General features: G+C 31.4%; 5 protein-coding genes and 1 pseudogene across 7 annotated transcripts in view; 3 read left to right on the top strand and 3 right to left on the bottom strand.

The window, feature by feature from the left end:
* The first annotated feature begins 61664 nt into the window (after positions 1–61664).
* LOC129311853 (transcription factor TCP4-like) lies at positions 61665–63763 on the top strand. The gene is made up of 2 exons (XM_054954325.1): positions 61665–63347; positions 63571–63763. Exon 1 carries the CDS (start codon positions 62399–62401, stop codon positions 63314–63316), a length of 918 nt encoding a protein of 305 aa, XP_054810300.1. The 5' UTR covers positions 61665–62398; the 3' UTR covers positions 63317–63347; positions 63571–63763.
* Positions 63764–87473: 23710 nt separating this feature from the next.
* On the top strand, positions 87474–94523 carry LOC129310445 (dynamin-related protein 5A-like; annotated as a pseudogene).
* Positions 94524–95919: 1396 nt separating this feature from the next.
* Positions 95920–99583, top strand: LOC129310723 (GDSL esterase/lipase At4g10955-like). 2 transcript variants are annotated; one of them, XM_054952645.1, is made up of 3 exons: positions 95920–96208; positions 97256–97374; positions 98412–99583. In XM_054952645.1, the coding sequence occupies exons 2-3, from the start codon at positions 97313–97315 to the stop codon at positions 99388–99390; spliced, it is 1041 nt and encodes a 346-aa protein (XP_054808620.1). In that variant the 5' UTR covers positions 95920–96208; positions 97256–97312; the 3' UTR covers positions 99391–99583. The 2 variants fall into 2 exon arrangements, with proteins under 2 accessions (XP_054808620.1, XP_054808619.1); XM_054952644.1 differs by having other exon boundaries at positions 95921–96162.
* Positions 99584–104564: 4981 nt separating this feature from the next.
* On the bottom strand, positions 104565–105652 carry LOC129311970 (uncharacterized). Its single transcript, XM_054954493.1, has one exon. It carries the CDS (start codon positions 105360–105362, stop codon positions 104769–104771), a length of 594 nt encoding a protein of 197 aa, XP_054810468.1. The 5' UTR covers positions 105363–105652; the 3' UTR covers positions 104565–104768.
* A 4064-nt stretch (positions 105653–109716) lies between these two features.
* Positions 109717–114233, bottom strand: LOC129311196 (importin subunit beta-1-like). 2 transcript variants are annotated; one of them, XM_054953305.1, is made up of 3 exons: positions 114101–114233; positions 110777–113246; positions 109717–110701 (listed from the first exon to the last, which is right to left on the bottom strand). In XM_054953305.1, the coding sequence occupies exons 2-3, from the start codon at positions 113203–113205 to the stop codon at positions 110503–110505; spliced, it is 2628 nt and encodes an 875-aa protein (XP_054809280.1). In that variant the 5' UTR covers positions 113206–113246; positions 114101–114233; the 3' UTR covers positions 109717–110502. The 2 variants fall into 2 exon arrangements, with proteins under 2 accessions (XP_054809280.1, XP_054809281.1); XM_054953306.1 differs by having other exon boundaries at positions 110777–113196.
* Positions 114234–140567: 26334 nt separating this feature from the next.
* LOC129310588 (30S ribosomal protein S6 alpha, chloroplastic) overlaps positions 140568–144179 on the bottom strand; it is a 4190-nt gene continuing 578 nt past the window's right edge. Inside the window, exon 2 of the mRNA XM_054952476.1 lies at positions 140568–140964. Within this exon, the coding sequence (XP_054808451.1) occupies positions 140725–140964 (240 nt within the window). The 3' untranslated portion in view covers positions 140568–140724. The remainder of the gene's footprint in view (positions 140965–144179) is intronic.

Raw genomic sequence — 144179 nt, 5'->3', positions numbered from 1 at the left:
GTGCATTTTGGCTAATTTAAGTCAAAATATTCCACTTGAGCATTACCTCTTGAAACCATAAGTCATTAGCCACTTCTAAGGCCTTAACTATAACGTCATCCTTGATATTACTAAATACACAAAACACAAGACACTAAACACTATTATGATAACCAAGATTAATCAACTTTAATTATAAGTAGTTATCATAACACAAGGGTTATGAAAAAGTTTAAAAACTTGAGATCCTGAGAAAATCCTTTTTGAAAAATTGTTTAAGCTCAAACTATATTTTTAAAAAAATTATACAAGATAATGAAAGCATAAAAACCAAAAACAACTCTTAAAAACACAATTAGAACAATCTAAAAAATTCTAAAATTGGCACCATCCACTACAACGCAGGCCTCACCTATCATGGTTGATGGCACAGAGGGACTACATCCCTCTCTATGCATGGTGCCATGGCACATGCCTGCTGTCATGACAGCACTCTAGGCCAAACTCCAGAGCGTGCCATTTCACCATCCGATATCTAATTTGAACGATTCAAGCATCAACATATAGCTCTTTGAGCCCTCTAGCTATTGGCACTAGTCTCACAACCAAATGTCAAACCAAATGAAAGTTGAACACCTAAACATGAAATGGTACCTTTTCTTTCCAAAACAACAACCAAGGTGTCCAACCTCACATACCAAGTGCCAATGGTTATGAAACCACTTGAACCAACTCAAATGGACCACTAACAACCTGCTCAAGTAGTTAAATCACCACAATATCACTCCATACAAAATTTGGCCATCTAGACCCTAAATTAGCACAAATCTAAAAAGGGGTAACAATAATTCAATAATTATTCATATGGCTATACAAACAGACAAATCAATATAAAATCAACACTTTCACTAATATCTCAATCTCTCACAACTATTACATCACAATTACAACATTATAGGTTAATACTTATAGTTTACAATAGAATTCATGCAAGCGACAACAAAATTACATATCGACCTAAGTTGGCATATGCATAGTTAATTCATTACAAACTAAAAGAAGGAAAAAAGACTATATAAACACTAGTCCCCTTAATGCTTAACGGCACCTTCCTTCCTTTTGCCCTTATCAGAGCCTTCACCTGGAAAATGTAATCACAAGGTGAGTCAAAGACTCAGTAATCAAATAGTCTAATCATACTATTTATATACAAGAATAGATAGTGAGTATGTCAAGTGGTGCTTAAAACACATAAAAAGTTACATATACAAATATATAGCTTTAAAATGATATGCATGATCAACAAACTATCTTATATCCTCCTTATATCTCTTAGCTAAATCTGTGAGCTAAAAACTCGATAGAACTAAATTCATGTGACTGGATTAGCCCAAGCTCACCAATTGTGGGAGGTAGCCCCTACCAAGAGCACCTTTACCAACTATGAACCACAAATTTTCCTTGTCCACCAATGTTAGGGGTGTTAATGCCCAATCTATCTCACACAGTATTAGGACTTTCAAACAAATATAGAACTATGCATTAGGGCCTTCATAGTACCAGTGTACCATATGGATTTTTAAATAATGTTCCTAATACCACACTAGGGTGAACTCCCACTCTCTCATAATGATCACGCCAAAAATATGCTCAATGATTTCACACATAACCATAACATATAATTTCTACTTAACGCATAGAATTTCGCAAGTAATTGTACTTGAATATAAGATTTAATCTTCAAAACCACTATTCAAAACATAATTTTGTACTCCATTTCACATAAAGTTCTAAATTATAACCATTTCATATTAATACTATACTAGTACAAACCAAGAGTATTAACTTTAGTAACTACCACACAACTATCCAAACACATAAATAGAGAGTTTAGACAATCTAGTTACTCAACCTTTTTGTCACTAAAAGAGTTACTGTGGTCAAACAATGGCCCCACATGTGTCTATTAGTGTAATAATGCTTGATCAATATTTAATTTATAAGATTAAATATTTAATGATCAATTCACACACTATTTACCCCTTTTTAACATGTTTTGAGTACCTATTATACCCAAAACCTTAATTTAACCCTATCAATTCTCCCAACACACTCCATTAATTCCATTTAGCACCCAAACACTTTAATAACACTACTTCATTACTCCTATTACTCCCAAACTCTCAATTTTTACTTAGGATTCATCCAAACCCTACCCAAAAACTCTAAAATATATAATCTATAAATCTAGATTTAGAAACTTAATTTAACTCTCCGAGACCTTAATTAAGGAAATAGGTTCAGTTATAACCCAAGGAAAATAGAAATCAAGCCTTAAATCACCCCAAACCTTTAGAAATTTGCATAAAAGAGAGAAGGAGAGATGTAGGAAGCCTACCCAAGGATAAATCTTGCTCCAAATACTTTCAAATAGCTCCCAATGTCAAGCCCTAGTAGCCATGAGCTCGTCCTCTATCGCTCCTCTCATTTTCTTTCTTTCTCTTCTCTAAAATCAGGCTTGTTTCACGTATAATTTATGCTAGAATTTGGCCATGTGTAGTGGTGTAAGGTGAGTACATCGTGGCATCTAGCACAACAAGTGCCACATCCTAAAAATGGCCTCCCGCTCAATTCTGATTGACTCGTACACTATCATAGCTTATGTCCTAAGTTGTCTAAAGGTGTAAAAACCTTATTAGTTGTCTAAAGGTTTAAAAACCTTATTAGTGTTCCAAAGGTCTAAAAACCTTATGTTCTAAGTAGTTCATAAATCACTTAATTTAACCAAACTACCCTTCTAAACACTAAAAATTTCAAGGTTTAAAACTCAAGATGTTACATTGACCACATCCAATAGGACAATTTACACCTGATTGACCCTTCATCTACACATTATTACACATATAAACAAGTTTAGTCAATAAATTGTCCATTTCACACACATTTGGGCATAATAGTAATATTTCATATGATTTCACACAGTTGGCCAAACATGTCACATTCATCACACTTCATTCCATCCATATACTTGTACTCAATTCTTAACTCGTAACATCATTTTCACTTCAAGCACATATATATACACATGATAAGACCAGGATAAAAAATCACACATGCAATCTCATTCACAAGGTCATGCACAATAATATATTTCCTATGAAAACTTATATACAATCACACAACTTAAATAATATAAATTTATTACATCAATTCCTTACAATAGGTAACTAGAGAGAGATATCCTTTAGTCTCGACTAGTATCTTTCCTTTTGGCACCCCTAACATCGAAACATGTAAAAAGGTAAATAATTATGGGTGAGATAACAATCTCAATAACCAAAATAATTCATTAAATGCTCATTAACAAAAATAACCACATATAAGTAAATAAAACCAAAGTAATAGTGTGTGTGTGTGTATCAAATGTAAGCATAAGTTTCTCTGTCTAAATACTTTCACACAATCACAACCACTAACATAATCTTCTATCCACCAATCCTCCAAAGCTTCCCCACTTGAAACCATAGGCTCTAATGGATAAATCATATATTGATATAAGCACACCTTCAGTGGTAGAAACACCTAGTTAAAGGTGTTCTATCCCACTTCTGAATTATGGTCTCCCCCTTCACAAACACTTATGATAGATGTAACATCCTAATTTCCTAATCCTCTGATTAGTAGTTAATTAGGGGTAAATTAGTAATCATGAAGTGATTAAGGTTTTGAATAATAATGTGATGATTTGGCTCATTGGGATGTTAAATGAACAAATACGGGTGAGAGGATTGAGTTTTAGGTTGAAGTAAGTGCACGTGGTAAGAAATCTTCTCACTGTGCCACCCGTCATGACTAATGCTGCATGCACCATGACGCATGGACCAAAAAATGATCCCCTATATTGTGAAATTGGGATGATTTTAGAAGAGGAAAATCATAAACACACAAAAAGGAGAGGACGGGAAGTTAAGGTGTGATAGGGCAAGCCCTTTAAGAGGATTGGAAGGCACTTCTGATCAGTAACTTATTAGGCAAGCTATGTATAATCCTTACCTTTCATTCTACCCAAATTTCTCTAAATACGAGTTATAGAAAAATTGAATCAATGAAATTTTAGGAGTTTTTTTCTTGCCCAATAGTTATAAAATGATTTTTAAGAGTTAAATTAGAGCTTTACAACTAGTTTAGAGTTGAACAATAGAGTTTTAAACCCTAGGGTCAATTTAGCCCTAATTCAATGAGATTTTAGGGTGGAAATCATGTTTAGCCAAAATGAGATCATTTAAAGTCATATAAACTGGTAATCAGGTGGTAACTAACTTAAAATGAATAAGTAGAAAAGAATAGATGGCTAAATGTAGCCATAAGTAGTGGTTAAGTGTTTTTGGTCAATTTAGACTAACTGACTAAATTGTGCCAATTGTGTGTAGATTGGCATATCATGTGTGTGAGTTAAGGAAGGAAGCTTGTGATGAGTTATAGTGGTAACTGAAATTCACAAGTAACCTTTCTAATGATAGAAGGGTTGACGTGACCAAATAACTCCTCTGTTTGACTATTTAGTATAACTGTGTATGAGTATGCTATGTAATGCATGAAATAGTTTTAAACTAATCATAATTTATGGCATTTTATGAATGTTACATGAAATGGCTTTTAATTAAATAGAAATGTTAAAACAAGTGATTTTATATGTTATGTGTTTATATATATTATGTATTACAAAATATGTAAAGTGGTGATGGGGAACCTATGATTGGTTCAGAAACTATGATCATAGGGTGGGAGGTCACCTATGTAGAGTGTGATGATAAGACCATATGGCATATTCTTCTTAGTACCCAATGGGTGTAGTGTTAGAGAATTATATCCCCTTAGTGCCTTTCAAGGTGCGGTGTTAGAGATGATCTCTTTGATGCCTATTAATGTGCGGTATTAGAGATTTGGACTCCTTAGTGTCTGTGTGATATGGTATTGGAGTCAATGACATCCTATTGTATGTATTTGGGGAAACCATAGTCTAGAAATAAGATATAACACCTTTAGTCAAGTGATTATATTACTAAAGGTGAGCTCAGGGCCAACGAGAGTGTATATTGGTCTAAGGAGAGCCTATAGTTTCGCGTCGAGGTAATTTAGAGGTTCAGTCGATAGTGATCATGCTATATGTTGTATATGTGGAAAAGTGGTAGAAAGTGAAAAATAAGTGGAAAAAGAGTGAATTGACATATGTTGTGTGATTTGAAATGAAATATATGTTATATGCTATGATTGATGGTATATTATACTATACTTTCATATAGTTGCATGTGGTAGTCAATGGGAGTAAGTTATTTTGTTATTGAGATTTTTATCTCACCCCCGTGGTTACATTTTTTACAAGATAGAGCGGTAATCAGGGCAAGAGAAAAGGGTGTGGATTGGTATAGTGGTGCCATGACTACGAGACCTTTGAGTTTATGTAATGAACTGGATCTTTAATGAAAATTATGTATATAAGTTGCCATAGGAATTGCATGCATGTTTTGAGTAGTGAAATAGAGAAATTGTAGAAATTGTGATGATAGTTGTGAATCTTAGCCCATGTGTGGAATTATGTGATAAAATGATTAATTAGGGCTAAGATTGAGTTGTGAATATATTATGAATATGTAAAGTAGTGGATTTATGGTGAGAAAATGCCAAGTGGGCTAAATTGTAACAAATTGTGAAATGTGAAAATGGGCTGTTGAATGGTCAGATTTTGATATACATGTATATATATGATGAAATATGGTCAATAAAGTGTATTAGGTTTTTTTGGACTTAGTTCAAGGTTAGAATGGTCTAATAAGGTAATAAGATCTATTTAAGCACTTAGGTGTGTTAAATTTTTGTAAAAAGTAATTTTTTATACCTCAGTGTCTAAATTTTAATTAGACAATTAGATTATATCCAAACTTATCTCATTAGTTAGGTTATGAGATAAGTTTCATGTGAGTGCTTGAATCACTCTAATCAGACGTCATATGTGAAAATGGCACACACTGGAAGTTTGTCATTTTACTATCAAATGACAGCAGCAAATTCAGACTTGTGCACTGTGAAGATGTCTCACACCACGATGCATGACATAAAAGAGATCTAGAGCCATACATCACAGTGCATGTATTGCACGCTATAGCGTATGGCCCATATTCCAACCTAATTTTATAGTCTTTGATGCATGCAATTGGTGTTATGAATGCATGTGACTTGCTTCTGCATTGAAATTCTCTAATGTGTTGTGATTTTGATGATTTTGCAAATGAGTCTTGGGCCCAAGCTTTTCAAACAAAGTATTTGATTACTGTTTAGTGTGATAAGTATAGTGATTTAGTTAATCTTCCCCTGTATCAAGATGGATATAAGGAAGGGTTACAATAGAGGTGTCAATGACTTCTAATCGTACCCTTACGTGCATTAGGAAGTTGCTAGATTGCTTGAATGTCCCATGACAACAGTCTTAATATAGTTCTGTACAACTTATTACACTACACACACACACACACATATTATTTCATTTCATTTGAAAATCATTCACAACTCATTAAGCATTTCAAAATACCTTTAGATGCTAAAATCATGCACATTATAAAACATGTATCATACAATTCCACAAAATATCAAATTATCATTTGAATATCTACTCCTATGCAGTCATAATAGTTAATAAAAATAATAAAATATATGGTTATCTCAACTCTTTTGTTCCTAAGAAAGGTTACTCGTGGTACACATCCTTATTTACACTTCTTTAGCTCGATTTAAACACTACCAATAATAATCTGCACAAAATTGGCATTCGGAGTCAATTGCCACATTGATTAAAAGTATCAAATACAATAATGAAACACCTAAACACTATCGTTTCCCTTATCTAAGTCCATTCACACATACTACACCTAATTACCACTCCTAGCAAGCATTAACATGGTTATTCTAAAATTTCACCTATTTTCTCCTCTAATTTGACCAATTTAAGCCTAACTTTAAAGCTTTATCATTTAAGCTCAAACTAGTCACAAAGCCCTAGTTTAACTCCAATAACCCTTTTTATTACTATAGGATAAAAAATTAACCCCTTAAAACTTCTAGATTTAGTTTCTCAATAGTTTAAACAACAAGAAAATAGTGCTGAATTAAAGGTTAAGCACAGTATGAGATTTACCTGGTAAGTAGCAGGTCGAAAATATCATCCTTACTCCCAAGAACACTTGCTCTAGCAAAGCCCCTCCTATTTTCCTCTACTGCATGCCTTTTTCATTTGTTTCTTTCCTTTCTCCATGAGTCCTCAACATCCTTATCTATTAGACATTGCAGCATGTGCCACGACGCATCTAGCATTAGCCATGGCATGTGGCATAGTGAGGAAACTCATCACTGTGCTCACAAGCTCTGCCTCGCAATGTCATTCTTTTGCTCAAATCTATCCATATAACATCCTAAAGGGTTAAAAAAAATATTTTGTTATCTAAAATTCTAATCACATATCAATTTACTAATTCACCCCTATTAATACTAAATTCTAAAATTAGGAATTCAGGATGTTTTGCAAAGTAAGTGATTTCACTAATGAAGCTAGTGAGTGGGATAAACAGAAAATGGTCATTTCCACACAATATTGTTGGCAAGATTACTAGTGCTTGTGTTCCTAAAGAGAGGAGGTACGAATGGTGGTGAACATAGACTATGCAAAAAGATCAAGCGGTTACACATGCATGAAAAGATCAAAACATTTAGATGGTTGCTTGTAAAGAACAAGGTGTACTTTGCTGATACTTTGGGTTAGGAGAGGTATTATAGAATCAAGTACCTACCCTGTTGGATGGTTAAATGATGAAACTAGTCTACACATTACTTGAGATTGTGAAGTGATAAGAGACTTATGGATTGACCTCATTAAACAAGAGTGATGCTATGATTTCATTTCAGAAGACACCTATGACTGGATAAGTTAGAATATGAAATAGGATATTAGGAAAGAACACAAAAAGAAAATCTGCTAGAGCTCTTTGTTTACCTATGTTTCTTGGGACTTATGGCTTCTAAGATGTAAATAGTTCTTTGAGATAGAGGAGTTTATTACCCTACTATTTGCCTCAATCTATATTTATAAAGCTGCTTTTGATCTTCACTTGCTCGGGATCTCAATTAAAGCTTCATAAGGTTCTAGAGATGGATTCGTGCGTTATTAAATTGATAGCTCAGTAATGCTAAATGGTTATGCTGCATGTGGAGGAGTTATTGAAGATTCAACATATATATGGCCATATGGTTTCTTGAGAAAGCTTGGATCCTTCCCCCTCACAATTATTGAGGTCTTTGCAATGATAAAAGGATTAGGTTCTATTTGCTTACTAGAAAGGAATGGAATCAAATGGATTAAAAAAATAAAAATAAAAAAAAGAGGTTCAAAAGGAATAGGTGAACATATTCATAAAGGGAATGGGTAATTTAGTTCATGAGGTTAAGAATCATGATTCATGAGATTTTTGGAGAATGTGATATTCACACATTTGTAGTATATATTAATGAGTTTTATCATGTTCATCATAAGAGATGGTGATTTAGTCTATTTTAGTCTTATTTTTTTAATCCATTATATTCCATTTCATTTTAGTAACCAAATAGAATTTTAGAGTTCTACTAGTTCCATGGCATCAAGAAAGTTAAACTTTTTAGTGATTATGCAGAAGATATTAATTTGATTACAAGAGGATATAGTGATTCCCTTCCTTACTAAGATGTGATGCAACAACTTAGCTCTTTAGTTAACAAAGATTGGTCTATATTTTTTTAATTTTATTTTTACATAATAGAATAGGCATGCTTATCGCTTAGTAGTTCATGCACATACTAATGATAGTATTTTGATTTTCTTTGATCATCACTAATACAAAATTAAATTTTAACCACACAAATTTCACCACAGTTTCTTAGAAAATTGTGGTAAAATTTGATGTAGTGCCTCTTTTTGAAAATAACCTAAAAAATGTATCATTTATAGCGATAGTCCTTAACAAACCTGTCACCATAAACGAAACCGTATGAGAAATTAAATAAAATTAAAAAATTAATTAAGTTAAATTAAATTATTAATTATAGTCTTCATTTTTTTCAATTAATTGAGTAACATTTAAGACATATTAATTGTGTCTAAAATAATTCATATTAAATAAATTTTATTGACAAAATATACTAATGATTAAAATTTAATTATTAATCGATAAATTTCATTTTAATGGATCTAAAAGACATAAACTTATTAAAGATATTTTAATAATGTTAACTCATTATGTTAGAATCCAAACATATTAAATATGTCTTAACTCAGACACAATAATAATATGAATGATAAATAAAAATATATAAAAATAAAAAAAATTTGAAATAATTTATTTTAATGATTTAACTATGTCTGAATTTAGACAATATTAATATGTCTGAATTTAGACACACTTATGGCAACACTCACCCAAGAGCCTGTCGTCATATGTGTGTCTGAATTTAGACAATGTGTTTTCTAAGAATGGCAACAAAAATGATGTAAGTGACAATAATGTCAACTTGAAAAAACATTAGGAGAAATATCTATTCATTAATTATGATACGTGGATGAAATTTAATCACAGTGGATATGATCCTAAATTTTTGATAAGTGAAACAAGAATATGATAATTTGTTTAATATTAGTAAAGATTCATTTTTAACAAATGATTTTCATTATTTGTTAATAGGAAAAAAATAAAAAAGGTTAAGAACATCGAAAAAAAATCTATAAAACTACACTATGTCATGGGAAGGGTATGCATATATTTATGATATAATGATTCAAGAGAAGTGGGAAGCTAAAAGACAAGCAACGGGGGTTGATAATATTGAAGATGTTTCTCCTCCATCTCCTATTAATCATGCTCAAGCATGGAAAAAAGGACAGATGAATAAAAAGGTAGAGTTTATTTCCTCGGAGGCTAGAGAAGTAGCTAAGAAAATTGTAAGTATTTTTATGGTCAATATCTTAATCATATGATCAAAATTTTTTCACTACATTGGTTTCTATTTGCTTGCATGTTCTAAAATGCTCTTACAGAAGCATCCTTTGGGGGGACCTTTGTGTCTACTGGTAGGAAGAATATATTAACCACAACCTTGGGGAGTAAAGAGCAAGGTACGTAAAACCAGACCAGTCATTAAACCGGTCATGGCACTGGGTCACGGGTTAGTGGTTCAATCGGGGTTGAACCGGGGGTTGAACCGGTGGCAAACCGGTCATGATTAAAATAATACAATTTAAATAAAAAGACATTAATTATAAAAATATTCAACCAAATCCAACCACTCAAAAGTCTAACAATAATAAAATTCTATATTTTTGGACTTAGCATGCTCTATCTCTAATTTTTCATTTTTTGACTTCAATTTTACTTTTTTTGTTATCTTTTTTCCAAACTCAGAGCTCCGAAAAATTAAAAATGAAAAAAAAATCAAAAATGATGTCATTTTGGGGTAAAAGTCTGAAAAAATATTAACCCAGTTAACCCAGTCAACCCACCAGGTTATCCGGGTTATACCGGGTTGAACCCGGGTTGACCGGGTTACACCGGTTTACTCCATCACCGGGTTAAGAGCAAACCCAGACCGAACAGGGGACCGGTTCATCGGTTTTTGGGTTGACCCGGCCGGTCCGATCCGATTTTCAATACCATGGTAAAGAGCACCTCGACCGTGTTAGGAGGTTTCAAAAGGCATGGGTATAAAACAATATTTTAGACTTTTACCATCTAATTTTGTACTAATACAGTAAGTGTAAATGATGATAGCAGAATGCAAGTCAATCATGATGATGAAAATACAATCAATGATTAGTAATCTATAGACACAACAAGCACCAAATATATGATGGCGTTACAAATCTAGTGTGTGATCCTAGCCCATCAAATGAAGGAATACCATGCATACTTTATGTGAAGGATCATGGCAAACAAGTAGTTGCATATGAAAAAGTGTATAACCATGTAACTACAGTCTACCACCAGCAGATACAACATAACTAAGTAAAGGTGATAGTTGAAGAGATTGTGGATGCTAATGCCCCTATCCTATTCCCTAACGAGGAGGTGCAAACAATAGGACAAGCTCGGTATAATTTCATTATTTTATTGAAAAAGCTAGTTCGATATGTTACTGAAGAGGTATGAAAATATTATAATTTTTTATTTTTAATTAATATCATAGGTATTTATAATTTTCATTATATATTAATTATAGAAATTTCTACAATCAAAAGAATCTCTAGGCTTTAATACCCAACCGGTGTAAGATAATTTAAAATGATTGGCTTCAGTGGTGGTTGACATGAATGAATTTTCTGATGAAATAAATATAATTGAAAAAATCATTGGGAAGCATATTACATTTAGAGTCTCCAAAAAAGACATTAATGATAATCCCCAACCAGTGTAAGATGATTTGAAACGGTTGGTTTTAGTGGTGGTTGACATGAATGAATTTTTTGATGAAATAAATATAATCGAAAAGATCATTGGGAAGCATATTACGTTTAGAGTTTCCAGAAAAGACATTAATGAACTTATCATTTTTGAGTGGTTAAATTTGGGAATAATTCACATTTTTATCATGTAAGTATTCATTTTTATTTTTAAATTAATATTTAATATTTTTTTATTGCTAACGTATTTTTTATTATCAAAGGTGTCTCCACAAAATATGCACTGAACTCAGTGTTGATAATAATTATGGGTTCTTATTTCCACTTTTAACTACATGCGGTAAAGTGAACCAAAGAGCTTTTTATATTGGAAAGATGATGTGCAAGCAAAAGAAGAGCTGCTGGTTTTTATCAATTATTTAGAGATATTAAATTTTAATTTCATCCCTTAAAAAAATTTCCTTAATGATGTGATATTAATATAAATTAATATATTATAGTCATCATTGGATGTTTCCTGTCATTTGCTCATATAAAAATACTATATGCTAGTTTTGTTCACTATAAAAAAAAAAGCGACGATATAAAGACTTTGATTGAATTGTAAGTTTTTGAATGATTCTATTTCATGTTATTAATAATATATATTTTTGTGTATATTTGGTAAATAGATCTTTAACGACATATTGAAAATTAGCGAGAATGGTTGACAAAAAAAAATCAAGTGGGTACTAATGCAAGCAAGTATTTAAAATTTATTCCTAATTAGAATGAAGATTATATTATTGATATAATAAATTTAATTATTTTTTATTTTCTTTATAGTGTACTTTGCAACCAAAAAGTGTAGAATATAGTTATTATGTGATAACTTTCATATATGAAATCATCACTCAAGGTATCACTCACTTATTTGATCAGATAATAATTTGTTAATAATGATTTATAATTATGATGTTTGCCGTACACTTGAGTTATTATTCATACATATATTGTTATTTAATTTGCAGCACTTTCAAAGTTTAGAGTCATATTTTAAGTAAGAGTTGAGATATTCACAATATGTAGTTTAGGTTTTTCCTAGAATTAACAGTATTAGAGTAGAAACTTTCTATATATTTGTATTAAAAATGTAAACTTTTAATTCATATATTTGCATTAGATATATTTGTACTGGTGTCTGGAGTTGCTGCTTATGTATTAATGCAGGTTTTATAAGTAAACGATATATATAGTTATTTGTGATTATATAAAAAAAATATAGTATTTACGGGCATAGTTATAACAATAATTGTGGTAGAAGATGAATATTTGGTGATGGTTATAGCCATAACCATCACCACCTATAAACGCATCTTTTGCCACAGGTAAGCTCAAACTTGTGGCTATAGATACTATTTTTTGTCACATGTGAGCTGGAACTTGTGGCGAAAGATATGCATTGGATGACATATTTTTCACCATAGGTCAGCTGGTACCTGTGGAAAAAAATATTATTTTTGCCACAATTGAGATGAGACCTATGGCAAAAGATAATTTTTTTTTACCACTATTTTTCACCACAAGTGAGCCGGAACGTGTGGTAAAAAATAATTATTTATTATCACATGACTTTCTACTACACAATTTGTTCTGTCATGAAAAATGCATTTTAATTGTAATAAAAAATGCTTTTTGTATTAATGCATCCTCCCTTTTTCTTCGAAGATGGAGAATGATTATAGAAGTTAGGAGTTTATTTGAAACTATTTTTATTTTATTATTCTCAAAATTGCTGTTTTGTTGAACATATTTTAAAAAAAATAAAAAACAGGTGTTTTTTGTTTCTACTCTTAGTTTTCAAACAATAATTTCAAAACATGTAAAAGATATTTCCTTTGTTCATTCTACAAAATAATATTTATTTTTTTAAAAAAAATACATCATCAAATAGATTTTTTTTTGTATGTTGTTCTGAAAAATAAAAAATTATTCTTAAGATATATTATCAAATAAGTCCTAAGTCTTTTTGTAGTTTTCTTTTGGATCGTATCTATTTTTATGTTGTTTTAATGAAGTATCCAGTTTTACTTAAAAAAGAAAAAGATAAGCGGGGGGGCGTGGGGAAGGTGTAACCTGTAAGCGTGGGTTTGATAGTAGAGAGCAAGACTTGAGATTCCGAAAGGCAGCGTGATCGGTTACCACAGTGCTGGTGGGACAGCACTATCACCCACGCGCAATGAATTCATTATTCATTATTATCAGTAAAAGAGGGTGCCGTGCAACAATAAATTCGATTGATGACAGTGATGCTCGTCGCCATGTGCTCCCTTTTTTTACATTAACGTACACACCAATTTTTTTTAATAATAATAAAATTTGATTGAATTATGCAAATTACGTTTTAATCTCTTAAAATATTATAATTTTTTAAATATTTTTAAAAAATTTTTTATTATTAAAAAATTATTATAGATAATTAAATTGTCTTTAGTTCAAAATTTTAAATATCACTTACGAATTCCTATTATATTATTATAATTTTAAAAACAAAAGTTTTAAATATTAGAACAACATTTATGAATTACAATTGATATTTACAACACTTAAAAAATATTAAAATTATAAATACAAACTTACAAATTGTTATTGAATTCTTACGATTTTAATAAAAAAAATTGTGAATTTTATAACAAAATTTGTGAATGCCAATTGCCATTTGAATTAAGGATAATTTAGTCATTTGTATTAATTTCTTAATGACAGAAAAGTCTCTAGAGGTTTCAAAAGAAAAATAACATTTTCAGAGACTAAAATATCATTTATATAATTCAAAGAAATTTTATTATCATTTTTTGTTTTTTATTTTTTTTGTCATACTCAATTTTGGCTCTACCCTCTTGATTTTTCCTCTACATCCATAAAAATTTAACTAAAATACATAAATTTTTTTAATTTTAAAATTAATCTCCTAACCTTTAATTTTGTATTACAAAGGCCCCATCATCAATTACTTTGTTATGTTTTTAATGGAGTTTGCTATGTGGGATCAAGAAAGACCATATTGAAGTTTATGTAGCATCTTGTGCAAGCAAATAATAATTGTATAAAAATTATGTTATTTTTTAGAATTTTACTTTTGTATTATTTTTATCAATTTTTCTTTTGTTATCAATGGTGTATGGCTTTCTTGCATTAAAAGATAAATTTTTATTTACATGATTCTTATTAATGATAGTTTTTATATTTTTTTATTTGTTTAACATCAAAAGTTATTTTAATTGATAAAGAATACTAAAATTATAGTTTTTCACTTAAATTGTATTAAGAGTGAAGAATGAAAATAATTTTGTTCAACTAAAACATGAGATCATCATCGTGCCTATTAAAAGTAAAAATTATAGTTTTGTCCTTCCTTAAATTTAGTTAAAAAATTAACAAAAATATTTTTTTACATCATGTACCATGTGTATTTTATTAATCTAACATGATAAACTCTATTAATAACATATCAAAATTAATTATGCGAGTGACATTTTGATCTCTCTAAATATTATAATTCTTTTAATATTTTTAAAAACTTTTTTATTATTAAAAAATTAATATAGATAACCAAATTGCTTTTAGTTCAAGATTTCAAATGCCGCTTGCGAATTCCTATTATATTCTTGCAATTTTAAAAAGAAAAGTTTTGAATATTAGAACAAAATTTATGAATAACAATTGATATTTACAATACTTAAGGAGTATCAAAATTTTAAATACGAACTTACGAATTGTTGTTGAATTCTTATGCTTTTAATAAAAAAAGTTGTGAATCTTATAATAAAATTTGTGAATGTCCAATTGCCATTTGAATTAAGGGTAATTTAGTCATCTATATTAATTTCTTAATGACAGAAAAGTCTCTAGGGGCTTCAAAAGAATTATAACATTCTCAGAGACTAAAATGTCATTTATATAATTCAAAAAAATTTTATTATCATTTTTTTATTTTTTTTGTCTTACTCAATTTTGGCTCTACCCTCTTGATTTTTCCTCTACATCCATAAAAATTTAACTAAAATACATAAAAAATTTTAATTTTAAAATTAATCTTCTAACCTTTAATTTTGTTTTACAAAGGCCCCAATCATCAATTACTTTGTTATGTTTTTAATAGAGTTTGCTATGTCAGATCAAGAAAGACCATATTGAAGCTTATGTAGCATCTTGTGCAAGCAAATAAACAACAACAACAACAACAAGCCTCTATCTCACTAGGTGGGGTCGGCTACATGGATTGCAAGACGCCATTGTGCTCTATCATTTATCAAGCTTTTAGGAATATTATTAATTAAGAGATCGCATTTAATAACTTTTAAGAGTGTTCTCTTAAGCCTTCCTTTACCTCTCTTAATTGAACTCCAAGTTATATGTTCTACTCTTCTCACTGGTGCCTCCCTTGGTCTTCTTTGTACATGCCCAAACCATCTCAACTGATTTTTTACCATTTTTTCCTCAATAGGTATCACCCTCACTTTTTCGCGTACATGCTCATTTCGAATTTTATCTTTACGTGTATGTCCGCACATCCATCGTAACATTCTTATCTCTGCTACTCTAACTTTATGCTCTTGCTGTCCCGTTAGAGCCCAGCATTCACTACTATATAACATTGCCGGTCTGATAGCAATGTGATAAAACTTTCCTTTAAGTTTATTAGGCACCTTACGGTCGCAAATAATCCTTTAGCTTTTCTCCAATTAAACCACCTAACTTGAATTCTATGTGAAATATCTCTACTGATTTCGCCATCATTTTGAATAATGGCTCTCAAATATCTAAACTATGTGCAAGCAAATAATAATTGTATAAAAATTATGTTATATTTTAGAATTTTACTGTTGTATTATTTTTATCTGTTTTTCTTTTGTTATCAATGGTGTATGGTTTTCTTATATTAAAAGATAAATTTTTATTTACATGATTTTTATTAATGATAGTTTTTATATTTTTTTTATTTGTTTAACATCAAAAGTTATTTTAATTGATAAAGAATACTAAAATTATAGTTTTTCTCTTAAATTGTATTAAGAGTGAACAATGAAAATAATTATGTTCAACTAAAGCATGAGATCATCATCTTGTGTGTTAAAAATAAAAATTATAGTTTTGTCCTTCCTTAAATTTAGTTAAAAAATTAACAAAAATATTTTTTTTACATCATGTACCATTTGTATTTTATTAATCTAACATGATAAACTCTATTAATAACATATCAAAATTAATTATGCGAGTGACATTTTGATCTCTCTAAATATTATAATTCTTTTAATATTTCTAAAAACCTTTTTATTATTAAAAAATTAATATAGACAACTAAATTGCCCTTAGTTTAAGATTTCAAATGCTACTTGCAAATTCCTATTATATTCTTGCAATTTTTTAAAAAAAGTTTTGAATATTAGAACAAAATTTATGAATGACAATTGATATTTACAACACTTAAAGAGTATCAAAATTTTAAATACGAACTTATGAATTGTTGTTGAATTCTTACGATTTTAATAAAAAAAATTGTGAATCTTATAATAAAATTTGTGAATGTTAATTTCCATTTGAATTAAGGATAATTTAGTCATCTATATTAATTTTTTGATGACAGAAAAGTCTTTAGGGGCTTCAAAAAAATTATAACATTCTCAGAGACTAAAATATCATTTATATAACTTAAAGAAATTTTATTATCATTTTTTATTTTTTTATTTTTTTTTGTCTTACTCAATTTTGGCTCTACCCTCTTGATTTTTCCTCTACATCCATAAAAATTTAACTAAAATACATAAATTTTTTTAATTTTAAAATTAATCTCCTAACCTTTAATTTTGTATTACAAAGGCCCCAATCATCAATTACTTTGTTATGTTTTTAATGGAGTTTGCCATGTGGGATCAAGAAAGACCATATTGAAGTTTATGTAGCATCTTGTGCAAGCAAATAATAATTGAATAAAAATTATGTTATTTTTTAGAAGCTTATGTAGCGTGGAAATGTTTAGGTGAAGAAGGGGTGAGATGGTTAACTAAGTTATTTAATGTGATTTTACGGTCTAAGAAAATGCCTGATGAGTGGAGGAGAAGTACATTAATTCCTATTTATAAAAATAAAGGAGATATTCAAAATTGTACTAACTATAGAGGGATTAAGCTCATGAGCCACATAATGAAATTGTGGGAGAAAGTAATTGAGCATAGGTTGAGATTGGAGACAAGTATTTCTGAGAATCAGTTTGGTTTTATGCCAGGTAGATCAACTACAGAGGCGATTTATTTACTAAGGGGATTAATGGAAAAATATCGTTGTAAAGATAAAGATCTACATATGATTTTTATTGATTTAGAAAAAGCTTATGACCGTATACCAAGAGAAGTGCTTTGGAAAGCGTTAGAAAAAAAGGGAGTACAGATTGTTTATAGTAACGCCATACAAGATATGTATGAGGGGGTAAAAACTAGTATAAGAACGCCTAGTGGTCAAACAAAGGATTTTCCTATAAAGATTGGACTACATCAGGGATCATCTCTGAGTCCTTATTTGTTCAACTTGATCTTAAATGTTTTGACGGAACATATTCAAGGCAAAATTCTGAAATGTATGCTCTTCGCGGATGACATAGTTCTTATAGCAGATACAAGAGAAGAGGTTAATTGCAAACTTGAGTTATGGAGGAGAACATTAGAGTCGAAAGGTTTTCGTCTGAGTAGAAGTAAGACGGAATATTTATATTGTAAATTTGGTAAAAAACTATTCGACGATAATTTGGAAGTGAAATTGGGAGATCAAATTATAGCTCAAGTGGAAAAGTTTAGATATTTGGGAGCCATTATTCAAAATGATGGCGAAATCAGTGGAGATATTTCACATAGAATTCAAGTTGGGTGGTTTAATTGGAGAAAAACTAAAGGAATTATTTGCGATCGTAATGTGCCTAATAAACTTAAAGGAAAGTTTTATCGCACTGCTATCAGACCAGCAATGTTATATAGTAGTGAATGTTGGGCTCTAATGGGACAGCAAAAGCATAAAGTTGGAGTAGCAGAGATAAGAATGTTACGATGGATGTGCGGACATACACGTAAAGATAAAATTCGAAATGAGCACATACGCGAAAAAGTGAGGGTGGCACCTATTGAGGAAAAAATGGTAGAAAATCGGTTGAGATGGTTTGGGCATGTACAAAGAAGACCAAGGGAGGCACCAGTGAGAAGAGTGGAATATATAACTTTGAGTTCGATTAAGAGAGGTAGAGGAAGGCCTAAGAGAACACTTTTGGAAGTTATTAAACGCGATCTGTTAATTAATAATATTCCTAAAAGCTTGATAAATGATAGAGCACAATGACGTCTTGCAATCCATGTAGCCAACCCCACCTAGTGGGATAAAAGCTTGTTGTTGTTGTTGTTGTTGTTGTTGTTGTTGTTGTTGTATTATTTTTATCTGTTTTTCTTTTGTTATCAATGGTGTATGGTTTTCTTACATTAAAAGATAAAATTTTATTTACATGATTCTTATTAATGATAGTTTTTATATTTTTTTATTTGTTTAACATAAAAAGTTATTTTAATTGATAAAGAATACTAAAATTATAGTTTTTCCCTTAAATTGTATTAAGAGTGAACAATGAAAATAATTCTGTTCAACTAAAACATGAGATCATCATCGTGCGTGTTAAAAGTAAAAATTATAGTTTTGTCCTTCCTTAAATTTAGTTAAAAAATTAACAAAAATATTTTTTTTACATCATGTACCATGTGTATTTTATTAATCTAACATGATAAACTCTATTAATAACATATCAAAGTTAATTAATAGTAGAGGACTTTGAAAAAAATTTAAATGTTAGGAAGGCTAATTTTAAATGTTTAAAGTTGAGGAAAATCATGTGCAATTTTTTCAAAATTCAAGAAGAATTTATGCATTTTAGTATAAAAATTTGGTATGCAAATAGTGGCCTATTTGGTTTACTCTATTAAAGGGGAATGTAATGCGAAGACATGTAATATAATTTAATGATAATTATATGTATTTGTTTGATATGTTATTAGATGAATATATTGTTTATAAGAAAAAAGAATACCAAAAGAATTTTGAAATGACCTTTTTACCTCTAAGAAAAAAAAAAAAAATTCTACCCACCTTCCTTCTTTTCTTAGTGACAGCTTTTCGGCAACATCACCCTCATTTATCAACACCTTAACATGAATCCATCTTGAGTGCTCATCGTCGTGGTGAGCAAGGTGATACAATCTAGATCATTTAAATTTTTAATTTGAATGATCCACATTTAAGGAATTAATTTAATATTTTTAAAATAAAAATTATAAAAAAGTTTTAATATATTTTTTTATTACTAACTTAGTCTATATTTAATTTAAATGATCTACATTTTTATATTTTTTACATATCGACCATACATATGTATTCTTTACAATTCAGATTTAAAATTTTTAACTTGTAATTTTTTTAAAAAGTTATAGTCAAAATATTATATTTTTTATTTTTTAATATTATATTTATCAAAATAAAAAAAATTAAATCTGGACCTTGCAGATAAAAAATTTAATATTAAATTTGGACTATCTAAAGTACATATAAATAATCAATTTAAAAAATATAATATTGAATTAAATCATTCAAATTAGATCAGTGCTATCCAAATTGATAATGAGTATATTTATAAAAAAATTATAAAATTTTATTTTAATAAATATAAATATAAATATAAATTTAAAATTAAAAAAATCTGAAACATTAAGATTAAATCTGGATGGCCTAGATTTATTTTGATTGATGAGGACCGAAGGCGGACCCGACACAGGCAACGGAAAGCAACACGGTCAAACCCAAAAACCTACAATCTGGAAAATCAAGTCAAAGATAATGAGGAATGGAGGAATATGCGAATGAGGAGATGTGATATGAGATTGGTGGCGTGAGAGGGTGGCAACTCGGAGTGTGGTGACGAGGTGAGCTTCGTACAGACAATCTGTCTTCGGTGCAACGGTCGTGAGTGGGACCTTGCCAAAGTTCATCGTCTTCGCTGGTGCTGGTGCCATTCTTGTCTCCTTATCAGAATCCTCGAGCTTCACTGTCATTCTCGTCTCTTCGTTGTCGTCTTTACTCAGATCCACGGCGGCACCAAGGTTGAGCACGGGCTGACGGACGTCAAGGTGGGCTTTGAAGGAGGGTGTTGTACTAGAAGGGCGAATGACAATAGAAGGAGAAGCACGTACGAAATTGGAGGGATATTTTATAACGGATTTGAATTTAATAATTGTACTCAGCACACGCATTGAGTGTCACCTGCATTATTTAGACCGTTAAAATTCATATTAATGATTATAAATTTATACTTTGTTTGAGATTAATAAATTAATAATTATTAATATAAATTTTAATGATTCATATGATATAAGTATTCAATATCTATAGAATCCAAATCTTTTTGTAACAAAGATAGTTATAATGGGAATTACATAGGTGTATTGATATCCTTGTTACCACATATGATATAATTTCCTTTACCAAATGTAATCTTTTTTACTTTACCAAAAACCAACCAATCAACAAGAATGATAGAATGCATTAGGATTATATGTAATTTCCTTTGCAGAGAAGGGAACAAAATAGTCCATTACGTACATTCTTGTCATGTGATACAACATGCATTAATTGAATGCTTATTTGATGAACGTGAAATATTTTATTTAGATTAAAATTCTACTATACGGGCACAAAAGAAAGGCTAGTTTAGTGGTGTGTAATATACTTCCTTCTGAACACAATATAAAATATATTCTAAACCTTGCTAATTGGTCTAAAATATTCCTACTTCATTTATTATTATTTTTAAAATGATACATGTATTGAAATTTTAATTATTATTATTATTAAAGTAAGTATAAATGAAGGTATAATTAAAAAGATAAATTTTTTTAAGAAACTAAAGTTTTAATCGACAATTTTCAAAAATTGTAAATTAATTACAGATATCGTGTGTCATAGTATGAGAGTATAATGAAGTAGACAAAGAGAGTGGCTTCTTCAGTTTGAAAAGGGTTGTGAATGGAATGATTGACTCAAACCTCAGAGTGAAAGAAAACTTGAGCTTTTACCACAAGAGGTTGGTGAAAAGAAATGAATAACACACAGATAGGAGCTCGTTGGTGGGATACGAATAAAGAAGAATAGAGTTGTAAATGTGCATTGGATCTTGCGCTTGTTTTGTGATAGACTTGGTTTCAGTGTTCATCCTAAAATGAGCATCATGGTGCCCAGTACCAAAACATTGCCAATAAAGTTGTAAATGTGTATTGGATCCTACTCTTGTTTCATGGCAGAGTCAGTTTCGGTGCTCATCATAATGAGCACCATGGTGCTCAGCACCAAAACACTGCTGTTTGGCAGTTTTTTTTTTTTCCTTTTGCTTTTTTTAAATCATCAATTTATTATAAATTTATTATAATAATAAATAATTATTATAAAATTATTATTTTAATATTTAATAAATTAATAAATATTAAGATGTTAAAATTGAATTTGAATAGTTTATATAAAAATTTTGACTTAAACATTAAGAATTGTATTAAAAAAATAAAAAATGATCTGAATAATTTAAAAAAGGAGTTGAGTCTAACAAAATGAGCTAGTTTCTTACACTGTAATAAATAAATGTTTGAATTCCTATTAAGAGAAATACCTATATTTAATACCTGATTCTGCCTTAAATGATATTATCTCTTATAGATAAACAACTATGCAAAATCAATAAAATAAAAAAAATATTTTTAGTTACAATTTTAATTTTTTCAATATAGTTTTTAACTGTTCAGACTAAAATTTATATATGAACTGTCCAAATCAAATTTTAATGAGCTAATCTGTTCAGATTTAATTTTAACGTCTTAATATTTATTTATTTATTAAATATTAAATAATAATTTTATAATATTTATTTATTATTATAATAATAAATTTGTGGTTAAAAAAAGAAAAGAAAAAACACTGCCGTTTGGTGCTGAGCACTATCTTAGGATGAGCGCTGAAACTGATTCCTTTGGTGGCTTTCATACTCACTCGCCTTCTTCGTTTCTCTGCTCCCTTTGTGCACTACTTCTATCTTTTACTTCTTTTTTATATTTAATTTCTTTCACACGCATATATTCTTTCCATTTTATATTATAAGATACCAATCATCTTATTAAAATTAAGAAGATGTGGTTAAGTTATTAATTTTATTTAAAAATATAATAAATTTTTCATTTTACTTCTATAATTTAGATGAAAGTTTTTCAAATTTGCAATACATTTTCTCTCAAACTTAATGAGACTAACTAATATGGGCAATATTATAAAATTATAATTAATACCCTATAATGTACCTACATTAAGAGCTATCAATTAAGAACAAACCCGTCGAACCAACCCTTTTAAGCCCAAAAATAACTAGGGCCGGGTCACTACTTTGGAGCGAAAAATGGTAATTTGAGCTTAAAAAGGGTCAGTTCTTTTAAGATCGAAAATAAAAGGGTTAGGGCTAACCCTTTTAACCCCTTTTATTATTATTATTATTTTTAAAATTGTCATATAAAAAAATAGAAGATTAAATATATAGCTAAAATAAATGAACATATTAGACTCATTCCTTCCTCCCTCATTCATTCATTAAAACTTAGCTAATAATGTTAGCCAAGTCTAATTTTTATTGTTATTAATTTTGATGTTGCTATTTGATATTAGACCTAAATGTTTAAATTTTCTATATTTGTTGTGATGTGAATTGATTTAAATTTATTTTCTTAAATTTAATCTTATGTGTAATAAATTTTTTTAAGACTATAAATATATTTTTTAGAATTTTAAATTAAAAAAAATAGAGTCAAAACCTTGAAGGCCAACCCTTCAACCTGGGGGTTAAGGCCGAACCTTATAAAAGAGAGCTTTAAAGCATAATTAGTTTTCTTAGGGCTAGCCCATTTAGGCCTTGGCCCTTTAAGGATTGGGCTGGCTTTAATTGACAGCTTTACTTACATTAAGGATAAAAAAATTACTTTTAAACAGTGTCCTGTATATAATAGACTGGAGAGAGTATAAACTTATTTATTTGCATCTCTTGGACTTTCCCTAATATCATATATCTATAGTAGCATGATTTGTTTCAGCTTTGGAGTTTTTAATCATCAAGGGTCACGTACAGCATGTATATATGGAGTCTTATAGGCGTGATTAAACATTTCACAATATATATATTCTTAATTTTCCCAAGACGACTTTCGTCTACCATTTTAATATATAGTTCATTGAAGATTGGAAGGAATTCAGCTGATATAATTTAATAAAAAACCTTGAGTAATGTTTGGATTGATGAATTTAAATTTGGATTTTAGATTTAAAATATTGCATTTCAAAACTCACATATGAAACTCATGTATTTTAAATCCTTTGTTTTGAGTAATTTAAAAAATTTTAAATGAAGATGAGAGATTAATTGAGATTCAAAACAAAAATAAAAAAATTAGAAATGATGAATTTATTTTTACTTTTAATTGACAAGAAATGAAAAAAGATATGAGTCATAGATGTATTAATAGTGAAAACACAAAGAGAACAAGATGTTTGAAGTATAATTTCAAATGACTAGAGTATATAGGAAATTTAAATTACTGAGGAATTATAATTTAAAATGAATTTAGATTTAAATCAAATCAAAATTCATGAATTTTGATATATCCAAATGATGGATTTGGTTTAAGTCCAAATTTGAAATTGAATCCTCATGAATCCAAACCAACCATTATAAAACATCATAATGATAACTATGCTTTTTTCTATTAAAAAAAAAAAGGAACCCAGACAACTCTTTGTTTCATCTATGTCAGGAGGAAGAAGGATTTTGTTAATCTATATACACTCTTTTTTTTTAAAAAAATAGGGAACCTAGATAATTTCTTTACCAATAACTTTGTGAGACAATAGCATTGAAAACCCCTTATACATGGGAGGCTGCGAGTTTGATTTCTCTTATTGAGCATATTCCATGTAAATCAAATATAAGAGACTATCATAAAATGAGTCTCTCTGTGATCTTTGGTGGACTTTCCGAAGCTTTCTGAGAAGAGCTAGCAATCAGCGAAGGAGGTTGATTTATTGTAGAGGATTGATAAGAAGATTAATGGAGGGGCTAATAGAGTAGAGGTTGAAGTTTCAAAAGGCTCGTCGAGGTTGTTCATGGATAGTTTGAAGGGAGTGGATTTGAGGAAGAGTTTTTTGAGAGATAGTTTGAAGCTATTAGAGAACCATGAGGTTTTAGAAGTAGTTAGATATAAGATTAAGGTGATAAAGCACAATAGAGGTATGTTTACTATTCCTAAATTTGTATTATCCTAGAGGACTCTTAACAGAATCAAGAAGCCTTATGAACTTAGTTTGATGTGAAACTCAAAGGGAACAAGTTAGGAAGAGGAGAATGATTGAGGATAGGGTCCAACGGATGTGGGCAAAGAAAGGAGCTGTTTCCCTAGTAGACTTTTCAAATGAGATTTACATGATTAATTTTTCTACTATTAAGGTTTTTTTATAACTTGCTTTGCTAGGGAAACCTTGGACGATCTTTGATTACTATCTTAAAGTTTGTAAGTGGGAGCCTAATTTTAACCCTAGAATGTATTGAAGATTTGTTAGTTGGGCTTAGGTTCCCTAATTTACCACAAGAATACTATGATGAGATTTGTTAGAGGCAATAAGGAATGAGATTGGGAAGACGATTAAGGTGGACATGTCCACTTCTCTTAGATCCAAGGGGATATATAGACGTTGGAGTACAAGTGGATCTGAAGAAGGCATTACTTCTAGGATACATAATCGTTGTGGGAAGTATAGGCTCTTTAAAAGGGAGTGAAAGGAGAAAAAGCAAGAAGAATATGTTGAGGTAGGGGAGAAGGTGGAAGGGATGAATAGGGAGGCCAGGAAGATTAGGGGTTTGTTAATGGTTAATAGAAGAAGAAGAGGAGGAGGTCTAGGTTGGTGGGAAAAAGATAACTAGAATTGTAAGCAAAACTCTATTGATTAGAGTAAAGGTATGTAACATCATGAATTTTAAATCCCATATTAATTGATTTGATTAAGGATAATTATATAAATTTATAAGTTATTTAATTTGAGGATGGTTAGAGAATTTTTAGTGGGTCTAGAAAACTTGCATATAGCCTTTGGATCAAGTTAGAGGGTGTTTTGGGCTGTCTAAGTCAAACTAAAAGATCAAAATTTGGGCTAGCCTCTCTATACCATCAGCCTCAACGGATAGGCCATGCATTGAGGTAGATGGCTCATTTTTAGACTTAATTATGTGAGTTGGAGGTCGCGCTTGATAGAAGGAGAAACAGAGAGATTGGGAGAGGGTGATGAGGAGCATGCATTTGGCTTTTGCCAAGGCTTGATTTTTCAAGCTCTTAAGAGTGATTCAAGCTGGTCTCTACTTAAGAAACCTCTGTTACTCCTTCCTTTTCCATTCTAGTGGGATTTTTTCTTAGAGATTGTAACGGGAGGATAATTTTTGGACCCTAAGACTATAGGTTCGAATCCATTGGCTACATGGAACTAATGAGAGTTGTTTAAACTTTCTATTCCTATGGTTGAGCATTTTACTAGTCCATGAGTATGGGTCCTCAAATTGGACAAATTTAGGACATTAAAGTGATGATTTGGACCAATTAGGACTCAAAAATGATTATATTTAACCTTATAAAAGTAAATAGAATTAATGGAAGTCAATACACCCATTTATTGAAAGAAAATCCAAGAGGTTGGGATTTTAGGTTGATTATGTGAAAGTTGAAGTGTTGGAAGTGGTTAGATATATGACCTTGTGATGTTTGTTGTTCCTAAATTGTAGATTAACCACGTTGCGCACCATTTAGGCTCGGACTCTAGCTTGAATAGCAAGTTTAGTAGGGGTAACCTTTGGTATCCTAAAGATTTAGGGCAACTAGGGAAATTTAAAGGAATTTAACTTGTGTACTGATGCTTGTTTGGTTAATTTTGGGTTATTGTGGACATTTGAGTGTATTTTCATAATTAACTTGATATGCTTATGTTTTAAAAATTTACAAATGCAAGTGTGGCTTCTTAAAAATGATTGTAAAATAAAAGAATAAATAATTGTCATTGTAATATTTATGTATTGCATGAGAATGAAAAAAGTTATGGAAATGATGGTTTTGAATATCAAGAAAATAAATGAGATTTTGTAATAAGAGTTATGATGATAGAAGTGATTATTTTTAATATGATGGAATTGAATGAGAATTTATGATGTTGACTATGGATTTGTTGATATGAGTACGATTATGCGTATTGAGCATGATTAATTGAGAAATGACATACTATGTGTGTTAAGCATGTGGTTGTTTGCATGATCATGATTGATGGCAAGAATCACCTTGAAAGAGAGGAGTATATTGAATCCACATGGACAACCTTAGGTGTTCTTGATGTTTGGTTTAAGGTCAAGTATTCCTTAACATCATCTAGAAATAGGTGTGAGGTAGGTTACCTAAACTCCCATGGCCTTAACATCACCTCAGATTAGGTGTTAGGTAGGGCTAATGACATCCCAAGTATTTGAGAATAGGGAAAATTATGGTCCAAGAGTGAGTATTGCTCCTTTGGCTCGGTAACTTCTCACAATAAATGACCTTAGGTTAGTCCATTCATAGAGATGCAGCCCTGTTTTATTTAATAACCCATAAATTCACTCAGACGTATCAGCAAGTAATGAGGGAGGTCATTAATCATGCATTGTAATAAATATTGTCATATGATTAATGAATATGAAATTGAATATCACGATAAGTTTTGAGTATAAATAAGATTGTTAAGAAATTGCCCACTTTTCATGCTTATGATTGATTGACTTGTGTGTGCATGATTTAGACTATTTTAGTTATTGAGTAGTTGTACTCACCCCTCATTTAACATTTTACAAGCATTAACTTTTGGAAAGATAAAGGAAAAGGACCTAAGGCTTAGGAGCTCTATTTCCCTACTGTATGCCTCTTGTATTTTGATTAAATATGTGTAATATATTAGATATGTCCAAATAGGGTTGTATTTTGATATACTTACACCATTTGCATAATTATTTTGATTCGTTATATTTTAAGCCTCAGGGAAGAATTATGTGAAAGGAAACATATGTTTAGGGTTAAAATACCGATACAAGTATGATTGTGATTAATTAGGTAATTGTCAATGACTATTTGAGAATTGATCACTACTATAAAATAGCATTTATATATCACCTTTTATTAAATGGTTATATGTAAAATTGTTTAATAAAAGGAGGTGGGCTTTTAAAAATTAATTATTAAGCAGTTCAAAAATTAATTACTGCATATTTAAACACATACTCAACATTTAAATAGAATAACTGTTGAGTATTTGCTAGAGAATAGACGTAGATGATATCATCATATTATTAGTGGTCCCTTGGTAGGAACCATTTAATAATAGCTTAATATAAATGGGAACCATCTTATAAACAATATAATGGTTTTCTAATGAGAACCTTTTGGTATATATATATATATATATATTTAAAAAATTTCCCCTCCCTCGAAACCCCACATCTGTTACTCTAAAACCCATCATTTTCAGCCACTCCTTACCTTCCTCTGCCACATAAATGTTATGGGTTCTTGCTGGTAGGTTGCTATGCCGTGGGTCATCTCAGTCTCGTGGGTGCTCATCGTGGGTTGTGTTAGCCACCATTTTCTTGTGGGTCCTTTATTGCTTTCCATTCAACCTCCATTGCTCCAAACTTCCCTCATTTGGCCATGAGTAACTATTGGTAGAGGTAAGTATTTAATAAAAAAATTTATAATTTTTTCTTAAATATTGCTTTACAGGGAATTGGATTCCTTTTATTTGTCATTGAGCTTGGAGATAGACTTTTTTATTCAAGGATTATGGCCATTGTGTTACATGCATTCTTATCCTTTTAGTTCTAGTTAGCAATTGCTTTGAAATTTCTCTATAATTGATTTGAAATTGTTCTCTATGAATGTTGTTTGGAAATTGTTGTTAGTTTAATATTGAATTTGAGAAAAGAGGGCATTAAGTCAAGGAACAGCTCAATTTCATGCCATTATGCCACTGAAATTTATTCAATTTGTTGTTTTGCAATTACGTAGAACAACTTTAAGCTCTTTTTGAAAAAGTTCTTTGAAGTATATTAACATTTCGTTTGATTAAATTAGTATAAATAGAGAGTATAAGGCTCAAGGAACACCAATTTTAAGCCATTATGTTGCCAAAATTTTCTCAAACTTTTGTTTTGCAATTATATAGAACAACTTTGAGCATCGTTTGAAGTTCTTTTAAGTATTTTAACACTTTGTTTGATTAAATTAGCATAAATAGAACATCAATTTTTTTTAGTTTTCTTTACTATCTGTCTTAAACAATGGCACTATGGATAAGGAGTGAATGTCTACCAACTGTCTATTTAAAGAATATTGGGATGGGGTGGCAGACTTCGTTAAGTTTGCAGTAAATAATACAAAAGACATTAGGTGAATTGTTTGCTCTTGTTTAAGTTGTGGTAATTGCAAGTCAGTTTCTCCTAAAACATGTGAACTACACTTGTTTAAGTATGGAATTGATCAAAGATATAAGTATTGGGTAAAGTATAGGGAGACACCTGAAGATGTGAGTAATAGTAATTAAGGGCATAGAGAAAGTTGTTCATCACCTTCAGATTCCAACACAAGTGCATATGAGACAAATTGCCTTGAAGAATTGGCCAATACACAATTAAAGGGAAACTCAAGAATTTTTCATAAAAGTTAGAAAGGTTGAAAAATGATGTGAAGATATTTTTGCATAAGAGTTGTACTAAGTTCACTCTATTATCTACTATGTTCGAATTATACAACTTGAAAGCTAAAAGTGAGTCAAGTGATATGAGCTTCTCAAGCTTACTCTCTCTAATCAAACAAATGTTACAAAGAATAACAAGCTTCTAGGTCTGAGCTATATTAATAATACAAAATATGATTTTAACATTTAAACTTTTAATATTGGGTCATAAGCAAATGATGTTGAAAGTGATTATAGTGGCATTTATGTGATTAAACTAGTGGCAAATTAACTTTCAACATCGAGCGTACAGGAACCCAATGTTGTTTCTTATTTTTAACATTAGGTGGATGCCAATCTGATGTTCGAAGTCTTTAATGAATTAAGAAAAATAAAATATAAATTTTAATATTAGGTGGACACTCGATGTTAAAAGTCAATTTAAATTTCCTTATTTCTTCTTCTTCATTTCATCTTCATGCTGCTTTGTCTTTTCTCTATCAATCAGTCTCTTCCTTCCACCTCCTTTCCCTCCTCCCAGTTAAGTCCTCCTCCCACCTACTTCCCCTTCTATTGTCGATGCCTCCCCCTTCCTTTCACCCTCCTTTATTAGCGCCTCCCTTTCCTCCCTCCTCACTTGGCACACCCTACGCCACCCTCCTCCCTCCTCCATTAGTATACCCTCCCCTACCCTCCTCCATCCTCCCTCCTCCCTTAGTATACCCTCCCCCACGCCCTCTTTCTCCCTTTTCCTTTGTGCCTTTTCATCTCCACCCCTTCCTGCTTCCTCATCCACGGGTCCTTACTCAACAAACTTTTAGCTTGCTCCCTCTATAAACTTCTGGCATACACCGTTTTCATTATGTCATCCGATTGGAGTGATTTAAGTGCCCACATGAAGCTTATGTCATAAGCTAATTAATGAGATAAATATGGACACGATCTAATAGTCTAATCTAAATTTGAAGGCTTGGGTGCAAAAAGTCACTTTTCTTAAAAAAATTTATGCATCAAAGTATTCAAATCACACATTTTGTCTCATTAATCTATTTCGGGCTTAGAACCAAGTCCAAAAGGATCATTTATACTTGATTGAACAATATTCACAATATATATACTTATACATCAAGATATCCTTTCTAAATTGCCTTTCATATATACACACTATTGGCTATTCTTTTCCCATTTACCACAAAATCATATATACACATATGTTCCCATTTAAACACATTTTTTCACAACACAATCCTAACCTCAAATCACTTCTCATCATAATTAGGCTAGGATCTACATATCACCACAATCTTACTACAGACACTACTTACACATCCATAACACACTTACAATATGATTTCAATCAAATCATAGCCCATATCACATAATTCACTACATGTATCACATTTTTACACACATTGGACTGATATTCTCAAAATCACAGACACTACTTACACATCCATAACACACTTACAACATGATTTTAATCAAATCATAGCCCATATCACATAATTCACTACATATATCACATTTTCACACACACTAGACTGATATTCTCAAAATCACAGACACTACTTACACATCCATAACACACTTACAACATGATTTCAATCAAATCATAGCCCATATCATATAATTCACTACATGTATCACATTTTCACACACACTGGATTGATATTCTCAAAATCACAATCTACCACAATTTCAAACATGCAAATAATTCCCATGGAAACTCATTCATTCACAAAGACAAGTAAAGATTCATTACATAAACTTTGAGTTTGCATAGGTGTAACATCACTAACCCAACCCTGAGTGTTTCCCTTTTCCTTACTCACTACTCTAACTTGTAAAAATGTAACCATGCAGTAAGATAAAAATTTTATTAACAAAATAACTCGCTACTATTAACTTCATAGGTAACTATAAGTAAGTATTGCATATTTATAGTAGAACATAGTATCTAATATAAATTTCACTTTGTAAAACCATTTTCACAACAAAACACCACTGCTAACATGATCAACTACCATCCAAACTTTTGAGTCACCTTTACTAAAACTATAGGCTCTTAATAGGCTAATACATACTCATTGACTTAAGCACACCTTTAGTAATAGAATCACCAGGCCAAAGGTATTTTGTCCTACTTTCGAACTATAGTTTCCCCTTATCACACACAATGATTGGGGTGTCATTACTCCAACACCGCATTACACAAATGCTAAGGAGCTCTGATCTCTAACATAGATGTTAAGCAACTTGAATTGCGATGTGTGGCACAATGAGAAAAATCCTCACTGCACGCACATTCTTCTTCCAAAACACAATCCCTCTACCCATATTTTTTCATCCAACACTTCTTTCTGAAACACAACTCTTTCACTCATGATCAACCTTTTTGGATCAATTTCTCTACACTAACCACTGACAAGAACTTACACTGCTCAAAAGAATTCACTGTTACAGACAACACTGGTAATAAAATCATCTTTCTAGCACAGTTAGTATAGCATTATTTATTACTAGCTAATCTATGCCAATGATCATGTCGATTCCTTTTATAGGAATATAAATAAGATCGACCTTAGAAATTCTACCCTCAAACTGAATCTTTACCCCTTGACAAGCTTAACTCATAATACTGAAAGTTCCCAAAGGCGTAGCTATTCTAATAAGTACTGGTAACTCTGGCAATGATAATTTCACTCTATCCATACACTTCTCAAACACAAAGAAATGTGTGGCACTAAAATCAAATAATGCTTCTACCTCTTTTCACATATAGAAATCATACCTCAGATTAGATTTGGAGATGCTTTGACCTCTTGTTACATGATTGCAAATGCTCATCCAAGTATAGTAGATCACTGCTTAGTCCCCTCAGCTCTACCCTTTAGACACTGCCTTGCTAAATGTCCCAACTTGCCACACTTAAAATAAGCCCAACATCTTATCGCATGATAACACCCATAAATATTACACTAGGGTGATCTTCATGTACTTAGTATCAGTATTGGAACATTTGAATATTGACTTAAAGGCTACAGAGGTCCAGTTCTCATACCTCTACTTCTCTAAACTAATCTAGGACTGCTAAAACTATACCCAGGCTTCCTCAAAACTCTAACTGTTATATCTAGTAGGGATAAGAATCTCCCTAAACTATCTCATCTCCTCTCATCTTCAGCCTCTCTATCTCTCCTAAAAGTTATTCTCAACTTGTGACACATGTTCTCGTATGTTGTCACATCCAACAAAGTGATCTATTGCCTATACTCAAGTCTCATCTTCTCCAACAACCTCTCAGCCTTCCATTTATTATCGTTAATGTGTTGGAGATATATAAAATAGGCTGACAAGTCATTAAATCTTCTAATGAATTTCTCCTTATCTACTTGAATACATGAAATTCCTCTTCTTTTTTGTCATGAATTAGACTAGGAAATGTTGGATGGACTCTTACTGATATCCCTAAAATTATCCTTGATGTGTGTATGCACTGCATTTTATTAAAAGATGGTGCTAACGTTATACGATAGCCATGAGATGACTCAACCTATTAATTCTTGATGTGGTAAAGAAAGAGGTTTTTAAACTCCTTCCTGTAGGTATTATCTATCCTATTTTTAATAGTCAATAGGTTATTCCTATTCAAGTAATCCCTAAAAGACTGGTATTACTGTTATCTACAATGATGAGGGTGAGTTAGTTCCAACTAGAGTCTAGAATAGCTTGAGGGTTTGCATAAACTATAGGAAATTAAATTCTATGACTAGAAAAAATCATTACCCTCTTCCCTTTATTGATCAAATACTTGAGAGACTTGCTAGTACATCCTATGGTTACTTTTTGGATGGTTTTTCTGGATGTTTTTAGATTTGTATTGCACCTAAGGATCAAGATAAAACCACTTTCACATGTCTTTTTAGAACATTTGCATATAGGTGTATACCATTTGGCCTATGTAATGCACCAGGCACTTACACTGTATGGTTTCAATATTTTTGGATTTTCTAGAGCATTACATGGAGATATTTATAGATGATTTCACTCTCTATAGTGATTCTTTTGATGCATGCTTAGCTAATTTGGACAGGGTTTCAGAAAGATGCATTCAATACAATCTTGTGTTAAATTTTAAGAAATGTCATTTCATGGTTAGGAAAGGAATTGTGTTAAGACATGTTGTTTCATATGATGGCATTAAGGTAGATAAAGCTAGGGTTGATATTATTGCATCTCTTCCATATCCTACTTGTGTGAAAGATGTGTGTTATTTTCTTGGGCATGCTTGCTTTTATAAGAGATTCATTCAAGATTTTAGTAAGATAGCCTTGCCACTATCACGTTTGCTTCAAAAAAGATGTGAGTTTTGTTTTTAATTATTCTTGCAAGTGTACTTGGGATGAATTAAAGAAGAGACTCACTACACCTCTTATCATTCAGGTGTCAAATTAGAGCCTTCTATTTATGCTTCTATGTGATGCTTCAAACTTTGCATTAGGTGCAGTTCTTGCCTAAAGAGTAGAGAAAAGACAACATGTCATAGCCTATGCATCACGAACATTAGATGCTACTCAATCTAATTATACTACTATAGAGAAAGAGCTATTTGCAATGGTCTTTGGGTTAGAGAAGTTTTGATCTTGCATCCTTCATACTAAGGTAATCGTCTTCACAGACTCTAAATCTCAACTAATTTGATGAGCAGTATTGATACAAGAGTTTGATGTGGAGATCTATAACAAGAGCGGTATAGAGAATATGGTAGCTAATCACTTGAGTAGGATTGAAACACTTATGGCAACATTTTCTTTACCCTTATAGGCTTTGTGTGGTTGGTATGCTTGTTCCTTGGTTGCTAATGTTGCTAACTACCTAGCTGCTTTTGTTTTACCTACTGACATGAATAAGTATCAATTAGATAAATTTAAAAGTGAGGCTAAATTTTATATATGGGATGACCCTTACTTATGGCGCATTTAGAGTGATCAAATTATTAGGCAATGCATTCCTGATAATGAATTTGAGTTTGTTTTGTCTTTTTGCCATACTCTTGCATGTGGGGGGCATTTTAATGCTAAGCATACTGCTAGGAAGGCGTTAAATAGTGGATTATTTTAGCCTACCCTATTTCATGATGCCCATATGTTTTGTAAAAACTATTCAAGAGGTCAATTTATTGGTAATATTTCTAGAAAGCAAGAGATGCCTTAACAATCCCTTTTATTTTATGAAAATGTTGATGTTTAGGGTTTATATTTTATAGGACCTTTCCCTATTTCATTTAGCTATCTTTATGTTTTGTTGGCTGTAGATTATATGTCTAAGTGGGTTGAGGCAATCCCTATTCATACTGATGACTCTTTTATAGTGGTTTCCTTTATCATGTCTCATAATTTTTATAGGTTTTGGATCCCAAGAGCTACCATTAGTGAAATATTCTTACTCCCCTAAACACAATTAATAAATAAAGCTCATAGTAATCAAAAGATTAACTCAAAAAGCGATTACCAAGGTTTAACTCAAAAGCAAGGGATCCCAAATTTTCTAAATGACAATGAGTTTAAATAAATCAAAATCTTTTATATCAGAGTAATAATAAATTTTAGAAGCATGGGATACCTTAGAGGAGTGAAAGAAGTCAAAAATGGTTGAACAATAAAACATGTGCTATGATACAAGGCAATGCACCGCGACTCTTGCATAATGTGCCATGGCATTGCTCTTTGTGCCATGTGTTGCAACTCAAGCATCATGTGCTGTGGCATGTTGCATGAAAATTCAATTGACTTTGTTGCCATTTGATATCAGAATAGGGAAAAATTCTAATGAACCCCAATTCTTCGTCCGACGTCCGAATGATGTGATCTAGGTGTCTACAGAAAGCTCTTTACATGAACTAGCTAATGGTATAGGCTTCACTTCCAAAACAAGTCACACTAAGAAGTTGGACACCCAAATATATTTTAACTACTTTTCACAACTTTCACACAAAATGGGTATCCAAAACACTCAACATGTACCAAAAGCCTTTCCTAACACCTAAACCATATACATTGGACTCAGGACTACTGGTAAAACATATCACACATATTGAAATCACAGTATAATAGAAATTCACTCCTCAACCCTCTTTTTACTAAAAACAGAGGAGGAGGTAAAGTGGCATTACTTTACAACCAAAACAATCAAAACATGCTCAAATATCTATTTCTACTCTTGAACTAGTATTTTTGGCCTTATTAATAAATATATATCAATATACACAAAGACTCAGGGCTCAAAATATAAATCTAACATTTCCAATAATAAAATAGCATAAGTGTGATGGCATGCATCCTAGAATTGGCATTTTTATAATATTACACAAAATAAATCTAAGCCAGAGGCATACAGTAGGAATATGCTAATTCCTAACCTCTTGAGCCTTCTCCCTCTTTACACCAGAGCTAGAGCCTGAAAAGTGTTAAATGAAAGAGGTGAGTCTAGCCACTGAGTAACCAAGGTTAAACTTACCCTATATAGTTATATATCAATTATAAACCAAATATATGCATAAGGAAACATGTATGTAAAACAAGCTCACATATATCATGACTTGTCATTTATCATTAAATAACTTCTTTATCTCTTATAAATTAGGTGTATTGTCACCATATTCTTAGATATGTGACATGACCTATTATTTATACGACTTGCCACCACTTAACATGTGTGACACGTCATATATTTACTTAGGCAATGATCAACCAACTTTATATCCTCCTTATGTCCTCAGACCGAAACCATGGGCTATAACACTGATTCGAGCACCATCTGCATGACTGGACTACTTAAGCTCACCAATCGTGAGGTATGATCTAGCCAAAGATCATTGGACTTACTCTCAGACTATGGCTTTCCCCATTCTCAAATCCCTAGGATGTCTTATACCCTAAGCTATCCTCCTTATTAAACTTGTGGAGATAGCTAAGTCCTAATCCCTTAAAAAACTATAGGACAATTCCTCGAAAACTGTGGGATAAGGCTATACCCCCATGCACTGGAGGGCAGCCTAAATATCATATGGATTTTTCTCTATACCTAATCCCTGGGCGAACTCTTGCCACTGATTATACCATAATCGATACTCACTCGTTTTCACATTTTCATTTTCATTTGCTCATTATCATAAGAATCATGTTAGGCTCATGACTGTGCACTATCTAAGTATGTATTCTCATTATTTTCTCAACCTTATTCTCATATATCTCAAAATCCACTTCTCATTAACACATAATTACTTCTACACAACATCACATTCATTTTCAAAAAGCATCAACATGTTCATAGTTTGAAAACCCTCTTGACTTCACATTTTGCGTTTTCAAGCCAAAAATAGTATCATGCACATTCAAATTTTCATACACTCAATGAAACTAATATATGGTTTCACATTGAAAGTTAATCCCATGCATGTAACATTCACAATTCACATTTAACAATTGATTATCAATCAAATAATATATAACTATCCAAACTAGAGTTTCCCTGTTACTTCAAACCTTTGAGAGGTTAAAGGTTTACCCCTCAATCTACTAGATTCCAAGCTTGAATTTTCCAATCCAATAAATGACCAAGAGCCAAAACTACAATCAACCAAGTTAAATTTTATCAACATCACCATTTCAAGCATTTACACCCTCCATCCTCTACTTCTAAATTGCTCAATGTTCACTCTACATGAGTTTGAGCCTATCTATTAGCTTCATTATCTATCTATAACATCATATAACTTCATTGAATGGCCATATTGCCATCAGTACTTCAACAACCATAATAATAACAAATTTAATGTCTATTTTTAGACATTAATGGAGCCCATCATCTAACAACCACCAAAATTATTTATACTAAGTTTAAATACTCTAAACAACTCCCTTTAACTCTATTTGAGTTAATGGGTTCGGACCCATACCTCATATGGACTGAAATCACCATCCTCATCTAAACCCTAACTCAAATCCTTGAGAAAATGGAAGAGGAAAGGAGAAAAAGGGTTTAGGAATCTTACCTTGGATGATTTAGAGCTCCAAACCTTCTCTAATTCTCATCTAAGTCATGTCTTAGTAGAGTAAATGTGAGCTCCTCCATTTCCCTTTCCTTTCCTTTCTGTTTTTTGCATCAGTTCGCATCTAAATTTTGCAAAATTTGCATTATACGCCACAGTGCATGTCACCACACAGAAGGAAGTTCTCGTCTAATAGCCCTGTGCACCATAGCGCACCAAGCACACATCACGGCATATGGCATAAAGGCTGTTTAGCTTGTTTTTCTCCACTTTTTGGTCCCCAAGTAACCCAATTTTACTTTGAACATAAATTATATCTGAAATTCCAACTAAAAACACTTATTATTCTCCTCTGACCACACATCACATCAACTTACTTAATTATCCTTATTAATCTTAATAAATTAAGGAATTAAGAATCGAGATGTTACAATTAGTGATCAAGGCACTCATTTTTGCAATCGGAGTATATAGAGCTTGTTAACCAAGTATGGTGTGATGTATAAAGTAGTAACTCCATATCACCCCTCAAACAAATGGCCAAGCAGAGATCTCTAACGGAGAAATCAAGCTCATTTTAGAAAAGATGCTTGCAACCCAACTAAAAGATTACAATAAGAGACTAGATGATATACTTTGGGCATATCACACAACATATAAGAGTCCCATTGCAATGTTTCCATATTGGATTGTCTTTAAGAAAGCATGTCACTTGCTGGTAGAGGTAAAGCATAAGGAATATTGGGCTGTTAAACAATACAACCTAGATCTCGCAGATGCCAATGTTGAAAGGAAGTTGAAATTGCAAGGGCTTGAGGAGATAAGAAGAGAAACCTATGAGATTGCTAAGATTTACAAAGAGAGAACAAAGGCTATTCATGGTAAGATTATAGTGAGAAAAGAATTTCATGTGGGTTAAAAAGTGTTACTTTATATTTCTAGATTAAAGCCTATGCCTGAAAGACTTTGCTTTAAATGGGCAGGGCCTTACATTATTACTAATGTTTTTCCCTATGGCGTTGTAGAGATCAACATGAAGCCAACAGGTTGATGCTTCAATGTCAATGGGCACTACTTGAAACCTTTCTATGAGGGATTCCCTACTCAAGAAGTGGAGATTGTGGCTTTGTAGGATGCCATGTAGCCCCAATTGTATTCCTTCCTTTTACTCTTTTTGCTTTGCATTGTCATATTACTGAGCTAGGTTGTGTTAGATATATTTGTCTTCATGATTTACTGATTGTTATACATTGAGGACAATGCATTATTTAAGTATAGGGGAGGGATGACTTAGTTTTGCTTGTAAATATTTTATTTTTTTCAATATTGTTGAGCTTTTTTATAGTTTTGGTGTTTTAGAGATAAAATTTGAAAATTGTTTGAAAATTTATAAAAATTCTTGTTTTGAATGTGAAAATTGCAAGCTTTAAGTGGATTGAGTATGATGCCTTCTTGATTTGAAAAGAAATTGAGCATGTGTTAAGTGAGAAAGCTAAGTGGCAATGATTTGGCTTTGGTGAATTTAGGCTACTAATCATATACCTATGCGAGTTTTTGAGCTTATTATATTGCATATTTATTTTCGTCTGTCTTGCCTATCTTTTTCCTTAATCTAGAACTTGAGTTGAATCTTAATTAAGACCACATTTTGTACATTTATATACATAGAAGTGATAAACGCATTCATTTTCTTTTAGCCACATTAGCCAAAAAGCCTACCCTTTCATGCATTTGTCAATTGTTTAACCCCTTGAGACGTGACTATTTTCTTTGTTTTCACCCTTAGCTGTTAAAAAAAATCAAACTTCATACCCTTTTTGAATGCTTTGGAGTTGAAAAGCATTACATTATGCATGTTTTGGATGAAAGAATTTGTATATAGTTAGGATTTGGGTTAATTTTGAAAAAAAAGAAAAGAAAAAGTTCAAAAAAATAGAAAAGAAAAGTGAGAAAGAAAGAAATGCTAATAGCCAATGAAAAACATGAAGAAAAAAATAGAAATAAAGAAAATAAATATGGAAAGAGGAATAAAGACCTAACTCTAGTTTTGTCTTATTTCTTTCATTTCATATTCTTTTATGTCATAAAGCTTTTCATTTTTCTAAAGCATTTACCTTTGTTTTCCCCTATCATTTATCTTTTCTTTGTTAACCATAGTCCATTTTCACCTAATAAAAGTCCTTTTAATTTATGCTTGCATTTGTCTTGTTAGTGGTAAAGAACTTAGATTCTTGTCAAGCTAATGGAAAGAGGATTAGATTGGTGGATTAGGGTTTAAACACAAGCCTATACACTTTTGAGTGATGAGTGACTTACACATTTTCTTTGGTGAGGGATTTCTAGCCAATGTTTTCGTTTGTCAAGTAAATTGCCATGGTGTCTTTTATCTTAATCCATGTGAAGATTACTTGGTTGATAAAAATGTTGAAATGCTTAGTTTACTTATTGTTTGTGATTGGAACATTCATTTTTAATTTCTAGTTTTGTTTATCTTGTCTCTTATTTTTCCTTGGTTTTGGTCTTCTTTACCCTGAAGTATAAAGGATAAATATGGGAGAATTGATGAATAATAGATTATATATATATATATATATATATATATATATATCCCTACCTTTTCCATACATTTCAATAATAATTTTGGTCTAATTTGGGTTTATTAGATATGATTTGAATTATTAGCCAACTTTGAGAAATAATATATTTTTGGATTAGTTATAAGAATTTTGAGCTTAAATTGTTAATATTTTATTTTCCTATTTTTAACATGGCTTAATTTTTCCAATCTTTAATTGAGCTTAACTTGGATTATCAAACATTGGTTGAGTTTTTAGCCATTTTGTGAAAAAATTTTAATTCTTGAAAAAATTAATTTAGAAATATTTCATGAGACATGAGATTTATTTTGGACATAATCTACACTAATACGTTTATGTTGACTTTTCAGGTTACGGAAGCACAATTAATAAAATTTTATGGTGAAGATTAATTTTTGAGTTTCAAAATACATCTAATGGTCAAGGCTTCAAAAGACAAGGAATAAATTAGCAATGTTCATTATGGGTAAAAGGGAAATTTCCAACTAAGAAAAACTAGATAACTTTTACACTTTTCTTTTTATCTTTTTTCTTATTGGCTCTTTTTGAATTTAATGGTTGAGATTTTTCTTAAATTCTCTATCCGCTCTTTTTGCTATTGGATCATTTATTCCAAACCCTCTCATCCTCTCAAATTGAAGGAAGCTCTCTCTCGAATTCTTTTTCCCGTCAGTGTGCATCATCATCATCAAATCCAACATCTCTTTTCTTCCACTCCATTCATTTATGCCACCTCATCTCTTCTTCCTTTCTTCTACCAATTCAAAGCCATTGCTTTGATATAATAGCATCATAAATTGTCAAGGTATATGTATTTATCATTAATTATGTTAGCAGCATACCTATAATTCATATCATGTTATTAACTGATTAAATTTTTTTTATCCATTGTGTGATTGTAGTACCTAGAACAACTAGACAAAGCTAGAGATTATGAGTATGTTATCATGAAATACATGAAGAACGTAATCTAACATGCTCCCATCAAGACTCTTCTAGACAATGTATATATGTTTTCAACCTTTTTATCATTATATTATTTTTATTAATCAACATGATTTTAATTTTTTGTTGTTGTTTGTGCATTTGGTAATATGACGACATTTATAATGATATATTTACTAAGGCTCAAATGAAAAAAGTCCTTGAAGAGTAGGCACATAGTATTTTCTAAGCTTGATTTAGCTTTAACAACCAGGAGTAGCAACAATGAATAAATAGATGTTATAGGTATATATTTAAAGTTAATTGACATAGATGATATAGATATACTTGGCTAATTTTTGGAATTTGAAGCTTTATTTTGGCTACCAATTAGTTTAAGTTAACTAACTTCAAATTGTAAATAGCTTTTGTGTAGGAACTATAACATATATTTATGTGATTATTGTTGGCTAGAATTTATGTTTCTTGGTGATGGAATTTGGATTTGTAATGTACAATGTAGGGGTTGCTCGAAATGCATCCCCTTATTTTAAATAATTTGGTCATAATATTAAACAATTGTGAGGGAAAACTGTTTGATATCATGACCAAATAAATAATGTGACAATATTAAATGGTTTTGGATACAGAACCATTTTATATTTAAGAATATTAAATGGTTTTGGTAATGTAATCAATTAATATACTAACAATATTAAATGGTTCTATCTCTAAAACCATTTAATATTGTGATTCCCATGTTAAACGGTTGTGGGTTAAAACCATTTAACATATCAAGAATATTAAATGGTTAGGCATTCATCTCTTGATTACTCAATTTAATATTGGCAAAAATAACCATTCTATATTCCATTTTTTGTAGTAGTGGATGTTGAAAACCTCCCCTTACTATTTATGTGAAATCATGGAGTTGACTGTTGAACTCGAGATGTATGTTGTATTTGATTTATATGGTTCATTGTATAGGTTATCCTAATTCTCTTGAATGTGGTCTAGGTGTTAGGTTAGGCTTTTGGCATTTGGGTTGAGTTTTGGATACCTTGGTTGTGAAAAGTGTGAAAATATGATTAGTTTGGGTTTAGGTGTCTAACTCATTGGTATGAAATATTTTGAAAATAAAACTAATACCATTAACTAATATACTTAATAAGCCTTCCGTGGACATCTAAATCACTTCAATTAGATGTCAGATGGAGATTTAGGGTGCGCCAGAAGTTTGGCCCTTGCATCAATAATTGTATAGTAGTGTGCTTTCATTGTCTGTGTAGTATGCCATGATGGATAGTGTATATTCTACGAGGCATAGCACAGAGGAGAGTTGGTAGTGTTACATCAATCTTTAGCCACAACTAACTGCTCATTTTATGGGAACTTAACATTTTTCACTCTGTTTTCAAATGTTCCAAGTCTAATTGGTATCACATGCTTCTGTATATTTCTTATCTTTAATGAAACATTATTTTTGCCTAATAATTTATACAAAATTGAAATCTTATCTTTATTAAAGTTTTACTACTGTAAACCTTTCAACTATTTTTTTATTATTCAAGTTATATTTTCTTGGTTTTTAAACCATTCTACTGTGGTGGAATTTATTCTACCTTAGTAGGAAGCTTTAAAGTAATAATTTGATTTGTATAAATTATTTAACCATAGTGTTCTGTTAAATTAAATCCTTTACTATCTACTATGGTTTGTTACTTTCACAACCGTAATAGGGAGTAAGGTGGAAGGATGGTAGTGATAAGGGATCAATGGAGGATGAGGGAGAAGGGAAATGGGTTGATGCGCTATCTTTAATGAGATTAGATTAATTTCTCTATATTGTATTATTTGTTATGGATTAGAGAATGCTAGTGTGGAATTGCCAAGTGGCAGATAGTAAGAGGCTTTTAAGGATGACTGTGAATGATAGGCATATAGACATACTTGGGTTGCTTGGAACAAACATTAAAGGTGCAAGATCTACAAGGATTTTCAGAAGCTTAAGCTATAAGGATTGGCTTCTCTTGAGGTATTTGGGTAGTTTAGAGGAGTGAGCATGTTTTGGTCTCTTACCTTAAGCAAAATCCTTAATCCTTATACTTGTTGGTTAAGTTTTCTAGTAAGGAGGCTTAAAACTTGACTGTGGCTTATGTGTGGCTTAGAGAAAGAGAGAAAGGGTTCTTTTTGGAGGAGATAAGAGAGTTGGCTAAGGAAATGCATTAGCCATAGGCCCTAATTAGGGATTTTAATGATATAAGGTTAGGATTAGAGAAGAGTAGTAGTGCATTGGTGAGTGTAAGGAAGTGTAATATATTTGATGATCATATAAACAACTGCATTTTAATGGAAATTGAAGCTTGGGGAATCATTTTACTTGGAAAGGATCGTTGATTCTAGGTTATGAATGAGTACTTGGAAGACTTGATAGAGGGCTTTATAATGACATATAGAGATGTCAGTTGTAGGAGGTTATTATTAACAACTTGGTTTATCTTGAGTGTTCTAATCATAGTCCAATGTTAATGTGTTTGAGGGAGTCTTCTAGAGGTTTTTGAGACTGGCCTTTCACATTTAAGATTTCCTGGATGTTGCATGATAATTTTCCATGATGCTCCAAGAGGGGCAGAGATACATGGGTAATGCAAATATGAAGCTCAAAGGTTTGAGGAGGAAGTTAAGGGATTGGAATAAAGAGACATTCCTAATATACATAAAAAGAAAAGAAGGCTACTAGCTTGTATATATGGTATTTAAAGGAAGTTGAGCATGTTGATTAAGCCTTTGAGCCATCTACTTAAACTTGATAACTTGCTTTATGAGGAGTTGGAAGAGGTTCTCAAGCAAGAAAAGGTGCTTTGGTTCTAGAAATCCAAGGGGAATGTATCAATGACAAAGATAGAAACATGAAGTTTTATCATGTGCAAACTCTAGCTAAAAGAAGACATAACTAGTAACAATGCTTAAGGATGAGTATGAGAGTTAGGTGGAGGATCAATCTATGCTTAAGACGATATCTAGGGAGTTTTACCAATAGTTATTCTAGGAGGGAGAGGAAGATATAGATGTAGTGAGTCCTTGAGTTTCCTTCTAATGACTGTTCCCTAAGGAGTGTGGAAGGATGGATATAGAGATCACTGATGAATAGACTAGAGAGGCAATGTTCTCGATAGGAGCTTTTAAGGCTTAGGATCAGATGGTTTTCCTACTTTGTTCTTCTAGAAGGAATAGGTTATGGTTGATGAGGAGGTTTTTAATTGTGTGGGGAATGTTTGGAAAGGTAAGGAGGAGATGGAAGAGATAAATGATACACAAATTGTTCTTATTCTAAAGGTGGAAAAGTTTGAAAGCCTAAAGTAGATGTGCGCAATTACACTATGCAATGTGTTATACAGGTCTATTCCTAATATTTTGGTTAGCAAATTGAGAGGGGTTATGAGTAAGATGGTGGCTCATAACCAAGTTAGTTTTGTTCCCAAGAGGCACATTTAAGATAATATTGTAATTGCTCAAGCTATGATGTCGAGTATGAAGTCAATGAGAGGAGAGGGAAGATTTTTGGCTATTAAAATTGGCGTGGAAAAAGCCTATGACCAACTAAGATAGAGTTTTATTAGAGCAGTTTTAACTATATTTAAAGATAATTTTCTATAGTCAAATGTAACTTTAAAGATGTTTTCATTTTTTTTGTTTTTAAAAATAAAAAAATGAGAATAACTTTGAAAACATATAAATCCAAAACATTTACCTAAATTAAATGAGTTCTTTTTTTTTTGCTATTTTTAAAAATAGAAAACATTTGTTTTAAAAAAAGAAGTCAAACATACTTATATATCCAAATTAGGTAGAAGTAGAAAGTTCCATGATCCTAGGAAAAGCTATTCCTTTTTTTTAACAAAAAGATATATATTAATAACATAAAAAGGAAAATAAAATGATAAAGTTAAAGTTAGACTAGAAAAATTAAAGGAATTTAAATGATGGCTTAACTCAATAGAGCCATACTTCAAAAACTTTAACTTTAAAACATATTTAAGATGTGCTAAATATCTTGGACTATTAGGCATTGACTTTTGAGAGAGAAAAGAAATGGCCATTGTTGAACTTTAAAAAAAACAAAAGAAAGAAACCATTTTTTAATCACTAATAAAACAAATACATACACAAATAGGTGAAGCCAAAAAATACTAAGAAAAAAAAAAGATAGATACAACCTAACACACAAAAACTTACCAAGAAAATAAGTAAAAACAACAAAATAGTAAGGCTTAACAAAATTAGCCTATACGAAATCTAACAAAAGCAACATACTTAGAACTCAAATCAGACATCCTCATTTTGGCTAAGTTAGCCAACAAAACCTTAGATAAGAAGGGAGGTGTTATTTTTAGCCACCCATTAGGCTCCACCCTTTTGTTAGCAATAACTTCTAAAGATCAGCAACACCATTAGCTTAGTATGCAACCAAGGAGAAACCAATACCTTACTTGTACTTAATCATAGCAGGGATATCAAACAATAGCTTTTTGTACTGCCTATCCACCCTAGCAACAAAACTACACCTCACATATTTATATAGCATTTCAAAATCCACCTCTATTCAAATTTTTTGAGTTAAAACTATCACTAACTAGAAGGGCTTCTTGAAAAGCCAAATACTTATCCTTAAAAGCATATGTAACAACAATCCTCTCAATAACACCACCTTAAAACACCAACAAGATGTTTCTACAAATGATTCCCACCTTTCATAATTTCTCACTTTAGAGAAAGCACCATTAGCATTGATTTTCACCATGCCTTAATCTAACACAAATCAAATTTCTAGATTGATAATGATCATTGAAGGTTTATGTTTCCTATAACATTCCTTAAGATTCCTAACTATTAAGACAACCCTTAAATATTGATAGCTCTAATAAAGTGGTTTCATGGCTTTATGGGGTGCTATTAAAGGCTAGCCTCTCCAACTTTTAGTAACTATAGACCTTATTTTTTGCCCTTCCCTTGTCCTTGCACTATTAGCTCCTACAAGCACTAGCATTCTACTCTTATGTTGTACAATTCTTCTCAAATTTGCCTTAGTCTTCCTCAAATTCTTAACAAAGAGTGAGACAATAGTTGGACCATTACTAACTTCAACTTATACTTTCCTCCCCTTATTTCATCATCTTTTAAAATATCAATAGCCTTATGCTTCTAGTGTAGTTTATTCAACCTCTCTACTACCTCAATAAACTCATTCCCCACATATACTACAATTACTTTCTCATTGCTTATAGTATCAACATCAATCAAAAGTGGCATAGCATCATCACCTTCCTTATCTTTGCATCCACTAGTACCCACTTCCTAGTTATTAGCCAATTACTCTTTTAACTCAATATCTGAACATCTCACTAATACTTTTCCACATTCTCCTCTACTATATGACCTTCAATAGATCAAACCCCTCCTACTTTTTTTAAATAATCCACATTTCTCTATCCTCTCTTCTTAGTCAAACTAATAGTGAATATATCCTCATCATTAGTTTCATCAAACTCCTTCTCCTTTCTCATAATCTCCTACACCTTTTCTATTTTAGATTAATCTCTAGCCATTCCTCCTTTAACACTAAAAGAACCTCTTGAACTTGGTTAACTGATAACTAGAAGCTATACCTTGGTCACTATAGACATAAATCTCATCTGATTGCAATTTCTAAATCCATGTCCAACACAACCACATCAATAGCAAAACTATTATAACTTCTTGTATTTTGCCAATACCCGAACTCTATCACCATGAAGCTTCAAAATTTAAAAACCAGCACTCAATGACCTCCTCAAATCCACAACCACACATACTTACAAAAAAGTATGCAATAATCTCTTATTGTGATTCGGATCCTTTGTCATTACTACTTCCCCAACACGATTACCAATCTTTATTATTTTCTCAAGATTTATAGTATAACATCCTCAGTTTTTAAATAAGGAATTATCAGTATTTCGAAGGGTACTTTGATTAATTTAGATAAATTATTGATTAATGATGTTTATGGGAGACTAATATAGTTTTTAGAGCTTGAATCATCATTGGATAAGATTTTCTTTCTTCCCCCTCACCATTTTATGCAAAAATTCTAACTTTTAGGGCAATGGGGCTTTGATCTCAATTTTCTTGGGTTTAAACTAAACCTATTGACTTATTTAAGGTCTTGGAGAGTTAAATCAAGCCTCTAACCTTAGGTTTATAAGTTTTATAATGATTTAAAATTTTTGTTGAGGGTTTAGACGAACCTTGGGGATAATTTGAGAGTTTTTGGACAATATAGATAATTGGATGGTGATTTTGGTATGTTAGAATGTTTAATAGGATGCTTAGAATGTTTAAAAATGGTCAATGTTGTTAGATAAGGAATTTGAGTATTATGGGTATTTGGAACCTAGTGAATTCAGGGTTATCCGGAGTGACAATTGATAATTGTCACTTGATTATGTAGATTGAGTGTTGTTCAAGCTTTATCATGTATATAGAATATGTGGAGCTAATGTTAAGCCACGTTAATCATCTTGTGTGACAAAGGGTTGAGATAATGGAATAATTTACACTAGTTGATTATATTGCTTAACTGTTTCGAGTAGATAAGTATATTTGTTTGCATATGTTTCAAAAGCTTGGCATGTTGTGAAAGATAATTTTCCTTATGTATTAGAAATTACTTTCAAAATAATAAAGATTTTTAAGTCCTTATGTGAAAAATATAGTAATTTTTTACAACTGTGTAAAATGTATGAAAAGTGTGAGCATGATCATGTTAGGGGATAGGAGTTCACCCAAAGGAAGGAGTAATGAAATTCCATATAGCATGTATCTCCTTAGTGTCTAGTGAGGCATGACGTTGAAAAAAGTCTCCTTATTATCTATGTAGGGTACGGTGTTGGAGAATGATGCTTCTTAGCATTAGTGATGCAGTGTTGGAGTAACGACACCCCGATTCATGTGAGATAGGGGGAGATCATAGTCTGAAAGTGGAATAGAACACCTTTGGTTAGGTGATCCTACACTAAAGGTGAACTTGGACCATTGTGAATGTACTCTTGGTTCAAGAGCTTATAATTTCAGTCAGGGTGATATTGAAGCTCAAATGGTAGAATGATTATGCTAATGGTAAACGACTTGTGTTTATAGAAAGTAATTGTTGAATATGCTAAAGTGGAAATATATATTTACTATAGAAAATGTTATGTTGTAATATGTTAAAAGTGTGTTTTAATGCTTAATAGCTTTACTCCTATATAGTTGTGCATGTTAATTAATAGTAGTAAATTGTTCTGTTATTGAAATGTTCATCTCACCCTATGTTATATTTTACAAGTGAGAACTCCAATAGGGGCAAGGGGAAGGAAGGGGTGACTGAAGACTAAAGAGTATTGTTGTATAGCTCTTTCCTTTTTTCTTTTTGGGTTTGTAATGAATATGCTATTTTATAATGCTAACTTAGGAGCATTTCATTTGTTTTGGTAATCACTTGTATGGGGATTTGTGGAATGTGTGCGTATCTTGGCCTAAATCTTTAGTGATTGTGATTAAATGAGTGCACTCGATCACGATACTAGTACAAGTGACATAATTGTAATGATTTATGTGTCAAAATGAGCAAAACGATATTTGTGTTAAATTTTATCCACCCCTTTGTGTTGTTATGTATTGGGGGTTGGTAGTCATTTTGAGTATAAATGCTTATTTGTATGATATGATTGACTTGTCATATTGTGTGTGGTCCATTTGAGGTGGTCGAAGTGATTCTAGAGCTAATGGAATTTAGTAGTGTGTTTTGAACACTTTTGAAAGTGTTTTGAGATGAAAACGAACCATTTTATATTCAAGTATCCATCTTTTTAATGGATAATTATTTGAGTGTAAGACTAATGCCATTAGTTAGAGAACTCAAAGAGTTAAATGCGGATACTTGCACCACTCAAATTGAACATCGAATGTCAAAAAGGTGCGCTTCGAAAGTTTGGAGTACTATCATGACAGAAATATGTTGTCATGACAATAGGTGCACGCCGTGGTGTATAGTAGTTGTACTGCAGTGCAAATGCCCTCTGAGGGACTTATCCAGTTTCTAAAAAAATTCTAGATTATATTATCTTATTCTCAGATACTTATGGTTTTCATGCTTCCGTTATTATATTTGATTGATTTTAAACTATGATTTGAGCTTAAACAATATTTTTAAAAGGGTTTTTAGAGGATTCCATTATTTTATACTAATTATTTTTAAACCCTTGGGTTGTGATAACTTTTACTTGAAATTTTATCTAATATTGGTTATCACAATGACATGTAAAAGTGTTGTCCTAGTAATATCAAGGAAGACATTACACATAGCCTCAAAAGGAACTCCATGTAGTTGAATCCAAATCAGACTCTTACTAAAGTCAAATTCATTAAGCATCATAAACTTCTCCCACTCTATCATATTCAATATCTAACCATTCAATGACCATTTCCCCCACTCAGAATTTGATTATATTCTTTATCATTCAAAAATTTGTAAAAGAAAGAATTCTTCATGACTTTAACAATATCCAAACCAGTGTAAAGATTCCATGCACATTCCAAACATTCCAGACCAGTGGCTCTACGATTGTATAAGAATCACCCTTATTGGACGTTACCATAATCACCGTCGACAAACAAATGTCCATCACAATTCCCTCTGATCACCTCTCTAATCTCCACTAGCCCTTCCAACCTCCTTTCATGCTAAAAAATTGTTACACTCAATTGACTCTCTCACATGTCTACACAGGAAGAACTCTTTTTTTTTTTATTTTTAAAAACCATTTTGTAAACTAATTTTTAAAATTTATTTTCTAAAACAAAAGAAAATCAAAATGTGTTTGACCATGCCAATTTGAACAAAATTTTAGAGTTAAAAAATGGCTAATAGAAGTGGTAGCTAATAATTGATGGTGATGATGGTCTATGATAATGGCCGACTATAGCTAAAGATAATTTATAATAGTCAAATATACTATACTTTTAAGATGTTTTTTTTTTAAAAAAGAATGAGCATAAATTTCAAAACATTGAAATCCAAAACACTTACCCAAATAATTTTTTTATTTTTTGTTTTTAAAAACAAAAAACAGTTTTTGAAAAAAATTAGAAATCAAACATGCTTATATGTCTAGTCTAGGTAGACGTGGGAAGTTCAGTGTCCTAAGAAAAGCTATTCCTTTTTCTTTTGATGAAAAGATAAATTATATTAAGAATATAAAAAGGAAAAGAAAACCATAAAGTTAAAATCAGACAAGGACATTAAAAAAAAAAACTAAATATGATGGTGGTTTTATTAGATAGAGCCATGCTTCAAAACTGATAACTTTAAAATATATTTAAGAGATGCTTAATATCATGGATTATCAGGCATTGACTTTTGGGAGACGAGAAATGGCCACTGCTAAACTTCATAACGAGCTTTCCCAATTGCACTGTAGAACCAAACTAATTCATCTAGAAATTACATATCCAAAAAGCAAGCTTCAGATGCAGATCATCAAGGAGAATTCTGGTGGGACATGGGGCTAAAGTCATAAATAAGGATCGAGATTAAAGGTCCTGTTCAAATGAGAATTTAAGCTTTAAAAATTAAATTTTTTTAAAGTAATCGGCTTGAAAGCCTAACTCTGATAGACCCTGTGAAAAAAGGCTCAAGCTTGAGCGTCCCTTCAAGCTTGGTTATCTTACACACACACACTTGATTGATAAAGATTTTAATTAATTTAAATGACTTTTATGTGAGACTTTGATGAAGATTTATATTTAAATTAATGAAGATTTTAATTTTTATCTTAAATTTAAAATTTAAAATTTTAGTCAAATTTTATATTGACTTTTATGTGAGATATTGATTTGTTTATATTAAATTTTAAAATATTCTATTTAAATTAAAACGTTAATTTTTTTTTAGAAAGATAGGCTTAAGGGCCGGCCTTGAGCCATTTAAATAAGAACTGAGCCTTAAAATTATATCAATTTTTAGGTAATCGGATTTTAGGGCATGATTCTTTAAGAGCCAAGCCCTTATCCCTTAAAGATTAGGTCGACTCTGATTTTTACCTCTACATAGGGTGAACGCATGTGCAGTAGGCGTTGGATTGAAAGTCTTTACCATTGAGAGAGATTTCCACAAAACAGTAATTTTTTTTTCTTTTATTGAATTTGCTAATCTGGATTTCCTATGTGGATCGATGAGCTTGAAGTTACAATGATTGTTGAACCAAATCCTCAGCGAGAAAAGCGATTCCTTGATTTGCCAACCAGTTAGGGCAAAAAAAAGTAATGATACTTGATCTACAATCTCTGATTGAGTAAGAAATTAAAAGCCAACACGTCAATGTCTTGCTTTTCAATTTTCACTTATCTTCACCATATCTCTACCAAATGCCTTATCCAACTTTTGACTCAGTTTAATCGTATGTGCTTGCATGATTGACTTTATCAACAAAATATTCTAATTCTAGTCATACATGCACACACATGTCTTGAATGCAAACTAAGGTCCGTTTGCTTACCAAAACATAATAAAATGAAATGAATTAAAAAAAAATAAGATAATAAAAAAATAAGTGAGCATATTTACAAAGAAGAGGAGTAATTTATTTCATAGAATTGAGAATTATGATTCATAAAATTTTTAGAGAGTGTGATAATTCTCATATTCGTAATATATATTAATGAGTTTTATCATATTTGCTATAGTAAAAAGGGTGATTTAATTCATTTTTATTTTGATTTTTTCAATATATTTTATTTTATTCATTTTTAATAACTAAATGAGACCTAAATGTATACTTAACACACTTTAAGGAATGGGCTCTTCACCTTTTTCATCTAACTCTATTAAATTTTTTAATAAATGAATTTAAGCAACAAACTTATAGGGCAGAATATGTAATATAGGACTGATCAGAAAAAGACAGTAATATTTAAAAGTTAGAAGGAATAACACTCACATATAAGTACCGAATTCGCTTTAGCTGTATATATTGTGTGTGTAATTGTGCAAATTGGCCTCAAAACTATGAATTCAAAAATGTCTAAAACTTTAAACTTATTTTTAATATAATGTTTATCTTCAACTTTTAAAAACAGATTAATCTATTCTTATTATTAATAAAAGTTAATTTTGACTGTTAATAATCAAAAAATAACAAAAAAAGACATGAAAAATTACATAAAGGACAAAAAAATACAATAAAGGATACTCAAAAATTATAATAGACAAGGACCAAAAAAATTTTTATTGGTCCTTTTCTATAATTTTTTTATATTTTTTTATTTTTTAATCAATTAACAATCAAAGTTAACTTTTCTCAATAATAAAAGCCTGACTGCATGAAAAATAAATTTAAAATTTTAAAAAATTTTAGATTTATAATTTAGAGTTCAATTTACTTTTCTACATTTATATTTAAAGCCAAGCTTTGTTTTAACTAACCTCTCTTTCGAACTAATATCTAACAATAAAATCTTTGCTAAAAAACAAACAATAAAATCAGCGGCATGTCTTGATAAAAGATGAATTGGGCGGCTGGTCATCACTAAAATTTCTAAATAAGTGCTTGAGAATTAAGCTTCCAGAACAAAAATGTTTGTCATGCCTGACAATGATATTTGTGGTCATAAATCCCTCCACATTTCCACTATCTCATATGCCCTTCCATTTCCTTCACTTCCTTTTTTTTTCTAAGGATATCTTTGAATATTTGGACATCAAAATTAAAAGTGAAGTCTCTGAATGATAGTTGGAAACATCTTTGATTTCCTTAATCTTTCTCTCTTTTTCTCAATCTTCCGTCATAGACTTGACTCCAAATCTCATCACCAACTAACCATTATTACATGCCTATCTTCGAAATTAAAAATAACAATGTTAAGGTGCAAAAATACTCATAAAATATCTTGTGAAGAGTTGCTAGTATCTTTAACTTAAGTATGGTATAATTTTATCTATCAACTCTTCAAAATGGTGCAAATTAAAACTCCTTAATTTGTAACGGGAGTTAAATGTCCATTAAGTAAATATCATGGGTCTCACATGTTTTCCAAATGTAAATGGGTAAGAGGGAAAGAAATATCCATCATGTGCTACACTTTGGTGTAATTTTCTGGCCAAAATCCTAAAAAACTCTGCAAAAATCCCCAATCTAAAACAAAGATATATGTTAGCAAACATTAATCATGAATGTAAAACAATCTAAAGCAAATATATATGTTAGCAAACATTAAAATTTTATTTGACCCAGAGTGTTAATAACAAAATGCATGTGTTCAAAAATGCCTTAACAAACACAAATCCTATCCACAATATTTTATTTTGTCAAACTTTACAGTCAAGAGGATAGGGCAGAGAGTTTGAACTAACTTGAGTAGTGGAGAAAAGAGAGTTAAGAGTTGGGATAGCTTCTAGATGGATTTTAAATTAAAATATGTTTATGTGACTATGATACGTAACAAAATAAAATACCATGCCTGAGGTTAATTTTAGCCAATTAGGACAAATTTAAATACATACATACATGCATGCATGCATGCATGCATATTTATGTTTGTATGGAGTTCATGTCAAATAAAATTTCAATGTTTGTAACATTCATAATTAATGCTTGCTAACGAGTACATTTGTTATGAATTGAAGGTTTTTGCACCATTTTTATGTTTGATGGGCAAATTTTCTTTGTAGTGTACCATGCACATTTTTACCATAAACTTGTTTACATGTAGCCTAGCATGTGAGACCCACAACTCTTATTTAACAAACATCAAGTTTCTATTATGGATTTGGAATTTTTGCATTGTTTTTAAAAATTAATGGGTAAGATTGCATCATCCTTGAGTTAATAATGATAGTAGTTCCTCACAAAATATCTTATAAGAATTTTTGAACCTTGAACCAAGATAATATTTGTCTTCTTGATTAAGGAGGTGGTCATAATATAACATATTATATATCATACTCTTCAATCTTCAAACCAGTAATGTCAATCAACAAAAATAACAACAACAATAAGCTTTATCCCACTAGGTGAGATCAAATACATGGATTACATTCTGCCATTATATTCTATCATTTACCAAACTTTTAAAAATATTGTTAACAAAAATGTCTCAATAAACAATTTGTATAAGTATTTTCTTTAACTTTCCTCTACCTCTGTTTGTAGGGCTCACAGTAATTTGTTGTACTATCCTCATGATGCCTCCCGTTGTCTCTCCATATATGTACAAACTATTTTAAATGATTTTTTACAATCTTTTTCTTAATAAATGATTTGCTCACTTTTTTTTTCATCTATGCTTATTTCAAATTTTATTTTTACATATATGCTCACACATCTATCTCAATATTCTTATATTTGTTACTCTAACTTTAAGCTCCTGTTGTTCATTTAAAACTCAAAATTCACTACCATATAGATCATTTTATGATAGTTTGATAAAATTTTCTTTTAAATTTATTAGATACCTTTTGATTACAAATAACTCTTTTAATTTTTTTTTCAATTATACCATCCAGATTGTATTCTATATGCATAATATTTTTATTAATTTTTCTATTACGTTGAATAATTTCAGCAGATATACTATTAAAAAAGAAATATGACACAAGGTGGTGCAGAAGATGTTATCGCCTCATTGCCAATTGGATTCGTTATTTCCCTCAAACTTTGATTTAAACTATATATATATATATATATATATATTAATGAAACATACAAAGACCTTGATTGTCATCACACCAATCTCCTTCTGAGCACATGCTCTGATTTTTCGCGCTCATCAACCCATGGGCCACACCATTATCGTACGCATATATATGAGTACAGGTGCTTCATTTTCCGTCTGGAAGTCTGAGATTCTAGCATTGACTGATTAACCTTCTAGATCAGTGCCAAAAATCAAGAATAAAGCTAGTCACTCCTCCTTCAATGTTACTTTAATTATTTACTACAGAATATTTAGATAACATGCTTTATTAAGAAAAAAAAGTCACTTGCCTACTTTATTAGTTGATATAAAAGGTGCGTGGTTACATGTTGTTATACTCCTCTGATTATATTTATAGAATAAAAAGAGAAAATATTTATTTTGATTTTATTTATTAAGTCCCTCAATAATTATTGTGTGTATCTTTTTCTTTTTATCCCTATTAATTATTAGGAATGTTATTAAATACTAGAGAAAGTATGTATATGTATTAGAGATAAAGTTGAAAAATTAATAAATTTTTAGATAAATCTATTGGGGTTAATTTTTTTTTTTTTGGTTATAATGAAAATGTTACAAATGATTTATAAATAAAATCAAAAAGAATATAATATAAGTGCCTTCTCGATGATTTAGTTTATGATGAAAGCTTCTTAGATAATACACAATGGAGACATGATCAGCTAAAGCAGCTAGCTAGTGCCACAGAAGTCAAGTCAAGTGAAAGGCAAAGTGATACAAGTTAATTAGTCTAAATTTCTCAATCCAAAAAAGAATAACAGACTAATTATTTTATCTCTTCTTAGAAAAAAGTCACTTGCCTACTTTAGTCGATATGGAAGATAGTTATATTATGTTATATATTCCATCTGTAACATTATAAGTTTCTCAATTGGTAATTATCAATATTTTTAAGGATAATTTAGTCAATTTAGATAAATTATTGATGAACGAGGTTTATGAGAAACTAATATTTTTGGATCCCTAGACAGTCTTAAAAGAGGACTAGGTCGATGTTTGAGGGAATCATGACACAAAAGGGAGTTTAAATTTTAGTAAGACTTTATGTGCCATATGCTGCGGTGGGCGTGTCAACGCGTCACGGCACACGTGCAAAAGTAGCCCTTATCAGTTCATGAAAAAAGACCGAAAACAGAAGAGAGAAAAAAGGAAAATGAGAGAGAGCGATGAAGAAGAGCTTGTGTTCTACTAGGGCATGATCATTAGACCACATTGGGACCATTTGGAGCTTGAATCACCATTGGGTAAGTTTTACATTCCCTCTTCTCCCTCTTTTATGTGAAATCTGAATTGGTGGGGTAATGAGGGCTTTGATTTAGTTTCCTTAGGTTTAGACTAAATCCATTAGTTTATTTAAGGTCGTGGAGAGTTAAATCAAGTTTCAAACCCTAAGTTTGTAAGTATTATGGTGATTTAAGATTTTTAGTTAGGATTTAGACAAACCCTAAGAATAATTTAAAGATTTTAAGATAATGTAGGAAATTGGATGATGAATTTGGTGTGTTGGGAGGTTTAATAGAATGGTTAGAGTGTTTGGGAATGGTTGATATTGTAAGAAAAGAAATTTAGGTATTTTAGACACTTAAAACCTAGTGAATTTAGAGTTATTCGGAGTGATAATTGATGATTGTCACTTGATTTTGTAGATTGAGCATTACTCGAGCTATATCATGTGTATAGAACGTGTGGAGCTAACGTTAAGCCATGGCAATCTTTTTGTGTGACAAAGGATTGAGGTAACGAAATAATTTATAATGATTGATTATATTGCTTAACTGTTTGTGAGTAGATATGTTGATTTGAACTTGAGATTTGATAACCTTGTATATTGCGAAATGTGGTTTTGTACATGAAAAACTATTTGTGAATGATGAGAATGATAAAAGTTTTATATGACTTGATTGAGAAAATTTGAAATATATATGTATTATATACGATGAGTATGAGCATGATCATGTTAGGGGGTAGGAGTTCACTCGTAGGAAGGAGTAGTGAAAATCCATATGGCATTTATCTCTTTAGTGTCTAATGAGACATGGTGTTGGAGATTTTCTCCTTGATATCCATATGGCGTTGGAGAGTGACGCTCCTTAACATCAATGATGTGGTGTTGGAGTAACGACACCCCGATTCGTGTGTGATAAAGGGAGATCATAGTCTAGAAGTGGGATATGACACCTTTGGCCAGGTGATCCTACCACTGAATATGAGCTTGGACTATGGTGGATGTGCAATTGGTTCAAGAGTCTATGGTTTGAGTCAGGGTGATATGGAGGCTTGGATGGTAAAATAATCATATACGATTTGTACTAATGAAAAGAGTATGTGGTGATATGTTAAAAGGATTCTCAATTGGTAGTAAAAGATTTGTACTAATGAAAAGAGTATGTGGTGATATGTTAAAAGTATATTTTAGAGTTTTATAGTTTTACTCTCTTATGGTTGTGCATGTTAATTAATAGCAGTAAATTATTCTGTTACTGAGATGTTTATTTCACCTCATGGTTATATTTTACAAGTGAGGCTTCCGATAGGGCCAAGAGGAAGGAAGGGACAATTGAAGAGTGAAGAGAATAGTTGTATAGCTCTTCCCTTTCCTTTTTTTAGGATATTGTAATGAATATTGTTAACATATAATGCCAACTTAGGAACATGACATTATTTTGGATATCACTTGCATGAATTTATAATAAGTATGTGTATCTTGGTCCAAGGTTAATATTGTAGATTAAGTGTGTGTGCTTGGCCAAGTTAGAATTATAAGTAATGAATTTGAAGTGACTTATGTGCCAAAATAACCAAGTTGATATGTGTGTTAAATTTTATCCACCCCTTTGTGTTATTGTCAAACGGGGTTTGGAAGTCATTTTCAGTGTGATAGCTTATTTGTGTGATATAAATGAATCATCATGTTGTGTGTGGTCTATTTAAGGTGGTCAAAGTATTTTTAGGGCTAATGGCATTTGGTATTGTGAGTTGGACACATTTGTGTGTGTTTTGAGGTAAAAACAAATCATTTTGGATTTGGGAATTAATCTTTTAAACGGATGATTGTTTGAGTATAAGACTAGTACCATTAGCTAGAAAGCTTGAATAGCTTCGTGTAGATACTTGAACCACCTAAATCAAACGTTGAATGGCAAAACGACACGTTCTAGAAGTTCGGAGAGCTACCATGACAACAATCTTCCGTCATGATAGTAGGTGCGTGCCACGACGCATGGTAGTTGCATGGTGGCACAAATAGCCTTCGAGGGACTCGTCCCTTTGTGCCATCCACTGTGGCGAATGGGCTAGATTTTTAAAAGAATAGCTGGTTTCAACTTGTTTTGTAGGCTATTTAATTTTCATGCTTCCATATTTATATTTATTTGATGTCTAAGTACGGTTTGAGCTCAAACACTATTTTAAAAAGGGTTTTCTTGATATCCCATTATTTCAATTTATTATCTTTTAAACCTTTTAGTTGTGATAACCTTTACTTGGGATTTTATCTAATCCTGATTATTACAACAGGGTGTAAAAGTGTTATCCTGATAATATCAAAGCAGACATTACACCATCTATCCTAATTTATAAAACATTTTTAAGAAAGATTTAGTATCTCAAAATATAAAGTTTCATTAATAATATTTTTCTAATATTACACTTCCTATTATATCCTTTCTCAAATGGAGTATTAAATGAAGGGTATTTTTAAAATTTTATATTTTTGTTTTAACAGAATAAGTTTATATAGTATATTTAATAAGATCTATTGATATATATGATTTTTTTAAAAGGATCTCATATATTGTTACGGAAGTAGTATAATATAATTAAGTACCTTTTGGATAATTTAGTTATGATGAAAGTTTCTTAGATAATTTATAATGGAGACATAAGCCAAGGCAACTAGCTAATAATACCATATAAATCAAGTCAAGTGAGTAAATAAGGCATACTGATATAAGTTAATTAGTCTAAAATTCTCAGTCAATTAAAAAGAAGAACATTCTAATTTAGGGCTTGTTTGGTTTTTATTTTTAAAAATTGTTTTATAATAGAGTTTTCAAAATTATTTTCCAAAACAAAAGAAAACAAAATGAAAATCTATTTAGTTATGCTAATTTTAAAAAAGTTTTAAAATTAAAAAATAGACTAATAGTAATGATTGCAGGTGATTAATAGTTGTGGTTTCTAATAAAAATTAATTATGCTAACCATATTTTAAAATAATCAAATGTATTGTGTTTCAAAAACAAAAAAAATGAAAAAAATTTTAAGATATTTTATTTTTTGTCATGTTTAAAAACAATAAATGAGAACAATTTTAAAAAAAATTGAATCTAAGCACCTATTTGGTTACCTGCTTTTAGAATAGTTTTTTGTTTTGAAAAAAATGAAAAAAACTTGTTTGAATATGTATTTTCTATTATTTGTTATGAAAAACAAAAAAGTTAAAAGTTATTTTGAAAAACTAAAAAAATCAAAACAATAGATTTTTTGTCATTTTTTGTTCTACAAAACTAGAGAGAAGGCAGGAAATACCATGCTTTTATTAATGACAATTATATTATCAAAATAAATTATTCATTTACCTCTTATTTTACCAATTTAGATACATTTTTCAAAATAGAGATTCAAACATATTTTTTTTAATTTTTTTATTGAAAAAATATCACTCAAGGACCACTGTAAAAGTTTATACTAATTAAAGATCATAAAATTTTAAAATTTCACTATAGTTCTTTTGTCCTTATTTTAAATTAATTTTTTACATGAAATGATTGAATTACTCCTAAAGTTTAAAATAAAAAACAAAGTCACCTCCATTGTCTCTAGCACCAACCACCGAATAGTTGCCAAAGTCTAAAGACCCTGTTGATAGCAAGGTTGCTAGAGCCCTTGCCACCAGAGGGTTGCCGGTGGCCTCTCACCTAAGCCCTAATGCTGGTGACACTTTTATTAAAGAATAATTGGTGAAAGTGGCCAACGAGGGGTGTGATCCTATGATCTCTTGACTAACTAAAAAGCTTAACAAAAAAATATATGTAGTAGCTTAACTTCTAAATCACTTTCATATTATAATATAACGATATGTTATTAATTCTTGAACAGCATTTGTTATTTTTCTAATATTACTTATTAATCTGACATGATCAATTATAAATTAGGAGCTTTAAAATTTCATCGACTTGTTAAAGCTCAAATGGATTGATGACTTCAAATGAGTTATTGTTAAAATATGAATTGATACTTATTGATGAAAGACTAACATATATAATTATGACCATCCTATCTGTTTGTTTAACTTGTTAAAGCTCGAATTAATTATTGTTTTTCAAATGAGTTGCTGTTAAAACCCAAATGAAGACCACTTATCTCCCCTTTGACACATTTACCAATTGTTTTTAGGAGTTGGATATTAAAAAATGTAAGGTATTTTTTGAGGAGTTTGATGTTAAAAAATATAAAGCATTTTTAGTTTTTCAAATTGTAATCATTGTCTTTTATTTTTTTCAAAACTATCCCTATTGAAGAAATTATTTTATATTTATCTTTGGGTGAAACTTTAATAGGATAAATATAAAAAGATAAGGTTAGTTTGAAAATAAACAACTACTTTATTGGGTGTAAGATTTAATTAAAAATGTCTTATACTTTTAAATGGAAAGAGTATCTTTTAGATATTTTGTTATTTTTTGTTCTACAAAACTAGAGAAAAGACAGGAAATACCATGCTTTCATTAATGACAATTATGCCATAAAAATAAATTATTCGTTCACCATTTATTTCACTAATTTAGATATGTTTTTTAAAATAATGATTCAAATAAATTTTTCCATTTTTTTATTTTCAAAATATGTTCTGAAAAACTATTCTGCAGAATTGTGTTAAGAAGATAAAAACGAAAAACAAAACCAAACTCTAAAACACTAACCAAACAAGTTTTTTAATTTCCTCATTCCTGAAAATAAAAAATAATTTTTAAAAACAGAAACCAAACATGACCTTAATTATTCTATTATGCCAAACATGATCATAGCTGATAGAAATTGAAGTATGAAGGGGCATAATAATGAGAGTGGCAAATAGGAGGTGAGTGCGTTATACAAGCTCCCTTTAGCAAAACCACAAACTTATCAATACTGAAAACTGCGAAAGTACGTATAGAAAAAAGGAACCCAAAAAAAAAAATTCTGTTATATGTCATTATCAAAGCCTTCAAAAGGTGCGGCTGCAAGTGGAAGGCATAGCTATTTAGACTTGAGAGTTCTCTCTATCATTTATGAGTTTAATTAATTATAGCTCATCAATAGCAATTTGGGCCATTAGAGGCAGTTCTTTAACAAGTTAACGAGGTGTCGACAAAAATTTTCCAATTAACAAGAGTACTCCCTTCGTGTGTGTATATATATAAGAAAAAAATTATATCACATAATTTAAAAAATTTAATTAACTATAATAATTATATTAAAAATAAAAAAATAGATTAAAATACTCTGTATTAATCAACATAAACATCATTAATTATTTTCATCAATGTAAATCATGAGAGGTAATTTAAAAAATATATAATAAATGCTTATTAAAATGAGTTATTTAATTTATAAAAATATAAATAAAAAATGACAGTTTTTTTACTAATAAAGAATGGAGGAATTATGACTTACAGCTTACAAAATCATGGCACCAAATTCTGCCACTGATGTAAAGATTTTATTAGTGAATGATATACAAGTATTTCAAAAAAAAATTTGTGATTTTTTAAAATTGAACTCACTCAAAATTTTTCATTAAAAAAAAAAACAAGTTAACAACGTAATGCTTTTTGAGCTTATGTGGGTTAAAGATGGCAAAAAAGATCTTTAGTCTCTTCTGACAAAATCTGCCACGCTTTGCTGAAGAAGCATGAAGGAGGTCGTATAGGCTAAGGTACAATTTTCCCTCCTCACTATGCTTCATTTCTTCTTTCCACGCACGCCTCTCTTTTATTCTTTCTTGCAATAAAAAGCTCTTTAGAACCCATGTGATATCTCCACAACTCAAAGTTAAGTCACTAAGTTCAATGTCCTTTTGTTAGTTTGTGTTTTTTACCCCCCTCTGTACAATCCTGTTGGGGTTGAAAATTGAAATCATGCCTTTATATTCTCGGCCAAGTTTGAGTGTCCATGTAGAAAAAGAGACCAGACCCGTCTGCTGATTTACTCCGTCCTTTTACTCTCTCTAGATAAGACCTATATTCCCATAAAGAAGCAGTGAGGGATTAACTTTTGTTTGTATGTTTGTAAGGGTTTGTTTGGGGATTAAAGGCGACGTTGGGCAAGGAATCTGAGCTGAGAGATTGCAATAGCAGGTTTTTTTTTTTTTTTCTGGGGATCAGCAATGATCAGAATTCAGAGTACAACACAGGCAAGAAAAGCAGAAAATGGTGTCTGCTGCCTGAAGAAAAGCTAGAAGAAATCAAAATCCTCATAAGGGCAAAAGCAACAAAGGGGCAAAAAAAAAAAAAAAAGGAATCTGGATTTCAGTGGGAATCATCATCAGCAAAGAAGAGCACAAGAATCACAAGAACAAAACTTGAGCATATACTATCATTTTCAGCATCCTTACCAACATTTAGAAAGCATATTTTCCCACCATAGACAACCACATCAGGAGGAAGAGGAGGAAGAGAAGAAGAAGAACCAGAAAGTTTAAACTACAGAAAACAAAAGAGACGAATGGGCATGAAGAGCACAGGAGGAGAAATAGTTCAGGTTCAAGGAGGCCACATTGTTCGATCCACAGGTAGAAAAGATCGTCACAGTAAGGTGTACACTTCGAAAGGTCTTCGTGACCGAAGGGTTCGACTTTCAGCTCACACTGCCATTCAGTTCTACGATGTTCAAGACCGTCTCGGCTATGACCGACCCAGCAAGGCGGTGGATTGGCTCATCAAGAAGGCCAAATCCGCCATTGACAAACTCGGAGAGCTTCCTCCATGGCATCCGGCAGTTGGTAACACTACTGAAGAAGCTCCTGAAATAAGAATTGCAGAAGAAACTGAGTCTTCTGGTTACAACATTCAGCTTCAGAGACAGTTTTGTGAGAACCCAGATAACCATTCTGGTTTTATTTCGTCGCAGATGGGCACTGATGCCATAGCTTTCTTCCCCACGAGTTCTGCTACTATGAGTTCCTCTATCAATTTTCAGAACTACCCAGCTCATATAATCTCCAGAACCACCGACCCAGATGAAGATCTAGGACTTTCTCTTCATTCGTTTCAAGACCCAGGTCTGATTCATGGCCAATCATCACATGGAGACGCGAATAATCCCGCAGGATTTGTGACTTGGAACAACAACGACGCTTCTTCCATGTTAGTGGGGCAAGGCTCGACTACATTTTCTCAAAGGGGGACCCTTCAGTCCAGTTTTTCAGCATGGAATGACAATATTGCAATGACTTGTTCTTCCTCGGATCAGCAGCAGAACAAGTCTCAACAAGCTTCGATCTTTGGAAGCAGGTTTCTTCTGTCTGATGGAATGGGAATTCCTGGATTCTGCATTCCCGCGAGAATTCAAGGCCAAGAGGATGATGGAATTGCATCTGATCACAGGCCATCTTCTTCTTCTTCCCCTAATTCTCTTCACTGAAACTGTTTGGTGTTCCATCCTTATCCATCAGGTACTCCACTGAATTGCCCAATTTTCTTTTTGCTGAACGATTTCAGAGATTTGAATGAAAAAATGGAATAGAGTCAGTTATGGACCACTTCGTTCGATTTTTGCAAACATAGCATCTTTTGCTTTTATTGGAACAAACAATAAATAGTATTCATTCTTCTAAACAATTTCCCATGCGAAACTATAAACTCACAAAAAAATTTCGCCTCCATTATTATAAGCAGGAGTGTTTCTGGCATTCATCAGATTTGCAACTAAGTGGAAGATCATGAGAATCAACAAAATCCGATGAATGCAGCAGTTATCTGGTGGAGATCAACTCCTAGCTTTTTTCTGGAAAATTGTTCTTGTAATTTTAATTTAGTTGTATTTCAGTTTTTAAATTTTGATTTGTTATAATTAGATCCTTATAGGTTTGATCTTGAATTATGATTTTTGCAATTCAATCTTTAAAGTTTTAACTATTTAAAATATTAGTCCCTATATTGTAAAAAATAAAATTAAAAATATTAAAATTATATAAAAATTTAGTACAAATATTTAAAATTAATAAAAATTTTAATCTTTATAAAGATAAAAAATTTTAAAATAGTTTTAATTTTTATAATTTTATTTTTTAAAAAATACAGAATAATATTTTAGATAGTTAAAACTATAGAAACTAAGTTCTAAGAGTCATCATTCAAGGATTGAACTATAATAAAATACAAGCTTTAAAAATTTAGTTACAATGAGTTAATGTTTAAGGACTAAATTACAACAATATCAAAATTATAAAAGGCTAAATGTTTAATTTTCCTCTATTCTTTTAACAAAAAACCTAGATACAGTTTTATTGTTATTTAATATCAAGCTTTCCAATAAACAAATGATACATGGATTATCTACAGAAAAATAGAAAATTAAAAATTTCCTGTTATCATATGTGCATTGGGGATCTTAATAGGAAATATCTATAAAACTATAACTAAAGTAGTACTCTAGTCATATGAATGAGAGGTAGGGGCTGATAATTACAAATTTGAGAGTATGTGTGTTGGTTTGATAGTAAAGAGCAAGACTTTTCACATTCCCAAAAGGTACGTGTGAACAGTTTTAGTGGGACAGTACTCTCAATCACGCGCAATGGATTCATTACATTCAATATTATCGGTAAATTTGGCCAAAAAATATTACCGGTAAAAGCTATGGTATGGAAATTTAAGTTGAACTTTTCAGCTAAACTGATGAACCATTATATTAGGTTAATAAAATAATTTGTCTATTTGTAAGCATCTTTATAAATACTAGTTAAACTTATAAAAATATTTTACTCCTAGTGAGCTTTCGAAACTTTACTTATCTAAATTTGTTATTAAAAATAATTTTATTTATAAACGGTTTGATTCTTACAGTCTTTATTATTAACTCTTGAATTAATGCTTTAGTTAGTTTATTGACAAGTATGATACCTTTAAAAGGGGTGCAATGCAACACCAAATTCGATTGACATTGATGCTTATCACGATGTTCTCCCTTATTATTGAGCATTATCGTACAAACCGAGCTTTGTTTTTATTATTCAATTTTGGCCCTGCGCTCTTGGATATTTTTTTCTAAGTCGATAAAAATTTGATGTGCAAATTATATTCTCGTCATGTGATATCATAACATGCATTAATTAAATGTTTATTTGATGAACGTGAAATATTTTATTCAGACTAAAATTCTACTTTTATGGGGCACAAGCCTAGAGAAGAAGCAGTCTCGTGAAAAGCTTGGGATGAAAACTTTTGAACCAAAAGGAACTGTGTTAAGAAAGCCTAGTTTAGTGGGGTAACAAGTAGGAGAGAGGGGTCGATCTCTTCGTTGTCGTGATGGAATGATTGGCTCAAAGTAAAAGTAGCAAACTTTTGAGAATTAGAGCAACAAGAAGTTGGTGAAATAAAAAAATTAAAAGAAACAAAGAAAATGAATAATAAAGAGGGTGATCATAAATTGAATTCAAACGAACTGACACAGCGTGTACAAAAGCAAGCACGTTGGTGGAAATACGGAGAAAGAGGAATAGAGTTGTAAATATGTATTGGATCTTGTGCCCGTTTGGTGGCTATCACACTCACTCACCTCCTTCGTCCTTTTCTACCGCCTCGACCCCTTTTCTGCACTCTTCTCTGTCTTTCACTTCTTTTTTTTTTGTCTTTAATTTCTTCCACACACACATATATTCACATATAAATTTATTTTTGTGCATGTCTATGTGTTTTCATAATGTCATATATCCATAGCATCATGACTTAGCTTGTTTCAGCTGCAGAGTTTTCATCATCAAGGGTCAGGTACAGTGTGTGTGTTTGGGTAAAACAAGAGTCAATTTTTTTTATATAAAAAAAGTATTCCACACACCAATTATCAATAAAAGAAAAACAGAAAGCAATAAACATGAATACAACCTACAAAAACAAAAGAAAGACAGAAAGCAGTAAAACTTAGATACAACCTAAAACAAAAACCAGAAAAATCAACCAATACCAAATCTGTCCATTTCCCTGCAAGCAAACAATGAAAAAGAAGAAGAAGAAGAAGCTTTTATCCCAGAAACATCTGCAAGTAAGATAACGTTAAAGAAAATGTTGCTTGAGTAAGCCATCCTATTAGACACATTCACTTAGTACCCAATGTTGCTAAAATATTAGTAGCCCTATTACCTTGGCGACACACCAAGGAGGTCATCTGCTGAATTTTTCAAAGAAAGCAGCTCTTGAACCAAATCCACACATTGCAACTCGCCAACCAACTTAATTCTTCTTACCTGTCAGAAGATTATATAATTCCTCACAATCCATTTCCAGTAGCACAGCACTAGCTCCAAACAAGCAAATAGATAGCAGGCCCCCCTTCAAAGCACGACACTCAGTCATGAAAGGAGACATTGCACTTATCTTCATTCCCAATCCACCAACCATATTACCAAGGCTATCACGGCAGACCACTCCCACTTTAGTAGCACCAATTGCCTGAATGAAATATCCATAAGTGTTTATTTTAATTTTCCCCTGCATAGGAGAAATCCATGACATAATTCGTCATTCCTATCATCCTGACTCTGCATCTATGACATATCTTTCTTCATTGCTTGAAAACATTCCAAACTAGATTTTAAGCCTCATATATTGCCCTTCCTGCATCTACTCTTTCCCTATTGAAAACCCAATCACACCTTTTCCAAATAGCCCAACAAAGAGTAGCCTTCCCCTACCCATCCAATTTTCTATCTTTCGCAAACATATACAAAAACCAATGAACTACACTCTTAAAACCTTCTTTCTAGATTTTCAAGGATGAACTACAACCAAACCAAACGCTTTGAGCCCATTCACAGAAAAATAGCAAATGTTCATAGGACTCAACTTCCTCAAAACAAATGGGACATGTAATATTGCCTATTTTACTCCACATACTTAACCAATAAATCACACATTACTATGGTAATTAGGAATTAACCATCCTAGTCACCATAACATGGTAAATAGTTCTCAAATGCAATTAGAGAGAAATTAACCATAGTAGAAAAGAAAAGACCAAGGTTTAAAGGTCTACTATTGTTATTTGGACTAAATATAAACCCTTTAATAAAACAGTACAACTTCACAATTTATTGGGATTCCAAGTTGACAGCTCAAGCCAATACATAACAAAACCTATGCAATCATAAATCAGGTTTGAAAGCATTTAGAAGCATGGGATACCAATTATTTTGAAAATCATCTTGAAGAAAGGGATAAAAATGACACTTGAAAATTACAAGAGCGTTTACCATAGCTTATGTAACATCCAGAATTCTTAATCTCAAGACTAATTAGTAATTTAGCAAATAATTGTATTAGCCATGATTTTGGATTGTAAATTGACATTTTGGGTCATTAGACAATTGTATGATTAGGATTGGAAGGAAGTAGAGTTGCTCGGGATCGAGTGGGAGAGCTCAAGTAGGAACTAGCCATGCGCTGCATGGAACATTCAAAAACTTAAAATCTAGAATAAATTGACTAATTAAGGGATAAATTAGTTAAAAAGATAATTAATTAATTTAATTCTATTTTTGGTTTGCTAATTAGCTTTTTTGGTCATATTTGGCTCTAAATTGAGTTAGGATGGAAGTTGGATCAAATTGGATAGCATCAGGGGGAGCAAAAATGACATTTTGATCACTACATCATGAGCCGTGGCTTGTGTGGCATGCATTGCAACACACGGCACAGCACAGACAACTTAAAATACAAAAATCATAAAAAAAAGGTAGTTTATGGGGGAAAGGCCTAGGACATGAAGGGGAAGGCTTTGGGCACTACTAGGGCTTCATTTTGGGAGGATTTTAAAAATAAATTAGGCCTTCAAACTCTTGAGTAAATTTCTCACCCTTCTTCTCTACCTTTTCATCTTATTTTTCATGAGATTTGGAAGTGGAGAATTTGCTCTAAATGGATTAAGTTATGGGTCTATGTTTAAAAGATTTAAATTGATTCTAAAGGTATGATTTTAGTTTTTTAACCTTGGATAAGTGGTAATATGAAGTTATTTTTTTGTTTACTGAAAGTTGGATCAAGCTCTAACTTGATTATGGGGTTTTAAAGTGTGATAAATTAAGATATTAAGTGTCATGTTGTGATAGAGTGAGACTGAGGTTTGAGGAGAATGTGTGGACAAATTATAATCTTGACAAGTCTCTTTGTTGAGAATATAGTGAGAAGTAGGAGAATTGGGATGTTGTTGATAGCTAATGGTGCTTGTGTTAATTGAAAATTAACATATAGTACTTATTGATGTAAATTATGGTGTGGAAAAACTTACCTTAACATAAGAAGAGATTTAGTACCATATGTAACCCTTTTGGTAACAAAAGGGTTGAGGTAACTATATCTTTGCATTATTTATTACTTTGTATAAGTTATTCTCAAGTTATTCTTGTATGATTTTTTTGTATATATGTGAAAATTTTGTAAAAGTTAATAATTTTAGAAAATGAGTAGAGTATTGATTTGTAAAATGTCATGTTTTTTAAGTAAATGGTAAGATTCATTATATTAGTTTAGAAAGTGGTTTATGTATGGCCAAGTGGAGATATGTAGTGAAATATGGTATAATAGAGGGTGGGAGGTCACCCTAGTAGAACTAGTAGAGATTAAGTCTATATGACACTGCTGGCATCTCAGGACACCAAGTACAGCTCATATTTCTCCTTAGTTCCCAAAAAAGGGTGCGGTGTTGGAGACTTATTCTCCTTAGTATCCAAAAGGGTGCGGAGTTGGAGACTATGCTCCTTAGCATCCGTAGGATGCAGTGTTGGAGTAAGAGCACCCCCATTACTCGTAATAAGGGGAACTTATAGTCTATAAGTGGTTTAGGATGCCTTGGTCAGGTAGTCCTACCATGGATGGCGAGCTTAGGGACTATACATGTGGTTTGGTTCCATGAAATAGCCTACTGATTTGGTCGAGAGTACTAGAGGATCGAATGATTAATGATCAAGCATTTGAATAATGGTGATTGTAAAAGGTGTGTTTATTATGCTTATTTTAAAGCTTGTTTAAACTTGGCATGTTAATTGATAATGTAGATTATCTTAGTTACTAAGATTTTTATCTCACCCTGTGGTTATTATTTTACAGGTTCTATCACTGAGTTTGAGTAGGGGAAAGAATCGGGCAAGGATTAGCATATTTGCTACATTACAGATGGTAATGCTTGATTTTGTTTGAGTAGCATACATAAATTTAGTGATATGATATTATATATTGCCAACTAAAAATGCATGTCACTTTGATTGGTTGCACTTGTATTATACTATGTTATGTTGTATTTTAGCCTAATATTGTATATAATATGAATATATGGTGATTTTTTTGATGTTAGATTAAAATACTAATACAAGTGCAGGAAATGTTTTATATATGTGGTGATAATGTATATGTGGTGTATTATGTGGCAATAGAGGCCAAATAGTATATGTGATAGTGATTTTGTGTTTTTGGCCATATTAGGTAAAATTAGCATTAAGTGACCAAATTTTGTGTTTGATATTTTTTTCATGTGTTTATATTCTCAATCAAGTGTATTTGGGTCCATTGGACTTAGTTCAAGCTTCAAAATGGATTAATTTGAGTTTTAGGTACTTGGATGCTTGAAAATCATTTTAAAAACTGACTTTTCTATCTAAGTATCTAATATGATGTTGGATTGTAATGAAACTTATACCATAAATTAGCTTATTAAATAAGTTTTGTGTGGGCACTTGAATCACTCCAATCAGATATCAGATGCAAAAATAGCACTAGTTTGAAGTTTGTCCCCAAACATGACAGGGACACATGTGCCGTGGCGCACGGTGCAGTGGCTAAATTGGCCTCTCTGTGCCACATGCCGTGATACATAGACCAAAATACTCAAAAAATGACATTTTTGGCTTTCAAGTATTTTGCTTCCTAAAACTTTTCCATGCTTCCCATATCTTTATAAATCATTAAGTTTGAGTTCAAATTACTTATTTGAAAGGTTTTTATAGGATCTCAAATATTTCAAACTTATTTCTAAAAAATTGTTAGTTTTAAACCCTTTTATATTTAATGTGGATTTAGGAGCAATCCTTGCTCCTAATTATCATTATTGTTGTGATTTTGTGGTGAATGTTGGTAATGTCAAAATGGACATTACATTTTGATAGCTATTTCTTAAGTTTCAAGATCTGGTTTGTTGTGATACATTATTTGCATTCCCTTCATTAGTTGGCAACTTTATGTACACAACTCTTTCCCTTTGTCTCATTTCCTTTATTTTCCTACTAATTCCCCTTCTCTACTTGGTTTCTTCCTTAGAAGGGCAAAAAAATGGTTAGAAGAACCTGGAGTATTGATAATCCACCTGGCAATGTACCAAAGAATGATGGGCCTATATCCAAGGTACAGCCAAAGATGCAAGCAGAATAGCAACAAAGGCCCCAGGGTAATGATACAATTCTAAAAGAATTATGGGATATGACGAGGCATATTCAGAGAAATGTTCAAGACCGTGACACTCTGCTTTGTAATAAAGGTCGTGAGGAGGAATAAATAAGACTAAAGGAAACTCATGAGAGCAGAATGGAACCATCTCATGGTTCCGGTAGTAGATCAAGGTCATCTAGGACGAGAGCGGATGGAGATACTCAGGGGATAGCTATTGATTGAGCATGGAGAACTTTCTTTTAGTTTAACCCTCTAACCTTTAATGGCTCTATAAAGGAAGGAAAAGCAGAGAAATGGATAGGGAGAGTTGAAACTATCTTTGAGATGGTACCCTGCTCTACGGAACAAAAGGTGATTATAGACACAATGTATCTGGTTGAGGATGCTAAACATTGGTGGAATTCTACAAGACCAGTAGATGGACGTCAACTAAGTTAGGAATAATTCAAGGAAATGTTCTTTGATTAATGTTTCTCTAGCATTCAGAGATGAGAAAGAAGCTGAGTTCCATGCATTTCGGTAGGGAGATCTTGATGAAAAAGCATTTATTCAGAAGTTTAATCAGTTGTTAAAATTTTCTACTTATTGAATGAGATGGATGATAGCGAGTGGAAGGTGCAGAGGCTTTTGGAAAAGATAAGGCTTGAATATAGACAGCAAATTGCTCTATTAAGAGTAACCACATGTGGTGACATGTATAATCAGCTCTGAATTATAGCAAGAAGGGGCTAAGAAGCAAAAGCAAAAAAGAGACAAGATAGTCTAGGAGGTTCTTATCCTCCCTAAGCCCTTCTAGAAGAGTCTCGAAGAAGACTGATTATGGCCCCAAGTAGTTTTGTAGCATTGGGTAGGAAGAGTTTTATTAAAGGATCGCAGACTTGAGGAATGGTTAAAAGGGGTGGACTTAGAAGTTTTGGTGTTCCACAATTATCCCAATAGGTTTCCAATATGCCTGCCCCGACCTTGAGTACAGCTTGATCACTACCATGTGCTAAGTGTAGGCGATCACATCCTGGGAGGTGCTGGGTATGTTTTAAGTATGGGAAGCTTCACTATCTAGCGAGACAATGCCTTAAGGGAAGAATGGAGATGGCAGAGCAGAGATCTACCATTCCAAGAGGAATCTACACACTATCCTAGGAAGAGGCAAGAGCATCGCCGAATTTGATAAAAGGTATTATTTCTATCTGTGAGCAAAGAATTGAAGCATTATTTAATTCCGGTGCTACACATTCATTTATTTCACAGAAATGTATAGAGAGGTTGGGACTTCCTTTGCATGAATTGCCGTATATAATTAAAGTGTCTACTCCATCTAGGTTATTTGATATGACTAGTAAAGCACGTCTGAATGTAGAAGTGAGGTTTGAAAATCATTTGATCGCTCTTGATTTGATCCGAATTCCCATGAAAGTTTGGATGTGATTATCAGTATGGATTGGTTGATGGCAAATAATGCCACCTTGGACTGTTCTAAGAAGACAATTTCATTATCGGTACATACTGCATTGGCCAATATTCCTAGTGAGTCTAAGTTCTTATTAGTGGTACAAGCAAAGAAACTAATGCAACAAGGGTGTATGGCTTATATGATTTTCTTTTCAGTGCATGGGGTTTATGATGAAAGTATTGATAAAATTGGGGTAGTGAATGAATTCACTGAGGTATTTATGGATGATATGTCTGGTTTGCCTTCAAAGAGGAAAGTAGAATTCACAATAGATCTGGTACAAGAATTGAACCAATCTCAAAGGCACCATATCGAATGTTACCAACTAAGTTAGTTAAGTTGAAGAAGCAAATAGAGAAGTTACTTGAAAAGGGGTTTATTAGACCTAGTGTGTCACCTTGGGGATCACTTGTGCTGTTTGTTAAGAAAAAGGACGGTAGCTTATAGCTTTGTATTGATTATAGATAGTTGAACAAGGTGACAGTAAAGAATAAATATCCTTTACTAAGGATTGATGATTTGCTAGATCAATTGGTGGGAGCTTCAATTTTCTTGAAGATTGACCTGAGGTCAGGATACCATCAATTGAGAATGCGCTTGGAGGATGTGCCCAAGATGGCTTTTTATTTCATATATGGGCATTATGAGTTCCTGATAATGCCATTTGGGTTGACAAATATGCCTGTGATTTTTATAGACTTCATGAACCGCATATTTAGGCCTTACCTGGATCAGTTTTTCATAGTATTCATTGACGACATTCTTATATATTCTAAAGATAAGGAGCAGCATGCGAAGTATTTGAGGACTATGTTACAAATTTTGAAGGACAACAAGCTATATGCCAACTTAGCAAGTATGAGTTTTGGCTGAGGGAGGTTCAATTCTAGGACATGTGTCAGCAAAAGGGATTGCAGTAGATCCGCATAAAGTAGATGCAATGTTTAAATGGGAGAGACCTAGTTTTGTGACCAAAATATGGAGTTTTCTGGGGTTAGCTGGATATTATTATAGATTTAACTAGGTTTCTCTTAGATAACTTCATCATTGACTAAGTTGACTTAAAAAGATCAACCATTCATTTGGAACGATAAGTATGAGATTGCATTTCAGAAGCTAGAGAAGCTAACTACAGCACCAGTGTTAATTATTCCTAATCCACGATTGCCGTATGAAGTGTATACAAATGATTCTCTGAAAGGTCTGTGGTGTATGTTAATGCAAGATGAGTGAGTAGTAGCTTATGTCTCTAGATAGCTCAGGCCGCATGAAGAGAATTATCCAACCTATGACTTAGAACTTGTTGCAATGGTATTTGAATTGAAGATTTGGAGACATTATTTGTATAGGGCAATGTTCAATGTTTTCAGCGACCACAAGAGCCTAAAATATTTAATTGATTAAAAGAAACTTAATATGAGGCTGTCACACCCAAAAATGCAACACAAATGGCACGTGAACAGAGGTTCTGGCCTTCGAGTGAAGGCGAGAACCGAATGAAATGGGAGTCGCCACTAAAATTTTGAGGTAAATCTTGAGAAACCGTTTAGAGGAGAATAAGGATGGTCTACAAAATCAAAAAATAGGTTTGGGAGTCGATTGAGTGTGGGGAAGGTGTTAGGCATCCTACAACACCCGTTCGTAGGAATGGTTACCTAAAGTTTGTTGTGCTATATGAATATGGTTTTAAAGTTATTTTAATTATCCCTTTTTTATTCATGTGTTTGATATAAAAATGATAAGAATTAAGTGAGAAATATTTATTTATTTACAAGAAAGGACTTGACTGAGAATCAGACTCTAAAGCCTACGTACCCTGTGATCGGGATCAAAGTTCACGTAGTTTGGACTTAAAGTTTGTTGATGAACATATTTTTTAAAGAGAAATTAATTAGAAATAATTCACCATTTTGCAGATAAAACAATTTTCTGAAATTTGATATGTGTGTTTTAAATTGCAAAAAAGGGATTTAATTTTAATTATTTTCTCAATTTTAAAATTCTAAAATAAGAAAAGAAAAGAGTTTAAAATTATTTTTTTTATGTTTTATAATTTGGAATTTAACTGCTACACTTGCAAAACCTTATTAGTTCATACAGTAATATAATTGTTTTAAATATCTGTGGAAAATCTGAAATCTCACATGATAAAAGAATTTAGTAACTTAATATATTTTTTTAAGTGCGTGCGCGCGTGCATGTACACACACACATATATGTTTTTAAAGAATCTTAATCGTTATACCTACAAAGCCTTATTGACTTATATGATAATATGATTATCCTAAATATCTGCAGAGATTTTAAAATCTCACACGATAAAAGAATTTAACAACTTAATTTATTTTACTTAAATTTTTAAGTATTAGTAATATATTTTAAGTGTGTATATACATATTTACATTTTTTAAGAACTTTTAATTATCATACCTGCAAAGCCTTATTAACTTATACGATAATATGATTATTTTAAATATTTATGGAGATTCCAAAATCTCACATAATAAAAGATTAAATAATATACATTTAAGGAAATTTTTAATTTAATTAATTTAATATATAATTTATATATTTTTTTAAAAAACTTAATCATTATATCTACAGAGTTTTATTGACTCATATGATAATACAATTATCTTAGAGGTCTACACAGATTCAAAAATTTCATGTGACTAAAAGATATAGTTGGTAAATGATTACAATTTAAATACATTAATTTGATTAATTAATTTTTCTAAATTGTGTATTATATCATTATTTATAAAAATCATTTATTTATTATAGAAATTAAGAATCACTACATCTGCGAGAACTTATTATCTCACACGATGATGTGATTAATTTAAGTCCCTATGAAAATTCTTGAAATTTCATGTGAGACTTTTAACAGTTATCTCCAATTATCTTTTTCTTTTTTTTTTTCTTCATTCTAATATGCTCCCTTTCATGGTTTAGTCTTCCCTCCTGCGTCTACCAATCTCTGCTTCAATTGTGTTCACGATGCTTCTCATTTTTGAATTCGGATCCTCTCTGAAGATCAACACTAAATCTCTCTCGGTCTCTTTCTTTTTCTAACCTCTAGAAATCTCTGATGTTGCTCTCTTACTCTTGGTCTCTCTCGTCCGTTTTTCCCTTAATGTGCTCAACTCCCTCTTCTCTCGTCTATCATAGTCCGACTGTGACCGAGAGAGAGAGATGAGAGTTCTGTGCAATGATGAATGAACTCGGGCTAAGAGGAAATGAGGCAAACAAACTCAGGTGGTTGTGGAAAATTCTCTACCTGAACCCGTGCAACTGAGGGAAGAAGATGATGATGATCTCGTTCAGTCTAAAAAACCACATGCGCATGCATGCTATTGTTTCTGCAATTTCTTCTTTGCTATTAATGTGCCGTCAATCCCTTCGTTCCTTTGCCTATGTTTTTTAAATGCTGATACATATCTGAACACCTTTACATAAGAGTACTCGATCACTCTCCTCTCACTCTCAGCTCTAACCTCCTTCTCACATTCTCTACTCCTTTCTCTCCATTTTTGTCTCGTCTCCATTCGTTCCCTGTTCCAGCTCCTTCTCCTCTCTCACTCTTCATCTCTGTGCTCTGTTTTTCTTCTTTTTCTGCAACGTGCATCTCTGCCTTTTTTCTGCATGCATCTCTGACTCCTTTTCTTTGCGTGGTGCGTGCTGCATTTCTACTGCTTTTCTTTGCGTGTGTCTGGCATTCTGCTCTTTTTCTTTGCATGTGGCTGAATGTTTTGGTCTTTTTGGGTTGTGGCTCTATTTTTTTTTTTTTTTTTTTTTGCATTTCTTCTGCTCATGTGCCTACGTGACTCACCTCTACTCTCTGCTTTCTCTTTTTGATTCTACTGTAACGTGCATTTTTGCATGGTTGTGTTTCTGTGTGTTTTTTGTGTATGTGTGAGACTGCTCTACGCTATACTTCTGCTGTTCTTGCGTTTGCCGTGTTCATTTGCTCTATGTATGTGTGAGACTGCTTTGCTCTCTACTTCTATTATTCTTGCTTTTGTCGTAAGGCTTGCTCTCTACGTTTTTGTTTCTCCCTGTAATATGCATGCATCCAAGCATTTAGGTGTATGGGTGAAACACTGAATCATCAACATTTCACCATCCCATATTTATTTTTTTAAATGCTTAATGCTCTGTATTTTATGTTATGTTAATTAAAATTTTGAAAATCAAATTAAGAGAGAAAAAATTTAAATTTTTGAATTATGCAAGAATATCTTTTTTTTTTTAATTGAAAGCAACAAGATTTAAGGAAAAAAATTTAAAAAAAAATAGTTGATTCTCACAAAATTGATTCCCAATGTTTTAAATAATTAGGATAATTTGGGAGAGATTTTAAAAGATTTAATCAAGATTTTTTTTAAATTTTGCTAGATTATTATTATTATTATTGAAAATATAATCCTAACAAGGATTAAATTTCATTTTTATACTTTTATATTTTTTTTATTTTAATAAACTAAAAAAATAAAATCCCAACTAACAAAAGATTAAAATTAAACCCTATTAATTAAATTTTTTTGTTATTAAAAGTTCATTTTTGGTTGATTTTATTATTATTATTTTATTAAAGAAAATGCCCAGGCAAAATACAGTGTTCACAGAGGCAGAGAAGGTGGATGGAGTTCCTAAGGGATTATAGTTTTAAGTTTAAATACCACCCAGGGAAAGCAAATATAGTTGTGGATGCCTTAAGTCGGAAATCATTATATATTACTTATCTGATAGTACAGGAGCACAAGTTACTGGAATCCTACTTGGATTTTTAACATGATTCACCAAAATTAACTTTGTATAGTTTACATTTCATAGAGATTACCAATGATTTTTGGAGAGAGTTAAGGACAGCACAGCTTGAGGATGAGTATCTGTTAGGAATCCGGGAAGATGTGGACGAAAGGCAAACCATAGATTTTGGTTTCAATGATGATGGATTTGTTATGTATCGAGATCCAGTTTGTGTACCAAACAAGGGTGATTTGAGAAAGAAAATTCTAAATAAGGTGCATAGGAGTAGATATACAATTCACCTCAGAGCAACTAAGATGTACCAGGATAGGAAGCGGTATTGGTGGTGGTCTAGAATGAAAAGAGATGTCACATATTTTATATCTTGATGTTTGATTTGTTGAAAGGTTAAAATCGAGTATTAGAGACTAGCAGGAACCTTACAACTATTGGAGATACCGAAGTAGAAGTGGAATAGTATATCTATGGATTTCATTTCGGGATTACTATGAACCCAATTCGATCATGATTCTATCTGGGTGATTGTAGATAGGTTGACAAAGCCAGCCAATTTCTTGGCAGTGCGAATAAGTGATTCTTTGGAGAAGTTGGCAGAGATCTACATTCAGATTGCATGGGGTGCTAAAGGGCATTGTCTCTGATCGTGATCTAAGGTTTACCATAAACTTTTGGAAAGCATTATAGAGAGCAATAGGTACTGAATTAAGATTCAGCACAGTGTATTATCCATAAACTAAAAGGACTATACATACTTTAGAGGACATGTTGAGAGCTTGTGGCTTGGAACTAAGGGGCAACTAGGATAGCTATCTTCTTTTGGCCGAGTTTGCCTACAACAATAGTTTCCACTCCAATATAGGGATGGCTCCCTATGAGGCATTATATGAAAGAAAATGTTGATCTCCTCTTCGTTGGGTTAAACTGAGTAAGAAAAGCATTATAGGTCTAGATATTGTGGATCAAACGATGCAAAAGATTCAAATGATAAGGCAAAAACTTCTAACAGCTCAAAGTGGGTAGAAGAGTTACGAGGATAGATGTTGAAAGCGTTAGAGTTCATGGTTGGTGACCATGTTTTTCTAAGAGTTTCGCTTATGATGGGAATCAAAAGGTCAATCCGAGCAAAGAAATTATCTCCTCAATTCATAGGTCCATTCAAGATCCTCAAGAAAGTCGGGCTAATTACCTACTAACTTGCTTTACCACTACAATTGTTTGGGATTCATGATGTTTTTCATGTTTCTCAATTGAAGAAATATCAACTTGATTTATCTTCTGTGATTGAACCCGAAGAGGTAGAGCTGCAAAAGAATATGACTTATTAAGCAGAGCTAGAACGAATAGTGGATGTTAAAGATAAGCAATTGCAAAACAAGATTGTTCAACTGGTTAAGGTGGTATGAAGAGGAATGGCTCTTGGTCATGCTACCTGGGAGACAGAGGACAAAATGAAGCAGCAGTACCCCTATCTGTTTCTCGAGATATATGTTATGGTTGTTGTTGAATTTTGAGGGCAAAATTCCTTTAAAGGAGGGAGAATTATAACATCCAAAAAATTTAAATTTAGAATAAATTGACTAATTAAGGGATAAATTAGTTAAAAAGATGATTAATTAATTTTAAATACATGGTCAAACTTAAAAATTGAAGGAAAAAGTAGAAAAGAACACAATAGAGGTGAAGTACAAGAGATCTTTATCTGTTTCCCTATATATATGTTATGGTTCTTGTTGAATTTTAAGGAAAAAATTCCTTCAAAGGAGGGGAGAATTGTAACATCCAAAAACTTTAAATCTAGAATAAATTGACTAATTAAGGGATAAATTAGTTAAAAAAATAATTAATTAGTTTTAAATACATGGTCAAACTCAAAAATTGAAGGAAAAAAACAGAAAAGAACACAATAGAGATGAAGGACAAGAGGGCTTTGCTAGGGCATAAAATCTCAAGCAATTAAGAGTAAGCTCAGTACCTTCCTACTCTTCTATCTTACCCTATTTTATCTTTGCTTGGGATTTAGAGAAATGGAATTGTAAAGTCCCAACTCAATATGGGCTTTACCATCCCTGATCACACAATCAACAACATAAGAACAATAAAATATCAAAGTAATAACCCTTTATTTGTTTTCAAATCACACAGGATCTCGACTTTTTAAAATATATATATTCAAATAAGAGGGCTAGCGAAAACATAAATGCATTCATATGACTAAAAGAGGCAATAAAATCTCAACCATTAAAAAGGTCCAATGCACTGTGGCATGCAATACATGTGCCATGGCATGTGGCATAGAGCCACACGCTCTGTTTCTAACTATGTCATGCACTGACCTGTCTAAATTTTCTGCTGTCATTTGATAATAAAAATAAAGTTTCGGTGTGGCAGTTTTCACACCCGATGTCTGATTGGAGTGATTCAAGTGCCCACATGAAGATTACCACCTATACTAGCTAATGGAATAAGTTTGGACTCGATTTGACAGTTCGATCTAAAATTGAATGCTTGGGTGCAAAAAATTACTTTTTCTTTCAAAAACTTATACCTTAAGTACTCAATTCATTCCTTGTCCTATTAGACTACTTCAGGCCTTGAACTAAGTACAAAAGAACCACATTCACTTGATTAACACTACATATTACATATATCACATCAATAGCCCATTTTGGCCTCTCAAAACTACATTATATAATTGTGGTCTTATATGAGGACTACAAGTCTACAACATATATCCACATATATAACTAGACTTGTTCCACTTTTTAACCCTCTAACTCTTAGATATAGGGCTCCGCCTCATCATATGATTGGGAATCACAAATGTACTCGACTTGTCCAAATGGGGCTCTGCCTTACTATTTGTGTCAAGTTCTCACCATTTGTATTAAGTTCTCACATAGTAACACAATTTACAATCAAAACATAATCATCATATAAATACACCAGTAGAGCAAGTTACAACATAGCATATACTTGCTTGTCTCGCATTTAAGCCTACCCATGTACCCTCTACTGGGGACCCTCAGCATAATGCAATACCATATATATATATACAAGCAAGATTCACAACAAAATTTATTTTTTCATATTCACATACATCTATACGTCTTAGATGGCAACTTAACTCTATAAACAATTTTATACATTCATTTCATTTAAATGGTGGTTATACCGCTACCAGGTGAGGCTACTCTTTCCTTGTTTCCTTTCCCGGCCTTCTCGTGCTCTCTTCACCTATGTTCAAAAGTAACAGAGTGAGACATATATCCCAGAAACTCAGAGGTATCCCCAATTACCAGTTAGTAAGAAAAATCATAAACAAGAAATAAAGTAGCATGTGTATCAATAAAAGCAATATTATGTGCATATATAGGAAGTCATTCTCATCAATCTTACTATACTCATGTAATGCATTGTTGGTTCCCCCTAGTAAATCGTTACGCTCGGACTAGGACTTCCAGTCATAAGGAATAAGGCTCACCATACCACTACTCAGACAAGGTAATACAAATGGGTGGTCTTCTAAGTCCATCATGGCGGAGTTAAACTCTACGCTTTGGATCATCAGAACTTCCTAGCTTTATATAGAGTAGAACCATGACCTCTTATCTTAACCTAGGGTAACATCATAGATCATTTAATATCCTAGGTTCGTCATGGCAAAGTTAAGCTCTACACTTTAGATCATCAGGATTCTTCTCCTAGGTCCTTCCTAGCAGAGTCAAGCTATACGCTCTGGATCATTAGGACTTCTTGGACCTCCTCACAGTAGGGTCGTGTCCCCCTACCATAATTTAGGGTATATCTCATGGATGTGATGCATGTCAATGCACGTGTCACATCAAATTCATTTCAATCAATACTCACATACCCGCATGCTTATACTTTCATAATGCTACTATTCTATTAGTTTACAACACAATGCACATAGTTATATCAAATACTTTCAAATAATTTCACAAACAAACAAGTAAAATGGTTGCTCCAGTTACCTTTAGTCCTTGCTACTAAGGGTCACCAATCACACTAAGCTCCTAGGGGTGTAAATTCTCACAAGCAACTTCACAGGTGCTTAATCTACATAACACAGTGCCTCTTACTCAATTCTCAACACTTTTCACAAACATTGATTTAGCTAAACCGAATCCCTTAACACATAAAACAGTTTAATTGAACCCTTTTGAATTCACTTATCTATTATTTATAGTCATTAGCCCTATAAACTGCTCAAACAACTATAATAACCTTCTAACATATTAATTTATCCAATTTCTCAATATCAACCTAACTTTTAGGCCATTTTGAGCTTAAACTCTCAAAGTTCAACCATTCAACTTCATGCTAGTCACCAAACCTTAATTCTATGTTTGACAGTCCATTTTAACCCTTTCTTTTAGATTACAACACCTTAAAACTTCACAATTTACTTTCTCAATCGATAAAATTTAATGAAAAAGCGGTAGAATTGAAGCTTGGGATTGCGCGATACTTACCCAGTAAGTTACTAATCAAAGCAGACTAAGCTCTAACTATTACAAGCCCTAGCAGATGAGATCTCCTCCTCACCTCTCACACACATCCCCACTTCCTTCTCTTTCTAGTTTCACGATCTGACTTAGCCTTTAAGTAAAAATTCTACATCATGCACCGTTGCACACACAGCTTTCATTGCGGCTCATGGCACAGTGATAAAACTCTCATGTGCTCGCACGTTTTGCCCTGGATTTTCTTAGACCCTTCAATTCTATCAATATGATATCCAATCAATATAAATTATCAACTCAACATCCAAACCACAATCAATTCACTAATTACTAATTTATCCCTAATTAACAACTAGTTTTTGGGATTAAAATTAAAGATGTTACATGAATTGTGAAGTTTTGACGGGTTATTTTTTAACTGAATAGCTATGAAAAGATTATTAGAAGTTAAATTAAGAATTTGTAACTGGTTTGGTGGTTTATGGTTAAGCTTTTAGGCTTTAACTCAATTTTAGCCTTAATTGAGAAGTTTTAAACTATGACAATCCTATATTGATGATATGGAGATTAGTAGAATTTGTAAAAAGATTGTGAGAGATGACAAGAACTTAAAATTGCTTAAGGAAGAGATTAGAAGTTTTAGCTAGCATTAATTGCACTAATTAGTATTTATGTTCAATTTGAAATTGACATATAATGAATAATCTCATAGATTTCAATAATTTGGAACCTCTTTGAGGTCGAAGTAAATTGACGTGCTAGAGGTGACCATAGGTAACACTTTTAGAAATAGAAGGGTTGACAAATTTTAAATATTAAATAATTTTCTTATATACATTGTAACCAATTTTTAAATTTTTTTATTTTTTAAATGAAAACTATTAAGTATATAATTTATTTATAAATGTATTATATTAGTCTATGTTAAATATCTTTTACTTTTTTCTTCTCCATATTTTTTCAAAAATTAATAAATTAAATGATTAAATTTTTATCCTCTCTCAAAATGGTTAAATGTTCCCCCCTCTTTTATTAAAAATATATTTTATCTATAATTTTTAATATCTTAAAAAATAATTTTAGTAATAAATTAATTTCGACTACATAAATTTTGTTAATAGTCATTTTGAATAATTTTAAATTTTTAATAAATATTAATAACTTTTACAATACAATATAATTACAAGAATAATCTTGTATGTAATCAATTTAGCTAACTTCTAACCATTATCTACTGCATAGCAAAGTGAATTTGAATACTTTTTTATATTTTTTAGTAATAATTAGTTATAAAAATCTTATTAGTAATTTTTTATATCAATGAAAACATAAATATACTAGGCATAATCATATAAAATCCTTGTCCAATAGCCATTAGAGTTTAGTAGAAGAAGTAAATACCATATATATACCAAGTTAAGCATCAAGTGTGCAATATATCAAGTAGTTTACAATATCATTTACATCTCACGATATTTGTACAACTTTGACGTCCCAATGTCATTATGTATTTATATATAAAAATAATTTATGTATAATTAACCTAATTTTAATTGAAAGTAATAACCAATCAAGATTTTAATTTATCATATTAAAATACTAGCTTAATAATATAATTATGAAAAATATGAGCTATATATGTCTAAGAACGATTTTGAATAATAAAAAATAAAAAATAATTTAATAACTAAACTTAACACATCTTCACTATTATTCTTTTCATTTCACAATCCTATATATCATTTATTTCTAATTTTTTATATAAAATAAGAAATTTAATTTCATAAATATCTTTTGAATGATTTAATTTAATTTTAAATTTCTAAAATAATTCATAAGAAATTTTTTATAATTTAAATGATACTTTTATAAATTATTTCATATAATTTAAAATTATATTTAATATTTTAAAAATACTTTTAGTGGAGACAAATGTTGTCAAAAAAATAATTATACAAATTATTTTTTTATTTTTAAATTATTCTTGATAAAAATACTTTTGGTGGTGACAAATGTTGCCCCAAAAGTTCACTTGTGATGGCAACTATTAAAAATCACTATCAAAATAGTACTTTTGGCAACAACTTTTAAATGTTATCACCAAAAGTGATTGATTTGTTGTTGCCAAAACTCTAACTTTTAGCAGTAACTTTTTTAATTGTCGTTAAAAATCACCGCCAAAAATCTTTTTTGTTGTGATAGCATTTCTAATAAAAACTTTCAATGTGCGTCATTTTAGCATACAGTGTCCAATTGAATTGATTCAAGTGCTCACATAAATCTTATTTTAAAATTTAACTAATGATACTAGTTTCATTTTAATCTGATATTTCATTCAAAAATTGAACACCTGGATGCAAAAGGATCATTTAAAGTCATTTTTACTCACCCAAGTGTCCCAATACTAAACTACATGTCATTAGCTACTTTTAGGGCCTTGTCTATATCTAATGAGACATTTAACACTTGATTGACCATATATATTAACAAGATCATATATACATACAAGTTTGGCATGTAAACTATCCTTGTCGCACACTTAGGCAAAATCATACATTAACACACATTTTTACACACTTGGCTAGACTTCACATACTTCCACACCAAATGCGTGCGCGCACTTGACATATACCTCATCCCTTGATTACAAAAATCACACACATCACTATATTACACATATTAGACCAAGTTGCACACAAACATAGAAGTGCATTAGACATTTATGTTTATGAAACCCTCCAGCAACTTATATACAACAAAACTATATACTCAAGTTCTAACACCCACTCTTAGAGGCAATAAGTAAGGTCACTACTCTCAACCCAACTCTTTCCCTCTAGAGCTCCTAATGTCAAGTCCTATAAAAATGATAACTACGAGTAAGATAAAAATCTCGGTAACTAAGATAATTCATCAAATGACTACTAACAAGATTAACTCTAAAGTAAATAAAACCATTTATTTTATTTTCACAATCAATAAACTCATATGCATATACATATAAATACTTGTAACATTTTTCACCAAATCAATATTACACTTGCATGATTATCTATCTATCAAACCTCCAAGTTTCCGACTAAACCCATAAGCTCTATTGGATCAATCTCATAAACAATGATCTGAGCATAGCTTTAATGGTAGAAACACCTAGTCAAAGGTATTTTATCTCACTTCTAGACTATGTATGACCAATTTCCACATCTTAAGCCTTGATTACAAGTATACCTATATGGTTTGTAGTAAGTTATAGGCTTAAGAATGTTTAATTTTCAAGTGTGGTGCAGTTTGGTATTATTAGGGAGGACATTACAATACAAACACCATATAGTCATACAAGTATAATACATTCAAAATCAATCCCAAAATTAATGTCATGACAGTTTAACATATGCAAATTTCTAGCGTACACTATTTTCACATACAATGTCTGATTATAGTGATTTAAACGCCCACATAAAGCTTATGTTAAAATATAACTAATGATACTAGTTTTATTTTAATTTGATTTTTTTTAAAATTGGACACCGAAATGCAAAATACTCATTTTATGTCATTTTTGCTCACAGAGTGTCTCAAACCTAAATTGTGTGTCATTAATCACTTTCAAGGGCTTGACCACATCCAATGGGACATTTTACACCTAATAGACCAATTAAATAATCAAAAGCACAAGAATATATAAATTTGGCCAAGGATATGCCATTCACACACAATAAGGCTTCTTTACACAATTTTTCACCACCACACATATATGGCCATATTTGTCACATTAATCATTCCAACACACCCTGATGCACTTGCATTAATATCTTAGTCCTCTTTATCAAAATTCACATCATTTATATATTTTCACACTTCAAGGCTAAGATATGTACACAGCCACAAAGTATATCAAACATAATATATGTATGCATTTCTATATCAACTTATAAATGTAATTATTATGACAACACTAGTTCACTACACCAAAACTCAGGGGCTTTCAATAGTCCTACTACTCTTAGCTTGACCCTTTTCCTCAGTTGCTACCCATCTCAAGACCTATAAATAGTAACTATGGGAGTGAGATAAATATCTTGTAACTAAAATAATTCAATGTTATCTGTTAACATGAATAATGACAAACAAGTAAACAAAACTAGTGTATCATCATTCTCAATTTTACAAATAATGTGTGTGTATATGTGTGTGTGTGTGTGTGTGTGTGCTTTCATTTTCTTAAGACCATTTTCATACACTCACATAGTCATCCTGTCCATTTGAACCTCCATGCTCCCCAACTAAACCCTCAAGCTGTATTGGATTAATCATGTATACATTGCTTTGAGCATACCTTTAATGGTATAATCACCTAGTCAAAGGTATTATTTCCCACTTTTTGACTATGGATTCCCCCTTCATACACATACTAGGGGTATCCTTGACTCTTAACCGCACCCTCCTTGTCTATCTTGTCTAAGTATGACATGCTTCAAAAGATATAAAGAAGTGTTTTAATTAATCCAAAAATAGAAAGGTATGATTTTAAAGAGCAGTGAAACAAGAAGATTATTTTTAAAAGTTCCATTGCCCATACTTTGTAAACGCTCTTTTAGTAATCTTCCACTGTTTAATGGCATATTTAGAATATAAAAGATAGAGTCGGTAATTAAAACCAAGCCCAATGGGCTAGGCCAAACCCGCCTTAAAAATTTAGGGTTGAGCCCAAAAAAATATTAATTTTTTTATTATTTGAGCCTATTCGAGCAAGGCGAATAGGCCTGAGAAAATTCAGGCCAGGTTTGGACTTGGCCCGAATACCCGAACAAAAAAATAAAATTTTTTAAAAAATAAATACTAATAAATATTAGTTAACTCTTTAAGTTTTATGTCATTTTATACTAAAATATCTTATATTTGAGTGTATTACTATAGTTATTTTTTAAAAAAAATAAAAATATTTATATTTTCATATTTTTATTATTTTTAATCAATAAAATATATCAAAATAATATTTAAAATATATTTTTATGTTGATTTTTATATTTTATGACCCAATTTTTTTTTAAAACAAAAAGTTGAGTCCTATACATCATTTTCTTATCCAAAAAAAAATATTTTTTATTTTTATAAAATAAGATAATTAATTTTTAAATAAAAATAAAATTAAAAATAATTTAAAAAAATTTCTAGCATGTTCGAATTCTTAGCTCTACTATTAGATAAACAATATTAAATAAAGTAATATTTTTAAATAATTATTTAGCTATCATCCGTGCTAGACTTAATTAAAAATTAAGAATAAATTAGAGTAAATATCATTTGTATGTAGGGGTTAAACAATATAAAAGTTATAAAAAAAACCAATTCTAAAAAAATAACATTTTACTCATAATTAAATAATTTCATTTTATACAATATAATGATGGCTATTTTTCTCGCATTATTAAAATTAAAAAATATAGTTTATCCAAAAGTTATTAAAAATTTTGAACTAATCGAGACAATGATTTTAAATTAGTCATTTAACTATAATTGAATTGAGATCAAATTGATCATAATTAAAATAATATAATTTAATTAAAATATATAAAATATTTATATATAATCATGGTAAGAGCAACATTTGAACAACTAAGACATTAATTTACAAGTAAAAGAAACATTCATGAATAAATTACCCATAATATAATAAGATAGTAATAAAGCTATTTAAGTACAAAGTTGATAAATTATTATTTTTTATTTTAAAATTAAAATAATATTTTATACTTAACAGAATTATTTAAAAATTAAAATTGGTTAAAAATAAAGAGAAAAATATTTTTAAAAAGCTCTAAGTATTCAGGCTAGCCCAATTTAGCCAAAGTCCCAAGGTGTTAGGGTCGAGTTTGGCTATATGGGCTTTTTAAAAAGGGTATAATACATTAAATTTGATTCGAATAAGTCTAACCTACCTGAATTATCAGTTCTAATAAAAGATATGATGTGACAATATTGTCTTTACTTATGGGATATGTGAATTAAAAAAAAAAAGAGCCAACAAGAAAATAATTTTAAGACTCCAACAGTTGCCCCATTCGGCAGATTGTTGTGCGGTAGAATGTCAAAGAGTTCTAAAAGAATTAATTAATTTAAGTTAGGTTTCAAGTATCAAATTTTAAAAATTTATAAGTCCATTTCTCAATTTTGCAATTGTATTATAAGGAATTTGTAACTTATTTTTTAAATTTTAACATGATTGAATAATAAAAAAATTTATTTTTTATTAAAATTTAGAATACAAGTTGTGTCATATCAAAGTTACATAATTAAAAAAATTAAATTATAAATTTTTAAATTTTAATGTTTAAAATTTAATTTAAATTAATTAATTTTTTTAAGGTTTCTTTGGTATTCACCCTGACCCCTTGTTCTGCTCGGCGCTTTCAAAACCAATTCCACAAATTGTTCGTCACTCTAATAGCCCCCTCTCGAAGTCCAAACAAGCTCTGTTTTCGTGCTTCGCTGGCACGTCCGATTTATAACTGAACCTTTTCAGCCTTTATTCATGTTCATATTCACATTGGCTCTCTCTCTCTCCTCTCAATCACTCCCAAATGGAGAACCTAATTTCTCTGGTTAACAAAATCCAGAGAGCATGTACCGCTCTAGGTGATCATGGCGAAACCACCGCATTGCCTACTCTTTGGGACTCTCTCCCTGCCATCGCCGTCGTTGGTGGCCAGGTCTCCTCTTCCTCTCTTTTGAATTCATAATTCATCTCGATTCCGTGCTCATTTTAAAATGTTTCAGTGACTCGTTTCTCTGCAAAGTATGGTAGGGATCAGGGTTTTGTCTGCTTAGATGGTTATGCACTTATGCTCTATCTTTCACCTTGGTGAGGAGAAGCAATCTTATTTCGCTGTTAACTGTTCGCCTATTTTGATTCATCATAGCGTTTTTATTTTTTAATTTTCTGTTTCAATGGATGTGGGTTAGCAAGAACTACATAGAAGATACTGGTTCATCAGTGTTTCCTGAAGGCGATTGGTATGCATATTTTAGTTTAGAAAGGTAATCGTGCAATGCATAAAATTGGTAATGGAAATGAAAGAGTATGCACTGGTGGAGCATCCCAAGATATCACCTGCAGTCATCTAATGATCTAAGAATGTTGCTTGATGGAAATTTGTATATTCTACATCAAGGAACGTTACATGCAGGATGATCATTTGAAAACGTGATATGCTTTCCTTATTTCTGCAGGCGAATACTTTTAATCTGTCACGACCTTCTAAGTTTTGCAGAGTTCTGGAAAATCTTCAATGTTAGAGGGTATTGTTGGGAAGGATTTCTTACCTCGTGGATCAGGTAATATGGCAATAACATTTCACTGCACCTTTCACTCTGTTTACTTTTTGTCAATATTGTCTATTTGATGCATGAAAATTGTTTGTAGGGATTGTCACTCGCCGCCCTCTTGTCTTGCAACTTCACAAGGCTAGTGAGGGCAGCAGAGAGTACGCTGAATTTCTGCACTTCCCAGGTTTTCTTATTTTGGTAGGTTTTGTATTTGAAGTTTAATATTTTTTTAAATTAATAATTGTCTAATTTATGATTAATATTTTAGGAATTCTGTACTGGTTTGCTTGTTTCAAAGATTAAACCTTATTGACATGTATAGATGATATTATGCACTATTAGTATGTCTGTAACTCTGTTTGAGGTCGTGAATAAATCCATTATAATGGTAATCTAATTTGTGTAGCTGCTGTGAGGAAGGAAATTCAAGATGAAACTGACAGAGAGACTGGACAATCCAAACAAATTTCAAGTGCTCCGATTCATCTTAGTATATATTCTCCTAATGGTACAATTAAATGTTAGAAATTTTTATTATTTTCCTGCTTCACCCACATGACTTTAGTGACATTGTGTCATGATATTCTTGCCTATTTTTGACCAAACTTTTTAATTTTTTGCGACATTTTTTGCACCCATGCAGTTGTTAACTTCACACTCATTGATCTTCCTGGCCTAACAAAGGTTTTCTTTTTGTCTTTCCTTTTTTTTTTTCTTTTGAATGGCGACTAATAACTTCATTAAATAAAAAATAAAAAAATATGTACAAAAGATGACATAAGAAAAGTTTTATCCAAGACTTTCCATCAACCTCCACCTTTTAATTGTCAAGGTGGAGGTTGATCCCAAGAACAAAAATTTTTATCAATATGATAGGCCATTCTATGTTCATGATTTTCTTCCAATGCAATGAAATAATTTTTTTTTTTTTTGGGGTAATGAAGAGTGAGATTTTAACTGATGCTTTTGTGAAATACAGAGCGTCAACCAGATAGTATTGTGCAAGACATTGAGAATATGGTTCGCTCCTACATTGAGAAGGTAGTGTCCATTCAATTGTCGCAGATTCTAATATGTAATAGTGTGCTTAGGAAATGAACTTCACTTGCATACGTACAAGAATTTACTCCCCTTTTTTTGGGCAAAACACAGTATAAGATGTTACTTGCCTGCTACAAATTGTGTGACATAATTCACATAATCTGAATTTCCATAGCTAGACTGGCCAGTTGAGCAAATGTTTGAAACTATTTGAACTTTCTGAATTTCATTGTTTTATTTTTCAATAATCAAGGGAAATACATACAGAATATTAATATCTTTGGAGGAATTGTTTTCCATCTTTGCAATAATTTTATCATGTGTTAAATATTAAGCACTGAATTTTCGGTGTTAAAATGTGCAGCCAAATTGTGTAATTTTGGCAATTTCACCAGCAAATCAAGATCTTGCAACTTCTGATGCAATTAAAATTTCCGTCAAGTTGAACCTGCTGGTAAGTTGAACATGTCCATATTTGTACACGTTGGTTGTGCTTCATGTTTTACTGAAGATTTTCATCTCTTAAAGGGTCAAGCAGTTATGATATATCCTTCACGAAGGCAGACATTTTGCATTGTAGCAAGTTGATTGAACAACTTTAATTTGTCTATTGGCACATTATTAATTCTTAGTTTATCAACTGTAACTTTACCAGGCGAGAGGACACTTGGAGTCTTGACGAAGATTTGACCTTATGGATAAGAGTACTAATGCAGTTGATGTAAGTGAAGCTTTTTCATTCAATGAGGTTTTGTAGTATCATAGTGTGATTGCTATTAGCTGTCTAAAGGACAAGTTTTTCTTGGTTCTCAAAACACTCATGTTGGAGTATTTGGCTTATTATATATCCGTAAGCCCTTGATTCACTCCTTCCACCTGAGTATTGGACACCTACTACTTCACTCACAAAATATAAAATTCAGCTAGTTTAAGTTATTATAAATCACTTTACTTTATATTTTTCGTTGTTTCAGGTGCTGGAAGGAAGAGCATACAGGCTAAAATATACTTGGATAGGTGTTGTGAATCGATAAGAAGCAGATATAGACAAGAATGTTGACATGATTGCCGCTAGGTGTAGAGAGCGTGATTATTTTGCTAATACCCCAGAATACAAGCACCTTGCTCCCAGAATGGGTTGTGAGCATCTAGTAAATGTTCTCTCAGAGGTACAAAAGTAATAATTAACTCTTATTCACCAATAATTAACTAAAATATTTCTCATTTTGTTTAAATCTAGTTATTATGTCTTCTAATAATTACATTGTTTTGTTTAATATCACAGCGTTTGGGGACTGTAATTAATTCCAAAATTCTAGGCGTCCAATCCCTTGTTAGTAAAACCATTGCTGAACTTGAAACAGAACTGAGTCATTTAGGAAAACCCATTGCTGTTGATGATGGGGTAAGTATGCTTTCAGTGTTAACTATGAATTTATCAATTCCAATACGTTTGGTAATAAAAGTTAGCACTCAAAATAACTTTGTCCTTCCTTCCATGTATAACTTTTGTGCCTATATCCAAAAATTTATACACTGATTTTAGATGCTTGTTTCAATAGTTGTGATTACGAGATACTATGGAATGTTGGCACACTTCATTGTCAAGCAATTCTAACATCATATCAAAATTTTCTAGTGACAGATTTAAAATTACATGCAGGGCAAGTTGCTTGCAGTTATGGAAATATGCCGTTCATTTGATCAAATATTTAAAAGAGCATCTTGATGGCATGTATGGTTCACATTTTTGCCACTTGATTAAAAAATTCTTTGCCCCATTCCCTTTATACCTTAATAATATTTTTATCCTATTCAATTCCTTAACTACTAAAAATTTCTTGATCTTCAACAGCCGGCCTGGAGGTGGTAAAATTTATGTTGTATTTGACAATTAGCTCCCTGCTGCTTTAAGAAGGTTGCAGTTTGAGAAGCAGCTTTCAATGGAAAATATACGGAAATTTATCACTGAAGCTGACGGATTCCAACCTCATCTAATTGCTCCTGGACAAGGAAATCGTCGTCTAATTGAATCTTCTCTTATAACTATCAACGGTCCTACAGAAGCAGCAGTTGATGCGGTATGCATGAATTGGGGGAAGATTCTATTTTAAAATTTGTTATCAAGCATGGTTTTAAAAGTTTTTTTGCAACCAATTATGTTCTTTCTTAAATGGCAAGGAAAAAAAAGTAAATTAAGTTGGTTACATTTTTTGTAATTCAATTTTGAAAGTGAAGTATGTCACGCACCTCTTTCAGATAATCAATGAAACCTTCTATCATTAACTTCCAGTTCAACTAATATTCTCTTGGACGTTTCCTGAGTAAACAAGGTTGTTGATCAGTTAGTGCATTTGTTGTTTAAAACTTCTTTTTCTTTCTCTTAGTGACATATATGTATGAAATCCTCAAATTGATAAGTCGCCTTTTTTTTTTTTATTGAATCAGAACCAACACTCAAAATCCATCCACTCACAGGCACTCTTCTCAATGGAAATTTATTTTCACCAAAGCTATGAGATCTATCTAATAACTTGGCAATAACAATAATATTAAAGTAAATCACAAATTGAAGATAATATTGGGAATATGATTATATTTAAGATTAAATTAGAAAATAATAAATTAGTATGCTTTATGTAATTTATGATATAGTTTTGAAGTTATTAGGAGTTATTGGGCTCTCAATTAACAAGTTGCATTGAAGACTATATACCAAACATAAATTTCAGATCAGTTATATCATCTTTCTCCTAACTTCCTCCCTCCCTTTTTCGTATTCTTCCTTCCCCATTTTATTATTGTTCTGCATCACTTGGCCTACTTGCCGATAAAATCCTGAACTTCATCAAAACCCTTTACAAATATGAGTTTTTATAAATTCAGTTTATTGATATGCTTTTACGTTTTCTTACTTAAGTTACTTTCTTTGGTCTTTTTAGTTTGCACTGTACATATTTAGTGAGAGTCTGGTATATTTCTGACCTACTCAAAGTCTACTGTTTTGGATGTATTTCTTGCCTTTATGTGCTTAACAATTTCGTCCTTGTTGCTTTCACATGGCTTACCCTACTGGAAAGATTTATTATGTGGAATTAAATGAATGTTAAAACATGCAATCAGTATCAGCTTTGTTTCAAGCAAGTGGTTGAGATATGGATGCTCAGATACCTTTTTCTTCTTCTTCTTCTTCTTTTTTTTTTTTTTTTTGTGAACTAGGGGAACATGCACTAATCGCCTAAGTTACAAGAACAAACCCTCAACCTCCCATTTATAGGGAAGCTTTCATGCCACAAGGCTGCATGGCCATTGGCATGCTCAGATACTATTAAGCACTAATCTCTAACTCTGCCTTTGCACTAATAACCTTGGCAATGTTTATTTCAAAGCTAAAAAGGAGCTCAACATGTCAAGTGATAGAGTAGCGCCGTCAAAGTACAATCCAGAAAGTTGAGATATGGTCCAATTTTTCTTGTGACTGAAAACATGCCTCCTCTTTTTTTAAGGGGATTTTGTGTCTTGTGAATTGTTACCTACTTATCCTGGAATTTTAATAACTAAATAAGAAGCTATGCAGTATTTGACCTGTAGCTGTTCTCTCCTTTTCTTGTATCTGTTGCTCCTAGTTTATCTGTGGTTCACAACTAGGCCAGCTGATGGTTCATGCATGTACACACACACACACACACACATTGGTTCTCTCAGAGGAATTGAAGCAATATCCTGGTCTCTGGGTTGAGGTAGAGAGTGCAGCAGTTGGATCGTTAGAAAGATTGAAGGAGGAAAGCAAAAAAGCAACGCTACAGCTTGTGGACATGGAGTGTGGCTTGTGACCGTTGACTTCTTTCGCAACCTACCTCGAGGTTGACGAGAGTGACAATCCTGAACATTCTTTATTTGATCGATATAATGATTCATATATTTGGCGAATTGGTAAGTAAAGTCTTGTAAATCAAGCCTTTCCTTATCCTTGGGAATATCTTCCAAATGGATTTTTAATTTTTTTGGTTAAAAGACAATTTCACTTTTAAATTATAAATTCAAGAGTGTATGGAATTTTAAATTTATTTTTGGTGTAATGTTCCTTTTTAATTTTTAAAATGAGGTAATGTCGTTATATTGTTAACAAAAGTTAATTTTGATTATTAGTTGATAAAATTACAGGAAATGGCTTGAAAAATTATAGAAAATAACTCAAATTATTGGAAATGATTCAAAAATGTAGAGACAGTCACCCAAAAAATAAAAGAAAATAATCAAGAAAATTTTCTTGATCCTTTTCTGCATCTTTTGATATCATTTTTTGTAGTTTTTTGATTAATTAATAGTCAAAGTTAATATTTATTAATGGCAGAGATAATATTGTACCTTTTTGAGACATTGACGGGGCATATTGCTCCAAAATCAAGTTTAGTGTCTCAGGCATTATTGTACTTACTGATTAGGGACAAATTTTTTATTTAACCCTTAATTTTTTTCCCTTAATACTATACGAGTGTTGGTCATTTTCGACCTCAAGAGTTTATGTAATTGTTATGCCATGAATTTTTCAATCATGTCCCTTCTCATATCTAAATCTTAGCTCCGATCCGACCATGATATAAGTTGAACTCGTGAACCATCCTTCACCCTCTATCTCGGAATAAACAGGAACCACAGTTTTGTCTTATGTCAACATGGTGTGTGCAAGTCTACGGCATTCAATTCTGAAATCCATTGTGTATTGTCAAGTGCGGGAGGCAAAACGAGGCTTGCATGGTCATTTTTTCACAGAGCTAGGCAAAATGGAGGTAATATCTATAAATCGGTGTTTTTTAATTCTTTGCAAGCTGGTTATTTAATGCTGAGATTAGTAATTATTATAAATAGTTGCCAAGTAAATGAAACGTGAAAAAATGGGGTTGCAGCCAAAGCGCGCGTCATCGTTGCTGAATGAAGATCCTGCAATTATGGAACGACGCAGTGGTCTGTCACTGAGGCTTGACTTGTATAGGAGTGCTCAGGCTGAAATTGATGCAGTCGTTTGGTCCAAGAAATATTATTTCGTCATATTTTTAAGGGAAATGTATAGGCCAAGGGCTTACAAATGTTATGTCTTTTCTTAATCTGTTTAGGATTAAAGTGCAAAAATATTTAAAAAAATTTAAAAATTTCTGATATTTTTAAATCAACAATGATTCATAAATATTTATTAACTTTATAAAATAAACTAACTTTTTTCAGTATGTTAAGTTCTGCGGTTAACTCCAGGATACTTTAATGGATTGGAGAATGTTGCTTTCTTTTATAAAAATAATGTATATCCATGCTAAGGAGAAAAATATTCATGAATATTTATACCTTCATCTTTTTTTAAGTGAAATGTGAAGGCCCAATGTCTTGAAAAATAAAAAGTGGTGTATTTTTTTCTTTTTTTTTTCCCCTTTCATTTGAAGTTAAATGTTAAGGCCAGGGGTTTTAAAAATGTGGTGTCAATGTGTCATCATCTTTTTCTTCTTAAGTGAAATGTGAAGGCCTTGAAAAATAAACTTGATGTGTCTTGTTGGAATTGTCATGTCATCTTTCTTTCCTTCTATTTTGGCAAGGATGTCATCTTTCACTGTTACGTTTTTGCTGCAAATAATTCCTAAAAGAATCTAAGTGCCAACAGCGATTGGTTTCAATGCTTATCACTTAATGATTAATTTGGATCGTTCAGGTTAAAAAAATTTCAGTTCTTATTTTATATTTATTAAAATATAAAATATAAAATTTTAATAAATTTATCTTATTATCTAGGTAGATAATATAGATTTAATTTGTACGGTTCAATTTAATATTAATTGTTTTAATTTTTTTTAAATTAACTGTCCAAACATATTTAAAATTAATTTGTTCAAAGTACATTTGAATAATTAATTTATATTTTTTAAAAAAATTAATATTAAATTAGATAATCCTATTGTTCATATTGATGAGAAGGATGATAAGGTAAATATTGTTCATATTTGACAATTTTTTATAATGAAAAGAAAATAAAAATAAAGAATAAAAACCATAAATTTTGACAGTTTAAATGTTCATCAAGTGATGAGCATGATGATGCTTGTCACTTGATGAACACCAAAACCAAATTCGTGCTAACATCATCAAAATAATAATAATAAAATGATGATAAAAGATTTTAGAAACAAAAGAATATTCTAAGATTGCATTTGTGAAGAACACATGCAAAATAATTTTGCAAATTTACTTTCCTAGTCTAACTAATTAAATAGGTAAATCCTCTACATCATACTTAGTTTGGAAATTGTTAAAAACAATAATTTATTGACATGTCAATGTTATTATTATATCACATGAATTGGATTATAACGAGGAACTTCAGGGTTATTTCTAAAGACCTAATATTGTCTTAAAAATATTAGAATAATAAAAAGTCAAATCTTAATATAAATTTAAAAGATAATAAATGTAACCTAGAATCACCTGTAACCTCCCATCAATAAACTCACTTCCCCTTTTCCTCTCTTTCCCCTTCCATTGAACCAAACCAAGAATGCGCCAGGTTGTCACTTGTTGTAAGGAAAACGAGAGAGAGAGAGGGGGGGGGGGGTATATTTCTGGTGACTGCATTTTCTTTCAGCTTGGCCTGCCATCCTGCGTTAGTTGAATGTGCGAAATCAACTGGCTGGAGATAGAGACGTCTCAACGCATTTCGCATTTTCGCCAATCACCCAGTTCCTTCCCATTCTCAAGAGCTTTTCGATCTGCTTTGTCCGGGTAGGGCGTTAGCATACTCTGCAATATCTCTGATCTTCATCTCTTCGTACATCTCTCTCCCTCTTTGATTCCCAGTTCTTTCCGATTTTTTTGTCTTCATTGTTTTTATTTGCTTCGTAAGATGTTTGCGATTCAGAAAGATGTTTTATTGAGACAATTTTTACATGCATGCTTTTCATTACATTTCTATTCGGTCCGGTGCAGTTTGAGCTTCCATATTTGGGGCTAATTATTAACATTTCTTTTCTCTTATGAGTTATCCCCAACGTCGGACTATTTTTCCTCTTGCATTATCATTCATTATTCCTAGTTGATGATTCCAGTGATGCTAGCTTATCAGTCTCACTGGAATTTTATAATGGATGAAGAAATTTGTTTTGCTAGCTTATCTTCTGAAATTTGCTTTGGGAATAATATCAGATGAACAGATAATTTAAAGCTTTACCGGGACAAATCCCTGCACTTGCTAGTCTTTTTTTTTTTTTTTTAAACGAAGTTTTCTGACCGAATCTGTCTTAGTTGTGGTGCTGAACGGAAAGACAACATTGTCTTTAACCTGTTCTTGAAGTTCAACTAGTTTTCTGATTTTTCTGTGCTTTCAAGATCAATGGGGCTAGTTTCATGGCCTTGTGGTCTAAGTACCAAAATGTTATTTCTGTACTGGGTTCTGGAGATCTCAACCTTTACCTAGTTGAGCTTTCTCTTTGTTATGTGAATATTAGGAATCTCTTTTCATCCAACACTTTGCATCGTTTCAGCATCAATGCATTTGCATTCTGAAAAGAAAATTTCCGGGGATTTAGACAACATATTTGTGATTAGATGTTAGAACTTTGACGTCTCTTGTTGTATTTGCCTTTTGATGTATGTTCACACAGCTAATGACATGCCACCATTTTAGAATTTAGATTATGCAGGGCATTAGAAATGTGTTCCTCTTTCTGGAGCTTTTTTTTTTTTTTTTCCTTCCACGTGAAATGATTCATCATTCATGATAAGAGAAACTCAGTTGTCTATTAGATATGCATCGACTTGCTGACATTCTGATTGGCTAAGTATTGACAGACTATTTTTCCGTTTTGCAATTTGTCAGAATCTTTCGAAGACAACAAGGAAGGAGGAAGCAGGGAAAATATAGGGTGTCACATACATGGCCTCTGAGAGGGAATACTTTGACCTCTCAGGACCCTTACATCTAACTTCTGTTGACTGGTATGACCCTTTTAAAAAAAAATCTGCCCACGTTATAAATTTATCATTTTTATTTTGTTTGCAGACTTAACTGAGGTGGGTGCATCACCGTTGTGTGATGTCTGAACTGACTTGTGTCTGGATAATTTTGTACGTTCTTGTGCAGTACTGTCTGATGAAACTCATGGCATATACTTGACATTTTGTTTACATATAATATCAATAAATACATTTTGTGTATTTTAACTTTAATGACTATAATTTTCACCTCCAGGCATTGCACAAAGTATTCAATTTTAGCATAACCTTGGTACATTTGACTTATTACATAGAGCTTCAGTATTGAATACTAGGTTAAACGGTATTTTAGTGCCCAAACTATTAGTCCATGAGGGTCTGGAACTTTAAACTCACTTTTGGTGTAATATTCTCCTTTAATTTTTGAAAATTTTCTCCATCTATTTCTGTATTCAAATCATTGTCTCTAATTTTTGGATTATATTTTGTAATTTTTTAATCTTTTGTGTAGTTTTTGATGTCTTTTTGTCATTATTAAGTTAACTAACAATCAAGGTTAATTTTTTGTAACGGCAAGGGTGACATTGTACGATTTTCAAAAGTTAAAGGAGAATATTACTTCAAAAATGAGTTTAGAATCTCAAACAAAAGTTTAGGGGCCAAATCATTATTTAATTCTTGAATATTGTAGTCGATTACTCCCTCCATTTCTGAATATAAGAGAAAGTGTCACATGGATTTTTTTTTTTTAATAAGCAAAATTACACATTTCAGTAAGCATTTATCACAAGTTTACTAAATTACCCATCATAAAATCATAGTTTTCACTTTTCATTCATGAGACAAAACATTAATGCAAATTTATTTGATTAAGTACAATGTTATTTTGGTCTAAATATTTTTATTTTCGGACATAATTATTACAGTTAACCAACTTTCTTAAACTATATGTTTGTTATATTCTCGTATTTTCAGACATAATTGTTTCAGTCGAGTTGCATGCATTGGTTGTATTCTGAATAATTTGCTGAATTATCCAGGAACAATGCCAATAATCGGATGACTGTTGCTGCTAGTTTGGTCCAAGGTGTTTACATTCTGGAAAGGGATCGACAAGAAAGACGTGAAGGTCCCAATGCTCTTGCATCTCCTTGGTGGGCATTCTTTAACTTCAAGTTGTTACGTCCACTTGTGGATGATGTTGATTCTTCCATCTTTGGTGCGATCTATGAGTTCAGGCCTCAGTTGTCTCAGAGTAATGACGTTTTTCAGAGAACAGTCCCTCGTTATGTGATTGCCTTTCGAGGTACTATAACCAAGACAGACTCAGTTTCTCGTGACATCGAATTGGATATGCACATAGTTCGAAATGGACTTCATCAGACCTCTCGTGCCGAGATAGCTATCCAAGCTGTTCGTAATATTGTTGCTGCTTCTGTGAGTGATTCAAATATCTGGTTGGCTGGTCACTCTCTAGGATCAGCCATGGCAATGCTTTGTGGCAAAACAATGGCCAAGACTGGCAAGTTTCTTGAATCGTTTCTTTTCAATCCACCATATGTTGCTGCTCCAATTGAGAGAATTAAGGATAAGAAATTGAAACATGGGATTCGATTTGCTGGCAGTGTGATAACAGCTGGACTCACCATTGCTATGAAGGTTAAGCAGCCGAAGAATTTGACTTTTGGTGATCCATTTGCTGCTTTGTCTGCCTGGGTCCCATGTTTGTTTGTGAATCCTTCTGATCATATTTGCTCAGAGTACATGGGATATTTTGAGCACAGAAGAAAAATGCAAGAGATTGGAGCTGGAGGCATTGAAAGGTTAGCATCTCAAAACTCTCTCACTCGTTTACTGATGAGTGCAACTGGGAGGGAATCATCTGAACCCTTGCACCTAATTCCTTCGGCATCTTTGACGGTTAATTTAACTCCTTCTGGGGATTTTAAAGAAGCTCATGGTATTCATCAATGGTGGGGATCCGATTTGCAGCTGGAATCCAAGCTTTACAAATACTAGTTCTTATAGGGTTATGGTAAATATATTGGCTGAAGAGGAACTGTATTTTGGCGCCGATTCTGGCTTTGCACGTGAAGATTGATAAGATTGTCTTTGAATTTGGGTGTTGTATAGGAGAAGTGTTAAATGGCAAGCTGGTTACTAGACGTGGATGACTATAAACTCTTTTCTTGAATGATATTCTCCTTCAACATTTCAAAATGTGCATTATGACTCTCACTATTAACAAATAATAATTTTGATAGTTGATTAAAAAATTATAAAAAATAACTAATAATTTTCTTAATCTTTTTTTTTTGGATAATTTTCTCGTCCTTGTCTGTAATTTAGGCCCTTTTCTTTTTTTTTAATCCTATTTTATACTTTTTGATCATTTTTTTTGTGTGAATTAATGATCAAATTAACTTTGATTATTAGTAGAGGTAACATTATGTTGTTTTCAAAAATTAAAGATAAATTAAACCAAAAATGAATTTGAGGTTGAGAGGTTTCTAGATGTATAAGATAATGACTGCTCGTTTTTTTTTTTTTTTTGGTTCTGTAACAGAGTAGGAGGGATGGGCGACTCTACTGTGGGTCTCCCTCTCTTTTCTCCCATTTTTCCTCTTTTTTTGACCTTCACTATTGATTTTATTTTATTAAATAAATTTATTTAAATTACAACGGAGGGTGAGGGTTGGGAAAAGGAGAGAAAAGAAAGACCATTCTGCCGACTGTGCATGGGTTATCTAGCACCTACGAGCGAGGATTAGGACGAGATGTTAATAATAATTGGTTTGTTTTCACAGAACTGAAAGAGTTAAGGAAGGTAGAAAGATTCAATTTGTTCCTAATGTTCTGTCCCGGGTAAATTTCATGATATGGTAACTAATATTGGTGGTATAGCATTTCTTTCTTCTTTTCTTTAAACGGAAGTCGTGGATAATTTTAGATGCTAATTTATATATATACACCCATAAACACAGCCAAAGGCGAATACATCCTTAAAGCATAGCCTAAACTTGCAAGAAAACTCTACCAAAAGTGACTATACTGAGATGTTGCTTTTATCAGTATCAATCATCTCTACTTTGTTGACTACTGATGTGAGATTTAGTAAATTTATGAAGTAAATTTATATATTTAATATTACATTTAATATTATAATTCTCAATTAAATTAAGATATGTGTATCTTTTACTATTTATTTTATAACTGACTTTAGTTATTAACATTATTAACATACTAAAATCCACTTCTTATTTGAATAAATAAAATTTTATTAAATATATAAAATTAAGTATCCAAGTCTCACCCAATTTATAATTAAAAGAAATTAAATCAAGATATGTATATTTTTTATATATTTTTTTGGATAAAATAAAGAAGTTGGATTAAGGTACAAATGCATTCAATTGGTATCCTTAATTGAACTCAATACAATAAGCAAAGAAATGGTCATGAGTTCAGACCTGGTCAATCGTTGATCTAGGCTGAGGGGTTCAATGGTACTAAATGTAAGTTGAGGGGTTCGATCTTGTGTAACAAATACAAATTTAAAGGAAGAATCCATCTCAAAAGACTAACCTATTAAGAGAAAGAATCCTTTAAATTTATAAATCTCACACCACTTATGAGGCTTCTTGATGTTAAACTTGTAATAATGTCATCTCGTCAAGAGCCAATGTTCTTGACGGCTTCACTCTACAACACTTCACTTGGGTTTTTGCTAGTCAGAACCCTCCGTAGATAATCCTTTTTGTGACATCGATCACTCAATGAAAGCATCAATGTAACGAGCAAAAATTCATAAAAAAAGTTCATCTCAAATGATTAATTTATTAGAAAGGAGAGCTCCTTAAATTTGTAAATCTCATATCACTTATAAAACTTTTCAATGTGAAACTTATGACTTCTTGGAGGTGAAGAAAGGCGAATGACAACAAAAGTTGAGGACGAAGAGGTTAGGGTGGAGAAGGAGGAGGTGGGTTTGACTAATTGTCTAAATGTGGTACCCATTCGAGCACAAATCAAAGAGGTGGGTTCAAGCTCTGCGGTTATTACTAGAAATTAAGGAGAGCTTCTCAGTGTCAAGCATTTGGCTTTGAGAGAAGAAAGAGAAGCGGCATTGGTTCCACCCTATAATGTGCAGATATTGATGCATATATTGAATACCTTACGTATCCAAAATTCTGATACTTTAAAATATAAGATACAATATATTTTCATATGCACATATGTATTTATAAATAAATAATAAAAAACATTAAAAATATAATTTTAATTTTAATATCAAGTAAAACATAATTATTACTTGTATTTTTATTCTATTTATACCTAATTATCTATCACTTAATCTCTATTAATAGTTTTTCACCTTATGGTTAGATGCCAAAAGATTATATTTCTACATTTTTTAATTAAAAAGTATAATTTTTATCTTTTTATTGTATCTAAAACGTATTTTTTTTAAGAAAAATATAATCTTTGATTTTAAAAGCAAATCACAAAAATGTATTAGGAATAAAAAAAGATTAATATCGCAATACTCAACAAAATTTAATGTCTTAAAAATAGTTTTAAAATATTTCCTTTAAAGTACCTATTCGCACTTTAAAAGTATCGAATACGTATTGAAAATAAAAATTTTTAAAATTAAAAACTAGTATTTCAATACGTTATGTATAGATATCGAAGAAGTATCGGTATCAAATACAATACAATACTGATACAGATATGTGAGATAATTTAAAATATTGATACTTCATAAATTCCACCTTCACACATGAACTGACACGTGATCAACTAGAAAAGTATTTAACAATTAAAATTAAAAATTAACAGTCAATACAATTAAATTTTGATAACAAGGCAACATTATATCAAATTGTAAAATACTAGGGCAACATCATATTTAAAAGGCTAAATTGCATAAAACTTTATTAAACTTTGAAACAATTATATATAACATCTTTTAACTTTAAAAGTTTAAAATTGACTCCCCTAACTTTTAATTTTATTTTTCAAAACCCCCTATTGTTAATTATGTTATTTTTTATGAGTGTTAAAATGTCATTCAACTAAAAAATATTATTAAATAAAATATTATATTATAGAACTATGGCTAATTAATTTTTTTCTAAATTTTGAATAGTTGAGGCATTGATATAGCCAAAACAAATATTATTATCACCATATAAAATTTTAAATATTTACTTTTGTGTTAGCTTTAGCTATTTTTTTTTGTTATCAATAGTGCATAGTTTTCTAGTATTAAAGAATAAATTAATCTAACAAGGTAATATTTAAAATTTTAAATATTTCAGCCATGTGTATCACATTAATCTAACATGAAAATATAAATAAAAATTTATCTTTAAAAAAAATAAAATTAACAAAAAAATATGGATAAAACTAATATAAACATAAATATTTAAAATCTTCTATAGTGATAATAATATTTTTTTTTGTTATCAATGCCTCAACTATTCAAAAAATATAAAAATTTATTATAAATAGTTATATAATATAATATTTTTGTTTAATAATATTTTTTAATTGAATGACATTTTAACCCTCATAAAAAAATAACATAATTAACAATAAGAGGTTTTGAAAGCAAAATTAAAGTTTAGGGAGGTTAAGTTCAAAATGTTAAAAGTGATGAAAGTTATATGCAATTATCTTAAAATTTAAAGGGATTTTATATATTTTAACCTATATATATATATATATATATAAAATTTAATGACACTGATTGCATTGGTATAAAAATTTTGAAAATAGACTTGTATCTTAATTGAAGAAACAAATAAAAGCAGGAGGATAGTATTGCCAACACCATGAAGAAAAAAAGGGTTTCAGCTATTGATAGCAATCAAATTAATTTTCTCATAATGGGAGCAGCCATCATACGGCCATACCTTGTGGGTTAAGAAAGGATCATTTTAAAAGAGGATAATTCATTCATAAATGGAAGAAAAGGCCAAAAGGCCGCAATGACTGTCGGTTTGACAGGTATACAGTAGAATGACAAGTCCGCCACCTTTGAAGACGTGGCGACACAATAAGTAACCACGTAATTCATAATGAATTTATAAATAAATCAATTAATAAATTATTTTTCTTTAGAAGTCCTTTCAGTGGCAGTTTTCCATTTTGATTTTATTAGACCTGCTCAATGAGACAAATCACTGAGATAGTTGGTATACCTTTAGCGCGCCCGCTCTTTGGCTCTTTCCCTGTCTTTCTTTCTTTTCTTTGTTACTAATCTTTCCCTATCTTTTTCCTCCTCTTCTTTCCAGCACAATTATAATAATGTCAAATGGGAGAATGAGAAAGAGATTTTAAAAAAATTAATTAATTTAAATTAAATGTTAAACTTTATAAATTTACAATTCAATTATTAAATTTTATAATTACATTTTAAATAAATTTATAATTTAATTTTTAAATTTTAACATGATTAATTTTAATTTTTATATTAAAATTTAAAATATAAATAATAAAATTAAGAGATTAAATTATAAATTTTTAAAATTTATTTAACTTAAATTAATTAATCCTTTTAAAACTTTCCTGTTATTCTCCCAATATCAAATTACTACTTTGCTACTCAAATTAGGACTAAAGGATAAATTTACTCCACCAAATCTTAAATTTATTCATCTTTAACTTTAAAAAACGATACACTATTACTCTTACCAACCATTACCAACTATTAGTTGATCAAACAAATACAAAAAATGATACAATATTAATTTATTTTTAATTTTGAATCTTTTTTATATTTTTAAAATTTTTTTCCTATAATTCTCTGCTCAAAATAACCATGAACAAGGACCATATTATATCATTTTTAAAAATTATTTAAAAACTATGCACCAAAAATGAATTGTAAGGTATACCAAACACTAATAAAAGTATAATTGCCCGGTAACCCTTCAAATTATCATTGTCCGATTGATCTTTGTTTGAGGCAGCCAAGTAATCAGTTACTTCCTATTCCAATATGCTATCAGTCAATTGCATTATGAAGCATGGCATCCAGGTTTGCTTACTTCCCAATTAAGCTCATCAATGGAAAAGAAGGCAAAAGCTCCCTCGTTCCCACCACACCCCACAAAACCCTTTTTTCTTTTCCCTAAAGCCTTCCTTCTCCTTACAACCAAACAAGTAAAGAACATGATCAAGTGTTGAACCAGAATTACAAAACCTAACATTCAAGAGGACAATCAAAATCCATTTTTACAATTCCATGCCCAACTCAGTATACAATCATAGCTCAAGTCGCAAAAACAAAAAGAAAAATGACACGGTTAAGTCCAATGACTAGCAATTAATAACTACAGTTTTGCATTGATTAGATTAAAGGCAAATCAAACAAGAAGGAGAAAGAATTAGCAGTGGAGACCTAAAACAGAGCCATCGCTCACGCCAATGGCAACTCTGCATCCAGCCTTGGCCTCCACGCGATGGCTGAATAAGTACAAAACCTTGACCCGACCCGCCATCTCCATCCTGGACTCGATTTCCATGGTGGATCCGACCTTTACTTCATTGAACCCATCGGCGGAGGGGGTGGATAATGGGAAAGATTGAACGGAGAAAGTGGCGGCCATGCGTTTGGTACGGCCGGCGTCGATGTGGCCGGCGGGGATGAACATGAAGCCGACCTGGTTGCCGGAGTAGAGAAGCTGAAGCGAGCTATCGTAGTGGGTGAAGAGGGCTCTGTTGGGATTCTTGACGAAGGCGTTCTGGGAGAAGGTGAAACTGACGGAGCCGTTAGAGACGGAGAAGGAGGGAAGGTGGACGGCGCTGATGGAGATTTTGGGGTCGTGAGGCTTGAACACAGTGAAGTAAACAAGGAGGACGACGATGAGAAGGAAAATCAAGAAGACGGTGGCGACGAGACACGAGGCGAGGTTGGTGCGTCCCGAAGAGGAAGAGGAAGAGGAAGAGGAAGGTGGCCTCTCTCTGTGAGGCTTGGCCATAGCAGAAAGAGGAAAGTGGAGTTGAATAGCTGATTTTGGAGTTATAAGTAAACAAGTGCCTCTCGCATCATAATTTGCTTTGTGATTCAAAGCGCAGAGAGGATTTTTCCTCTCATCTTTCTTCAATCTTCTCTGTAATCTGAACCCATTCTCAGCGTGGGGGCACTGATAGTTAATGTCAGTCCCACCAACATCTCTTTTATTTTTATTATATACTCGCCCTGGAGTGGGGAAATTATTTGGGAAGATATTAATCACGGATCACCATAGATAATTTATAGCATTCAAGAAGCGTTAGATTCTAAATTTTCACTGCACTTCATTCGTTCTTAAATGAAATTATTTTTCTAAGTTAAATAATTAAATTCTTTTAAAAGTTTAAAATAATAATAAAAAAATCATCTTCATTGTTATCTCACGAATTACACTTTTACATGCTTATATTAATAAATTTTAAAATAAAAAATTATTTTATTTTTATTAAAAATAACGATCATCAATCACAATTTTTATTTATTTAAAAATAAAAAATTATAATTTATAAAGTATAATTTTTATTATTAAAAAATAAATTTTTAAAATAACAAATCACAATAACATTTATTTAAAAAATAATAATTTTTATTTAAAAAATTACACAAATTAAATAAAAAGTAAAACTTATTAATAAAAATAAAATAATTTTTTTAATTTTAAATTTAATAATATAAAAATTCTTAAAAATTTTAATAAAACTATAACATTTTAAAAAATTAAATTATTATTTATATAATTTAAAAAAATTTTAAAATAAAAAGTATTTTTAAAAATAATACATTAATAAAAATAATTGAAAAACAAAAATTTTACGGTTTTCAAGGTAAAAATGTAAATTTAATTATAAATTATTTTTTAAAAGGTATTAAATATTTTATAAAATATGGTGCTGCAAGATAAATCAAAACTATGAAAATATGGCAATTATAGCCTACCATCGATGTACTCCTTACATCCGTTTATTCATGGGAGAAGTTGAAATAGCTGGGAGAGAGAAAGGCTTTCATTTCCCTTTCCTCCTCCATTAACATGGCGCACCAGCATCACTGTCCTTACATGGCACACACCAACATAGCCCTCCAATTTGCTTCTCCATCCTCTACCTCTCCTCTCACAATCCCTCTCAATCATATACTCATCCCTCTCAATCTCTTCCTGATCCCCTCTTCCCTTCTCTCTCCCCTCTTTCCCTCCAGAATTTCTCGTCCTGTTCCACAATCTATTTTCTTCCACTCATCCCTTCTTTCATTAGTAGTGCCTTTCATTTCTCTCTCCTCCTTCTTCCAAGTTCTACCTATAGTCAGTATAAGGAATGTTTCTCGAGCTCATGTACGAGAAACTCAATTACAAGCTTCTCCAAAAAGATCTGGAATGAGATTCTCCAATGCTCTGTTTCTTGGTTTTCTCAACAGGGGACGATGAGGGAGTCTAGCTAGTGCAAGGAGGTTCACCACAAAGGGTGTGTTCTCTTTGTGAGGATTGGCTTTGAATTTGGATTGGAAGGATGACACCGTTGGAGAAAAGATCATCTATAGAGGATGATTCAGAGTGAAAGCTGTTTAATGCCGAATTCAGAATTTGAGTCCATTGTCATCAGTAAGGTGCTGCAGCAAGGAAGAATGAGATTCGACGAGAAATTGAACATGTCTTTGCAGCAAAGCAAGGCGTTAATGACGAACCTGCCATCCTTATCAGAAGCACCGTCCACCGTCAACAAGGGTGACCGGCCCCCCTAATTTTTTTAATTTTTTTAATAAAATGTAAACGTTGTATATTTTTGACTTACTTAGTTTGATAAATTATAAAAGTTATAAAACACTAAATTAAATTTTTATTTTAATTGTATATATATTCTTTTTTATAGAGTAAATATTTTAATAACTTGAAAATATGATTATCATAAAATTTACTCATTTTCAATAAGATAATGCTATACATGATTTTAAAATATTAATATTATTTTATTTTTTTATTTTATATTTAATAAAAGAAATTGTGAAAATTATTATTAACAAATTTTGTTAAGCATTATAATAAAAATTTCAAGATATATTAAATTTTATGTGTTCGATATTTATCATAAAATCTTATTCATAAATTAAGAGATTTGATAAAAATGTTCTTCTAAAAAAATTATTTTTTTTAAATAATCAAGCTATTAAAATTTATATTATGAATGGTTTTTACTCTAATATAATTTGATCTCATTGACATAAAGATTTTATGACAATTGAGCATTATTAATGTGTTGATATATTTGTTTACTAAAATTATTAATTAAAAAAATTATATATTAAACTCAATAAGAAAGTAATATAGCTAATTACATTGAATAAAAATTTAGATTTTAATCATGTATTTAAATCATTGAATACTTATAGAGATGATAAAATTTTCACCAAATTAATGATAATTCATATTGAAAAAAAAATTGCTAAAATATTTATCATAAATATAATAACTAATGATTTTTATACATGAAAAATCGATGAGTAAAACTTTATACACACACACACACATATTGTTATGCATGTTAAAAATTAAATATAAATATATATGTTAAAATATTTATATCATGCTAGTGATAAGTGTGTTGGATTACTTCTACTAGTAACAAAGCAGCAGCAGCAACAACAACAACTATCCTACTAAATGAGATCGGCTACATGAATTATACGATACTAGTATGCTCTATCATATATCAAGCTTTTAGAAATATTGTCAATTAAAAAGCCATGATCAATAATTTTAAAAGTATTCTCTTTAACCTTCTTTTATCCCTATTAACATGACTCAAAATTATCGATTCCACTTTTTTTTTAAGTGCCTACCATGGTCTTATTTCTACATGTTCAAATTATCTCAAATAATTTTTTATTATTTTTCTTTCAATAGGTGTGATACCTATTTTTTCTCGTATGCCCTCATTTTGAATGTTGTCTTTATGTCCACACATCCATCTCAATTCTCTCATCCCTGCTACTATACTTTGATGCTCTTGCTATTTCATTAAAGCTCAACATTCATTATCATATACAAAGATGTGGATAAATGCCTGTTACTCATAAATGAATGAAAGTTTATAATGCTATGTTTTTCACAATTAATTATTTATTTTACACCACCCTATAATATAAAACACCTAGCACCCTTTGAAAAATAAAATTATAACTAAATTTCCTAGTTTCAATGAAGTGATTAAAAATAACTGAAGGGATCATCATCATCATCATTTTTCATTATTATTATTATTATACATAACTGCTTTTCCTCTCATTGATTTGCAAATGATTTTCCTTTTACTTTTAAATTTTAGTACAAGTCTCCTGACTTGAATCAAATTTTATGACTTTTAAAAAAAATATAAAATGATCAGAAAATAATTGGAATCCTAGGATGTTCTTCAGCTAATAAATCCATATAACTTTTAAAATCTATAAAAAAATGTCTTAAACATCTAGTAAAAACAGGAGGTAATTGCATGCTTTGCCGGAATCTGGCCACAACAAAAATACAAACAGAAAAAACTACCCAGACAGATATGTATATAATGGAACACGTTAGCACACAAAGGACCTAAAGCCATTATATTACGATCGATTTCCTTTCACTCAATGTAGTATTTACTGTTTAGCTCGTACCTGTACCCTATAATACCCTACAATAGTTTATTGCAATCTTTGCTACAACTTTAACATCACATGGTAAATTCTCAAGTTTCCAGCAAATACTTGTAATTGCATCATCATACATAAAAATACAAGTGTACTTCTACTGGAGCATTGGGCTACTTAACATCAACAATGGATATTCTCTTTTTAACCCGTCAAGCAGATGAAAGAGTAACTAGTTCAATTAAATTCTTTCGATCAGTCTAATCTCCAAGAGTCATCAACTGTCAACTTCCTAGAAAATTTCCATTGTTAAGGATTTCATAGAGCCTTACTGCTATGGTAAACGCCAAGATAAAAGAATCGTCTTGAAGCCACTCTAGAAATCTGCATGCGCTTGAACAGGACAACGCAACAGCATTCTCATCCATGGGAAATTTATACAATATTTCTTCTTGCAGGCCTGTCAGGTTGTCACAATATGCTATTGCAAGATCTTAATTAATCTCATCATGCAATCAGAGACAAAACCAACCAAATATTTTTCCTGATCAGGATACACGCACATATCATCGTGGCACAACATCTGATAAAAATATTAACAGCCATAAAATTAATTATCCCATCCACCATTTTTCTACAATTACTTTGCTATACACAATAAAAAGTAAATCAGAACCTTACCGTGAAATATGAACAACCAAATATAATAATTACTTTGCTATGCACAACCACAAGAGACTTTATTAGCATTATGTATTCCTCCTGAAACACCCATGCTAAGCATGGGATTCGTATCAAAAGAAAATATGATGATTCACTTCATGACAGGTTATTCGTAGAAGCTCAAGACGAACAGATTCATGAAGTTTTTCTCCTTTTTTTTTCTCTGTTTTTTTTTTGGGGGGGGAGGGGGACTCAATACAGAATAATGGATGAAGAATGATTGACTAATTTCACTAGACCGCAGATATGTTTCATTACCTATTCCAAGACATTGACTAAGACAACTGTTTTCCACTCTACAACCAAATAATAGAGGACAAATAACAAAAAGACAAGGACAGACTGGATCCCTCCCGTTAAGGCTTTACAACCCACCAAATATCAGACAGTACACCGCCACCTCATATGAAGAAATATAATCAAGCGAAGCCAACAGAGACAGCATTGGCATTTGTTTCATGGGAAAATCATTTTTTCTCCATCCTCACCCTTAACTTCATTTTTCCTCCTGCAACAAAAACTCCACATTTTCTGCCAAGTTAGCAGAAAATCTAATCACCACCCACCATCCTCCATAGCAATGCAGAACAAATAAATAAAAAATGAAATGGAAAAAGAAGACTTCATATTGCTGACAAGAAACGCAGACAGCTGTACTCAAGCACTTGAGCCCAAAAATGGTGATGACCCGACTCATGGTATGCAATTGTGACTCACTCAACACGCAGATGCATGCAAGAACAATGACCCATGAAATAGCAATTGCCTCAAAATGATATGGCTCGACTGATAGACAACTTGGCCCATTCAGCAGATTCCTTAACCAAATGATCATCAGATGACAAGCACTCTTTGAGAAAGTCTTTGCTGGACACAGATTGCTGGATCAAGGGTCCCGCATTACTACCCAATGTATCAGCTAAATCTCCAAGGACACCAATTGCTGTCTTTGTCACAACATCATCCCTGGACAGAAAAAAGGCAATAGATCAAAATTTAGAAATTTAAACGAAAGAATAGCAAATATAAAAATTTACTTACATGTCCTTCTCCATGTACAAACTATCCAAAAACTGCAGTATATAAGGAGCATAGGGCATCAAGAGTTGAGTCTTTGGGGAACCCTTAAACCCTTGGAAGATCCCTGAGTATGCCTCCAAGATTCCATTTCTCAAGGAATTTGTGTACTCTATCATATCATCATCAGCACCTGATGTGTGAGCAGATAGTTCAGCAGCACTCTGAAGCATGGGCATGGCATATAACAAGTACTTTTCAAAGTTTTCACCAATTGCCAAAGCAATGTCTCCGAAGCAAGAAAATATAGGAGGCTTCACAGACCGATGCAGCTGGTTACTTGACAAGTCCTTCAAAAGTTGGGTCATTATTCCATCACAATAAGGCAATATCTTATCCTCCAAGGCCCTACATACATCACCAACGACGCCTACTGTAATGGCACAAACCTGGTAGTCCTCAAAATTTTGTAGTCCCATCTCCAGATACTTGTAAAATTCTGGCATGTATTTAACAAAATCTGATCCTGTTGCATAAGCCAGAGCTCCAATGGCAAGCATAGCCTCCTCATGTGCTGTGGCGCTTTGAGAAGCAAAGACTCTTAGGAACAGGGCCATCATTTGGTCAGCATACTGCACGAAATGATATTTTGTTGGCTCTGATGAACCTAACTTTTGTATGGTGACCTGCAAGCAACCACAGAGAAGGCCTTGTAGCTCATTCTGCCTCTCATCAGCTGTAAGGCTCTGATTCTCAAGAGTCTGGTGAAGCTCCATCATGATAATGGGAACTAATTGTACCACCATTGGAGTTGTTTCATCAGTAGAACACCTCACTACTTCATTTAAGGCTTCATAGGCTGCCGTACGAAGGCGTGACTCTCCAGCATCCTCTCTGTGAGTAACAGTAAGAAGTGCTTGGACAATATCTTGAAAAAAGGGTGTCAATGGAGAGGATGAAGATCCAGCATCCTCGTAGCCTTGGGCAAGAAAATAAAGAGCGCCACATGCCTTCTCAGCAACATTGGGAACATCTTTCATGCTTTGAAGCAACACTGTAATAATCTGTTGACAATTAGCCTGAGTAATAATTGGTGTTTCCAGAGCTGAGCCATGTAAAAATTCAAACATTCGTCCAAGAGTCCAGGCAGTAGTATCCTTTACATGATTGTTTGGATCCTTCATTAATGCAGTGAGCATAAAGTTCAAAGCAACATTTACAAGTGGTACGAGTTTATCAGGTGATGGTCCTTCAAGAATGGAGCCAAAAGCATACGTTGCAGCTTCCCTTTGCCTCCAATCTGGTTTTGTTATATTCTCTTCAATGAATGGCATAACCAGAGGCACAATATCATCACCGACTGTTCGAGCAACCAGGCCCAAACATGTGCCACCAGCCATAGCTATGTTCCATGCGCCTTCATCTTGATCTTGATCCTCTTCTTGCTTTAATAGTGTCTCCAATAACATGGGGACAAGAGCTGGAAGTGCTTGCTTAATAAAGTAAAAGCAAGGAATATCAGAATCACCACTAAAATCTCCTCCGTATTCTTCTAGTATATCTATTTCTTCATCACAAATTGAACTCCAGAACTCAATAGCTTGAAGTGCAACTGGCTCCTCATCTTCTTTCACAGCCTTGGCAGCAATGTTGAAAATATCTTGCATATAAGGAGCCAGCTTTTCATAGTATGTTGACGAAATGGCAACCAAACACTCAAAAGCTGCTCGTCGAATCCTCACTTCAGGGGAAAGAGTAGCCTCACAAATAACTCTCATTATGTAGTCACACTCCATATCATTCGAAAAATTTGCTTGAGCAAAACCCAACGCATTGTATAAAGCTTGAATTGCAGCAAGCCTGACATCATTATTAGTTTCAGAAGAATTCATGCCCTGAACAACAGCTGTGAGTATCTTATTTACATGGTCCTGATCTACCACATCAGGGGAGACTTCTTCACAGATGTATCCAAGAGTCTCGAGAGTTGCCTGCCTTGTAGGAGCAGGAAGTTGAGGAATATTTGATAAGAGAGATCCTATCAGTTCAGGCCATTGCTTGTGTGGCAACTCAATACCAGCAACCTTTGCAATAACTTGTGCTGCCGTTGATCGAGCATCCAGAGAAAGGGAGGAAAGGGTCTTTAACAAGAATGCTTTGATCTGGGCTCTGACTGTTGGATCCAATGATAACCATCTTTGGACAAATTCTATTTTTCTGTGTTGTTCTTTTGCATCCAGGGCATTCTTAAGAACTAGACCTGCAAGCTTTCGACTCTCTGCAGGCTTCTCATCATTTGCCAATTCACCAGCAAGAGAAAACAAAAAACTTGGAAGATTCTGTTCCTGAAACTGTTTCAAGTTTTCTTCTGCCTGTTTCCGTACAGTGCCATCCACTGCTTGTGCATTTAGAAGAATTTGAGTAACCTCCATAGCCATCTGAACCTGAAGCATACAAATCTAATCACAAAGAAGAGACGGAGAAAGAACCTCACCTGCTCAGCATCACATGTGCAAATCAAGACAAACTGGAAATCATAACCAATAAGGTACTCAACAAAATTGACAGACACCACAGAGGAAATTGAACTTGACCACAGAAAGAGGGTAGAAAGAATATAGCAAGGGGCAGACAATGGCGCAAAGTCATGCACTTAATATACTATTTATAATCAATTAAAATTATAATTCTTTTTTTTTTTTGGTGCCGCTAAGTAAGATATTAGTATGAAGGATCTTGAAAGTTCAACACAGGAATCTATATAAACGTAATCGCAACAAAAAATTGACCTAAAACTAACTGGAAAAGAATAAGGTATGCCCTTAAAAACTTCCATACCCCACTCCAAAAATGAGAATTCTTTTTTAAAATAAAATATACTAGACTGATTCAGCCGTTCCAAAGACAGCACTATCAATCCTAAATACTATCAAAGTCCTAGTAATCAAAGTGTTATACTCTTCCAAGAGAAGTTAGCCCCAAAAAAAGGGTAGAGTACATAAAATGAAAAAAGAACCCAACAACCACAGCCCGAGAAAGCAAGAACGGCATGTCGGCGGTGCAGTGATTGAGGGATAAACATTCATCACTGTTAGACTACTTAAATAATTCCCAACAGATCGGAAATGTAAGGATTCAGGTTCGCTGTCGTTGTACACCTTTCCCCAGCAAACGCGCAAGGCTCCACTTCACTTGTTCTTAGTATTAGTTACGACAAAATCAATTTTTAAGAAAGAATCAGATTATGATCACATACATCCGAGTTAGTAAATAACAGAAAAAGCATCAACCCTAAGTCACCCAACACAGACTCGAATACTGGAGAACGACAATAACAAGAGGACTTACAGATAATTAACCAATAAAGCAGTGAACACTGAGAAGAGTGATGAAGCAGTTGAAGAAAAATTCAATGCTAGAAGAAGCGCGGCGACTCTGAAACCCTAGGAGGGCGTGAGAGTGGGACAAGCAGAGACGCCTATGCTGAGAATATTTTCTTCAAATACGTCTTTTTTTTTTTAAATATAATCATAGTAGGCCGCACTCAGAGTGACAGAAAGCAATAGCGTCCGTTGATTTAGATCCAATAATCTACGGCCCAGTTTGAAATGTATCTCTTATCATTTTCCTGTGACTTTTCTTTTTGAAACACGCGACATCTTCAGCGCGTGGTATCGTGGGGTCCGGGGATTTTTGGGAATGCATGCGCAACTTTCTAGCTTACCATATCGGCGAAGGAAAAGCTTTTAATGGTTGCATTTTACACGCGCTACGGAGGGCAGTGTGTTAACTGGATGGTATAAGACCGTTATGACTGCTATCATCTTATCTTCTAATTTATATTCGTAATTTACAACTAAGACCGATACCTTCTGATATAGCCAGGAAGTCAAATTTAACAAGTCACTCATTTAAATTTATTTTTATAAAAATTTAAATTTTAAAAAATATTATTTTTTAAGAAAATTAAATTTTAAAGCTCAATCCTAATTTTAATGGATTTTGAAAAAACGGATTTGAACTCAAACGGTCCTTTTAATTTTTTTTATTTTAATTCTTAAAAAATAAAATATTTTTATTTTTTAAATTAAATTTAAACTTTAAAATAAACATTTATGCCTTCGGATTTGATTTTTTATTATTCATTTTTAATTTTTTAATAATATAATTTATATTTTAAAAATATATGACATGTTATACTTGAAATTTTTAACTTTAAAAAAAATTAAAAATAAAAAAATAATAAAGAGTTTATGGGCCAGGCCCTTAACCCTTTGAATAAGGGCCAACTTCAAAAATTATAGAATTTTTAGAAAATTGAGTTTAAGGGTCTGGCTAATAAGGGCCGAGCTCATATTGGCCAAGCCTAGTCATTTCCCACCTCTATCAGTTGATTGCATTTTCTACTTCTTCTTTTTTTGCCTGACTTCAAAAAAACAAAAACAAAAGAGAAATACTTTACTCCTTCCTTAAAATATGTAAAGTATTTTTAATTAAATTTTATCCTAATAAAATAATTATTTATCTTTAAATTAATCTTATCTTTTTATATTTATCCATATTTACACTCTAAAAAAATATAAAGCGGTCTATTCAATACGAGCATTTTTTTAAAAAAGTAATAATTACACCTTAAAAGATTAAAAATATCTTATATTTTTAACATCAAACTCTTTAAAAAATACTTTATATTTTTTAATGGAGAGAGTATGTTTTTATATTTTAAAATTTAAAATTATAAGATATTCGTTAGTAAAAAAAATTATAAGATATTCCCCATCTTCTATTACTTTAAAGACTAAATTATATATTTAGTCCTTTAATTTTATATGAAATTTTATTTTAATCCCTTAATTTTATAAAATATTTTTTTAGTCTCTTAACCTTAACATTGTTGATTTTATCACAAAAAATTTATACATTAAACTTTTAAATTTTGATAAAACATTCTCAAATATTAACATATTTAGTTTAATTTTTCTAAAATAACAATGATTGATACACAAAAATAATCATTTAAAACTAACAATGTTAGGATTAAAAAGATACTTTTTTAAGTTAACATACTAAATTAAAACTTTATATAAAGTTAAAGAATTAAAATATACTTTAGCCTAATTTAAATTTTTATTGGAATTAAGTAAAATTTTAAACCTTATTAATATTGTCTAAAAATTCAATAAGTTTTTAAATTTATCCTTATTAAATATATAATAGGAATAAAATGATAAGCATAGATATAATAATTATTGAGATACCCTATAAATATAACCAAAACAAATACCTTTTTCCTACCCTACAAGTAGGACTAAAGGATTTTTTTTAAAAAGATATTATATTTAAAAAATATAAGATATTTTAGTATTTTTTTAAGAGTAATTAATAATATTTTTTAAAAAAATATTCTTAATAAATATTTGATTTTAATAATATTTTTATATTCATTTACAATTAAATTATGTTATTAAATAAGGGCAAGTAATTTTTAATAATGATAAATGGTTTTTAGGGTGGAAGCTAGTTAAAAATAATTTATAATGTTTGACAAGGAAGGGAATTCATCGGAAGTAATGGTGAGATATTAATACATGCTAATTCTGTAAAATAAGAATAACTCACACTTAAAAATGCGAGAAATATTTTTGATCCAAAAAGAAAAGGGAAAGTGACAATAAAATCTTCCTGAATTATATAAATAATAATATAATTTCTTAAAATATTATAATTTCACTTAAGTCCCTGAAGACTTCTATGTCAATAAATTTTAAATGAAAAGATTATTTTATTTTTATTGAAAATAACAAATTTCAATTACAACTTTTATTTAAGAAATAACAATTTTTATTCTGTAAATTACAAAAGTTAAACAAGAATCACAACTTATCAAGTGTAATTTTTGTTATTGAAAAACAAGCCTCCATAATTATAACTTTTGCTTAAAAAATAATAATTTTTATTCTGTAAATCGCAAGAGTTGAACAAAAATAATAACTTATCAATTGTAATTTTTGTTATTAAAAAATAAGTTTTTAAAATAATAAGCCTAAATCATAATTTTTATTTAAAAAATAATAACTTTTATTTAAAGAATCACAAAAATTAAACAAAAATTTATAACTTGTCCATAAAGGTAAAATAATCTTTTCAATTCACAATTTATTGTCATAAAAATTCGTAAGGACTTTAGTAAAATTGTAATATTTTGATAAATTAAATTGTCACTTATATAATTCAAAAGGATGTTATTGTCATTTTTTAAAAAGAGAATCTATACATCTATACATGCATCTAAAATCAAAGTATAAAGCTCTCGAATCTTGATTTGTAAAAGTTTAAAGTAATCATTGTTTTGAATAATTTGAACATGTACATGTGGCTTAATGAATTCTCTTAAAGATTCATGATTTAAAAAAAAAATGAAGCCAAATATTATTGACCTTTACAAACCAATAGGCCCCTAGGAAAAAAAATTCAAAGGGTCCAAACTAGACATAACACACAAATATACAATAAATAAAAAGAAACAAGGATACAGGCTGTATAGTCTAGACACAAACAGCCCTAACATATCTTAGCATACAGATGAAGATCAAAAGTACTCATAAGAAAGCATGTTAGAATTGGCTTTTGAAGACGGTATGTAGCATGAAGAGTATGTAGATGAGACGATAACAAAGTATCTAATCATTATATATTCTCTTGTAGAATTTTGAGAGCTAAGGCTTTAACATCTAAAGCCATCATTGAGAAAGAGCTATATCTGCAAGTATGAAGATGATTTTACTCATGCTGACACTGTCAAAATTAAAGAAACATAAGGCAACTGGAAGCTAAAAAGTAGCTTTGCAATGTGGATCTCTAAGTGGCTACAAGAAAACTTAAGAGGTCTAAAGTTGTTGAGGTTTTTTGATGGAAACCTTAAAAAACCTATGCTATGTGTTAGGAGGGCAATACAAGAGCTTTTTTCAACTTGCTAGTGAGATGAGAAGAGAATAGACTGTACAACCAAAGTGAAAATAAGGCAATGCCAAAACTCGAAGCACAATGCCTCAACAAACAGTTAAACTTGAGACCATGATCAAAGTAAAAAAACCCAACAACGTTGACTTGCAAATCACACATTAAAGAAGCATTAGAGGCAAGATTTGTAAATTTAAGTTTCTTAGTAGTGTGGTATGTTAAATTACTCTCAAGAGAAATGGTGAAAAACTTCCTTGCAGACGTGGTATATGTAGAAGAGATCAACGCAGAAGGAGCATGCAAAGCGCCACGAATCAAAGGGGAATATTTAGTCGAATTTGAAGTATGGCCTGAGTCTAAAGAAGTTACTGAGCTGGGCTTCAAGAGAACTCCTTTAATGCCATGTATAAAGTATTTTAGACTATTAAAAGACACCACCATTGACTTAAAATTGCTATAGAATTGCACATGAACAGCACTGCCATTCAACTGCTAAGAAACTAAATTCATGCAATAGTGAGAGGAATAGCCCACATGAAAAAATGATAAAAATAAATAACTGACATGTTCAAGCAGGATAGAAACTTTAAAAGATTTGCGTGAAGATTTGAAAATCAAATTGGAAGAAAAGTTAATAAAATCAAAAGATTGAATTAAACAAAAGGATCTAATTGATTACCTATAAGCAAAGCAATATATTTGAAATAAAAATTCTAAAGGAAGATTGTAAATAAGTAACCAAACATGAAAACAAGGAAAAGAAACAAATGAAAAGGGCAAATTAAAGATTTATGTTATTGGGTAAGATGGCACTCAATTCACCCCTTCCCTAGGTGCCAGCTTACTCAAAATCTAGTATCAGAGCTCGGTTTCTGCATTTAGACTTAACAATCAAGAATCCAAGTGGCTAGCTTTGGTAATAGTATTCTTCCAAAGAGTACCAAAATTAACAAGCCTCTAAGATTTAATGGTAAAAACTATACATTCTAAAAAAACAAAATGAGATTATTCTTTAAGGCATCCGATTTAGATTTATGAAGTATTATTAAAAATGGTTCATACATTCCCATAAAAGAGATAGATGGAAAGCTAGTTCCCAAACACAGAGATGAGCTAGATGAGAAAGAAGAGAAGTTGCTATTACTCAACTCCAAGGCAAAGTTGATCATGGCAAGTGCATTAAGCCAACACAAATATTTCAAAGTGTACAATCTTGAAAATGCCAAAAAGATGTGGGAAGCTTTAAAGATTGCCTATGAAGGCATTGATGATGTTAAGGAAAACAAGCTGAGCATACTAATTGAAGAGTATGAGCTATTCAATATCAAAACTTATGAAAGCATTTACGAGATGTAAGTGAGATGTACTTAATGAATGAACTTGCTACCTTTTACAGTAACTATTCTTGAAAGAAGCAAGTTAGAAAGCTGATGAGAGTACTACTTGTAGAATGGTAGCCAAAAATCATTTCCATGAAGGAAGCCAGAGGAGCTTCAATGAGCTCAATTGCTACATTATTTAGCATCCTTACTAAATATGAAGGGAAGAAGCTCAACATGCTCAATTAGGATGTTGAGAAGAGGAAGAAGACTCTAGTGTAAATGCTTAAGAAGGGAGTGAATTGGGAAAATAAAAATTTTAGCAAATAGTACTAAATTAAAATGAGATAAGAGAAGAAATGATATCACCAATTTATCTAAGAGTAAGGAAGAGAAGCATGCATAAGAAATTATCCTAGTTTGACTCCAACCACTTGAGCCTACATTAAGTTCTCAAGATCTACTATGCCACCAAAATTAATCTAGGCTCTTGGTTGCTTTAATACAATCCCAGATCTCATTTGTATCACTTTCCCTTACAAATGTAATGATATATCTCACTTAAGCTTGATCACTTAAGCTCGATAAGCTCCTCAAGCTCAAGTCCTTTGTTTCAAGGTAGGTAAAACAAGGGCAAACAAAGTATGTTTACAAAGTGAACAACTATTAGAAATTACTCTCTCTAAGAATAGATTTACAATCAATGAAATGAAAATACAATAATATGATGACAAAAGGTAAGTAAGAAATTGATTGCTCAAGTTCATGTAATAACTCTTCTATGTTTATCTTTATAAATGTGCTTATTTACATTTAAAGTTGATAAATAATTTGTCAAACTCATCTTCCTCTTTTCTTTTGACCTTCTTCTAAAGTATGGTGATAGCACATTGTTTTTTGACAGAGTTTTATGCTCATGACAAATAAGAAAATAAAGGTTATATGCATTTAATGCTCTAATAAAAGTAGGTAGATGAGTACTAGTAGAGCCAAATGTAACACAGGTAGTAAGGGAAGATTAAGAATTGATTAGTGTTTGATTCTATTCAAAGTTGTGTTTAAAAGACTTTCTAGATGAATAAAAAGGTTAACACAACCCATAAAAGTGAAAAGGAATGAGACAAACAAAGATTTGAAGCTAACAGAGAAAAGAATGTAAAGCAGAGCATCGTTCTTCATATTAGTATAAAAGATACTATTATCGATATTGACAAGAACAATAATGTTAAGTCAATATGGGTAGAGCGAAAATAGTACTAGAAAAATCACACTAGCTCAAGGAAGAAATAGTGCTAGAATTGAATGAATAATATGGTTAGAGAGACTTAGTACCAATAGAGAGGCATTAGTATTGGTGGTAATATTCAAAATTGTGAACACTGTATTTTTGCCCGTATATTAAATAGAAATAAAGAAAAATAAAAAAAATATGTGTTTTGTCCTTTAATAACTCTTATTTTTAAATATATTTGTTTTCATCTTTTAAATTAAACAAAAGATTCAAATAAAAAATGAAATTTAATTCTTTTTTAAAGAGTTAATTTTCAAAAAAATGATGAATTATACAAAAAAGAGATATTAATTCTTTTTAAGAATTATATTAAAAAAATAATAAATATAAAAATGGAAATTTAATCCCTTTTATTTTCCAAAAAACAAAGTCTTCAAAATTCATTTTGAAAATGGAGGAGAAATCATGCTTAAATCTTTTAAAATCTCCACCTCCAAATTATCTCAATAATAAAAAAATAAGTGAATCAACTATTAAAAATTAAATATTTTTAAGTTCTTTTTAGTCTTATTGTTTCCCTTTATATATATATATATATTCTTGATTTGAAAACAGATTTCTTCTTTTAATCTAGTTTTTAAAATTTAATATTAAAAAAATAATAAAATAGAGTAAACAAAATGCTAAAACAAATGCATATAGGATTAGAGCAATAAAAGGTGATGAGTTATCATTTCTTCTCAAAATCTACCCCCTCTGCATCCTATATAAGGACGATGGAGCAACATGGAAGGGGGTTTTGAGTGGTGAGAATGCAAGAAAAATTCAAAGAGATTTTTGGAGAGGAGTCCAAGTTTGGAGAGGGCAACAAAGTTTAAAGAGAACGACATAAACTTGAGAGAGCCGGAGATAAATGATTGAGAATTGAAGGTGAGCATCTGAGAAGATCTAAGGTATGCTCAGATAAGAAGAGTAGAGATTGAGGTCTTTGCTTGCTGCAATTAGTGATATTCAAAAACAGTAAATGTTTCATTGGTTATGCATACTCTAATTATCTTATCTACGCTATTATAGGGGTCCTGGTCATAGAGTGAATTCTTCCCCCATGCTATGTGCTTGTAAGTGGTTTCTTAACTATGAGATTTTGATCTTTGAAATAATTGAGAATAACTTAAGATTTTCATGTGCCCTTGATTTCTTACGAGAGGAAATCCCCACTACTATGAGCATGAAAGTTTTGTCTTGACTTTGATGATAGAACTATGCTTGCTTGAATTTGTTATCTGCATATTTAGTTTCATTGCATTCCCCCCAGCGATAAACATATAGTCTCATGCCTTCTTGTTGATGTCAAGATTGGAGTGCAATGGGTTAATAGAGTGATAATGTAATCATGGTTAAGCCAATTTAGTTATTCTAAACTCTCATGCTTTGGGCCATGCACTAATATAACTTAAATGGAGTCATTAAACTTAATCATTTTATCTAGCTTTTACATGTTCATGACACTTCCTTTCTTTAAAGTAAAAGGGAGAAGACTCCAAATGAAAATTTGATTTGGTTTTTAGCATGATCTTGTGATGTTTTTGACAAAAAAAAATGATGTGATTGTTATTTTAAAAAGAAGAAGGAGGAGAAGGAGTAGGAAACTACAAATAAAATTTTTGCTTGCTGTCCTAACTAGCTTGATCTGATTTTAGGCCTATTCCTATTATAATTTTACCTCAAACAATGAAAGAATTGATGTGATTGTTAGGCTAGGTTTTTGAATTGGATTTAAACTATGTTTTTAGCATGAAAAGGCATATAGATAGGTAGTGGCATGCCTTTGATCCTTATGCCAATAAAGGCCTTTTATTTATTTGTAATATTTCTACACGCCTCTCTACCTTTCTTCATTTATTGTGTGTTCATTATGTTATTGGAAGGGGAGTTCCATTTTTGAGGAAGTTTGAATTTTATAATTGAAATCCAATAAAAATAAGAGAGGATATATTTGCTTGTTATTTATATGCCGTGTGAGATTGTAAGAATTTTCATAGGCATTTAAAATGATCTCATAACATGTAAATCTATAAGATTACACAGTTGTGGAGATCAATTTTGTATATATTAAATATGGGTTTCAACAGCATAATCATTCAAATTAATTTTTATGTCTTTTTAGATTTTAAAATCAATAAAATATTTAACAGTATCAAGTGAGAGTTAAAGGATCTCCTCACATACTTGAATTAATTGCTTCACGTGTGGGATAATAAATCTTCACAGATATTGTGATTATTAATTTGTATATAGTAAACAAATAAGTGAATTTTGTAAATAATAATATTTTTAAAAAATTAATTAATTAAATTTATGTATTTAAAGTACAACCATGTTTAGATGATTAGATCTTTTGGTCATGTAAGATTTCTAAATCTTTGTAGACCTTTAGGGTAATTATATTATCGTGTGAATTAATAAGGCTCCGCAAGTATAATAATTAAGATTTTATATAATACATGGTTAAAAATTAAAATAAATATAAATATATACAATTAAATAATTAATCAAGTAAATAAATTAAGGTATTTGATTCTTTTATCATGTAAGATTTTTAAATCTCTACAAATATTTAAGATAATCATACTATCTTATGAGTTAGTAAGGCTCTATAGGTATAATGACTAAGATTTTATATAATATATGCTTAAAAATTAAAATAAATATAAATATATTCAAATAAATACTCCCTCCGTTTAAAAATATAAGGTTTTTTTAACCGAATCTCACCTCCCAATAAAAAAGTTACCTACTTTTAAACTAATCCTATTTTTTTATATTTACCTTTATTAAACACTCTGCAATAAATATAAAGTTATTATCAATAGGAGTGCTGTTGAAAAAAAGGCAATGATTACAATTTAAAAGATTAAAAATGCCTTATATTTTTGAACAGAGGGAGTAATTAATAAATTGAATAGATTAAGGTATTTGATTCTTTTGGGTGTGAGATTTTGAAATTTCTGCAGATATTTATAATAATCATATTACCATATAAGTCAATAAGGTTTCACAGCAATAATGGTTAAATTTGCAAAAATGCTTAGAAAAAAGATTTTAACCTATCTTTAAAATTTTCATTTTATTTTTCAAAATTTCAAAAATTTCAAAAATAATTGAAATTAATTTTTTTTGCAAGTTGAAACACATCAAAATTTTAAAAAATTATTTTATCTGCAAATAGTAAGTTATTTTTCAATTAATTTCTCTTCAAAAAAATAATAAAATACCAACAAAAAAATTACAACTCTGAATTGCATGGGATTTGATCCCTAGTAGGGTAGTAGGCCTTATGCTCTCATCCTAGGTCAAGTCTACCTTATAAATAAATAATATCTTTCGTTTTATATTTAAATTTAATTTTTATTTTTCCTTTTTAGATTTATTTTATTTTAGGAGGTGAATAATAAAATAGTAATTAAAATAATTTTTAAAGGCCATACTAATTGTACAATTAACTAAAATAATTGTTTAATGGAATAGGTGTTGTGGGATGCATAAAACCTTTTCCACTCATAATTGACTCTCGAATCTATCTCTGATTACGAAAATCATCCTTATCACCTTTAGTTGGTTTCTCAAGATTTTTTTTTAAATCTCAGTGGCAACTCCTTCTCTCGAGACTAACTCTTGCTCATTGAAAGCTGGCTCCCTTCCTCTTTTCCCTCACGACAAATGGGCAACCGCATCATGTGATGGGTGTGATAAAAATGACATGCTAGATACAATACCAGTAGAGAACAAGATTTAAGAGAATTGAGGAAATAGTACCAGTCATAAGCTATTAGTGCCAGTATTAAAGAGTTATAAAGCAAAAATCTCTCTAAGTCATTTATACCGTAGAGGAGTTCAATATCCAAACTAATATGAATTCTTTGTTAAGCACAATGCTAGGTAATGACTTTTCTTCCTAAAGAAATAAGGAAAGGAATGAAATAAGTTTTCTATAGGAATATGAGAATTGTCTAATACATTACTTGTTAAACAATTGAGAATTAAAGGTTTAGGAGTTCATATCAATACTAGAAGAAGTATGATAATATCAATAATAATACTACTAAAGACCAAAAAAACAAAGATTAATGCATATGACTCAATTATACCTTAATTACCTTTTCCTTAACCAAAATTAATTCTATTATATAAAATATTTTCTAGCTTGTTATAATCAAGAATAGGGTTCAATATCTTACATTCAAGGCCATCAAAACAAAACCAAAATTAGAATCAAGTGATATTGATGATTTTGATAACGAAATGGCAATGTTTGTCAAGAAAACTGGGAAATTCTTTGGCAAGAAGAAGTTCAACAAAAGATTCACAAAGAATGAGTTCAAGAACAAAAAAAAGACAAAGAGATTACATGTTTCATGTGAAAGAAGCCTAAATATATCAAATCAAAATGTCCTCTCTTTCAGAAGGAGCAAGAGAGCAAAGGTAACAAATATGAAATAGAAATTCAAAGAATATCTCTTTAATATGGGGCAACAATTATGATTAGTCAAGTGATGAAGAGGAAGCCACCTTTGCTTGAGAGCCAAAGACAATGATGAGGTATATGTTTTTTGTAACATCCCAAATTTTATTTAAATAAATTAAAGGTTAAATACCATATTTAGGAGCCTAAATTATGGAATTTTTGGTTAGCAAGAATATAATTTAAGTTTTACAAAAATTACATCTAGAGTAGTGGAAGTGTAAAAGTTCCTATAAAAATTACACTTTTAGGCCTAGGCTAAGAAATTTTTTGCAATATAGTTCCTTGGAATAGGTGTTATGGGGTGCATAAAACCTTTCCCACTCACAATCTACTCCTGAACCTATCTCTAGCTATAAAGACCATTCTCATAACCTTCAGTTAGTTTTTCAAGATTTTTCCTTAAAATCTCATTAGTGACTCATTCTTTTGGGACTGGTTCTTACTCATTGAAGGTTGGCCCCCTTCCTCTTTTCCCTCACAATGAACGGGCGACCGCGCGATAGCTTGGGAACTCCACTAGGGAGGTTTTTGAGAGTCAAGGTTATAAAGTTGATTGTGCCTTTTAGTTTGGCCTTTCTATTTGTTTTGACTTCTCTTTTACATGTGTTTGCCTCTTGATGATTGTACATAGCATGTTTTAAATTTAACCCTCTTGTTTTTTCTTTTTCTTTATTATATGAATAACATGCTTTTAGGGTAGCTAACGTGCAGAACAAAACCTAAGGTAGATGACTTTAACTGCTTATATTGTTCTATCTCTTATTGTGATTTGTTAGCATATGAGGGTTGGGTAGCTTTTAGTATATAAGGTATATATGCTCTCTTTACACATTGTACACATACAGTATTTCCTCACACATATTTTGGGCCCTTCACTTGAGTCTGTGAGTGCCTTATGTTAGTAAAGATTAGTAGTGGTTTTCCTATGGGATTTTTGAATCCTTAGAGGTTATTATGAACACTTCATTCAAGTTGTTACCTATTTAATAGGTTTAACCCCTATGGATATTTTGAGATCTCAAAAGGTTAGACTTGTTGAATGGGGTCTTCATGTTTCAATGGAGGAAACTTGGAGACCATATATCTAATAGGAATGTAGGTCTGTCTTGAAACTTTGCACATTACTAGACAAACCTTAGTAAACAACCTACTAGTTGAAGCCTAGTCTTCTTGAAGGTATATCCCAACACTAGGATCTAACACAAATAGGACAACTAAGAGCACATTTTCATGCATTATCATGGCATATCATCTTTTTCATAACCTTAAGAAGAGCCGACCTTTCGTTGCCCTGACTGGAGTGAGTATCAAATGTCATTATAGAACTTGACACCATTATATCACAAGGATGGTACTTGCATTAGATAACCAGCCCTTTGTTTATGGGTTTTCAACCCTAATTGACTAAAAATTCATGGCATTCGTCATATTAAAAATATCACAAAATAATGCATTTCATGAAACCAAATTAATAGTAATTGGTTGATTAGACAACTTATCTTGATATGGGTTGAGAGCAAATGTCGATTTTTCATACTCTAGCTATGTATTGGTTTAGTCTTTTCATAGGCTAGATGTTGTTCCTTTCTCCTTAAGGAGTAATAAGCACTTGAAGGAGATCAAAATGTTTTGTAACAACCCCAATGTCAAGATTAGTTGTGTTTAATAGTAACTTAGGTTAATCATTAAAAATAATAAATCTTTTAGTAAGTTATGAAGCTATACTACTTTTGGCATTAATCATATAAGGGTGTTTGTCCTTTATAAATTAATTGTCTTTTTTATTTCCTTATGATGCAATAAGTGTTTGGAGGAATGAAAATTTTTATCTTTGAAAACAAAATAGCTAAATGACTTATTAAAAGTACACAAGAAAATATGTTGCTTGCAATCTATTTTTTTATTCTTGTTGTAGGGATTAGTGAATTTTCTAATAGAAATTGGCAAAAAGGTAATGGCAGAAAAGGGTAATGTAACATCTCGGTTTCTAATTGAAATATAACTGCATAGGGTAGATTTTACCTTGGTTACTAAGTGGTTAGATTTCTTTAACATTTTTTAGGCTCTAGCTCTAGTGTTGAGAGGGACAAAGCTATTGAGGCCCAAGAATTTGTGTATTCCTTTAATATGCCTCTTGTATGTATTTATTTTGTATAATAGAATACGATTGCCAATTCTATGTTGCATATTATTACACTTGTACTATTTTATTGTTGCAAATATCTGAGTTGTATTTTAGGCCTTGAGTATTTGTGTATGATGATATATATATGTTGATAGAGTCAAAATACTAGTGTAAGTGTAGAAATGATGTTTTGAACATGTTTTGATTAATTTGGATGTAATGCAAGGAAAATTACCTCCCCTTTCTTTTTTTTTTTTGTAAAAAAGGGGTTAAGAGTGATTTTATACTATATTGGTATTTAAGTGTGTGTGACATGTTGTACTGATAGTCTTAGATCTAATGAGTATGATTTAGGTGTTAAGAATGTCTATTGGCACTTGTTGTGAGTTTTGGACACCCTTTTTGTGTGAAAGTTGTAAAAAGTGGTAAAAATGTGTTTGGGTGTCCCCCTTTTTGGTGTGACTTATTTTGGAAGTGAAATTTGTGCCATTAGCTAGTTTATGAAAAGAGATTTCTATAGATACCTAGATCATGTCATTCAAATGTCGAATGGAGAATCAAGATGTCTTAATTTTGCTATCAAATGACAACAAAATCTGCTGTCATTTATGTGCAAACACGTCACAGCGCATGGAGCTTGAGTCATGGCATGTGGCACAAAGAGCAACATGCCATGGTGCAGCTTGCATGAGCTACGGTGTATTGCCTTATCTCATAGCAAACATGTTGGTTTTCAATTGTCTTCATTTGTTTTCACTCCTCTGAGGTATCCATGCTTCCGTATCTTGTTTTTACTCTAATATACGAGTTTATGATTGATTTAAACTCATTTTGATTGAGAAAACTTGGGACCCTTGATTTTAAATTACAACATGGCAATCTACTTAATAAGTTAATCCTTTGATTACTATGAGTTTTGTTGATTAATTATGTTTAGTAGAGTGAGATTTTACAGCAATATGACTCAAGAACATATAAGGAAGGTCTACGAGGAAAGGGAATCAAATTAATAGCAGAAATCAAACCTATCGAAAGCTTGATCCAACTAAGTTATCACATCAAAGGGAAGATACCAGAAAAGTTTAAGGAGAAGCAAGTGAACATTTTAGACCTCCTTCATATGACTATACACAGAGATGCCTTGGTTGAAATCAGTCAATATTGAGATGCTTCATTGAGATATTTTACATTCTTAGACTTTCAAATTACACTAGCTTTAGAAGAATATGTAGAGATTTTAAGAATGCCTATAAAGAAAAATGCTACAGTATATCATTATCTAGGATATCGAAATGCAGTGGCCAAGATTTTAGGTATTCCTATCGAAAAAGTGCAAATCATTCATCTTGGTCTAATAGAGGGAATTAAAAGATTTGATGTAGAAAGTCACTTGAAGAATTTGGTAGAAAAAGGAGATTGGGACACCTTTTGCAGAGTCTTTGCATTGGCCATTTATTGTACAAGCATATTTCCTTCATCTATTGGCATGATCAATTTAGATATAATCTGATAATGGCTATAATGGCAGAAAGATACATGACTTTAACCCAATGTCATTTGAATGGGAAAGGAAAGCTCAAGCATTGCCTTGCATTACTAAACATATGAATGTTGAGCTACTTATTTAGGAAAAAGCTCCATTTTAGGAAAAGACATGACTCAGACCTCAATCCATTGATAGCATGTGAGGGTTGATAAGAAATCAACCAAAAAAGCTGTACTGACTGGCCCAATGTTTTCTCTGAACTAAAGCAAGATTCTAATTTATGGAAAATAAAATGGTAGTTAGATGAGAAGATTATCTATTGTTGTGGTGATTTTCCTAATGTACCCTTTATGGGGCTAAGAGGATGCATTAAATACAACCCGTTTATAATATTAAGACAACTAACTTTCCTATAAAGTCTCCCCTCTAAAGAAGAAGTGCATATGGTATACTTTCTGCATCAAGACCCTAATGTGATCACCTTGAGCCAGAACCTTAGAGATGCTTAGAAGCAAATTATATATAAAGGAGTTATTGAGTTAGGAAAATAGATTGTATCAGTTATTCCAAAGCATACAAGCTGATTGAAAGGCATGATAATAGGAAAGGAACTTGATTATGCTCTTATAAGTCCATTGTGAGGATATAATGTGCATGAAATAAATAAAAAACTGATGGAGTAATTGGAAATGAAAGAAAATCAGTTACAAGACCTAATCAATTTAGATTTGAAAAATAAGGAAGAGTTAGACTTCCTATGAAAAGAATACTCTAAGTTGCCAGGAAAATTGAGAATAAAGAGAGGGAAAACTGACTTTGAGGAGAACATTGAAATCAAGAAATTAAAGAGAGAAAATGCAAAATTGAAGAGAGGAATGTATGATAATGATGTGAAGATGAAGAGCGCTAGAGATAAATTGATTAATAACATAAGAGAAAGGGACATGCTCCAGAGGGAGTTATGTGAGACTTGGCCTTTAAATGAATTACAATAATAGGTCAATGTATTAACTCAACAACTAGAGAGGACAATGACATAATTAACCCTCACAAGGAGAAATGCAACTGAGACAATTCAAATTTATGCTGAGAGGTTCAATCAACAAGCTGAAGTAATGGAAGGGTGGAGAGAACTCTATTGGGATCAAATGGAAGAAGCCAAGGAATGGGCTGAACGATGTAAGAAAATGGTCCTATTTGCCAACAAAAAGATCCTATAATTTGTTGAAGCATGTAACCATGCTAAAGGCATGATCTTTCTTATGAACATACCAACAAAGATCATGAAATTCCTTGGCCTGTGTAACTAAATTTTGGAAGAACTTAATAGGATGACTAGGTTCTAATCTTTGTAATGATATTTAAATCATGTATTGAAACAATGTTTTGAGATTTTTTTAGGATAATGTATCTACTTCTACAAGTTTCTTTGCCTTTGATTCATACTATCTTTATCAAGTGATAGACCTTGGATTGGTTAAGATCTAATATCCTGCCAATTCAATGGTCAACTTTATGTTTCCCTGTGGAATAATAAATTATGGGAGTAAATTAGAGGAAACTTTTGTATAAAAACCCTTATGCCTATACCATGCTAGAAAACTCATTGATTGAATAAAATAAGGTAAGTCATTTAAAATTAATAATGAAATTGTGAAAATAGGTAAAACAACATTGTGCCTCCAAAGAAAAATTCATCTAGCCAAACCCTTGCTACCAGAACTTATAACACATGATTGTACAGCAAGGAAATGGAAAGTCAAAGTGGAGAAGGGAACCAAAGAAATAAAGGAGAGTCATCCACGCTAAATGATTGTATATATGTTATGGAAGCTTAGATGGTTGAAAAGAGTGAAATGATGAGATCCTTGACAAATGCTTTAAAAGAGAAAAACAGTATGTCCAATATGCAGCCATGTACTTGTGAGGCATATGATGGCTCGTTTGGAATTATTAGGAAGGAAAAGTAGTTAGATCATGTTGTGGATAGGTTGATGCAAGAGATGTCTAAGAATTTACTGGTAGTGATGTTCCTTCCACAATTCACATTCCAATCAAGAGCAAAGAAAAGAGTTAAAAGAAGAGTTAGGAGAGGTAGACGATTAATTGAAGTCATTATAAGGAATGAATACAATGGTAGTGGTAATCTAGTATATCATATGAGAACTTATTATATGAAGATATCGGTGTGGTCGCAAGATAAATTTTTTTTAATAAATTTCTTCTATGAAATCTTGATCGAAGCTACGTTGACGTGGTACATGCATTTGGACCATTCGAAGGTTAAGAGATAAAGAGATCTTGTAGATATTTTTATGAAGCAATATAAATTCAATCTTGACATTGCCTCTACTAGAGAACAGTTAAAGGCCATGAGCAAAAAGACAATTGAATCATTTAAAGAATATACCTAAAGATGGAGAACGGTAGTTTCATAAGTCTAACCACCCTTGATGCAATCTGAACTTTGCTCCTATTTCATTCATACCTTGCCAGATCCATTTTATTGGTACATGATAGGAATGTATGTTGATGACTTTGCCAATTTGATAGGAATTGGAGAAAGAATTGATATAGATATACGAGAAGGTAAAATTGCTACTTTCCAAGGTGAATACAGTGCAAGAAAGGGCCATGACACTAAAAGAAAGAGGGCAATGTAAACTATATCCAACATATGAATTCATATTCTGCAAGATCACCTACTTCCTATTAGTTTGGTGAAAGAAACTAATGACAGGTACAACCAGTGTCGACACCCTATAGGTAGGGACCATTTGGAGGATAAGGAAATGCACAGGCTAGGGAGAGTTGTCCTTGGCTAAATTTTAGGATGACAAATGTGAATTGTATCAATAATTACTAGAAGCCCAAATATTAGGCCTAAGACCTTACAGGCCATCTCATCCACCTTATCCATCCTCGTATAATCATAAGGTAACATGTGTGTATCATGTGGATGCTCCAAGACATTCCATAAAATATTACATCACATTTCAGAGGAATGTGATGGATTTGGTTAATTCAAACCATATGCAACTCAGAAACAATGGAAACTCTACAATTATCTCTAATCCCCCCTAACTATGAAAGAAGAGTAAATACTAGAGGGGGGAAAAGAGATTCTTAAGAAAATTTGTTGATATCAGAATTTCAATGTTAGTTCTCTTCAAACACTTAAAAGCATTTGGCTATATATTAGGAACCTAAAGGAGGAATGTAATGAAATTAACTCATAAATGATAGTATATTATGAGTATTATTAGAAGAACATGGATTATGATAAAAAAATGTGCCCACAATTCAAAAAGGATGTGAAGAAATTGATATTGTTAAGAGTTGCGATCATATAGAAAGAAGATAAAGAAGTTTACATGATAGAAAAAAGACAAATTAAATTTGTAATTAAAGATCCAACTCCAAAAGAACATATTGATATAGCATATTTTGTCATTAAACAGATGCCCTAGAGATTCAAACCACCCTATAATATTAATACTAAGCCACCTTCATTGACTATAAGCATGTCGTCTCTATTTCCATACATAAGTAATGAAGCAGTATCTTGGAGATATGGTGGTGTTGTAGAATGCTCATCAAACTTAAATATACCCATTAAGGCTGGAAAGCTGAAAGTCAAACATTATAGGCCCAAGAGAAGTCACTTGAAATGGGAGAGTATATCACCTATCAAATGCCATTATTGTAGAAAGGGACATCTACACTGGGTAAGATTGATTATCTATATCAGTTGATAACTAATCTTTATCTACATCAGTTTATAACTAGTGTAGAAAAGATTTAAAGAGTTTTCATTAAATTATTTTTTTGTTAAAAAACTATTATCTACAATAGTTATACATACAACCAGTGTAAATTATATATATATATACATAGCAATTATGGTCATAATCAGTGTATATAACCATAAACTTGTGTAGATATATATGTTAAAAAAAATATCATGTTTGTCATATCTACATCAATTATCACCATAAACTTGTGTAGATATGTATGTTAAAAAAATATCATGTTTGTTCCTTTCATTTACCTTTAGCCATGATAGGTTGCAATTTAAAACCTGCATTCCAGTAAATTTAAAATAACCAGACAACTAGACAGATCCAATACAATCAAATATTGATCAAATAAAATAAATTGTCAAACATTTACATTTCCTTTTACATAAAACTATACAAGTACACAATTAAATATCAAATAAATTGTCAAACATGAACTACACAATCCTACACAACCACACTAATCTTTTCTACAACTACGTCACTCACTCTTTTAACAGATGATTGTTGTGATGGTCTACCGAGAATAGTCCCTAATGTTTTCTAATTTCTTGAATCTTTGATTCAAGAAATGGTGATAGATCGTTGAACATATAAAAAATAAATAAAATTAACTTAGCAATTCCAAGTAAACAAAAATGGACAATATCTAGAATTAGATTTACCTTTTTGGTAAACTCAGTCAAGCCAGTTGTAATGATATTGTATGCATGTCTCAACACATAAAAGCCGCATAAATAATATTCTATCCAAAACAATGAGTAATAATTATTATGTCAAGATAGGATGCAATCAATCTCTTCTTGATTGTGATGGAAGTGGCCTCTCCAGTAGAAGTATCATAAAGAATTCCAATATTGCTTTCTCTCTCTTTTTGCATTTCTTGACTCTCTTAACATTAAAATATTGGATAGCATTTTTTAAATCATGATCACTTGTTTTGATCAATGGAAAATGCTTAAAAAAATAGATTTGTAATAATATACATATACTTGTCACATTATACTTAGTATGGACATATTATAGTGAAAAGAATAGCATAAATTCATTTATACATACCATTAGAAAGTACAAGCATCTTCCAACATTTGTAACGCCATCCTTCTTTTTCCTCATTTGTTTCAAATATCACACAAGTCATCTAATATATAACTTGACTAATTGAAGTTTTTCAATGCATTCTTGATGTAATACATGACCTTAACCATCCGCTCACTAACATTAGAACTAAAACTAGGACATAAAAGTGTTCCCAATATATACAATACAAATAAAAATTCAAAATTTTCAACCTTTGCTCCATGTTTAATCAATGCCAATATCTTCTTATATGGCATTTTATAATGTTTTTTTCTTCAACCTCAAAAATTCTTCCTCTTGATCATCCACCTTTACTGACACCTTATCCCCATCATAAGGTAAGTCCATCAAAATGTAAACATCTTTGCTTTCATTCCTTTTGACTTCCCCCTTATGTGAAATTGATGGGTAGGTGGATCATATGAAAACATTAATTGAAAATAGAGGCCTTGAGGGAGTATTTTCCATCAAATATCAATCAACATTCCAAACCCTATGTTCTCTATGTAACATCCTTGATTTTAAATTAGATTAATTAAGCTCAAATATACTAATTAAGTGTATTAGTGAGGTGTGTAGTCAGAGAGGCTTAACAGGCATATTTAGTCTCAATTTCAGTTCTAAATATAGGTCCAAAGGATAATTGGGTTACCCTGGGAATGAAAGAGGAAGAATTTCTGAAAGAAGTAATTCTATGTCATGTGCCGCAGCTTGTAGATGGGCCGCCGCGGCACATGCATGACAACACGCCTAGAAGAAGCTCTTTGTGCGGCGCATGATCATTTTTCTGCTAAAATAAGTTATGAATTTGATACATTAGAGAATAAAAGAAACAAAGAAATGAAAGAGTAGTGAGAGGGTAGTGTTAGGGCTTAGGAAAACTGAGTATTGGGAGTATTTTAGAGCTCTTAAACATCATAGGTAAGCTTTTCTACTTAAATCTTCCTCTCTTCTTCCATTTTCTTAATAGTAAAGGTTAGGGTTTGATTGATAATGGTAATTTTTAGTTCATAAAAGCTATAGGTCCAAACCCATTGACTTAAATAGAGTTAATGATAGTAGATTGAGCTAAGAAAACTTGGTATTTATGGTTTTATAATGATTGGTAGTTGGAGGACATTAAATGTATGAAATTCTCATAAATTTGGTGGTTGCGAACAATGTGGTTTCATTAATGACCATTTAAGAGCTCATTGTTATTTGTGAGAGTTAAAGGAAGCTAAGAAGCCTTATGAGTACTTTCACATGAGTCAAGAATAAATATTGAGTATTAAAAAATGATGAAATTTTAGTGAAAAATAGCTCAAAAATGGATATTGATGTTTTGCTTGGTAAGAGTAACAACCATTGGCACCATTCAAGCTTCTTGGAAGCTTTAGGAGTGAGTAATTGAGGGGTGAAACCTTTAACCTCTCAAAAGTTTAAGGTAACTAGGAAATTCTATCTTATATTTTTGTGTGTTTATTAGTTTATTGATTTATGATTTATCATTGAAATGTGTAAATTAAAAAGAAATACAAGTGTGGCTTGATTTGTTAGAAAATTCACTAGATCAAATTTGTGAGTTTTATGCCTTGTGATGTGAAATTTCTTTGAGAACATTATCGGTGGATTTTCATATTATGTTTATTGGGAGTTCTGTGATTTTTGTGAATTGAGAAGTAACATGAATCTTTGTTTATGAGAAGTTCAATGATGTTTAAAATAGTAGAGTTTAATGATTTTCAAAGTGTGAAGTACAATGATTATGAAGTTATAGTTCAATGACTTATTTGGTTTGAAGTTCCATGAAAATGCATTTAAGAAGTCCAATGATTTGTGTAATGATAAAGTTCAATGAAAATTAATAATGTGAAGTTCTATGAATTGTATTTATGGAAATTATGACATGAATGTGAATTGCATGATCTTGAGAGGCGAGAGTTCACCTAGGAAGAGGAGTAGATGATAAAATCCATGTGGTAAGGCCCATCTGTGAGATGGTTTGCTAGATTAATTATATCTTTATTGTCCTATTTATCCAATGAGGGATTGTCCCATTGCTTCAACGAGTGACTTAAACCTAGCTAGCTATCCACCGGTTCAATGAGGAGGCTAGTCTAGAGTATATAACACCCCATAGTGTGAGAAATAGGGGAAACCATGTTCCATAAGTGAGTTGGGTGTGCCTTGGCCGGGTAATCCCCTCACAAGTGTTTAAGCTAGGGAAGTCATAAAATATAGACTATCCCATTGAGTTATAGCCCACGATTTCATGTTAGAGGAATAAGGAGGATATAAGGGAGGTGTGATCATGTATATAATGAGTAAGAAAACCTGTTGTTTATATTGTGTCCCTAATGATGATATCATGAGTTGAATCTTATTTTCTTTTAATGTATTGGTCAATGAATTGTGTGACCAACTCTCTTTATATGAAAAATGCTAAAAAACATTATTTCTCAAGTAAATGCTATTATGTGAGTCAAATTGTGAATATTTATTTTCAAATGTTTTACATGGGCTAAAATATTGATATTAACTAGCACTTGCATTTAAACTAATTGATATACATTAGTATGGGTTAGTCAAACTTTGGTTATTGAGTAGTTGCACTCACCTTACTATTGTCAATATCACAGGGAATAACTTAAAAGATGTTGATAGAGAAAAATACCTAGAGGCTTAGGACCATGATCTTTTTGTAGTAGGTCTCTTTATTTTGAGTAATTATATGTGTATGACAATTTCAATTGTCAATTAGAAATTCTCATTTGTTCCTTACTTGTATTATGTGAATTGTAAGTTGTAAGTGTATTTTGGGCCCTAGGGAGTGAGTTAATGAATATATGATATTGCGATAGGGCCAAGATACTAATGCAAGTAAGAGTAGATCATATTATGAGATGATTTGGAGAACTTGATGAAAATTGTGGTAAACTCTCCCTTTTTATGTTTTTTGAGTTTAAGGGGTTGAGTAGTGAAAATTTGATCTGGGAGTATTTCATATGATGTGGTGCATTGCATGAGTTAGTCTTAATGATTTGAATGTGGTCAAATTGGTGTTGGTGGTTATTGGCCTATGGTATTTGATTTAAACACTTGATTTTTCAAAAATTATTGTAAAAGTATAAGTTTTGAAAAGTGTGTCCAATTTTTGTTTTAGAAAAAATTTAAATCTGAGACCAATGCCAATAGTTAGAACTCAAAAGAGTTTTTTGTAGACACCTAATTCACATTATTTAGACATCGGACGGAGATTTGGGATGCATTAAAAGTTAGCCTTAATGCTGTCAAATTAACAACAGAATTTGCTATCAAAATTCATGCAATTGTGCCACGGTGCATGGTGCCACAAGCCACGGCGCGTGTCACAGAGGCGAACACGCTGATACACATGTTCAACGAGCCACAGTGCACACTTTAAAATTTTTCAGAAATTCTCTTGTTTCAAATTCTAAAACAAATACACTCACTTATGTAATGATCCCATGCTTCTGCATATTTATAAACTTTGGTTTGTCTAATTGCAAGACTTTAAAAATGATTTTAGTTTTGTAAACTTAGGGTCCCCATTTTGCTAATCATTGAAAACTTTGTATTTTGATAATTACTATAATCCCATTCCTTAATTACTCGGGGTTTGGTTTTAATTATGAGATTAGAAGGAGGAGGATATTACACTCTACCCTTACTCTTAAGTTCTCGTCGACTTTTACAAACTCTGCAAGTTTCATAAATTGCCTCACATAGCACCTCGTGTGAAAAAAAAATTTATATTTATTTTTTTCAACATTTCTATCCACTTTTAATTCCCTCACCTTTTCAACATATTTGGCCTTTTCAGCCTTAGACAACTCTTCCCAAGCCTTCAATTCAAATTTCATTGTATGTTTTAGCCTCATTTTTTTTATAAGGAGAACATAAATTTAGTTTTGTATACTTTATTCGTGTTTTGTTATAGGTCTCTGTATTTTTTTCAATGTTTTAGGTCCCTATACTTTTATATTTTGGTGTTCAAAGCCCCTCCAAGGTCCCTACACTCTGTTCATGAAAGCACCTAGAACAACAAAAAACAAAAATACAGGAACCTAGAACATAAAAAAAAAAGTATAAAGATCTATAGCAAAATGCGAACAAATTGTAGGGACCCAAAGTTATGTTTTTCCTTTGTTATATTTATCTTCATTTTCCTCAAGGAAGTTCTTGAACAGATTTAGTGCATTCACTAACTTCCTTATCCTAAACAATTAAAACTCTCTGTTAATATTTAATAATCTACACTAGTCACAGCAACTAAGCTCAAACAAAATCATAGCAAATACTATGCATAAATAATATAATTTAAATAAAAAATCATATCCATGTAGAGATAGTTTAAACAAAATTATAGCTTTGTGTAGTGTGGCTAAATAAATAATATAATTTAAATAGTAGTGGAAGACAATGAAAGTGTTAATACTTAGAATCCAGAGAATGTCTTAAGAATTTTCCTAGATCTCCTATGGAAGGTGTTATCAACAATGAACTTCATGTTCATAAATTTTAATAAAACATTTTTCCAGATCTCCTGCGGAAAGGTTTCCCTCTCTTATAGATAATTAAACATGTAGTGAGATTTTCAAAAATGAACTTCATGTTCAGTTCAATGACTCAATAGAAAGCAGAAAAGAAGTTAGGTCACATGAATACAAGAAGATAATTGGTATATAGGAAAGAAGGATAGACTATCCTTATTTCTTATACTTTAGTGTAATGGGTAGATAAAAAGGATAGACAGCAAGAATCCTTTTTTGTTTTTTCTCTATTTGTTTCAAGAGTATATTAAATTTATTCAGCATAACAATTTTGAAGAAAATAACACATCATAAATGATTTGTTATTTGAACCAAAAAAGATGAATGGTGACCAATGATAATATAAAATAGATCACTTTGTGTAGCAGCCAAACTATCAAATGTGGAAGAAACGAGCAGTAGAAAGCCCTTGATGCACTGCTAGAGTTTAGACTAAAGCTTTTTAGAAAATTCATATTTTTCCCCTGCCAATCCTTTAATCAAGGATACAACATACTATAGTGCACCAACATCAGAAGAAGAAAAAACGTACACAGATTTTCCACAAACATATATAACCTTTGAAGCAATAGAATATTTTTATGTAATATGGATCAATAGATAATAAATCAAAATTTATGACTAAGATTATCCAAGCCATTTAAAAAACCAAATCTATTACAACAATTGCATGAGACATTCAATCAGCTTTAGTGAGATCTTGGTCTTATTTTTATAGGACAAAAGAGAATATAGAAAGCTTAGAATTCAAAACTTCATTATCAACTCCTTTAAGTCCTCTCAAGTTAGATTTACAAGCTATAAATGTTAGTTGAAATTCTAAATAGCCACCAACATATAAAAATAATTACAACAAGTTCTTTTTAAAATAAAAAATACTCCCATGAATTTCCCCCACCTTGAAAAACTAGTCTCCAAATCAAGGGTGACTATCATTGAAACAAAAATTAGGATACTTTTATGGAAAATCATTAAAGTAGACCCAACAGCATGTTGACCAACTTCCCTCCATACTAGAGTTTTTTAGTGAGTAAAATCCAATCACACACATCATATTGATTTTAGGCATTGCATTTCAAAATTCCTTATGGAAGAATAGTTACCTAAAATATAAAAGCACCAATACAACAAGTACATGGATCAGATACAAACTTATCAAAAATAGAAGGAGGAGGTGTCGCACATGAAATATAACAGTGTTATAGTTTCCATCATCATAGAATTTGTCCTCGTGAAATCATTCAACAGTGAACCACAAATTCAAGGTCACCCACAGACCCACAAACATAGTCCTACAATTACTAAAGTGAGAAGAGGAAAGAGGGAAGAGTAGGAAGGAGAAAACCAAAATCAAGTGTGATTGGGGAGAAAGGGAGAGAAGCTACTAGACTCATGATGACGACAATGTTGAGACCCACAAACCCACGACGACAGACCCACTGCTAGGAATGTCGAGAAGGTCGAAGCCACTGGAGGTGAAGCAGATCACAGACGAGAACACTGATTGTCAAGCTACAATGAGACAGCGACGGAGACACAGTTGAGGTGAGACGATAAAGCATGGAGAGAGCAAGCGAGACTACAGAGCACAATGCACGAAGGAAATAGGGGAAATGACATTTGTTACTTTTTTTAATTTGAATCAAGGACAATTTGGCCATTTATCTTAATTCTTTAATAACACAAAAGTCTTTAAACACTTTAGGAAAATTATGACATTTCAAGGAATTAAAATGTTATTTAGATAATTTAAAGGTATTTTACTTTCATTTTTTTTAAATATTAATGGATATCAAAATGATTATCACAAATCTATAAGAATAAAGCTTGAACTTTTAAAATGATAAAATATAAAATATATAAGAATGGCATAAAGTAAGAACATGATAAAATAAATTATTATACCTCAATATGAATATAATTAGCCATGAATAAGTAAAATTCATACCTTCTTTAAAATTGTAAGATCATCATTTCTTTTAAATAAATTTGCAAATTTTACCACTTCATTTAGACAAATTATCTCTACACCCTGAACAAAAATCAACAAGCATCAATAAAAAATTATTCAAATTCATGCCATAAACTAATTTAATAAAATCTCATGCTGATACTGTGCTATAACAGTAAGGAGAAAGAGAAAAGGAAAAGAGAATAGCAAAACAAGAAGAATTGGAAGAGAAAACAAGAAAGTATATTTTATTCACTTGAATGTTCAATGCTTTGTACATAACTCTATTTATAAATTTTCAACCATTAAATCCTAATATTAATGTTACAAATGAATAAAGAACATAATAGTACAATACAAATCATTTGGAGATTATAAAACATTAACCTTGAAAATCTCCTTCTAAGGCATAACTCTTAATGCTTGGGATTTTTCATTTCAATACTCATAACTCTTAATGCTTGAGATTTTTTATTTCCCATATATTGAAAGTTATGGGAAATAAAAAATCCCAAGCATTAAGAGTTATGAGTATTCATTGATAAAATCATATAATATTCATAGTGCAAATATATTTTATGAGCAATTTGATAGTCAAAAATTCAAAAATAAAAAATTATAGGCAAAAAGCTTTTCAAAGTATCATATCACATAAATAGCCATCTTTTACCTATGAATGAAATGGTTCAGAATTCATATGAGCCAATAAATAGAACAATGTGTAATTATTAACATTCAGCGATTTCTTATGCTTCGTGGTTACTATTTCTGCAAATGATGCCTACTGCAAGCCTCTTTTAATTAACTTAATCATGATACATAAATACTTGAATCCAAATGAAAAACAATATCAGGTGAATAAATGATATTACAACGAAAATACAATTTTCCCTGTCCTAAACATCTTTCTTTTTCACCAATCTCAGTACTCATAACAAACTAATATCTCCTTTTCCTAACTTGAAAGCTCATTGATCTAATCACATCATCATCAGTTTTTAGTGTGTCCTCAAGAACTTGTATGGACTCTGGCTTGGTGAAGTAGGTAAATAGGAGGTAGATGCCATCCAAGTAAGTGTTGGTTTCTCCGGCCTTATTTTTTTTCTTGATGCTATATGCAAGTGGAATAACTCCCCTGTTGAAAACCTCTACATACATGCCACCTCCAGCAACAAGCAGCTACAAGGAGAATTTACAATACATTTTTCAATCCCATTTCTCTAAATCTATCAACATATAATACAGTTTGAGTCAAGTTTTAACTTATAATCATTATCGTAAAATGTGATCAGACTGCCACCTCTGAAGCCACACCTGAATACTTTAGGCTTACATATCAAGCTTCAACTTCATCAGAGGATGATCAGTTTATTACTTCATTATTCATTAACATTAAAGTACACTGCACAGTATTACCGGAATAAAAGGCCAAGAAATTTCAGAAGATCACAGATAAAAGCAGCTGCACTGAATGAATTAAATGATAATCAGTGGCTAACGGATAGTATAATGGGTCTTAAGATCATATCGCCAGTATTTTGCTACACTGAGAGAAAATTGCGGGTTCCCTTCAAAATTGCGGGTTCCCTTCCTAAGAAAACCAACATTTCACTTGACCATTTAGAATAATGGCTTGAAGGCTCAGTCCTATTCTCATTCACAAGACACACCTCAATTTATGTGAGTGCAGTAAATTCCAAGAGATGCCTAAACATCAGTCCCAAAAGCTGTCTCATGAGAAGAAAAATGAAATTTAGACCAAGACACGGCAAGAATTCAGTATTCATTCTATTTCCCCTCTCTTATGAAATATCAAGTATTCATTATCATCATTTACCTCACGTTATCATTATCTCTAATCCTTCCACATTGCTCAGATAAGAAAATACTTTCAATTAGAATGTCTAGATGTAAAACATGGAGACATATGACATCAAGGAGAAAAATAAAGAGCTAAATGCTCCAGGGGAAGCAAGATACGAGAAAGTTGAACATAATAAGCTTTCATCTATCATCGCCTTAGTTTTTATACAAATGCTTTTGAATTATATCCCTGGTCTTTTATTCTTGTCCAATGCCAGATTAAACACAATATTATCCTCAGGCCTTCGTTTTGTCAGGTGAGGGACATTCCTTCTAGCTACTTCTCTTGCAATACAAAAATGATAATATCTCGATCTATCGAAGGTAAATCAATAAAGGAAAAATATGTAAAGCTGATCATGATCATAACTCCAAAATTTCATTCAGATTGTAAATGCCTATTATAAGGGAAAAAGAAAGTTGGGAGAACGACAAACTCAGGACCTGATTCGAAAATGAATGTCAAATAATGGCTTCTTAATTGGGAAAAGTTGTAAAAATTAGTATGAATTGGAACCTTAAATGGGACAAGGTTCTTGTTTGACATTGATTGTCTAATCAGGTCTTGAATTGTAGTTCTCCCAAGAAAGTTTACCATCTAGTGGCATTCCTCATTTCACATTGGTATCATGCGATTGAAACCCACAAATTATGTCGCCCCTGAACTTTGTGCACTAACCATACTACCACACTGTACGACCATTTTGTTAAACTTCAAACAATTTGAACAAGGGAAGGCAGAGTGAATCTTAAAAATCATTCAATTAAGTGACAGTTAATAGAATGATGGCATGGGGTTATTTTATGGTAATGAAGCCAAACTCAAGAGGGCAGGGTAACAAAGTAGTAAGCTGTACTTCTTTTTCCCATGATAAAATTATAACCTAGTAGGCTATGTTTGAGAGTTTTGAAGAGGGTGGAGTGAAGTAATTATTAGAGTGGAGTAAGATGAAATGGAAAGGGGACGATGAGGTAATTTTAGTCCTCTGCAGTTTCAAAGAAATGAACAATCAAAGACAGAAAGACACAATATTTATGGATCTCAAATTCAAAAATGAAATGAAATCCATTAAACAAGTGTCTTTCTTTATTAGAACTTGGCACAAAGAATTTCTTTAAGAAATACCAAGGACCCAATTCTGAATGAGAAGTGATCTAACCCAAATAAAATTATCATCTTTAGAAAGTTATGCGGTCGTTAAGGTAGAGGGGATGGATCAGTATTACTCATATATTTTATTTTCCCCAACGGCCAGTAAGGATAAAATAATAAGAGTTGAATATTGAACAATTGAATAATTAATTAATAATTGGAAGGCAAACCATTCCAAATCCCCCCAAGTTGGAAATTTTATAAGGGACAAAAAAAAAGACAAAATTGTTCAAATACTTTCTATCAAGTTCTCCAATAGAGGCAAATAAATATTTTGCAACATCAAATTTGCTACTACTTTTTGGAGGAAAATTTATTTGTTGAATTTCACAGCAAACACTCAAAATCCATATTTCAATTTTTTTTTCTTTAAAAAATGCAAACAATCTTAGGTATTTTTTTCACATACTATAAGTTTTTATTTGAAAATCTGAAAACAAAAATTGATATAATACATCCAATGACAATAAGATAGAAAAATTTGAATGAAATGTCTGAAAAATTCAAATTATTCACAAGGCACTCCTTATTTTGGTAGTGATTGGACAAAAGAATCGTCATCTATTTGTTACAACCTAGACTTTTCTGACGTTACAAGTAACTTTTAGAATTATCACCACCAAGTTCTTGGCTTCCCCATTTTGAGGTCGCTTGCATGCACAAGTTGCAATACAACCTAGGCATTTAAAAGTTACAAGAGACTTTTCAGGGTTATTATTACTAAATTTTAGGTTTCTTATCACGTTGCTTTCTAATTTTTATTCATGAGTTCTGGTTTTACCCCCTAAAAATAGGCTGCAAACAAAGCAACCAACACAGCTCAGTCATGATAGCAATGCACACAAGAATCAACCATTGATAGCAGATTGATGCAACATCAATTTGTCATCATTGATGTTTCCAAAAATTACCTTAAGGATTATCATTACCCAATTTTAAATTTGCTATGATATATTTCATCGGAAAGAAAAGTAGTATGAAACATAAAACTTAGCAATGATGACCTTAAAAATCCGTCAAAACTACAATAAGCCTAAGTGATAATTAATGAATCCGAACATTTTCATCCAATCATATATATAATCATATCAATGTGAGTTTCAAAATAATGTATATTTTCATATCCTTCATTGCAATTTCACAAACGGTCTTTTGATCATTTTCTCCCAAAGACACAAGTAGGAAAAATTGTGGGGTGGGATTGGAAAGCGTGATTTGAAATTCCTTCTAATCCGCCCCAAACCATTCCTTCTAACGTAGGCATCTCTAGTTTAGATTTTTCCCCTTTCACATTACTTCATATTTTACCTATTCATTTCATCGAAACAAACAAGAAAGCATTTGAAGTTTGATATTTTACAAAAATTTGGAGAAATAT

The sequence above is a fragment of the Prosopis cineraria genome, unplaced genomic scaffold (assembly GCF_029017545.1).
Source record: "Prosopis cineraria cultivar Desert tree isolate PC_DT_omini unplaced genomic scaffold, ASM2901754v1 PC5, whole genome shotgun sequence".
Classification (NCBI taxonomy): domain Eukaryota; kingdom Viridiplantae; phylum Streptophyta; class Magnoliopsida; order Fabales; family Fabaceae; genus Prosopis; species Prosopis cineraria.
This window is presented reverse-complemented; position numbering and strand designations above follow the sequence as displayed.

Bases quoted from the DNA above. Each gene is read 5' to 3' on its own strand.
- LOC129311853 (XM_054954325.1), top strand. From the start codon at position 62,399: ATGGGCATGAAGAGCACAGGAGGAGAAATAGTTCAGGTTCAAGGAGGC.
- LOC129311196 (XM_054953305.1), bottom strand. From the start codon at position 113,205: ATGCTTCAGGTTCAGATGGCTATGGAGGTTACTCAAATTCTTCTAAAT. The intron at 110,702-110,776 runs GTAAGTAAATTT...TTTTCTGTCCAG, and splicing joins TTGTACATGGAGAAGGACAT to GGATGATGTTGTGACAAAGA.
- LOC129311970 (XM_054954493.1), bottom strand. From the start codon at position 105,362: ATGGCCAAGCCTCACAGAGAGAGGCCACCTTCCTCTTCCTCTTCCTCT.
- LOC129310723 (XM_054952645.1), top strand. From the start codon at position 97,313: ATGGCCTCTGAGAGGGAATACTTTGACCTCTCAGGACCCTTACATCTA. The intron at 97,375-98,411 runs GTATGACCCTTT...TGAATTATCCAG, and splicing joins CATCTAACTTCTGTTGACTG to GAACAATGCCAATAATCGGA.